At 39.5% G+C, this 144,179-nt stretch overlaps 7 protein-coding genes and 1 pseudogene across 9 annotated transcripts; 6 read left to right on the top strand and 2 right to left on the bottom strand.

Annotated features, from left to right (window-relative positions):
- Positions 1 to 15,358: 15,358 nt before the first annotated feature.
- Positions 15,359 to 22,471, bottom strand: LOC131236673 (chlorophyll a-b binding protein CP26, chloroplastic-like; annotated as a pseudogene).
- Positions 22,472 to 31,924: 9,453 nt separating this feature from the next.
- Positions 31,925 to 37,496, top strand: LOC131236669 (peroxidase 47-like). Its single transcript, XM_058233989.1, has 4 exons — positions 31,925 to 32,391; positions 34,360 to 34,548; positions 35,848 to 36,010; positions 36,683 to 37,496. Exons 1-4 carry the CDS (start codon positions 32,173 to 32,175, stop codon positions 37,060 to 37,062), a joined length of 951 nt encoding a protein of 316 aa, XP_058089972.1. The 5' UTR covers positions 31,925 to 32,172; the 3' UTR covers positions 37,063 to 37,496.
- A 3,801-nt stretch (positions 37,497 to 41,297) lies between these two features.
- LOC131236664 (uncharacterized protein ycf45) lies at positions 41,298 to 56,970 on the top strand. 2 transcript variants are annotated; one of them, XM_058233982.1, is made up of 11 exons: positions 41,298 to 41,652; positions 42,077 to 42,142; positions 46,857 to 46,919; positions 47,108 to 47,185; positions 49,337 to 49,557; positions 52,727 to 52,799; positions 52,903 to 53,187; positions 53,848 to 53,991; positions 54,362 to 54,412; positions 56,097 to 56,277; positions 56,609 to 56,970. In XM_058233982.1, the coding sequence occupies exons 1-10, from the start codon at positions 41,470 to 41,472 to the stop codon at positions 56,166 to 56,168; spliced, it is 1,236 nt and encodes a 411-aa protein (XP_058089965.1). In that variant the 5' UTR covers positions 41,298 to 41,469; the 3' UTR covers positions 56,169 to 56,277; positions 56,609 to 56,970. The 2 variants fall into 2 exon arrangements, with proteins under 2 accessions (XP_058089965.1, XP_058089966.1); XM_058233983.1 differs by lacking the exon at positions 42,077 to 42,142 and having other exon boundaries at positions 41,300 to 41,652.
- Positions 56,971 to 57,926: 956 nt separating this feature from the next.
- LOC131236668 (uncharacterized) lies at positions 57,927 to 60,456 on the top strand. Its single transcript, XM_058233988.1, has 2 exons — positions 57,927 to 58,254; positions 60,095 to 60,456. The coding sequence occupies exons 1-2, from the start codon at positions 58,007 to 58,009 to the stop codon at positions 60,297 to 60,299; spliced, it is 453 nt and encodes a 150-aa protein (XP_058089971.1). The 5' UTR covers positions 57,927 to 58,006; the 3' UTR covers positions 60,300 to 60,456.
- Positions 60,457 to 60,598: 142 nt separating this feature from the next.
- On the top strand, positions 60,599 to 66,855 carry LOC131236666 (fructokinase-2-like). 2 transcript variants are annotated; one of them, XM_058233985.1, is made up of 6 exons: positions 60,599 to 62,955; positions 63,039 to 63,259; positions 64,758 to 65,168; positions 65,759 to 65,893; positions 66,010 to 66,126; positions 66,563 to 66,855. In XM_058233985.1, exons 1-6 carry the CDS (start codon positions 62,757 to 62,759, stop codon positions 66,692 to 66,694), a joined length of 1,215 nt encoding a protein of 404 aa, XP_058089968.1. In that variant the 5' UTR covers positions 60,599 to 62,756; the 3' UTR covers positions 66,695 to 66,855. The 2 variants fall into 2 exon arrangements, with proteins under 2 accessions (XP_058089968.1, XP_058089967.1); XM_058233984.1 differs by having other exon boundaries at positions 63,036 to 63,259.
- A 10,087-nt stretch (positions 66,856 to 76,942) lies between these two features.
- On the top strand, positions 76,943 to 83,554 carry LOC131236667 (fructokinase-2). Its single transcript, XM_058233987.1, has 5 exons — positions 76,943 to 77,236; positions 80,827 to 81,237; positions 82,621 to 82,755; positions 82,879 to 82,995; positions 83,404 to 83,554. Exons 1-5 carry the CDS (start codon positions 77,018 to 77,020, stop codon positions 83,533 to 83,535), a joined length of 1,014 nt encoding a protein of 337 aa, XP_058089970.1. The 5' UTR covers positions 76,943 to 77,017; the 3' UTR covers positions 83,536 to 83,554.
- Positions 83,555 to 85,960: 2,406 nt separating this feature from the next.
- LOC131236663 (CLP protease regulatory subunit CLPX1, mitochondrial) lies at positions 85,961 to 107,848 on the bottom strand. Its single transcript, XM_058233981.1, has 15 exons — positions 106,833 to 107,848; positions 106,065 to 106,123; positions 105,843 to 105,943; positions 105,565 to 105,644; positions 98,361 to 98,411; positions 97,843 to 97,917; positions 97,678 to 97,755; positions 95,375 to 95,431; positions 91,068 to 91,138; positions 90,876 to 90,975; positions 90,590 to 90,694; positions 90,196 to 90,258; positions 89,979 to 90,101; positions 87,713 to 87,871; positions 85,961 to 86,232 (listed from the first exon to the last, which is right to left on the bottom strand). The coding sequence occupies exons 1-15, from the start codon at positions 107,694 to 107,696 to the stop codon at positions 86,164 to 86,166; spliced, it is 2,055 nt and encodes a 684-aa protein (XP_058089964.1). The 5' UTR covers positions 107,697 to 107,848; the 3' UTR covers positions 85,961 to 86,163.
- Positions 107,849 to 123,680: 15,832 nt separating this feature from the next.
- On the top strand, positions 123,681 to 140,402 carry LOC131236662 (protein root UVB sensitive 6-like). Its single transcript, XM_058233980.1, has 13 exons — positions 123,681 to 124,195; positions 127,147 to 127,245; positions 127,437 to 127,550; positions 129,733 to 129,804; positions 129,930 to 130,040; positions 130,122 to 130,241; positions 135,540 to 135,641; positions 135,735 to 135,807; positions 136,656 to 136,739; positions 136,817 to 136,881; positions 138,848 to 138,949; positions 139,034 to 139,237; positions 139,866 to 140,402. The coding sequence occupies exons 1-13, from the start codon at positions 123,860 to 123,862 to the stop codon at positions 139,929 to 139,931; spliced, it is 1,548 nt and encodes a 515-aa protein (XP_058089963.1). The 5' UTR covers positions 123,681 to 123,859; the 3' UTR covers positions 139,932 to 140,402.
- The last annotated feature ends 3,777 nt before the right edge of the window (positions 140,403 to 144,179 follow it).

Below are 144,179 nucleotides of genomic sequence, written 5' to 3'. Positions count from 1 at the left end.
TACTAAACATGCTATATGATGATGGACTCTACTCATAAATGAAGACGGGCCTAGACGACCTACACACCACAAGTATGGGCCTATTAATGGGCCTTAGGGAGAGTGACAATATGGACATTTAACCAACATCATCCTTACAATGTGGGCATCTAACCAACATTGCTCCCAAGGCACTGCCGCTATAAGGATCAACACATAAATCATGGTGGATTCACGTTATAATGGGCCTCATGTACATCCCATCGGGCCTCCAATACATCAAATGGGCCTCATGTACATGGGTCTTGTATATATCAAGATGGGCCCCAACGGATGGGCTACAACTACATCAAGATGGGCCTAATCACATGGGCCTTATATTTGTCAAGTGGGCCGCACCAGTGGGCCTCGAATACATCACTATGGACCCTCATATGGCAAGTGGGCCACACATATCTCAAATGGGCCACACTCAATTATGAGTGGTGATAAGGATGCTCGCCTTTAAATTTTCTAAGGGTTTAATGGTGGACATTCAAACCCAATATTTTCAATAATGTGGTCCATCTGATCCCAGTTTTGCCTTATTTTTAGTCTCAAGCCTTAAAATGATCTTTTAAAAGTGGTTGGATGGCTTGATTGCAACCCATGCTTTATGGTGGATCCCATAGGGATGAAAAGGATGGATGGCGTAGATGAGGTGCATACCCCATGATGGGGCCCACACTAATGGAAGGTGTGGATTGCAATACATACATCAGTGGGTCCCATGTGAGGCCCACCTTAACGTTTATTTTCCATCCCCTTGGGCCCACGTAATGTTTATTTGCCATGGGGCCCACGGTGATGTTTACGAGAAACAGCCCGTTGATGAGGTCACAAGGACATGGATGAAGAGTAAAAACAAATATCATATCGATCCAAAACTTTTGCAACCCAAAAGGGTTTCAACAGAGACGTTCAATCCAACTGTTACTTGCCACGTGGGCCACCCGAGATCCAAATACGACTAATTTTAGGGGTGGCCCATAGTTGGGAAGAGGGTCCAGCAAATGCAAGGTGCTGATGGTCAACACACATCATGGTGGGGCCCACGGCTGAGACCGTGGGTCCCTGCCAGGCCATCCGTCCGCCAGGCGCAGGCTACGCGTGGCGACACAGCATCTGCATGTTTTTTTATTTTTCTGCGATTTTTAGTAGGTGAGGCTCATGTACCCAAGATCCACTCCGGCCATTGGATTCTACGATGATCGACCAAAGGAGACCAATATGTAACATGTTATTGGCGTATAGAAACGTCGGGGTGGGTTTTGACGGTAAATCTATTGTTTTCTACACTATGGCCCGCCCAAAGATCAAATTAACCTCATTTTTCAGATCAACGCCTAAAATGGGCCTGAAGAAAAGGATGGATGGCTTGGATTGAGTACATACATCAAGGTGGGGCTGCACGAGTGGCCCACCATTTCCTTCCTCTCTTTTTTTAGTTAGCTCGGTAGTACACGCCCATGACTACACGCCTCCATGTTAGCCACACCCGGCTGGGCGGCATGGATAAACACATGCATTGTGGTGGGTCCCACATGGACGTGGCCCACCAACTATATATATGTATATTCTAATATAAATATAATATATTGTATATATATATATATATATATATATATTTGCAGGTGGGACTTCCCACCAAACGGTGGATTTTGCCTAAAATGTGGTGGGCCACACCATTGATGAATGGAGTGGATTTAACATGATTTGGTGGGGCCCACTTCATTCTAGGGAAAGGAGAGAGAGAGAGAGAGAGAGAGAGAGAGAGAGAGAGAGAGAGAGGAGGGACTCCGCCACTATGGGCCCTCCATTGATACATCACATACATCGAAATGGGTCCCACCAACAAGTTGGCCCTCAAATCATGAAATCAACGGTAGGAACTCATAGATCACCCACCTTTCTTCCTTCTTCTTGCTCCCTTAGGCTCCTAAGTTCCTTACCTTCATCTTTGATGGAGGTTGATGGGATTTTGATGGTGGGGATGAGAGATGAGAGGGTGGGCCACACTTATGGTTTGGGAGAGAGGGAAGTTGGACGTGGGATGTTGCTTGGGAGAGATTTTTGAGAAATGAGGGAGAGAGAGAAGTGATGGGATGATAAGGATGGGTGATGTGGTGGTTGTAAGAAAAAGGTGATGGGAGGTATAGTTGTGGTTGAAAATGGGATAAAATAGGGATGGTGAGGGGAGAAAGAGAGTTGACTTTTAAAAAGGGAGGGTTAGGGCTTGTACTTGAGGTATGGTTGTACTTGACATTGATTGATTGATTGATTGATGAAACATGTTGTAGAGATTTTCTCGAAATTCGCAACGCGCGGCGTTTCTTCGGAACGAACGCTGGCCCACATCTCCTGGCATGGGCATTGGTTCGGTGCGCGAGTCACGGCGTTGGAACCGTGACGACGGCATGATCGCTATGATACAAGTTTTGGTTCGAGCCGACTTCGGTATGCGGGACCCGGCTTAGGATCAAGCACAAACATCGAATATAGGTCGATGATTGCCAGAATTCGACCGAAAGGACCGCGGAAGCCAACGGAACGATATGGACTAGGACATGGGCCTGAGAGAAGTGGAGCGGTGTTGAGGGTCAAATATTACATATCGACCCGTTATTGCCTGGATTTATGAACATGGTAGCATTGAATAGCCCATTTTAATCATGTTTGTGTTGCGAATTTAAGAGCTTGGAGAGGACCTGGATCGGGATGCTAAAAGTACGGATTTAACATTCGAGAATGCACCAAGGCAAGGGACGGACTCGGGGACCAAGATCGACGGAATTACACGCTAGGGATCCGCGAAAATTGAGAAATTGAAGCTCAAGCGGCCTGAAAGTCAGAATGCAAGATCACCGGGTTTCCATCATCTGTTTGGCTCGAAACTTTATACATGGCTCGAGGACCAAAAACTAACCGTACACGTCAAATTTCAGCCATTGGATCCTCGTGAAAGTGGCTGAACTAATAGATCAGTCTGTAAAACCCTGATTTGGGGCCCACCCGCTGTCTAGATACGCTTTAACTTCGGCCCCCACGGCTCAAATGAAATGGGGAACAAGATGGATGGTGTGGATTTCTCATAATCATCATACAGTGTACATAGTACACTTTTTGCACTAAGACGTGCATGGCAACACAGGGACGTCTCCTCTTCAAAAACAGAACTCTGTTTCTTACCAGAAACAGAGACTGCGGATGATCTCAGTGGGCCATCATCATGGACAAAAAGATCAATCCGAGCCGTCAATCATGCATAGGGGCACGATATGGTCAGAACCATGTTGATATTATATACCCATGCACCCATACATGCTATTTTCAATGGTCACAAACGGACAGCCCTGCACTGATTGCAGCGTGATTACCACCTTTGGCCGCGTCCATAACATTTCAAAGCCAAGCTTCAGCGCAGCAAGGTGTGCGTATTCACGAGCGTCCGGACGCTACCCGATTTCTCCGGTCATAACGTGATCAAGATCAAATTCTGATGCATGATCCAGACCATTTCGCAATGAAGGTCCTAACATTGTCCAAGAAGGCGAATATGAAAATCTGGACGATCCTTTGTCTCAGATTCAGATTAAACGCAATACGGTTATGCATTTTTACTGCGCAGAACAGAGGTACGCAGTCCACTGTTTTCTTTGGCAAACTGCTCTGCGTAAATAAGGTCGGTGAACGACCTAGCCACCGAGGGTTGCGGCTGTTATAAAAGGAAAGGAGAGAGAGGAGCCGTGGGGGGAAAGGGAGGTGAGCTCGGCTTGGTTGGAACGAGAAGACAGGAGGCAGAGGCTGGGCTTGAACGGAGAGAGAGAAGTGAAGCAGCCTGGTTCTTCTTCTTCTTTTCCTTTATATTTCTTTTATTTTTTTTAGACTTAGCCCATTCATGTGTGGCTAAACCTCTTAGTTAGGGCTAAGAGGTGAAGCCTGTAGCGAGATGGGAGATCCTACTTTGTGCCTTTAATTTAAATTTCTGAACTGAATTTGATTTTAAGTTGATTATTAAAGGAATATTTTCTTAGTCTTTAATGATCCATTGTGGTGAAATTACAATGGGTTTGTAATGGCTTTGAATATTTCTTTTTCTCTTTTGATGTTTATGACGTCGGGAGGCTCTGTTGTTCACCATCGTCTCCCGGGCATGGTTGGATGATGGTACTGTTCACACCCCAAGTGCGGGGTTGTGATGTAGTAATAAACTCGGTAAGGCCGAGGTCGAATCCACGGGGACTATACTGACGTTATCTGAAACCAAGTAGAACTAGAACTAGCCTACGATGCAATCTAAATCAAATAGAATTTAAATAATAATTGTGGACTAATTATCTAAAACTTAAGGAATTCAGAGGAAGGAAACTAGGGATTCAGAGGATCCACTTGTAGAGATCAGGGAGAAATTATGCCTGCTTCAGAAATCATGGAATTTAACTAGACTTCCTTTGATATAGTTTTCAAGAGGTGAAGGGTATATGAATTAGAATGGATTCCATCATCTAACCATGCCCAGGAGACAAAGCAAACAACAGGATTAAACTAATTACCAACCAATCAACAATGTATGAAGATCAGGAAAGGTACTGTCATCCTACCATGCCCGTGGAGCAATGATGAACAACAGGGCTTCCTGACTTCATAAACATAAAAAGGGGAAAAAGAAATACTCAAAATCATCGCAGATCCATTGTAATTTCAGTCACAACAAACCCTTAAAAATAACTGAAAATATTCTTTTTAATTTGAACAAAAATCAATATCAGTCCATCTAAACAATAGGCTCAAGCAAAGTTTCTCCCATCAGACTACAAGCTTCACCTCTTAGCCCTAGCTAAGAGGTTTAGCCACACATCGGCATGATTTGACTGAACTTAGAAATAAAAAGAGAAAGAGTAGAATGAGAACCAGGTTTCTACCTCTTTTCCTTCAATCCTCCCCACGTTCAAGCCTTCAAAACCGAGCCTCCTGTCTTCCTGTCCCTAGCTTTTCGATGCCCTCTTCCCGTTCTCCTTCTCCCCTTTATTCATGAGAAGGTCGGCTGGGGAACTGTGCATACGCAGCAACCTGTTCCGCAACCGGAACGCACAATAACACAAGCGGATTCATGTTTGGCCGAGTGTGAGCGACTAGCCGTCAAGATTTCTCAAAACAAACTCCTTAGACAGGTTTATGGCTTCGCTGTGAACATTTTGGACGGTACTGATCATTAGTCTGGCCACGATCGAGATCGTACAGTGGGCCACGGGAGTCGGCAGCGTCCGTGTTCTCCTTGGATACTTTGTCTGCGCAAAACTTGCGCTGAGCTGCTGATGGGGCCCATGATCGGTTTTGTCAACGAAATCCACGCCGTCCATTGGAATCCTCGTGGAAATCCAGTCAGGAAAGAGTGATTTTGGCAGGTTCTTGTATGGCCCACTGGATATTGTATTCCGCCGTCCATCATGAGTTTCGGCGGTCGAAATCCGCTACACGTTGCTTCCTAGAAAAATTCCACCTAGGTGATGGTTCCAGGCCTCTTTGGAATCCACTAGACGGTCCAGATTGAACCGATCACCTCAGAGAGTGGCCCACAACGATCCACCGCAGGCTCTGTTGCGAAACAGAGCCTGCGTGTTTGAGCGCTGTGATGGTCGGTGGACCCCACAGTGATGTATTTTGAGAAATCCATTCCGTCCACTAGGTTCAGGACGAAAAACCCTCCGGAAATGAGTATTTTTTGGAGAAAATCGGTGTGGTCCATAAGCTTGCTTACTCCGCCGTCCATCTGACGTTTATCAGGTAATCTGCCTTTGTGTGTGTGCATGGGCCAAAAAGGAAAGCTAGGCGACGGTGTTGGTCACCTTGCAGAGCATATGGACGGTTCTGATCGTCGAAAACTGTGATTGATGGGGCCCACTACGTGAAAACGGACGAACAGCGTCCGCCCGCTGTTTCCGTATGCGAGAAGGATCGGGTCAGCGGCGCTGACCCGATCGGCTTGATTCAGTGCAACGAGAGTGCACTTTTGCACTATGCACTGCTGCTTCCCATAGGGTCCATTATGATGTTTTTTTGAGAGATCTGCTCCGTCTATCCGTTTTGTCAGCTCATTTGAATCGTTGAGCCCAAGATTGAAGCACTTTCAGACACCAGGCGGGCCCCAGTTCACTGATTTATGGGCTGATCTGTCCGTTGGGCCACTTCCAGGGGGATCCAATGGCTGAAATTTGACATGTACGGTTAGTTTTTGGTTTTTAGGCCATATGTGAAGTTTCGAACCGAACGGATGGTAGAAACCCTGTGATCTTGCATTCTGGCTGACTTTCAGGCCGTTTGAGCTTCGGTTTCTCGATTTTTCCGTGTCTCTGATGTGTAATCTTGTTGATCTTGGATCTCTGGAGTCCGTCCCATGCTTTGGTATCATTAGAGCGTTAAGTCCATGCTTTAAGCACCCTTTTCGGTCCAGGCTCGTACATACACTCTGCATTACAAACACGATTAATCAGGCCATTAAGCGGTATCATGCGTGTAAATCTATGCAACAACTTGTTCCATGGGCATGGTAGGATCACAGTACCCTTCCTGACCTTCATGGCATGTTGATTGGTTGGTAATTAGTTTAATTCTTTTTTTAACTTTGTCTCATGGGCATGGTGTGGTGATGGAATCCATTCTAATTCATATACCTTTCATCTCTTTAAAATTATATCAAAAGAAGTTCAGTTTAATTTTCATGATTTTTGAAGCAGGCATAAGATCTCCCTGATCTCTACAAGTGGATCCTCTGAATCCCTAGTTTCCTTCCTCCGAATTCCTTAAAGTTTTAGATAATTATTCCACAATTATTCCTTAAAATTCTATTTGTTTAGATCGCATCCTAGACTAGTTCTAGTTTTGGTTATTTTCATATTACGTATAGGTTTCAGTTCCTATGGATTCGACCTCGGTCTTACCGAGTTTATTACTACATCACAACCCTATACTTGGGGAGTGAACAAGCGGGCCTAACTAGAATTTGAGCAGGACAAGCTGGAAATTGAGCGGGCCAAACAGGAAATTGAGCGGGACAAATTGGACGAGTCAAGCATATCTCGCAATCCGAAATGAGTTATCTGACGTAAAATATATGATTTTGGGGTAGAACGAGCTAATTTAGCCAACCAACCCAGCTATGCTGAGTTGTACAGCCCAGAATTCGAAATACCACCAGATCGACGGTCGTTTCCCTGTTTTAATTCCGCTTTTACTATAAATAGTAAGTTTTAGTTTGATTATAACTCTTCATCCGTCGGGCTTTAGGAGTTGCGCCCAATGTGAAAAGAGCTTAGAATAATTAGGAGAACGGTTTGGTGAAGCCAAATAGGACACTTACTATTTTTGGCCGAAAACCTTGCGCACTAGTAGACATCACGACCGTCTATAAATAGTAAGTTTACTATTTATAGTAAGTCGTGAATTCTAGGAGTTTGAGTTGTAGTTTGATTCTAATTTCTTTCCCATTGCTTGGTACCCTTATTTAAAGGGTTGTGAACTCGTTTTTAAAATTCATCAATCAATTTCGAATTTATTAGAATTTATTTCTATTTTCTGCTTTCTTTCCTCGTGGATTCGAGAAGTCTCTGTGAGGAGTCCAGAGAAGTTCCGTGGATTCGGAATAGTTATCCTCTTGAGGAAGACGGTGCTCGACCTCACGTCCTCCCCTGCATCAAAAAGTAAACCCGAGACATAGACACACTTTTTACTAGGGTAGACTCGATAGAGTTAAAAGTCGGAGTTGAATACATTCATTAGTAGCGTCACCACGCTGATGGAAGATTTGTTAAGCGAACCTATCCCCACTCCAACTCAGAGTTGGCCCTGTTCACCAGCTATTATACTAATTGAGGGTTGGCCAACTGAACAAACCATTACTCTGATTGAAAAGCCCTCCAATGAGCCGAATGTGATCATCCCATATTGACCACCTACTCAGTACCTTGTCGAAGAAGTTTCCTATTATGTTAAGTAAGACAAACAAAGTGGCCAAAGCCGTGACTACCATTCGCAATCTCGAGCAATACTTCAGGAGTATTAGTGATCACAATGAATGCCACATCAACATAGTGTAATAATTGAAGAAAGGTGTGGCATTCAATGAACTAAAGCTTGCACCTAGTAAAAAGGATGATGCGAAGGCCGACGCACAAGAGACTCTCATCGAGGTAATTTTAGGTATAGAGGAAGAACCTCGGCCGATGTTTATTAGCACAAAGTTCGCCTCAAGCACAAATGGAGATGATTGCACTACTTGAAGACTACTCGGACTGCTTTGCTCGAGATTATCATGAGATGCCTGGCTTAAACAGAGACTTAGTCTTCCTGATCAAAGAGTGATTCAAGTCATTCAAATAGCCCACGAGGAGGAACTCTAGAGATCACCCTTAAAAATTAAAGAAGAGGTTGAATGACTCTTGCAAGCCGGATTTGTTTAGTCAATTCAATATGACAAATGGATCTTGAATAGAGTTCCAGTTATTAAAAAGAATGGGAAGCTGAGAGTCTGTATAGACTTTACGAACATCAATCTAGCAACCCCAAATGATGAATATTCGATGTTGATTATGGATCAACTTGTTGATATGCCGCTACACATAAGATAATGCCATTCATGGACGACCACTTCGATTATAATCAAATCTACATTGCTAAAGAAGATCTGCCCAAAATGGACTTTCAATGTCTAGGGATAATTGGGATCTATTGCCAGGGTTGTAAAACCGTTCAGACTGAAGAATGCCAGAGTAACACATTAGACAGATATGAATGCCATTTTTTCACAACATGATTGACATGTTTATGGAGGCCTACATCGACGATGTGGTTATAAAATCGGTCGATCTTTAAGACTATTTCACAAACCTAAGATAGTCATTCAAGCGCATGACAAGACATAATCTAAAGATGGATCCCCTGAAGTGTGCCTTAAGAGTCTCAGCCTTATTTATTTATTTATTTCTAGTTCATCAATGAGACATAGAGGTTGACCGAAATAAGGCGCGAACTATTTTGAAAGCCTAGCCACCTAAAAATAAGTAATTGCACAGATTCATGGAGAAAATAAACTTTTTACTCTGATTTACTTTGAATTCAATCCGGAAGATCAATGCATTCTCCTTTGATCAATTTAAACTGACCAAATTGTGATTTCCTATGTAGTTAAGTTGAAAAGTTTGAAAATCATATTGTTTCGACAATTCTAACATCTTATTCATGGACACTTGTTTTCTAAAATAAGATAATTGGATATATTTTAGTTTTAAACATACAACAAATGACCAGAAATCTAATAATTAAAGAAAAATGTTCCATTCTTTTGGGGCAAAGTTATAGTGCTCCTATTTGCATCGCTTCACTTAGACAGTCCATTTGGACAATGTCAATTGTCTATTAAATCCAGAGCATATTTCATAGGCTAAGGGATTCTTTAGAGTCATAAGAAATCTATGACAAACCCTAACAAATAGATGGATCAAATTGTTAATTGGACCTATTTTGGACCTATTTTTTTATGTTAATGATTTTAACCATCTATATTATAAAGACGAATGATCAAATGGTTCATATATGCCATTGTGGTGTGATGTTTGCATGGTAGCCCATATTTGTTGAACCTAATGAAGAGTCTAGATCAATGCATTGGACTATCTAAGTGTCCCAACGCAACCAGGAGCACTATAACTTGGTTCTCTAAAAGCATTAGAACATCCCTCATGATTAAATAACCTAAGGAAGCAGGGTTTTGTTCATGATACATCTAAAGCTTGTTCCTATAGTTTAGACAATTTATTTTGAATTGCTTGTATGTCACATGTGCAGTTTCTCATTAAGTTTCAAGTGCCTGCATATCATCATCACACTCTGCCAAAGTATAAACTATTTCTTGAGAAGAAAGGAGGCATTCGAGAGGGTTTTTGGGGGCAAAATGTAACTTATAGGATGGATTTTCCAAGTGGAATTTAAGTTGTTAGAGCAACACACAACCACATTTTTAATTCTTAAACTACCTTTAAATTTGGCTTCCTTTGAATTTTGAAAGCTTGGCACCCTTCAAAAACTAATTGTGTGGACAAAAATGTTGGACACTACCCATCCATGTTATATATTGTAACATAATTTTAACACCTTGTTAGGTTATCTCCTACTTAAAAAGACGTGTCCATCCAATCTCGCCTTCTCTTCATAGGTTATTATGGGTAAAAATGGACTAACTAAGGAAGAGAGGTTGGCTCAGACCTCTGTGTTCGTCACGTGATCAACCAGCACCAGTTATGACCAGGAGCCCCTCAATAGCCAGAGAGCAGCAATCCATTGCCAGGGAAACAGCTTACTCCTCGAGCTTGGCCTTCGGGAGATGAAGTATCTACACTCCCATCAGATGCCGAGCCCCTCCGTTGTCCCATCCATTTCCGAGCTACTGCTCGAAACATCTCTTGGTGAGGGCCCCTGAGGTACGACCTTGCACGAAGCAAGAGTTCGAGCCATTACACTTAGGGAAACCCTGTCTTGTGCAATAAGATGAAGAGGATGGTCATCCTTGATCCCACATATATTCCACTAAGGGAAAACTCGATCACAACTCACTTAAGAATCCAGGTTGGTCAAAACGGCCATCACCTTAGACTCTCCACCTCGACCTCTTACCATGTGCTTCTATTGGTTCCGACCTGGTTTCGACTGTACCCACCTAAGATCCCGGTCGAGGATCTTGGGAGATGACTGCAACACGAATATGCCTGAGATCTCAGTCGATGGGATACCCGCGACATATTCGGGATACGAATCCCTCTACAACACACACCTGCTAAGTAGGGAGATCACGACTTACGCTATCGCCCTCTTTCAACTATAAATAGGAGCATCCCTAATAGTGAAAGATACACACAACTTTACGCGCAAAACCCTATACTTTACTAGATCCAGATTTCATATCTGACTTAGGCATCGGAGGGTCCCCTGCTCTAGCTAGGGTCTCTCTTGTCTCTTTTATGTGCAAGAACTCAAAGGTCGAAGAAGGGTTAACTAGATTTCTGCCTCAACATTAGTTATTAAGGATTATTTGGAATCAGGGCCTATTTGATTTTTTTTATTTCTAAAGTATACTTGTAAATAGCTTATTGTTACTCCTTACCTTGTTTGAAAGTAAGGGTTTGTTTCGATCTTGAAAACTGGCCTGATAAGGATTGACTTAAATTTGTGGGCCCTATCATGATGCACGTGACATATCCACACCGTCCATCCAATTTATATGAATATTAAAGGGCTCAAAAATGAGGCAGATCCAAAGATCAAGTAGTTCACATAACAAGAAAAAGTGGCCTTAAAATGTCCATTCTCAAAGTTGTTTCCTTCCTAAGGCCCATATTGATGTTTATTTGTCATCTAACCTATTCATAAGGTCAAACAGGCATAGATAAGGAGAAAACACAAATATTAACTTGATCCAAAACTTCTTAGGCCCTAGGAAAATTGTAGCAGTTTAATTCTTACTATTTCCTGTGGTGTGGTCCACTTGAGCTTTAGATCTGCCTCATTTTTGGGCTCCTGCCCTAAAACCAGCTAGCATAGCGGATGGACAGCGTAGATAAGCCACATGCATCATAGTGGGCCTCACATTTAATTTTTCGTACTCTTCTTTAGTTTTAGCATTAAAAAAATAAATAAAATAAAATAAAATAAACATGTTATCACCCATAACATTTAGAACCATGTGGAAATTACATAGGTAAATAATTATTATCTATTTAGAAGTTTTTACGAAAGTAAATTAAAAAACATATAGCCCCTTGGAAGAAGGATTGAGAATATGAATTTGGTATGATCACAAACTTATTAAAGTCATTTGTATTGGATTTGAATTTGAAAAATCTCAAAGTCCCTTGGGGCCCATTTGGGAACGTGGATTTGGAACACTCATGATTTGAAACCCCTTGGATTTGAAATCCTCCTATTGTGTTTGGCACCTTGGATTGGGAATCAATTTTAATCCAAAAGTAGCTATGCATGGTATATTTACAAGGGCTTGAATTTAATTACTAAATCAACTTTCATATCTCTAATTAGTGAACGTATGTAATGTTTAACACAATGGTTGAAATAGGCCCACTGAAATATATGCTTTGCCCGAAAATGATGAAATTCCAAGTCTCGGATGGGCCACAACCACAAAATAATGTCCGAGTGACTAACCAATGATTTTTAACCATTGATTTACATGGACAATATTTGGATGGTGTTGATCATCATATTAAAGTAATTATAGTGATGCAATTGATAATCTAATTGTTTTGGGACATCATTAGTGAGCCACAGTGCCCAATAGAATAATAGTCTGGTGACATACATGTTACACATGCAACTCTTGGAAGGATTTTAGATGTAATCCAAGCTCTCAATATGGATTTTGAACCCCCTCTTTAAGGAGATTTAAAACCCCCGGTTACTTTAAGGTGCCAAACAACCAAGAGATTTGAAATCCCCCTGAATCAATGGTGTGAAACGACCCCTTAGGGCTTGTTAGGTGAGTGGTATTAGGTGAGATTAGGTGGTATGAAATAGCATTTGGTTCCATGCAAATTCCATACAGCGTTTGGAAATGGTGGAAAGGATTGGATTAATCCAGATATCATGTCATCCAGAGCCAATAGTAAAAACTACAGGATTTCTGGTGGATTTCAAAATCCACTACATTTTAGGCCCCACGTGGATGCAAACCTTCATGGGGGTACAAAAGATTTGGATTGCCTCATTTTTTTAGCTCATGCCCTAATTTGACCTATAAAATGAATGGACAACGTAGGTGAAACACATACATCATGGTGAGGCTCATAGAATATACATGAGGCAATCATGATGCCCACATAATATACATGAGGCAATTAAGTCTCTTTTAAAAAAACCGAACATGTCAACATCAATAAATACAAAAGTCATCGTTACCTATTTATTACTATTTATATGCATTTATAATTAACCAAATAGGAATCTAAAAAAGGGGAGATATTAAATCCATGGATTCCATAAATCCTTGCCCCAAATCCCTCACCCTAAACAACCATTAAGCAAAATGATCACATCAATCGGATGATCCGAACCATCTAACTAAAGGCATGTTTACACTCATTATAGCGCATCCACATGAACTAATGAAATGTCACCACGTATCAGCACTACATACTCAATGATTGATGAAATCCTACTTGTGTATTGAGTATATCTTTTTCCCACATCCTTCAATGGCATGTCAGGTGTCAAAAGTAGAATGGCACAAAGGTGTCTACATGTCTGCAGAAAATGGATTGTGATGAATGACATGTACCCCTAACAGAGTGGCATGTGTGGTCGAAGTAGTGTGCTCGATAAGTCTATAAAGACCAGTCGAGATAAGAATCTTATCACAAATTCGAATATGCTGGGCAAGGTCATCTTATACAATCTTGCAAAAATGGGAGATCCACCCAGAGACAATCGGAAACTAAATACACCGTGATAAATTCGAGTCTAGTGAAACTGATCCCATAATGCCCACGGATCTTTATAGTCACACTGACAATGAGATCTGAAAATGGTTTCAGACTGCGATTCAAAGAGATATTTTCAGTCACGGTAGGATAAACAAAAAACAATTGTGCACCATGATCGTCAATGATCCTAGACTAGCAAGGAAGCCCAACAAGGGTTTGCCTCCTCCCAAAGCTATATAAGGAGCAGGAGATGAAGAGCTTTAGGCTCGGGTCCTTACTCATGCATTGGTGGTAGATTCACAAGAGTTTCAACACGAGGTCATGGGTTTGAGTACCCATTGTGGTGAAATCCCACTATGGTGTGAGTGTGTGGGTGTGTGTGGGGTGTGGGTGTTATAAAAAAAAAATAGCTCTAGGCCCACGCCAAACACAATCAATCTACATAACTTGCTTATCCTTAGTTTCTAATTCATCCACTTCTATCCAGTTACGCCGCAGAACGTTCAGAGTTTAGGTTAGCTTAGATTGTTATTGTCTAATGTCATCGCTACAATATGTTTAGGAGTAGTATAAATATCCACGACCCACATCGGATCCCTAATCAACTGAGCCATTACTTAGAAGATCACACCCTGGTCATATTCTGCTAACCGATCTATTTTCATTATTTGTCCACATAAGTGATCGTGAGTACTTATCTTTTTGTTTATTTCTCTACTTATTTTGCGCATCTGTAGATTGTACTGAGCTTCAAATACAAATTAATAAAACAGCATTTTTTAGCCTTTAGTTTTAAATCTTTCTATCAATATTGTTTTGTTGGGAAATACAAAGTCTACCATCAACGTTCAAAGAAAAGTCTTTAATGCAAGGCAAAAAAATATATATCATTTTGAAGGACCAACTCCCACCCTTTTAAAATCGCCTGATCGCTATAACAATCGTTGGCAAATAAAGGCGGCCAATCCCACAGATTCAATCTTAATCAGTCTATCTCAGTATTGGGGTCACCAACGTTCAATCAAACTCGAGTTGAATATGACTCTAGTACACCCACACTATCCTAACTGCACATGCTTAACTTACCTGAATATGGGCCTTTGTCAACAAGTGTCACCTCCTGTTTGTTGGAATTGAGCAAACAAGGCCTATTCTGTATTATCATATATATGTTTCCCAACCCACCAACAGGATGGGTAGGTGGGCTCTACCATATTAGAGTGATTCTTGAGAAATGTAAACAAGATGTATAAGGATGAATAGCCTAGCTTGATGCATGATTGGATTGCTTTTGTTTGAACTTATCCCAACCGTCCATTGTGCAAGACATTGATCGGGAGATTACAATCATACAATCAGCGTGATTCTGACTTGGGGGACGTCTGAGAGTGGGTTACACTAAATGGATGGTCAAAGCTGGTCATTGGATCGTTTACGTGTAAAATAACTTTCTGAGTGCACCTCCATAGGGTGCAAAATGTGAAGTAGTTGTACTGGATTATTCTCCTACTTAAACTTTCAACATGGACAGTCGATCATTACAAACAGATAAATTTGAGCTGACTCGGCTAGAGACTCAGGCAAGTTTCTTGGAAAAGTACTCTTGCCAGTTTTTCGGTATCATTTAATATTTAAAAGGTCTAAATAATATATAAATAATATTTAGTTTGTCCTAGTCTTACAAGTGAGTTTTGATCATGATATTAATTAGCTAATAATTGCCTATATGTGAACTTCACTCTTACCGGTGGAGGTTTTTTTTTTTTTTTTTTTTTTTTTTTTTAATATGAATTTTTCACCAAAAGAAGAAGGGGAAACAAAGCAATGTTTATCTCTGCTAGTGTAGTTAAAACCTAAAGGATTAATAAGAACTCAAAAATGACAGTTTTACTGCTAAGTACTAGAGCTCTATAAAAACATACATGGTTTTGAGAGTTCAAATACAAGATTTTTGGAAGCCTTGAAAGATGTCATCTAATTTACAGGACATAGTGTTTTAGTGAGCTTATGAAGTTACAGGGTGGGGGCCCGCTCGGCCGACCCTCCGATCCCCGTGAGCAGATTGTTCCTAAATGGGTCACTGAGATGTTTTGCAAGGTTCTCTATGGGCCCCTCGCCTGTAACGTATGCCTGCAGAAAGAACCCAAGCATCGTGAACATTGCAAGTCTTCCATTCTTAATCTCCTTCACCTTCAGCAATGCCGCCTGATCTGGGTCATCCGCGAGTCCCAATGGATCGAATGGCCCACCTGGATGTAGCTTGTCCTCAAGATTCTGCGAAAAAAGAGAGAATAAATAGAACCAATACAAGTAGAGGAAGCGAGGGAATGAAAATGACACATAGTAGAATCATAACTAGAATGAAAATGACACACCTAGTAGAATCGTAACTATAGAATACGATCCTAATCAAAATTTATATATGTCTCATAATCATAATCATAGTCATTGTAGTCATTATTAGTCACTATGGTAGGAATGATAATGTGCAATGAGTTGTACCATAGGTGATGTAGAGCGGGTTGCGGACACTTTCATGTAAAAGATGGACCAGAGAAGGCCCGATCGGAAGTTGAAATTATCCGGATCATTAGAACCTTAAAACAGTTTTATGTCAAAAACTTGTATGAGTTTTTGGAGGTATCATATATGATTTTGGGTATGAGAAGCTACTTTAGCCAACCAACCCAACGTCGGGTTGCCCACACCGGATTTGCAAGATTCCATCAGATTGACAGTAAAAAGTCCCCTTTATTTTCGATTTTAATATAAATAGTAAGTTTTAAATCAAGTATAATTTTTTATTCTTCAAGTTGTAGGAGTCATGCCCAGCATGAAATGGCTTAGAAAAATTAGGAGAATAACATGGTAAGACCAAATTGGACGCTTACTATTTTTGGCCAAAAACCATATGAAGACTAGTAGAAATGGAGATGGTCTATAAATATCAAGTTTACCATTTATAATAAGTCATGTATTTAGGGTATTTGAGTTTACTATTTATAATAAGTAATGTTTTTAGGGTGTTTGAGTTGGAATTTGAGTCTAAAACTCTGTCATAAGTTTGAGCTCATTATTTAAAGGATTGTAATTTCTTTTTTATCATCAATCAATTTATTTTCAACTTTATTAGAAATTATTTCTATTTCATTACTCGTGAATTAGGAGTAGGTACTCCCTGAAGAGGACAGTGATCGACCTGATCATGTCCCTCCATGCTTCAATAAGGGTATGGTATGGACAGTCCAACCAACAATATAGACCATCTATTCATTCCAGTCCACTCTATTCACCCTATGGCCCAAAAAAAAAAAAAAACACCTTTTGGATAATCTTATCGCTTGTTTGGCCGGACCGATCCTACAGTATTAGGAGGGATGGGATCGCGATATCACGGGATATGCATGACGAGCCAAACAAACCCGGTGAACTTGTACCAAGATATAAGCAATCCCATGGATCCTAAAACAATCCACTGACATCACCATCATTACCTTAAAATTCATCCCATCCCTTGGTAGGACGGATTGGAAGGTAAAATCTCGGGATATGCGGGGTGTGTCAAACAGAGCCAGTGAACTTGTCCCGGGATATAGCAATCCCATGGATCTTAAACCAATCCACTGACACCACCATCATTACCTTAAAATCCATCCATCCCTCCTCATCCCATGGGATTCGCCTGGCCAAACAGGCCCTTAAGTATCTGAAAGTTGCCCATTGGCCCATAAACCGTTGAAATTCCACATTGCATTGATTGGATGGTTAGGATATCCAGTCGCTAAGATTTTCAACATACGGATTGCAAAGATTGGTCTGAAATGAATGGGAGGCAGGGATTGTGACCATTCCTCCTACTATGAAGATGAAACAGTAAAGATGGACAATATCATGATCAGGGGGGCCAATCACGATGCTTTGATCATGTGTCTCTTATATCACAATAGAAAAGAGATTTTCATACCAGGCTATTGGTTATTCTGTAATATTCAGCGCCCCCAACGAGAACAATTTCGGCGACGACGGCCACGATGAGGTTGATCGGAATATTTTTTCCGAAGTAGTTCAAGGTGTTCCCATCAAGGAGAAGCGCTTCAGTCTGCAGATGTAAAAACACTCCATTAGTCTCACAGGGGCTTAATAGTAATTTCCTTCTCATACAACAAGTAGCCCTCCATATCTATACGCAGCTCAACTAGCCAATCTGACCTGTATTTATGATATCCGATCCGTCCATCAGGTGGGCTCCTTTAGATAAGTCATCTCTGATAAGGGATGGTTTAAATGAGTTGAAATGCTTTTCAACCATCCATTGGTTTCATTCATGTGTGGCTTAGCTGACATGCAGTTGACCAGCATCCACGAGGAAAGAAAGCGAGAAAATAGAAATAAATTCGAAATTGATTGATGAATAATTAAAAACGAGTTCACAACCCTTTAAATAAGGGTACCAAGCAATGGGAAAGAAATTAGAATCAAACTACAACTCAAAACTCCTAAAATCCACAACTTACTATTTATAGATGGTCGTGATGTCTACTAGTGCGCAAGGTTTTCGGCCAAAAATAGTAAGTGTCCTATTTGGCTTCACCAAACCGTTCTCCTAATTATTCTAAGCTCTTTTCACGTTGGGCGCAACTCCTAAAGCCCGACGGATGAAGAGTTATAATCAAACTAAAACGTACTATTTATAGTAAAAACGGAATTAAAATAGGAAAGCATTGTCAATCGAGGGTTTTTCGCAATTCGTGCGAACCGGCATAAGCGGGTTGGTTGGCTTCGATGCTCATTCTACCCCAAAATCATATATTTTACGTTAGATAACTCATTCGGATTGCAAAATACGCCCGATTTAAGGTTCGATGGTCCGGATCACTTCGGTCGTCGCCGGGCCTTTTCGATCCATCTTGGCCATGAAACTGTCCGCGACCCGCTCTACATCAAAATGTTTTTCAACCATCCATTGGTTTCATTCATGTGTGGCTTAGCTGACATGCAGTTGACCAGCATGTGTTTATATATATATATATATATATATATATATATATATATATATATATATATATATATATATATCAGATGGACTACACTTTGATACACGGTTGGGATACGTGTAGAAGTGTTTTTGGAGGGCCCCACAATATAGAGTTCTCAGACCTTGAACTAGACGGCTTCACGACCGCAATTAGCGCCGAATTTATTGAAGGCCTCTGGGATTATAAATCCAGCCGCACCAAGCATGGCCCATCGGGCGTGGATGAGCTCGTAAGCTTGGTAGCTGCAAATGGACCCACGTTAACACGTGCCAAGGCAGATAAGGGGTATTTTGGCAATTATCTTTCTTGCTCAGATGTTCTATCCATGTAAAAGATAACAATATCCGAACCTCTACACGTGGCCTAACAATATCCCAACCTCTACACGTGGCCCCATTTGCCAACTTGGAACGAGTATGTGCGTATGTGGCATCCCAGCCATGCATCAGGAGTTCCCTACCATGGAGAAGACCTGGCCGTAAAATAAAGCTGATAAAGTCATCTGGTGGACCGCACTAAACACTGGATGGTTAAAGGATTGCCAATGGTCGACAATCAAATGAACAGAATGGCGTAATTTTTGAACCAGGTCGTCTGCACGGTAAGGCCCCCCAAACGTACAGCTGAGGCACCCCAACTCCACCACCAAGCTGGTGTCAAAGCTCTGTGGCCCCACCACGATGTATCTGTTTTCTTCATGCCATCCATCCATTTTTTAAGATAATTATAGGGCATGAGCCCAAAAATTAAGTAGATCCAAATTTCAAGTGGACCACACTACAGGAGACCTTGAGGATTGAATGCTCACCATTGGAAAAACTTTTTGGGGCCACATAAGTTTTAAATCGAGCTTGTATTTGTGTTTTCCCTTTATTCAAGTTTGTGTGACCTTATCAACAGGTTGGATGGCAAATAATCGTTATAGTAAAGCCTAGGAAGTTTTTAATAGTGAAAACTCAGCTAAAAATATTTTCCCTGCAGTGGGGTCCATCTGATATTTGGATCTGCCTCATTTAGCCTTAAAATGAGCTTGTAAAATGGACGGATGATAAAAACAGATACTCTTGACACCAGCTGGATGGTGTTGGGATACCAGCCAAACCGCGTCCAAATAAAAAGCCAAGGGTGCAGGTGAGCCACCTCTTGGACAATTGTGTCATGAATATGAGTATTTTGGTAATTTGGTCTTTCTAGTGGAGCTCTATAGGTCATCTCTTCAGTGAGGGACGTAGATTAGGTACTACCCTCACTTGGACCTAGAGACAGACTCCTGTCAGTGGCTTTGTGGGACCACCGTGATATATATGTTTAATTCACACCATCCATTTATTTTAACAGATCATATTAAGACATGAACTCAGAAAGGAAGCAGATCAAAGGCTCACGTAGACCACACCATAGGAAGCGGTGATCTTTATTTTCCATCCAACATGTTCATGAGGTCACATAGACCTGGATGAAGGGAAAGCATAAACGTTAGCTTGATCCAAAACTTCTATGGCACTCAGAAGTTTTCAACAGTAGACTTTCAATCCCCACATATTCCTGTGGTGTGGTCTACTTTAGCCTTCGATCCATCTCCTTTTTGGGCTCATGCCTAAACAAATTTTAAAAAATGGATGGACGGAGTGGATTGAAAATATACCCACACTTTCTGCACTTGTTTCAGTACAATTTTCCCTCCTCTCCATGTAGCCTGGGTGAAGAGAGAATGTGCAATGCTCTATGGGATCTAGAATGTTGTACATGTAAAATCCACTCCATCTATAAGGTGGGGACCGTTATTTGAACCATACAACAAAAGATTATCCCACTTAAAAACTCTATTGGGACCACACCAATTGTAAGAATGTAAAATTGCTAAGCTCACACGGTATGGCCTACCTAAGTTTTTTTTTTTTATAATATATATAAATAAGCTAATGTGTATTTCTTCTCTTCATCTTGGTAAGTTAGACTTTGAATAACAGATTTGATGAATGATAAGCTACAAGGTGACGCACGCAAAACCGTGTGGTTGACATCCTGTTCCCACTGTTTCATGTGAATTGGCCATCTAAGTTATGTATCTAGCTGATTTTTAACTTTGAGAAGAACCCAACGAGTGGAATGAATTTTACACTTAAAACATGATGGTCCCCACAAGCTTAGTCGTGTTGTAGACTCCCATCTCCCTCCACTTCTCTCCTTTTTCTCTCTTCCCTCTGGGTTTCTCTCCCTTTTCTCTTTCTATCCCCTACTTGCCCAAGCCCAATCCAAATTGATATATAAAATCAGCCCAGGCCAGGGGCTAACATTACTTGAGCCCAAGCCCAATCCAAGATTGATTGGGCCATGCACTGGAGGCCCAAGCTTAGCCCATGGGTCGGGTAGGCAATGCGCTGTTGCCACCCCTAGATGTACCTCACCTGAAAGACCATCAAAGGCCTTGGCTTTCTATGAACAACGTTGGAAGGTATAAGCAGGGTATTTATATCTTTACCTAAGTGAAGAATCCCAAGAAAGATGAGTTCACCTACTTGCTGAAATTCTCTGGTTTCTTGCTCAGCCCAAAGGGATCGTACCCATAACTGCAAGGAGAAACAGAGCCACATTTACATCATTGACAATTAATTCTATCTTCCAAACATGATAATTTTTTTTTAATCAACACAGGAAGTTCTCTTATGACAGGCAGTCTAAAGCATGCAATCAAGAGAGTATCTTTATCATTTCATATACATAATATTAGCCTGTCAGAATGCCCGTTTGAAATGTAGAATTAGGTCAGATTAGATGGTATGAAATTGCATTTGTTCCCATGTAAATTTCATCCGGTGTTTGGAAGCGATAGAAAGGATTGGATTAATCCAAGTATCATCATGTCATTTGGTCGAAATTCATGCATATGTGGGCCCCATGTTGATGCATGTGTTTTATCCATGCTGTCCATCTATATGCACCCTTCACAAGTGATAATAGAGTCGCATATGCATGCGGCATCAATTATGGAATCTGACCCTTTGATTACAATTCCATGGTCCACCAAATACAGTGTTTTTTTTCCAAAGGAAGAATTTGAACCCAAGTATAGGATTGGACAGTTAAAATACAATAGTATTTCCAGATATATATATATATATATAATCATTGTGTAATAAAGGTGTTAATTCCATCTAATGCAATTCAATACCATTCAATCCTGTGTTTCAAACAGGCTTTAAGACTAAACTAACCCTGAAATATGTAATTTTATAAATTGATATTGAGGCAGGTTCCTGCCTAGGCCAAGCAAAATTAAAATTTGGGTATGTCCAGAATATTATCTCCAAAATGTCCCTACTCTCCTGGAACTTCTCCTGTGAGGTACTCGGGGATCTCCGACCGGTCCAAGAGTCCTTCTGGCAAGAAAATCCTTCTATCGGGACCTGAAAATCACATCCAAACATGCATCGGAAACATGTGGCCACGGACATTACTGATTTAGGGTGCAGTTGGGAATTAGCCTTTGAATTTCAGTTATGTTCTTTTCATATATGAATTCTTAATTTCCATTATTATTAAACATATATTGCAATTCAACTCAATTCGATATCGAATCCAAACGCACCCTGAATTTTTTTAAACCAGAAGTTGCAACTTACCATACCACTTGGCGAGCTCTTCGTTTGAAGGGGAGATGGCGGCGGTCTTCGATTTCCGAGGCGGTGCTGGCTTCTTCTTGGAGAAGATTGCGACGGGCTTGAATGTTGCAGGGCTGGAAGGGGTTGGAGCCGATCGCGCCCCGCCGTTGAAATTGAGTGGGTTTCCGAGCACCTCGGAGACGCCTAGTGTGGCTGGCGCCGTTGCTGCGGCAAGAGAGGCCATTTGATCGCCGGAGAAATTAGAATTTCCAGTGAGAAAAGAGCTTCTTGAGGGGAATGAGAGAGAGCGAGAGAGAGAGAGAGTAGGCATTTGAGACTAAAATGCAGGAGCTGGTGGTTGTGGGGGTGCCAAGTCGGATTCGGGTTCTAAGGCTGTGATTGGTCGGTTGTGAAGACCCGTTATCTGATGGAAGGTTATGATTGGGTGGGGCTTGATGACGTGGCAGATTAAGGTGGGACGCGGATTGCGTACTACCCTGGCCCGTCCCTAGCTCCGAACGGGTAGTTCTGAGGGTATGCCCACCGTGATGTATCTGTACATCCAAACCGATTATACCTTTTCTCATATTATTTTAAGGCATGAAAACAAAAATGCAGCAGATCCAACAATCAAATGGACCACACCACAGATGACGCTTGCATTTAATGCAACTAACATTTAATGCTTTTGTGCATTTTAATGCAACCAAGATTATTATTTGGTGTGGTAAACTTGAGCGTTGGATTATGTTTATGTCTTAAAATAATATAAGAAAAGGGATTGACGGTTTGGATGTACAGATACATCACGGTGGGCCCACCCACAGAACTGCCCGTTCGGAGCTAGGAACGGGCGGGGGTAGTAGGCAATCCGCGTCCATCAAGGTGCTTGCGTGGTTGTTGGGTAAGTGGTCGTTTTCCCTCGTGTGGATAAAATGGCTAATCCATTCGGGGAGGGAATTAGGTGCTACCCTTGCCGTGGGGCCCACCTTGATGATTTGTCTCATATCCACGCTGTCCCATCGATCACGGTGGGTCCCAGAAAGGTTTCAACGGTGAGTATTTTCATCCTCACTATTCCTCCCACTTCAGTTTTGGATCAGCCTCAGTTTTAAAATCATGTCCTAACATAAGCCGGAGAAACTGATGGACGGTGGATTTCTCACGAACATCTAGGTGGCCTCACGCCTACAGGAAATTTCCCACGGTCATATAATTTGAGCCGTCCATTTTGTCGGCACTGCCGTGAAAAGGAAATTATCTGGTATCAAGCTTCAATAGTGATCCTAAAGTGAGGGATCGTAGGTCTGACACAAGTGGGCCCCATGGTTTAGTAATCCAGACCATTGGCGATCTCTTCACTTTAGAGAATCTAAAACGTTTTGATTTGGAGCTCAAACTGTCAAGAAAAGACAAAATAAATAAATAAGACATGATCCACGTCGAATAGATAAAAATTAAATCGGAAATATTTTTGGGGAGCGGTCCATCAAACGTGGCGAGCAACCAATCAATGGTTTGGATTACCAAACTGTAGATCCCACTTTAGGATTTTTCAAACAGTTAATCATACAATGGGCAACTTTACTGTTTTACCTATCAAATGAACGGTTTTGATCTAGTCCGCATATGCCGTTCCTCCTCAGGACTGATTTGGGCTGAGCTTTTGAAACAGGGAGGACAGGCCCATCAACAGCCAACTGGCCTGTTTAACCCTTGGGCCAAATATCAAGGCCTGGCCCTGATTAATGAGCCAAACCAACCAATATTGAGCCAAGATCGATCCTGACGTGAGCTCGATAATAGTAGGGGTGCGTTTGGATGCCACTAAAAATGTATTTTTTGACACAAGTGTTTTTCTTTCTCTGGACAAACTAATGGAAAGAATTAAATATGAGATCATGGCCCACTCAATTTTCCAACGGGCCTGAAATTCCATCCATTTGGGCTACCTCATCAATCAATCAGTCTAATTATCGTTCCATGACCTTTGTCATGGTTGCGGTACCAGCAAATGGGTCGGTGGGTCAGGTTATGTAAAATCCACCTGCACTAGTAGGTACGTGACCCATGTTAGATCAAGGGCCCAAAATCTATCTTTATTTGCAATTCAGGTGGACCATATGATTGGAAATGGTGTATAGTGATACTCACCCTCCAAGCTGTTTCCATTAATGTAGCCCACGGTGAATTACAAATGCATATGATTTTTTGTCTATAGGCCTAAAATTTTATGTGAAATCTAATAGTTGGAATGGATTGTATATAATTATCATAGTGGGCTATGAAATTTAGACCACCAGCCTAATATTTTGTATGAAATATAATAATTGGAGTGAATTGTATATAATTATCACGGTAAGCGCCATAAAAATCAAGGTTGGACACCTCTCTCCCAGCTATCTTTTTTGGTGTGATCCACTGGAATCACAGGGTAGCTTGATTTTTTATTTTTTATTTTTGGTCTTTAAGCCTAATATGGAACTAAATAAATAACGGACAAAGTAAATCTTACGGAAACATCATAATGGATCCTGTCAAAATCAAACAAATATAATATAATTTCCTTTTTAATTTTTTAAGTAACCTCTTGAGACAGTTGGAGAGAGAGGACGGGACTTTATTTTTTGCAGTGGGCCCACCATATAATGTGTACAGGAAATCTATTCCAATTATTAGATGCTTAATCTCAATTTAGGCACATTAAAAAAAAAAAAAAAAAAACCACTCACATGTGACTAAGTGGTCCACACCAAACAAAACATGCCAAAGATTCGTCCACTCTTAATTCTTACAAAGCTCAATTATATAAAATTTATTACAAGCATTAGATGCCACATCAAAATTTAGGCTGGAGGCTTAAAAATAAGGTTCATCTGTGATTCAAGTGGACCATACAAAGGAAAACATATTGAAGGCTATTAATGATATGTATACTGTTTTCAATCATGTGGTCTACTTGAATCACAATAAGGGTGATGTTTGGGCCCTTGACTTAACCTGAGGTGATCATGGTGGATTTTAAATAAACATCACTGTGGGGCCCACCCAAACAGCTGATCCAATTGCTCGCGGTCAGATCCAACCTAAAGGTACCGAAATATAAATTTTATATTAATTAGATAGTTTTTTTTTTGTAAAATTTCATAAATAATATTTTTACAATTAATAATACTGGTCCAGTGATCAAACTGATCACATTTATATGATAAAAAAGACTTTTTAAAAAAATGAAATGCTGAAGGAATGTTTCTGTATTTTTTCAATACTCTAATCATCGATTAATGATGATCTTTATGTTCATCGGATTATAGAGAATTTGCCATATGCCGATTGCTTTATAAGGAATGGTAATTTTGCCTGTGAACTCTTTTCATAGGGCTATGTCATTAAGGATATGTAGACAGAATCTGCTTCTAGAAAGTACTTTCCTTCCAAAAATAAAATAAAATAGATGTGGTGCTCACTCGGTGAGTGTACTCTCTTTTGTTTTGGTTTATAGCATGTCCAATGTACCCTACCTACTAAATTAGACCGATCGCAATTTGCCATCTGACTTGGGGATAAGGCGGCACATGATAGCTATGATGCCGGGCCTTCTATTACATCAAAACCCATGTTACACTCCTGTCACACATAGCAGCAGCACAGAAGCAGCATTATCATCTAAGCCTTATGCCAATCAATTGGAGTTAGCTACACAAATCTTGTTTCACCGTTCCACCCTATTAAGGACATATCAGTACGTAATTAAATAATAGATCATTTTTTACCACCTTCATCACATCTTTTTAGCTATTCCCTTTCCCGTTTAGAACCTTAAACATGAACCCATTTACTCTTTCCAACGCGTGCAGCTGTTGTTCTCCATTGCATATTGGTGTTGTTCCTTAGTTCTGTTAAATACATTTATTTCTATTTCTATCATGATTTGGTTTGCCACATGTACATTAGGACTATATATTGAGCTGAGTCGAGTCAAGATGGGCTAAGCTTGGCTTAACTCGTCCATGCTCTTCACGAGCTTACCATTGGAGCTTTGCTTGTTTGCCAAACCTTTTAAGTTAAGCTCGAAACAAGCTAGTAGATCGAGTCAACGCAAGCTTACCTTGAGTCGAGTCGAGCCTACTCCCAACCCGACCTAACCTAGCACTCAACCTACACTCAACTCAACTCAGCAACCTGACCCAACCCAATATATATATATATATATATATATATATATATATATATATATATATATATGATAAGAAAGGGACGGATAGGTATGATATGGCTTAATCTTTAACTTTTTTATTTTTTAATATTATATATATATATATTTGAGTTGAGCCGAGCTCGAGCCGATGATCGAACTCGGCTCATTTTCAAAACGAGCTGAGTCATATGAAGCTTTGCTCCCCTCAAGTCGTCGTTCAAGCCAAGTCAAGCCGAGCTAAATCGAACCAGCTTGGCTCGTGTACATAGCATCTATGATGAAATTTTAATAAAGGTATGTTTAGAGTGGATAAATCCCTAGAGGGAGATTGGGAATCTCAATTGTTATGTAATAATTAATTTTCAATGGATTATGAAAAATTGAATTTCATTTTAGGAGTTTTATTTGAATAGTAAGTATAAATTTTATATTCTACTTATAATTGTTATCTTGTATTTTATGCTTGGGAATCCAAACTATAGAAAAGGCTAACACCGCTATGTGAAATCTATCTTTTTCTTTATTATTCAAACAACATAAAAAATCATATTAATGGAAAACTTTTTCTATCTTCTCCAGGAGGTGTTTGTTTTTCCAATTACCATGTTAGAAATAGGTAATGATTACTTACCATTGTAATTGTGTGGTGACATTAATTACACTTGATTGCAACAACATTCTACCATTAATTGTTTCTTTTACATAGTATCATTGTAAAAAAAATGATAATTTTAAGTATGAAAATATAATTATTACAATTTTCTTTACATATTTGCTTTACAAGTGTATTTGATCTCAAGTTTTGTACTATGATTTTCTCTTAGAGCCTTTTTGGTTTTTTTAAGTAAACGTAATTACATTATAAATAGGTAATAATTATTTACATGTGCAATTATCACATCATTGTTTAGAAATGATTTGACTCTTACTTTTTTCAATATTAAAATGGAGGATGCTGCTAAATATTTGTGGAGCCCACCATGATGTATGTGGATTATCCACACCGTCCATCTGTTATGCCAACTGAATTTAGGGTATGAGTCAAAAAATGAGTTAGATTTAAAGTTCAAGTGGACCACACCACAGAAAAAAGGGAATCGAACACCCACTGTTAAAAAAATTTTGGGGACACTATTTACTTTGGTGTGGGCCACTTCAATGTTGGATCTGCTTCATTTTTCGGCTCATGCCTCAAATGTCATGGTAAAGCGGGTGGACAGCAGGGATATGTCATATATATCATGGTGGGGACCACAAATTTAAGTTAACCCTTTTGGACCGTTTTTCTAAGCAAAAGTACCTGCATATTTCCAAACAAGGTGAAATTGTAATAAATAAGTAGGTATTTACATGGCATTTACAATGAATTTGAAAAATTAAACGGGCCTTTAAGGGCTATTTATTTTTTATTTACATTTGTAAATCCTCATAAATAGGTAATAATTAATTAATGATGTAATTCCCACACAATTTTCAATGTGGACCATGAAAGTTTACTTTTTATTGCTAAAAATGATGTTTAAATTTCATGTGGAGCCCACTATGATATATGTGGCCTATCCATGCCATTCATATGTTCTACAGCTAATTTTAGGGCATGAGCCCAAAATTGAAGTAGATCCAATGCTACACAACAAGAAATAGTGGGAATTGAAGGCCCACTGTTAAAAATTTCTTGGTTCCCCAAAAGTTTTGGACCAATTTGATATTTGTGTAATCCCTTTATCTATGTTTGTGTGACGTTATGAACAGGTTAAATGAAAAATAAACAATCTTGTGGGCCTTATGAAGATTTTTTTTTTTTTTTTTGTTTAACAGTGGATGTTTTACTACTAATGTTTGCTTGTTGTGGCGAGGGCCGCTTGAGCTTTGGATTTGCCTCATTTTTTGGCTCATGCTCTAAAATGTTTTGATAAAACTAATGAACAATGTGAATATGTCACATACATGCATTATGGTGGGGCCCAAAATTTTAAGTCGGTCCTTTTTAGACTTTTTTGAGGTGAAAATATTCATCAGCTTTCAAATAACAACAAATAATAATAATGTGATATTTACATGGGAAATGAAAAATCAAACACAACTTAAATAAACACCCTCAATGATAATGATGACTTTTTTTTTTTTTTTACTTTGAATTACATCAATAAAGTGGGCAAAACCAAACAAGTTGGAAATGTCCCATTGTTTTTTTCTAGTATCCAAACATGCCCTGGGGTTGATCTTAACTAGAGTTGGGCATTAAATCGAGTCGGACCGAGTTAGGGCTAACTTGACTCAATCCAGTTTTCAAATAGGCCTGAACTGAACTCGATCTAACTTGATATTGAGTCCAGCATGCCTGACTTGATCAGAGTCTGATCTGGCCTGGACTGATCCGGACTGAGTCTGATCTGGTCAGAAGTAGTCGGGTGTCGAGTTGGCACTAAGTCAGATTAAGAGATGAGGGAAGGAGAGACCAACGGTGAGATTGGAGAGGAGAGAGAGGAGGAGAAGGAGGAGGAGGGGGAGTGTGATGGTGGTGGGTGGTTGTTAGGCTTGGAAGATGAGGAGGATGAGGGAGGGAGAGAGAGTTTGAGATCGGGTCAAGGATGGGTACAGCCGGTAGGGTTAGAGATGATATAAATTATTATTATTATTATATTATTATTATATACGCAAACTTGAGTTAATTTTCGGATCAACTCGAGTCTAATCGGATTGAGTTTCAGGTTGAGTCAAGTCGAGTTACTGGGTAACTCGAACTCGACCTAGTTTGAGTTCAAATTAGGCAAAGCCTACTCGGTTGGGACCGACTCACCCATTCAGTCGGATAATCTTAACTGACTATTAATCCTAGCTACAGAGAGTATACTCATTGACCATGGTATTTGAGGGTCCACACAACCTTTTTGTAGTCCCAATGGTCACATCCACACCAAAACACTTTTTCCCTCAAGCATGGCGCTCATCATGAACACACTTCCACTGAGGAAACATCACACATGGTGCTCGATCATGGTGGGAAACTGGAAGATACACATAATACCGAAGTTGCGTGTACACGTCAGCACATTTCTCTTGCAAACGTGCCACTTTTGCAGGATGCTCAGAGCCACTGATTGGTGGATTACCACATTCACAGGCAGTAAATGCCAGCTATCCAATCAGCGACGTGGTGTTCATAGCTATCAAATCACATGATGCCCCACCATATCAACAGTCTGATCTGTCGCGTTGACATCTATGCAGAGCCAGTTTCTAATTACAGTAACATGAGTGTGAAGAATGTTGGATCCTCGCAGTCGATAATGCGCTTACAACCAGGTATTCCACTCATGCTCTTAAGTGGTCCACTTCTATTGTGACATGACACAGCAAGTGCTTGAATCTTTCATCTTCACTCTGTGGACGGATAATTCCTGACCGTCCATCTAGTGGTGTAATGGATGGGATTGTCTAATTGATATGATTTATAAAACAAGGCGGCATCCATGGTAGGGAAAAATAGATGGACGGCCACGATCAATACTTTCTTATGTCATGTAGAAGATATGGCCTCTTTTGCATCACATGCGCTCAATCAGGGGTACATAATAAGATTTTAGTGCACTTTCCGAGTCGCACTGAGTCGACTGAGCTTTTGAGCTGACTCAACGAATCTTGTCAAGACCTGACTCATCTTTATATACCATCAAATCCATTCATCTTATATAGCTAAAAATCACTATATTTAAAATCTCAAGTAGGCCTTGTCATGGGAGTTTAAATTTTAGGTATGAGTTCTCTAGGCGGCTAACCTGAGTGTTAAATCAGTCTGATTTTTCAGATCATGTCCTAAGGTGTGATCCAGCTGATGAACTGAGTGGGTTTTATGTACTTTAAGTGGTTTGGCCCACAATATATAAAATAAACCCAGCAAGTGGGATACACCAGTGTTTTCTGTTTACGAAGACTTTGAAATTGGGCCTTGTCATTTCGCAAGTGGAATACATCAGTGTATTGCAATAAGTGATGTCATCGGGACTCTAGAAATTAGATTTGGGTTTCTTTCAATGACCCGAACCATTTATTTGATAAGGCTCCCTAAGCTGGGAGATGTCCTTAGAAGACTCCAAGATTAATCTTGCAACCGGTTGATTGTATAGAGTTTATTACAACCGTTCATGTTCGAAGTAAACAGGCCAACCTATCAAGAGGCTGAAATAATTCAATTGAGAGCTTTTATTTGTTGACTTTCTATAAAATAGAGTAAGACTCATTGCATAAATGGTTTGGATGATGGGAAGATGACTCAGATTCAAAGGCTTAGATCCCACATATGGTACGTTTTTATTAAGTCACCATGCAATCGAGCAAACCTCACTGCAGTGTGAGAAGATTCCTTATCGAGTAACTCAAATTGCTTTTCTTTTTTCTTTTCTATTTTTAACACACGCCCACTTACGCCGTAGTGCGATTTCACCACCAATGGGTTTCAAAGCCAAGACCTCCTGTTGAAGCTCCTCAGAGTCTAGCACTCGGGCAAGGACTGGAACCAGTAACTCAAATTGCTTTACCCACTCTGATGTTTTTGTCTTATGCACTCTACTCATCCATTTTAACAGCTCATTTGTCTAATGCTTAAACAGACCACGTCATAGGAAAAAAGTGTGAATTGAATATTCACCATTGAAAACCTGTTGGGGTGCATAGAAGTTTTGGATCAAATTGATATTTGTGTTTTACCTTCATCCATATCTTTATGACCCTCTGAACAGGTTGGATGACAAATAAACATCATTGTAGGCCTTAGGAAGGATTCAACTGTGGATGTCACTATCCCCACTGTTTCCTGTAGTTTGGTCCACTTAAGCTGTGCATATACTTCAAGTTTAGGCCCATGACTTAAAATGAGCTATAAAAACAGATGAATCGGTGTGGATAAGACACATAGGACTCACAGTGTTTACTCAGTACACAATCCACTTCCACTGCACTGAGAAGGTGGCAGTCCACCAGAGTCTGCATAGTCTACATAAAACGTCAACTTGCTTAGATTCTATAATACAACTCTCTCTATCTCTCTCTCTCCACTTTTAGAAAAGAAGGAGATGAGATGTCGGGAGAGTGCATGTCAGTACATGCGGACGATGACACCAGTTGCAGTACTCCCACTTCATTAACTTCCACTATCGCTTTTATTTTTTATTTTTTAAGGGTTCAGAAGTTGAAGTACCATTAGTAACTTTTCTAATGCTGTGTTATATCTCTTCCTTGATCATTGCAAGGCCCACATTCTAAGTTGGACGGTCCAATTTGAGTGACTTGTATGCTTAATTAGTACTGTACTATTCATTACTGCATGCGTACCAAGAGTCAAACTCTGCCACAGTATCATACATGCACGAGGGCACCCATACATTAATATATATAGGATTATACTAGCTACATGAGTTGGGTAGAGAAAGTGACATTGCACTATCTAAATGCTTTTCACTTTTTCTTTCATTTTAACAATTTTCTAAAATAGATTTGTTGCTAGAATCCTCACCTCCATTAGTTTATATGGATTCCCTCATGTGCTGATGAAGTTCCTGTATCAAATGCAATCATATTGCAATTATATATACACTCCCCTCACTCTCGTTTTCACCATCGTTACCATATATACTCTTCACCTTCTTTTCTCTCAAAACTCTCTGTTTCCTCTGTTTTCTTTTTTGCTCAGAAATAATGTCTTGTTTTTCATAGTTTCCAGGGCTTAGATAGCCAGTTCACCATCTTTTTTCTCCCTTTCTTGGGGTTTAGCAAGTGTATAATTTTTTGTTGGTTTTTATCTTTAATTGCTAAAATCGCCTCTAAACTTAGAGGCGATGGCTGTTTCTCGTTTGCTTAAGTTGGCTTTTCTTATAGAGGTGATAATTTGTGGCACTGAATTTTGTCACATAAATGCTCTAACAATGGACTATTATGTCATGCGCTGCCCCTTTGCCGAAATGATGGTGAGGAATATAGTTAATGGAGCTTTGCAGAATGATCCCACTCTTTCAGCGGCTCTCCTGAGGATGCACTTCCATGACTGCTTTGTAGAGGTAACTACAACATAGTATAAATTACCATTTTTCTCTCTTTGTGTGGTATCTTTATTTAGTTTTATAAAAACTAGCTTTACATGTCTAATTACCATTTCTTTAGGTAGCTAATTGATTGAAAATGCATTTCTAGCCCATTCACTATAGAGAAATACTTGTGACAATCACTGAAGATGTTATAGTTTTTGTTCTCTACCATATTTTCACTAATTGTTGTTCTCAAACTTAATTAGTATAGATAGATTAAACTATCATAGAAGTAATTGTGAGATAATAATTTTATTTTTTTTTACATTTCCTTCATTTGTCAATTGTCCAAGCCTCTATCTCAATTCCTCCTAAATATAGATAGCACGATTATCAAATGGTTCGGACGTGGGACCTCTCGAAGATGACCTATCTAGGTCACCCCAAAACCGGCTTTTAAATGGGTTGGATTTGGATTTTTCCAAAACTAGACCTGATCAAGACCCAAAACATTTCAATCAAGATGCTTAAAATCCCTTCACAGCAAGAGATTAAGGAGATTGACAACAATCTAAAAGCCACATGAAGAAAATTTGTTGTTGGACACTTAACAAGAAATCTATGCTAATAGGAATTAAAAATTAAACCAACCCAACTTAGACCTCAACATAGATAAATGGGTTGTGCGTGGATCTTCTTAGTCTATGACCGATTGAGACTCGGACCTAGCTTACTTGGACCGACAAACCCAGACTCATTCCACATTCCTAGACACTAATGTAGTTGAAATCTAGACCTGATTACTAACCAGCTGGGGTCTACAGTTCCTCTCAACCCGACTCACTTGCACCCCGCATGCATGGACGGGATCTTTCTTATATTGTAGCCAAGTTGCAAGCATTTGATCTTTGACGCATAGACATGTGATGTAGTGATGAACGTGATGAGGATAACTACTCCGAATCCACGGAGCTTCTCTGGACTCCTCACAGAGACTTCTCGAATCCATGAGGAAAGAAAGCAGAAAATAGAAATAAATTCTAAGAAATTCGAAATTGATTAATTAATCAATAAAAATGAGTTCACAACCCTTTAAATAGGGGTACCAAGCAATGGGAAAGAAATCGGAATCAAACTACAACTCAAACTCCTAGAATCCGTGACTTACTATAAATAGTAAACTTATTATTTATAGACGGCCGTGATGTCTACTAGTGCGCTAGGTTTTTGGCCAAAAATAGTAAGTGTTCTATTTGGTTTCACCAAACCATTCTCCTAATTATTCTAAGCTCTTTTCACGTTGGGCGCAACTCCTAAAGCCCAACGGATGAAGATTTATAATCAAACTAAAACTTACTATTTATAGTAAAAACGAATTAAAACAGGGAAACAACCGTCGATCCAGGGGTTTTTTGCAATTCCGGGCTATGCGACCCGACGTAGCGGGGTTGGTTAGCTAAAGTAGCTTGTTCTACCCCAAAATCATATATTTTACGTCAGGTAACTCATTCCGGATTGCGAGATACGCCCAATCTAAGGTCCGACGGTCCGGATCACTTCTGTCGTCGACCGGGCCTTTTCTGATCCAACTTGGCCATGAAACTGTCCACAACCTGCTCTACATCAACATGAAAATACTAGGGGTTGTTTCGTAACCTGGAAAAGTACAGTACTACTGGAACTATAATCTAAAGTAGGAAAAACCTTGAATTGATCAGGAACATGGAAAATGTAAGAAATCAATTCTAATGAGAATCTAATTCTATATTTTGTGTTGGGAAATTAACCATAGAAAAACATAATAATTGCTATGTGGAATTTACTACTACTTTTGCTTTCCAAATATAGTGAAATGTCCAACATGAAATATATTTCTTCTTCCCTTCTTTTCTTATATCTTCCTTCAATCCAAACAAAAATTTTGATCTTTCGATTAGATGGAAATCCATATTATTCTAAGTTTCTTATATTGAGATTGTATTTTTATTTTCATGGTGGTAGGGCTGTGATGGGTCGGTCCTCATTGATTCTACAAAGGGTAATATAGCTGAGAAAGACTCACCTGCGAATATAATCTTACGTGGGTATGAAGTGATCGATCAAGCCAAACAGGCAATTGAGAATCAGTGCCCAGGAGTAGTTTCATGTGCAGATATTGTGGCAATGGCTGCTAGGGATGCTGTTCTTTGGGTAGGAATAATACAACTTCAATTAAAAATTTCCTTGTGATCATCAAATGTGCGTGGGGCCTAGCTGGACCCACCTATGATGACAGTGAACCTGTATATGACTTAACATGGTTCCAACATGACCCTAATCTGTTGATCGCCGCCACTCAAATAAGGAATGTATGGTAAGCTAAGTCCAATTTTTTATTCCTTGCTTTCCATCCCTCATGTCCTTAATTGTATGGCTGTGATTATCGGGTCACTTTTGCAACTTTTGAATTTGACTGTGGATTTATCATATCCAGTGCTCTTTGATGATCACGGTTGAGCCGCACTTGGGCCCGAATTTATGCTTATCATCATCATCATCATCATCATTATCATCATTTAATATATTAGCCTTATTCTAACTTATTGGGTTGAAAAGGTTAAAATTCATGTTAGAAGTTATGGTACACAGCCTTTCTTTTTTTATCGGCTTGTGATGTAGGACATGCCACAAATGCATTTTTTGCATGGCTGGACCAAAAGAAGTTTAAACGAAAGCGAAAGTAGTTCGCTAGAACTAAGCCTAATCCTATATAGGGCATGACATAACTAGCCACAGGCACATTTAGTTCAAAGAAATTTATTCCGGATAACAAGGTATTGTCGTTCATAGTGTGGAATATAAATTAGCTGTAACTTTTAATTTAGGCATTGGCACAAAACGTCCGATCCATCGATATTAACAATGCTTCCAAGGTCAAACAGCCTTCTATACAAGCCGAACCCATCCATTTTTGTCAGAAAACACACCCATTTGGTTTAACACTATGATTTTTGGATACTTATAAACAAATTAAGAAATTAAGTGTTCAAAGAGTTGTTATTTTAGAAACTTTTGAATTAAGGTTTAGATTTTCTTTATTAGTGGTATAATTGAGAAATGATACACACATTATTCAATAAAATATTTAAATTTTATTTCTTATTTTCTTGTTTTAGTTACTTGAGAAAGACCAAAGACCACCATCTCCTTCTCATTGTTTCATGCCCTTTCTTGTGTTAGCTTGGGATAGCCAATAATAGCCCAAATCACCGATAGGAGCAATGTAATGGACTATCACATATATTTATTATAATCAAGGGCCATCTAATAGTCTTTTACAATCAAAGAGTTATAGGAATTCACACTCCTGCAAATTAAATGTTTTATCTTACAATTGGCACACGAGTAGAAGATCTGGACCATCGGACGTGCCATGGTCCAAAATTCAAAGTGGACCACCGGATGACTCTTCTGGAGCTTGTAAATAATAACATTCTCTTGGACCTGCAGGCAGGGGGACCGTTTTATGACATACCAAAGGGACGAAAAGATGGGAGAAGGTCTAAAATAGAAGACACCATTAACCTACCTCCACCCTTCTTCAACACCTCAGATCTCATCAGGACCTTCGCTGACCGTGGTCTCACCGTTCAAGAAATGGTCGCTTTATCTGGTAAAATAACAACTATTCTTTATGTTTTCTTTTATCTCATCATATATACAGGATAGAGAGAGAGGCCCAATGTAACTACAATTCAGACTTTTTGCGACAAGTCAATTCATCCCTAAAAACTTCAAGCTCGTGACAGTGGGACCCACCTAGTGCAAACCTGATGCATGTAACCGGACACAAATTTCCTATGACAAAAAAGCACCGCGGGACCCACGTTTGCGCCAGGTCATGTTGGACACGGTTTGGCTAGTGACCCAAACACCAGCCAGCTAGCTGGTGTCAAAGCTTTGTGGGCCCCACCAAGTGCTTTTATATATTTTAGGTATATTTCACATGATTTTAGATGGTATGGCTCACCTAAGTTCCGTGTATGGCTAATTTTTAGGATATCCCGTAATCTAAAGGGGACCCATCAAATGCACGGTGTTGATTTCCGACGTGCATCACGGTGAGGCCCACAAAACTCAACCTCATGTGAAGTTCCCATGAGGTCGACCTTATAGTATCATTTCCCATTATAAATATACATTTATGTAAGATATTCTTTGGTCTGGGTTGGGTTTGGGTCCAGATTATGAGCTCAACTATAATGGGCTTACTGGGTCCGGCCCATTTACAGCTCTAATTAGAGATGGTTGTAGCCTTACTCTTGTGTTGCTTCTGGTGCACTAGGGGCACATACATTGGGTGTAGCCAGGTGCGCCTCCTTCAAAGATCGTCTGACCAACTCCGATCCGACCCTCGATTCGACCTACGCCGACTCGTTGTCGAAAAAATGTAGCGCAGGCGATGATACTGTGGCCCCCTTCGATTTTACGAGCACATCTTTCGACAACCAATACTTCAGAGCACTCCAATCTTCAGGTGGGCTCCTCACTTCTGATCAGACGCTGTACGTCAGCCGAAGAACGAGAGGCATCGTGGACGGTTATGCGATGAACCAGGCCATGTTCTTCTATGATTTCTGGCAGGCAATGGTCAAGATGGGCCTGATCAGTGTTAAGGAAGGTAGTCAAGGAGAAGTACGGCTAAATTGCCGTAAGATCAACTGAACCATAGGTTTTTAACTTCTTGTATTTGTAGGAATTCTCCTGACCTTAATACGGTGGCAGTTTGCATGTGGGGCCCAGATGGGCCCATTAATAATCACGCTGGATTATTGGATAGGAAGGGCCCATTGTGGATTGCGTATGGCCCGGTATCAACCTGACCGAGTGATCGCATCCATTCGTGGGCCTGAAAAATGGATAGATTTTTGGGTGACCTGCAATCTACAGTGGATTCATCCCATCGAACGGTCTTGTTCTTGATTGACAATAGATGGGCCCACCTAGGCTCACATAGGAATTTGCACAGTAATAAGGTATACAGGGAATTCGTACTTTATCATAGCTCTAGATTACTTCTTTTTTTTTCCTCGTTCAACAGATGTAATCTTAGCTTCACACCGTATTTATGAAATTAAAATAGTTAGGTTTAAGCCACAGTTGCAAATTTGTATAATTTAAAGGTGGTCTACGGAAGCTAAAATTTTGTGGGCTCGGATTGGTAGAAGTGGTAGGACCCACTTGAACTAGACATGGGACGGGCGGAGGTTAGTGCTACCTGGCCTATCTAAGTTTCAGACGTTTGCCCGTTGGCATCATTGTTAGGCTCAAGCCAAACCCATGTCATGTTGGGGAATCATGCACGGAATCATGCACGGAAGCACCCATAAACAAATCAAGCAAAGTACTCACAATCGCAGCCAAATTTAAATAAAAATAATCCAAATTTTATATGAAAAAACTATTTCATACAAAAACTACGCTACAAAGCGACAAGTATGCACTCTTACAGTAGAAATTATATGAGATAAAGTTTTGCTGATTCGAACAAGCTTCAAATCCACTTCACAAGCCCTATCTATGCCTTTAAAACCCTTAGTAATGAATTAAAAAACCCTGTCTAATCCTCTACATCTCCCAAATCCCAATCATACCCAATATAAGAAGCATCACAATTGGAATAGAAAATAAATTTCGTACTTGCGCAACTCAACGTGTGGGCTCGAAAGGACTTTCGATGGCATCGACATCCCATTGAAAACATCGATGGCATCAAAGCTTCTACAATGACATCAAGTAACAATACTAAAACATCCCAGCAACCAACATGAGATTTTTCAGATTTTCTCAATGAAATTGAGTATCCGTCGATGGCATCGACTGACCCTATTATTAACAGATTTAAGACATCAAAAACATGTCAGGGAAATAATGTAGATTTGAGTTTGGGCTGATCCGTGAATAGAAAAAGCAATAAATTAAAGGGTGGGCCCAACCTGTTTGTTTTGTAGCCCAAAACAGGTTTGATAGCTTAACAATTGAACCCACGTCTAGCCCAAGAAAGGTTGGGCCAACAATCAAGCCTGGCCCATTGATGGCAACAGGGCCCTTGCCCCTGATGGTTTATATTGATTAATCTGATTTTTGGGTTATTCTTCATTCATCAAGTGGCCCATGAGACTGATGGTCCAGATTATTTTTACATGTATGCTAGATGTAAGTGGACTTGCAAACACCATTCAAGGAAGACATGCTAGAGGTACCTTGAAGTGCAGTCTCCGCTCCTGTTACATGTTGGTCTTGTGGTCTTGTGGTCTTGTGGCCCCCACTCTAATAAGCCAGTGATTTGACAACTCTGACCATCCAGGCCACCAAAGGGCAAATATTCTGAAGTGGGGGATTTCGGTATAGTAGCCATGCCCCCAATAAGGCCCAGGACATCAATGGTATGGATCACTAAACCAGAATTCCAGTTTGTACCAACTGGAAACTAGTGGATGGGCCCATTTGGATCTTTGTATTGGTCAATCATGGATTGGTTAATCTAGACACATGCTTCAAATCCCCTGTTAAGGACTCATGGAGAGTAGGATTGATTAGTCCTCTGTCTATCTCCAAAATTAAAGATTGAAAAATCTCACTCAAAAAGTTGTTACTGAAAAATCTACCATCAAGCAAACCTCTCTACTCCTAACTCAACCCAACAGCTATTGTCACTAAAGTCTCTCCCTACCACTATTCAAACCGGTACCTCCTCGTATGTATCATTATCATCGTTTAAGCCCTATCCCAACCAATTCAAATCAGTCATGCAAATACTGAACCTCTACTTAAATTTATCGTGATCAATATCTTTTATAAATTATCTTCAATTTTCTTACTATCTTCATCCACGTTCGTTCAGATTTTCTTTTTCATTTTTTTAAAGAGTTTTCAACTTAAACTTACTCTTAACTAGCACAGTTCTTGGTCTTTATTGGACATCATCAAGCCATCTAAATACTACATGACAAGCAATATTTGTTTTACTTGTTGGCACTATTACTAAGTTTTTTAAATACATTAATTTCTAATTCTTCCTTCATTCTCTTGCCATACATTCATCTAAATATTCTCATTTTAGGTATTCTTTTATAAGCATATCCCTCAACATTATATTCTATAAAGTATAGTTGGTCTTATAACAATCTTATAAAAAGTTTCTTTTAATTTCATTAATCCGCAATAATCACATGAAGCTCCACAGGTATATATCTCCATTTATTATTTGCTCTTGGTGCTTGTGTGTGTATGCGTGCATGTGTGTGTGTGTGTGTTTTCTTTTAATATCATTGTGACTCTCAATCCAAAATGTCAAGCAAAAATGAGATAAGCCAATATTTCAAGACTCTTCATTTCAGGTTCAACAGCTCTCATGACTCCTAGTTAAATTAGGACCAGGAAGTCCCACCATGTAGATCTTACAGACCCCACCATGGTTGGGGATTCCTTAAAATAATTCAGATTTGTAGATCTAATTGCTGGTTTAATGAACCCTTGCTCATTATATATGTTGCCCATTGCTATCTTTTTTTTTCTCTCTTTGCTCATCTAATCGAAGGACAAACCAAAGGCTTTCAATCTTTTAATTCGGAAGTTTACTGAGACATGTCCCCACCAAGAAATGGACCGTCGAGTGAGTGGCTCAGGTAATCAAACCCTTTTGGGTAAACAAACTTTTAAGTTTGTTGATCAGGACCACATTTTTGTTGGCAAAGTGGATGGTCCACACATACTTTAGTCTGGGTTTCATAACAACAAATCTTGTTCCAGGAAATTTTTCTAGAGATTTTAGTTTTCAAATGTAAGAAGTCAATCCCCACTACTTCCTGTGGTGGGGTCCACTTGAGCCTTCTTTTTGTGTTCATGCCCTAAAATGATCTGTCAAAATGGATGGATGAAGTGGATAAAACATACTATACATCACGGTGGGCCCTGACTCAGGGAATGACATGAGGTTGAGCACCGTCTTCTTCAAGGGGATAACTGTTCCGAATCTACATAATTTCTCTAAACTTTTCACGGAGATTTCTTGAATCCACGGGGAAAAGAACAAAAAAATAGAAAAATAAATTCTATAAAATTCAAAATTGATGGGCAAATGAAAATAAACAAATTCACAACCTTTTAAATAGGGATGCTAAGCAATGGAATAAATTTCATAATCAAACTATAACTAAATCTCCTAGAATTCACAACATGCAATAGGATACTTACTATTTATAAACAGTCGTAATGTTTACCAGTGCATAAGGTTTTTGGCCAAAAATAGTGTCTTATTTGGCTTCACCACACTGTTCTCATAATTATTCTAAGCACCTTTCATGATGGGCGCCACTCCTAAAGGCAAACGGATGAAGAGTTAAAACTTACTATTTATAGTAAAAATATAATTAAAATAAGGAAACGATTGCCGATGTGATGGTATTTCACAAATCTAGCTTGCAGAAGCCAACGCAATGGGTTGGGTGGCTAAAGTAGCTTGTCCTACCTCAAAATTATATATTTTATGTCCAATAACTTATTTCAATTTATAAGATTAATTCTTTTTAAATTTTGACAGTCCAGGTCATTTCCGTCTCCGAGCCTTTTCTATTCTATCTTGACCATGAAATTATAATTTCACAACCCTCTCTGCATCAGCCCCACAGATCCCTGACATGACCGTCCCTCTAGGTACTTGTGGGGCATAGTACCCAATCCGCGCCCTCCATTTAGAGCTCCAGTGGTCTTGATGAAGGCTGGTTAGATCGGGCTGATCCGAATCCACTTGCAAGTTGCAAGTACGAGAGTCTTGAATTTTACAGTGGGCCACGCCACGCCGCCTTCCCAGCAGGATTTAATAACTGATAGGCTGACCTCGGCTTGGGCATGGTTCCCAAGTGGGCCACACCAAGCCAAGAACCCGACATTGGGATCTTCAAGTCTGGTAGATTTTTTGTGCAGACCGTCCACGGTGGGACTAAAAATGCATGGTCCGGATTCCCAGCCCTTGGGGCTGAAAACTCAATTACTTCATTTTATTTCCAAGGAGATTTTTTCGTTTTTTCTTTTTCCTTTTTCAGGAGAGGAGGAAGAAGAGAAGAAAAGGACATGACCGTAATTACAATATCTTCTTCCATTTGTCCACTCAAATCCTCTCATTACTTCCATTCCAAGCCCTTTAAATCGGATTTCTCGTCAGTTGGGTGCTGTCGTAATCAAAGGATCTCAATCTCGAAAGCATCGGAAGATGGATTTGTAGTTGTAGAGGACGATCTCCATGCACTTTTGGAGGTTTTCTTTCTCTTCATTTCTTCAGATTTCCCTCCTTTTTCTTTTTAATATTTGATATTTCTTTTCATTTTCTCTACTGCTATGTTGTTTGATTATTGAATTTTTAGATTTTTGTGTTATTTTCGTCTGAAATTTATTTTTCCTTTCTGGGGTTGAATTGGTTCTTATTAATTGAAGTTCTTGACAAGGGATGGTTATTGTGGCGTTTGGCTCCCTGGAAAAAGTACTCATCTGGAAATGGGATCTGCAAGTAGAGCTTGCAAATTCTAAGGACATGGATTGCTTCCTCACAATAAGTTTTTAACGAATCTTTTTACTTCGCAGTAGAATTCTGGTCAATTCTTTCCCAGTACCCAAATGCACTTTCTAGATTCCATAGGATTGCACTGGAACTGCTCTACTCTCACTACGAGTAGTCATACAGGCGCGCCTACAACTAACTGAGCGGCACATGGGGGAGAATGTGTATGAGATCCACTCCGTACATCAGGTGCGCTGCGTTATGTTCCCCGGATAAATTTAAAAAAAAAAAAAAAAACTGGGTTGGTCAAAAACTCAGGTAGGCCACACTACAAGGAAGAGTTGGTATGGGACTCCAAATGCTAGTTGTGTATGGGCCAACCGTGGTTTATATATACCATCCCATCCATTCACATGACACTTCTCACCATGATGAGGGTACTCTCTAAAAATCATGTAACTATGAAACTCAGGACCAGAGCTGTACACGAGTCGAACTGAGTCGAGCTTGGCCAGTAGCTGACCCCAGCTCGAACTCGGCTCGGCTCGGTCCTCAAGCCTGACTGGCTAGCTCGACTCAGTTCGGTCAGCAGCTCGGGCCACTTCAAGCCGAGTTCGAGCCTCTGCGACATTTTCTCAAACACATGGAATGCACCTTCAATTTCTCATAGTATGCAAAACAGCAGCAGCAGTTTACAGGCATTTCATCAAACACTCAATAGGCAGCATCAAAATCAAAATACAAGGGTAGTTTTACCATGTAAAGTTTTTTTTTTTTTTTTTGTAGTGATTTGTCTCGTATCATACCTTCCTCGCCACCAACTGATCCTGCAGAGAATGTATGCACTAGGGCTTGGTGCTCAACCCTAGCCCAACCCAAGGTTCCTATACCTCAACCCTAACCCAACCCAACCCAACCTCGGGTTGGGAATTCTCAACCCAAGCCCAACCCAGGCGGGCTCGGTCAGGTTGTCTGGGTTTGTCAGGTAGCTAATATTTTCATTATTATATTAGTCTATTATATTTTCAATATACATCTTATTTTTTGTACCTATAATTTTATTAAGTATATATGTAGTTATTTATCGTAAAGAAGTTCATTTTTTCTCAACAAATAAGCTAAAATATAGGACAATTACTCCTTTAAAAGTCGTATTGTGTATCAAGCAATCTATTTGGGAGAGAGAAATCCGGCGTATCTTGTTAGCTTGAGTCATCGGAAATGACGTGGACCAATGAAACCCAACAGTACTGGAATTTCATGTGCCTTCAACATAGATGATCCGCACTCAATAATAATTAATTTATAAGGAATTTATATATTGATCGGGTTCGAGTTTGGTCAGGCAACCCGAGCCCAACCCAAGTTTTATCGGGTTGGTGTTTGTATGGCCCAAGCCCGAGACCAAACCTGATACATCCTGCCCAAGCCCAACCCAATGTCGGGTTGGTCACAGGTCGGTCGGGTTGAACCCGCCCAACTTTCAGCCCTAGTATGCACCCAAAACACCACTTCGTTGAGTCATTTCATCAAACACTTGGTGAGCAACATCAATATCAAAATAACCGAGTCACCGAATTGATTCGATCCAAGTTCTATTCGAGTTGAGGTTCGATCCGAGTCAATTCGAGCTCGGACAAGATTGAACTCGGCTCGAAATTTTTTCGAGCTCCAAAAATCAGCTCGACTTGTCTCGAACTCAGTTTTGAACCAAGTCGAATCGAGCTCCAAAAATCAGCTCAACTCGTCTCGAACTCAGTTTTGAACCAAGTCAAATCGAGCTTTTTTGAGTCTAGTCAAGCGAGTTAACCGAGCTAACTCAGTTCGTGTACAGCTCTACTCAGGACCACATTATGTGAATTAGAGGTTTCCTATGGTGAGCCCCACCACCTTAGTTTTGGATCAATTTGATGTTTGGGATCAAGGCCTAAGATGGGGGTGGTCCACCCCAAACTTAACAAGAAAAGAAACATGTGTTAAGCATATAGCAAAACTCTCATAGACGAATATTACAGTTTAGGGAACACCCTTGATGGGGGGGAATCCAGGATGTTGGGGACTTGCGTGTATCCCACCTGAACGATTCCACTTCCCAACGTCACTAATAGCGTGGTCCCTCGGCTTCCACTCAATCAGATGAGGGATGGAACGACATCTAATCCCAATTAACGAAATGGAAATCGTGGAAACCAGGGAAGCCACGAAGTCAGTGTCATCTCTCGATGCCCCATTGATGATAGCCGCCCCATTGCATCCTCAGCAGCATCAGCTACCCCCATCTCTAGTTCAGTAGTATCAGCATCCAATTTTGCAACATCCACATGAAGTTGTCCATACACGTCAGTGAATAGCCAGGCCCTCATATGACAATACATAGCCATGCAAGTGTTTTCAATTGCATTCCCAATGCCCAAACTTGACAAACAGAATCTCAGGGATTTTGTTTCCTGGAAACAAATTATTTAGGCGCTTTTATATTCCATGAAACCTAGCGCCCCCTTATTAGACATGAGTACCCATGGAGACACATGGCAGATGTATAGGAGACCTGGACATCTCGTCCCCACCTTGGATGAGCCACACCCCAAGAAACAAGGTTTAAGATCCAGTCCATTCATCCAGGGGGCGTCATGGTGAATGTGCCCTAGCGCATCAAGTTGGTCCATTATCAAATGGCCACATGTGTACAGATATTGGTCCATGTTTTTTTTTTTTTTTTTTTTCTCAGTTCTCTCACATGAGTGGAGCTTGGGTTGCATTTGCAGATGCACAGCTGCAAGTAGCATTTGTCATTGTCATTGCCATCATCATCGTCTAGCTTCCTTTTGTACCTAGGCTCTGGAACTAGCCATGGCAGAGGCTCACAAATCACAATCCAGGAATGAATGCTAGATGCTAGGATCTCAACGTAGGTCCATTACAGTCCGTCATCATCATCCATGCCTTTTCCTAATTAATTGGTTTGGCTGCATGAATCTTGTTTGACCACCCACTCTATGAAGGGCCATAACCATGGTTAGAACATTTTTTCATCAAGCCTTTTCTTACCACCTCTACCCACATCCTTTTGAGCTTTCTCATTGCCCATTTAGAGCCTTCAACTTGTAGCAACTCACTCCTAACCGGTGCAATTCTTGATCTTTATTGTATATGACCAAGCCATCTAAGTCTACTTTCCTTCGTTTTATTACCCATTTGTGCTACTCGGAAATTCCTCACATGCCTTCATTTCTAATTCTATTCTTGTATTGCCACCGATCCATCTCAACATCTTCATTTTAGCTACACATCATATGAACATGTTGTTCCTTAACTGCTCAACATTTTGTCCCATAAAGCATGGATGGTCTTATAAGTGGTACACGGCAATCACATAAAACTCCAAAGGCACGTCTTCATTTCTTCCACCCTGCTTGAATTCTACGATCACTCCACTCTAGTGAATTATTGACCCAAGATATTGATAGTGGCCATTTTGGGAAAAAATTTGCTCAACCATCTTTACTAAATCCTTGTTTCCACTCCTATTTTTACTAAAATTGCACTCGGTATAGTTTGATTAATTTTAAATCTTTTAAATTCTAACGCACTCCTCCATAAATCTAGTTTTATCTTTACGCCTTCCCCCATATTGTCAACCAAAACTATGTCATCTACAAACAACATACACCCTGGAATCTCTTCTGCAAATGCCTCGTTAACTTGTCCATAACCAATGAATGTCCAAAAAAAAAAACTCGTCCATAACCAATGTGAAAAGGTACTAGCTCAAATTTGATCCCTGGTGCAAGCCTATAGTAATGGGACTCACCTGTCTTTCCACTAGTGGTCCTTATATTGGTTACCACTCCCTCATACATATTCTTAATCATGTCAATATATCCTCTTGAAACTCCTTTCCTTCACAACATTCACTGGATTAACACTAGGGACCCTATAACAAGTTTTCTCTAAGTCAATAAAGACCATGTGGATATTATTTCTCGTCAAGTTTAAAAGGAAAATAGCTTCAATAGTAGACCTCCGTAGCATGAAACCAAACTAATTTTCTGATACATTCGTTTCATAACTTTGCTTTTACTCAATACTCTTTCCCAAAGTTTCGTAGCGTGGCTCATAATTCTAATCCATGATAGTTAGTGCAACTCTATCTCATTTATTCTTATAAATAGATAACATGGGATTTTTCCTTTATTCGTTTGGCATTTTCTTCAATCTTACAATCTTGGTGAACAAATTTGTTCACCATAATAACCTAGTATCTCCCATATACTTTCAAACCTCTATTGGTGTACTATCTGGCCCAAGGGCATTTCCTGTTTTCATCTTTCTCAAAGCTTCTTTCATTTTCAGATATCCTAATTCTTTGGAAGTATCTATGAACTCCGACATCATTTATATATATATATATATATATATATATATATATATATATATATATATATATATATATATATATATATATATATATATATATGTTTATGTACATATATATTTCATGCACCAATTGGTATGTTAGAGATTGTAAGAATGGCTCCAAGTCCTACCCATCCATCCATTAATGACAGGTGAGAATCTTTATTAGCATCCTCATACCCACCTAATGCCCAAGCAACTTTGAATCCATGTACATAGATTCCCACCAAACATGATTGGAATGGATGTGAGGCATTGGTACCAAAATAAAATAAAATCCTATTTACTACTAGTACTACTAGGAATACACCATCTTTTCCCTTCTATGAATTGGTTATGCCTGTTTTTCCATTTAACATGCTTTTGGTTATTCTTGAGATAGTAGGCAGTAGGTCCCCAATATCTTATCTTACAGTTATTTGTGTGATAAGTGGGTTAAAGCTTCCGCTGTATGAATTCCTTCATGTGTATACATCAAAGTTGGATTATGCTTTTGTAAGGTAGATTTTTGTAATTCATACCAACTGCAGTTCCGTCTCTTTTGCAGATACTACCACGAGATTTACGAGAGAATCTTCGAAATGAACCGAGAAGAGCTCAACTTTTAGAGGTGATCACTCTCAAGAACAAAAATCCAAATGATTATTCTTCAACAGGCATTCCTTTTTTAGAGTCAATTCGGTGTCCATGACCCACCTCTTCATATGAAATGACTGGGGGGGGGGGGTGGACCATATCTTTGAAAAGTGATTGTGGCTTTTATTGCAATTGACATTTACATTTCGCTTATATCTACAGGTTATAATGGACTTAGGTCGTTGCCCAGAAGCACGTTTTCTTAGTGAATCTGGCGGGCAATATTTGAGGAATACAGAGGTAAACATCAAGATATTGAATTGCAACTATCACCATTAGGATGCAATGTTGAATTGAACTGCAATGATTAGTTCAGTAAATTGAAATGACCTGATTACAATCATCTTCCGAGATTTATAAATTGAAATTATGAAACTTTCAAGTTGGACTGGAAAGATATGTGATGAGGACATCTTATTACGTACACCCTTATGTACATATCAGAAGAGGCGGGCCGCGCCGATTTCTCTATGGCTAGGCGAGTACCCGTGATCGCATTGAAAACCCCATATACATGTGCGAGCATTTGTAAAACCCCACACTGGGAAGATGCACAACGTTATAGACTGATTTAGACTGTTGGATCGGAGGGACACGACGATTGGGCCATTGATTGTTAATCGTCCACATCAGTTTTAGACTTTATCATATTTTAAGATTTAGTTTTTATTATTTTATATTTGGACACATTATGATTGTTTTAGTTGATTTTATTTAGACTAGGGTTATTTTCATTAAAATTAACAAGACGGAGATTTCTATAATTTTTGAAACTTCTTGGATCTATGAAAAGAGGGGAGCGTGTAACCTCTCTCTCATTGAATTTTGTATTTATAAAAAAAAAAAATCTCTTGCTTTCTTCTCCTGTCTTCATACGATTTGAAGATACTTCCATATGATTTGGAAGGAGGATTGATGCGAGGCTAATCTTCATCAATGGGGGTACAAGGTCTCATTCTATCCCCACTCCATTTTCTCTTTTCTTCCCAATATAGTTTTTTTTTTTTTCTTTAGATTCTTAGTTCTCCCATCTCAAATCTGTCTTCTCCCAAACTCAACTTTCTCATACCTATCCACAATCCAAACCCTAACCGAACTAAACCCATCCTCCCACACCACACGTGTGACCGTACGGACACACGTGTGAATCCTACCCGCCCCTTTTGGTTTTCCACCATCATTATATCAAAACCCCTTTCTTCCATCTCCAAAACCCTAACCCTAAACCTAAATTTCTTAATTTTCCTACTTTTCCAAATTACCCAAACCCTAATTTTCACCCTAGGTTGTATTAAGTTTCCTATTTTGAAATAGACTATATCCTATGCTAATTGGATATCCCTATATCCATTAGATCCTAGTTTCTTTTTTATTTAATGATCTTGTGTTATGATGTTGGCAGCTTAGGTTAGGATTATGCATGATTTTCTTTTGATTTTCATGATATTTGTGATGAATATAGCAACGTTTGTGTTTTGTTGTTAAATATCTTAATTTGGTTATTTGATCTCACATGTTACTTAGTTCATGCATCGGTCCTGCATCAATATGTTCCTGCAATGGTAATTATAAATTGGCAATTGCCTGTATATTGAACTAACTATTACAAATCAGTTCAATTGTGCATCCAAATGTGGCCTTAGCATGCTCCTTGTTCCGTTTTCCTTAACTTCTACCTTATTCTTTCTTAAAAAAAGGAAAAAAATAAATAAATAAATTGTCATTGTCCAACTGCGATGTTGTACAAGATTCTCTCTCTCTCTCTCTCTCTCTCTCTCTCTCTCTCTCTCTCTCTATTTTTTATTTTTTTTATTTTATTATATGTGATTGCTATGGATTTCCTCCTACCTATATAACTAGAGTGTGGATAGATGGGTCTGCCTTTGACACCATCACAAGCACCAATCTTAATGACAAGTGAATAGAATTGCAAACATTCATTTTAATCAAGAGGAAATGACAAAAACTAATGGTGCTTCCTTGTATACGAAGTAAGGAAATAGCCATCAAATGACTGTTACATTACTTTCAAATCCACTTAGCAGTGACATAATTTCAATGTCTCCTGGGCCTCTATACAAATCCAAATTACAGTTTGGTTGTTTCCACTTTACTTAACTAATAATTGCCATTTGGTGTTAGTGCATCCAGTTGCAGCTGAGGTTCAGATACAACAGTTCTGGGAAAACCAAGACACTTGCATTCTCATACTGGCAGTTGTAGTTCTCCATATTTTCTGCAGCCATTCGCATGTCCAACATACACCCTTGACACAAATGTCAGATGCAACGATTTTCTAGAAGATGGATAATTCTTGTCCTGTGGCTTTTGGTTTACCATCTAAACAAAGCTGGAGGTTTTTTCTTTTTTCTTTTTTATTCCATTGATTAGGTGTCGATGAGAGAGTTGGAGGATGCTCAGAAAGCTGTTGGAGAGTTTGGAGGAGACAACAGAGCAGGCATTGAGGGAACTTTGCACCGAATATCTGCAATACGAAGCCGTAAAGGGCTAGTTGTTGGCCTGACATGCAGAGTGGGCCGAGCAGTTACTGGTCATGTTGACATGGTCCGCGATCTTCTGGATTATGGGGAAAGCATCTTGTTTCTAGGCCGGTATGCTTTTCTATTACATGATCTACAAGGATGCTCCATATTTAAGAAAAGAAAATTTCTTTTGTCATGTTAGATATGTGTGTTGAATGCACATTGGTATAGCACTCTTAACTACTGGAGAAATCCCTTACTTTGTTCTTGTTTCTCTCATTTGTTTGGTATTATTTTTTTTGGGATGCACTCCAGTGGTACCAGTACCACTAAGTTTATGGTGGTACCAGTCATATGTGGGGCCTAGTGATGTGTTCAAGAAATTCAACCCATTCATAAGATCTATCACCTCAGAAAACCCGCGAGGCTAAACAATCAGCCCAATCCAAAACTCAGATGGGTCAAAGGATAGTGAACATATTGAGAGGGAACACCCACTGTTGATTCCAGTGAGGGCCCATCATGTTTTATATGTATAATCAAGGCCGCTCAGACCCGATTCAAGGTTGGGTGTTGCATCCCTGCTCGTTCCCTTGGCTGTGGCCCACCCTAGTTCTGGATCCGGCTGAGTTTCAGGTCGTAAGGGTTTTCTGAGGTGACACATCTTATGGTCAGGCTGGATACCATGAACACCGCAAATAGGCCCTACATCTGCCTAGTACCACTGAGCTTGTGGTGGTACTGGTACACTGGATCACACCCGTTAACTTTTTAATTACTCTAGTTTTTTAGTACGTTTGAATTTCTCTAGCAAGGCGTTTTGGTGGCAGGATGTTTTTTTGCCCAAATTATTTTTATATTAATACCTCATTGATTTTGTATTTACATTCAGATACCTAATTAAATAAACTTTTCATTAAGCTACCTCATGAATTAAGTTTATTTTGATAACAGTACCTTCCTTTAGTTTTCTCACACTTCTCATAGGTTAAGTCTCATTCCTATCTTAAATAACCAAAATGCCCCTGTAGAAGATTATGACATCAACAACCATCTTCTTTTCATGAATAAACGCACACAAGATGATTGCTTTGAGATTGTACTCTCATCTCATCACGTACTTTATAGACAAAGCATATTATTTCATGGTAGATGGCAGGGCCCACATATGCTAAATGCTTATTACAAATGCTTATATCTGAATTAGTAATCAAGCACTCAACCTCTCTACACATCTCATACACGTGCATGATGTCAAGATTGTTTCATCTATTGTTATGTAATGGACAGGCCATACACCAAAAAAACACACCAATCAGATGATCCTAACCATCAACTAGAATATGTTTGCATGAATGCCATTGGTTGGACACTCCCCTAACTATCCATCTGTAAACCTCAATGGTCTTCCGATCAGTAGGTACAGCCAAACAAATGGAAGGCCTGTATCTTGCACATTTGCATAGATATTGACTGCTAGATGACAAAAATAAATATTGATAGCAATGGACTGGTGGATCCTTCTCTTTAGGATATTATGAAATCTATGCTAATGCACTCATGCATATGAGATGGAAGGAAGATTTTGCAGCACATTTGCGAACATGGCACATGTTCATGAAATATAAGACATTCATTAGTTGCAGCCCACCAGGAAAATGACCTAGCCAAAAACTGAAAAGGCCAAATGGGTATATTAAATATAGATGGTTAGTCAATTTCTTTTTTACATGTATGGCCCCAGTTTATGAGCATACCGGTCGGATTATTGAGCCAAGGAGTCTAATCACTTGGACAAGCATGATGAATAGCTTGGATCTTGATGACATTTTTATTTTTGGTGATGTACTATGTTTTAAAGATTGAATGACTCCCTATTTGCCATATGTGTCTAGCCCAACTGATGAACGAAGCAGTCTTGCTTTCATGCTGCAAAACACACGTGCTGGGGCCCACTGGTGAGAGGCTTGGATCTTGCCCACGGGTGCTGCTTTCCATTGGAACCGTTGAGTAGCTGAGGTAGGTTCAAGAAGCATTGTGAATCTAGACCTCTTCCATCTCTACCACGTGTCATGTCTAAAGTGATCACATGGTGGATATATCTACTCAATCTAAACCGTCCAATTCAAAGGCCATGTCATGTATTGCCTTCATCCTGTTGACACACATCAGATGAATGGATTGGATGGCATATAAACACCATGGTGGGCCCTACACAAAACTAATGGTGAGCGTCCCACGCCAACCTTTTCCTAGGGTGTGGCCTACCTGAATTCTGCATGTTCATAATTTTTTGGGTTCCAAGGTGGCCATGAGCCAGTGTACCTAATGGATGGGGCGGATCTCATGAAAGTTCCACCTACATGGCTCTCAGTTATGTGAGATATCGAGCTCGGCTCTTTATGTGTACAAGTAGTTTTGTCATTTAAGAAATAAAAGCATTTTGTTGTTATGCGGAGGGGCATTTTATCATTTATGTAAAAATTAAAATAACACAATCTAGCAGGATTTAGAGTAAGAAAACTAATGGAAGATACTGCCATGACATTTAGCTTAATCAATGAGGTAGCTTAATGAAAAGTTGATTTAAACAGGTACCAGGATGTAAATACCAAATTAATGAGGCAGTGTTATTTAAAAACCCCTCTAAATAAATAAGATTTCTTTCATTATATTTTTGGGCAGTTACATATTTTTCAATAGTATTAATTTATATTCATCTGAATTGACCAACATGTTAGCATGTTGGGTTCTTCTGTGTTTTCATTTCGAAGACCTTGCGTCTCTTCCAAGTTCTATGATTTTGGGGGAGTTATATGATGCTGAGGCTGTGACGATGCTTGATAGCAGACACTCAGAAATTGTACACATGACATATATTAACTAAAAAAAAAAACTGACTAGATTGTTCAGGCGACTGTTGCCCATTCACAATCCCAATATCAGATTGGTTAAATAATCCCAACCTCTGATTCATGGACAATTGTTTGTGGAAATAGGAATAATTTTTCGTTGTTAACCGTCCAATTAATGTTCACCAATCCGATAGTCAGATAATCAAATAAGCATAATTTTTTGTTCATGATACATAGAGAGGGTGTCATAACAGGGAGGTTTCGGTTGACTACTTTTATGCCACGTTTGCAATTTCCAAGTAATCTGTAAGTGCCTGCGTATCATCCATCACCCCCTGCCAGAGTATCAAAGTTTTTCTTGTGATTTTATATGAACCTGTCATCTTTAGGCTATTATATATGATAGATGAAAACATTTTCCATCTTTCCTGCCATTTTACTAGGCCGGGAGTAGGTAAGACAACCGTCATGCGAGAGATTGCACGCGTCTTGGCCGATGAACTTCACAAGCGAGTGGTATGTCGTGATTTTTTTATCAGTATCATTATTTCCATGGTTCACATTATTTTTGCAGTTGATTCTCTCATATTTTCCACCATCAAACTGATAATTGAGATAGGTAATTGTGGATACTAGCAATGAAATAGGAGGTGATGGGGATGTTCCCCATGCAGCCATAGGAGGTGCACGGAGAATGCAAGTACCGAAGCCGTCCATGCAGCACAGGGTCATGATTGAAGCTGTTGAGAACCATATGCCTGAGGTAGTCATTGTTGATGAGATTGGCACGGAAGCAGAGGCACTTGCTTGTCGCTCTATCGCAGAAAGAGGAGTCATGCTCATCGGCACTGCTCATGGAGAACGACTTGAGAACATAATAAAGAACCCCACACTTACTGATCTGGTTTGTTTATTTTTTCTTTACATGAACCATTTGTAATTTCATATCCTCGCGGGAATTGTAAGGTGAACTTTGCCAAACATGTAGTTTGCTGAAGTGCAGGATGCCGCACATGTGGGGCCATGATCTGGTTATCCAGACCGTGCAATTGATAGAACCCACGATGGATGGGAATGTGTAAAAAATCCCCCAAATCATCCTAACGCACTAATCTTTGGCCTGAAAATAAATGATTATGATAAAATGTGGCAACAGCCCGCATTCAATGGAAAGAAGGCAAAGGTAAAAAATTTAGGGTCTTCCAATTTGGGACATGTTTGGGGTATTCCCCATCTAGGTCCATCAGATCAACAGTCTGGATCACCGGGCCATGGCCCCAACATGTACAAGTTCCTGTTCCTTGGAAAACTATCTTTTGCTCAGGCTTAGCAGCTAGGGGTGTCAATGGGCTGGGCTCAGGCCTGAAAATTCAGAATTTTGAATGGGCCTGGCCCAACAGCCCAGCCCAAAACAATTCAAAATCTGGGCTGAGACCTACCTCAGGCCCTGCCCATTGACAGCCCTATTAGCAGCCTACAGGCTGTCCTTTCATATAAAAGGACTTTTGGTTACTTTTCAGTACTCTATGACAATTTTCATCTGATGTTCTTGTCAAATATCCAGGTTGGGGGAGTTGAGACTGTTACTCTTGGAGATGATGAAGCCCGTGCTAGAGGTTGTCAGAAAAGCATTCTTGAGAGAAAAGCTCCTCCAACCTTCCCTTTTCTGATTGAAATGAGGGAAAGGAAACATTGGGTCACGCATCGGGTACGTCAACAATTGGGACCACAATTTGGATGGCCTGGAGTGACATCCATTCATGCCGCATGTACCGTGGATCAGTCGGAAAACACAGTTGTGTTGCCCATAAAGCAAACATACTTTCAAACTTTGATCTTCTCAGCATCTCTGTACTCTATTTACATTTCATTCATTTGCACTCTATTTATGAATTATTAGCCCCAGATATGGGTCTTTTCCTATCTAAAAGTAAAAGAACTCATGTTATATGTTTGTCATTGGCTCATTACACACATTTGTACAGAATGTTTCGAGACATTATCATGGGTGATAATCCTTGCATCTTATTTGATTCTTTTAATATATGCATCTTATATTATTCTTTTAATCTATGCAGACTGAAAGGAGTGTTGATATGTTGCTCCATGGTAAAAAGCCCTTGGTTGAGGTAAGGATTTCAATACCTCCGTACCCCGTACTACTTTAAGCATTGACTTCAAACATATGACTAGAATAGGCTTTTGACAAATTGTTTGAAAGCTAGGAATGCAGACTCGCCTTGGTTGACCAATGAGTCAAAACTTGAACAAGTCAACCCAGTGACCTTGCTTACTCTCATTAACTTTGACAAGGTTTGACAAAATATATAATGAAAAGCAAAAATAAAAAAAAAAGGTGAGGAACAAAAGAAAATAATAAAGTAGAGTAAAACCTTTTTGGGTTATTTTAAGCTAAGATATAAAGAATTAGAAATTTAAATAGTTTAGAAAATATTAAGATCTTCGTGAAAGATAAATGTATAAATGTGCTAGGGAGAATAGTGGATTGTCACACTATCACTTGAGAAATAATATGCTTGATGTCCTAATATGCCCATTTTGTGTATATGGAACCCATGGTTCCAAGATCTAGACTATTGACTTGATCTGCCCCATGGATATGAGATCCTAGGTACCCAACCTTTGGCCCGTTGTCTCTCTGATCTATTTCTCTCGGACGTTGCTTCTTCTCACTAACCTTATATTTTAGGCCACTTTTTGAAGGTAGGATCTTCCAACATGGGATTAAGCTTTGACTTTGATGATGATGAACATGGGAGCAGTTTCTGGGAGATGGAAGGGATATTAGGTTTTGGGAAAATATTTGGTTGGGTAATCAAAAGTTGAAGCATCGGTTCACTCAATTAGCAGGAATTTGTTAGAGGCAAATATTCCAATTGCTTGATGTTTTTATTATCAGGGGGAGGAAATTTTTTGGGCTCCACCTTGTAGAAGAAATTTGAATGATGAGAAGGTGGAAGAATTGGTTAAGTTGATGGATTTGTTGAGTAAGGTTTGTCCATCAAGTTCAGAATCAGACTTGTTGGCATGGTTAAAAGAAAAGGCAGGCAATTTTTCGGTCAAATCTTTCTATTAAATGCTTAGTGGGGAGTCTTCTATGTGAGATGTGAGTCATAAAGCTCATGTGTGGAGCTACGGTGCTCTTTAAAAAGGGGCAGCTTTAGCTTGGCTTGTGGTAGAAATAAGGTTTACGTAGTGGACTGTTTGTGTTAAAGGAAAATGATTCTTCCAAATGTACGTTTGATGCGTTATTTGTCGACCATCTCTTTATTCATTGTGGTTTTGCCAAAAAGATGTGGGAGGGTTTCCTTAATTTATTTGGAATAGAATGGGTTTTTCTGAGGTCCATTTAGCAAATTTTTGTAGTTTGGCATGGCGGGTTTAATGGAAAAAGTGGGAAAAGAGTTTGGTGTCTTTGCTTAGTACAAAACATAGGCCAGTTTAAGGACTCGGTATGTTTTCATGCTGATCCGAGTTGACTCACTGAGTTGTTAAACAATGCTTCTGACAATAGCTATAATAATGAAAAAGGATATAGAATTTAGAAAAAAAGCAAAAAACTATACATAGGACTTGGCTTGAGGTTGTGAGAAGGATTATGAAGGCTTGTAAACTCACCAACTGAAACACTGTTTTAAACAGTCTGACACATATAATGTTTCTGTTGTATCCCCAACAGTTGATGGGATTCTTTTTTTGGTTTTATTCTTTCCGTACAGTACAGTTTATCAAGCCTGTAAGATATGCTGCTTTTGATGTGAAAAGAAACTTCAAAAATGTTTTGTTTTGCAGGTGAGGAAGAGGGATGATAAATTCAAGGTTGTGATAGAAAGATGGAAAGCATATGATGGAGATGGAATTTAATCCCTTTATCCACCAAAAGCATTTCAAGTCAATACACTTAACCATATCTATGTGAAAAGATTAGGCACGCACACTGTTATTTTGCTGCTATAGCTCGAGGTTATTGAAGGTAAAGCAGACATCATGTTTCACCTCTTATCTGTTTCTTTTTCTTCATCCCTTGGATGTTATTTTTTCACGTCATTGTTAGTCAAAACATCCCGTGAAGCCATGGTTTTAAGACTCAGGCTCGTCCGAGTCAAATCTGATTCAGTACTACGCGATCTGGTACATACCATGAGTTGACCCCCAAGTCACCCACTTGTGTGAGTTGGGCCAATACACCCTCTGATTCAGGCGAGTTGCGACTTGTGTAGAGACTGAATGAGTCCATTCACGGAGTCTGAAAACCATGCACGAGGCTTATATAGAACTGAGTCAGCAATGTTCCAAATGTGCAGAAGCAGATACTGGCATGGGTTTCTGAAGAATCCAAACAAGGCAATAAGGTGGCAGTGGGCAATTGTAATCTTCTTGCCACATTCAGTGCTAGTGTCAGCAGTGTATTGTATTGTATTGTATTGTATTGTATTGTATTGTATTGTATCAAGTATCTGGGCCTCATCTGCCGTACCCTTTCACAGGAAAGCAGTTGGTTTTTTAAGTGGTCTATACTTTGCATTATCAGAGCAAATGGGATGGGTTTTTTCCCATCTGCTGGACATTTAATGGACGGTCAAAATAAAAAACTGTCAATGGTTCAAATTCAACTTATTAATACGAGGTCAGGATAGTTAAATAAATACAAAACCTTTGATGATGATACGATGGTTTCATAGAGCTACTAATCTATGCCATGTGTACTATTTCAGAGTGTCTGAGTATCATCTATTATCACTCTGCAAGAGTATCATGTCACCCGCCAAAATGACAAACTTAGATCCTTGACCTTACTTTGTCTTATAAAGATATTGTGATTAGGTGATGAATATAAGTTCAATGCCATTTTCAAATGAGCCATTTTGCACGGTTACACATGTCATGCATGAAGGGCATCTGATCAGTCCCACTTGCCCCATTTTGGGTAAATGATAAATCATAGACTACTGATCTGATGATCCTCATCATCAGAATTCTCTTGTTAAATCGGGACCACTGACCTCTTTGATTTTAACCGCTTACCTGACAGCTTGAGATTGGATGGCTTATGATCATTTCAATCAGCTAATTTCTTGCTGGCTATGGTCTATCTACGATGGTTTCTACAGTTTGGATGGCCTGGATTGTGTGCGTGGTTGTCATGTGTTCGGTTGATTTGTCACCACCTAAATGAGTTGCCAATGAGCTGACGCACCTGGTCCATCCCATAGTTCAAAATTCCAAAAACCCAACTCGCTGTGGAGCTGGGTCAGGTTGACTCGAAACGATTCCACCCAAACTGAAAATACTAGCCACCTTTATGGCTGTTACTAGCGCAGACTCGAACTCGATTTTAGTCCAATAAACCAACGGACCAGATCCGCCAATAGCGGCGTATATACTACCATTCGATCAGATAACTTGGGGCAGTTGAATTTGGACCATTGATACAAAAAGAAAACATATCATTTATACGGTGGGGATTTGTCATGATCCTTTTACTAATAATTTTTTGTGGCCACCAGTGCCGAAAAGCTACAGCAATCTCATTCACATGATCATATAAATGAATGGACAGGAAAAATAAAAGGATAGAACAATAAAATATATTTTTTTTTAAAAAGCTGAGGATATAGCTAATAAAATATTTAAAAAATCAGCTTTTTATTATTCCAAAAAAAAATAAATTTATTCTAGATTTCTCTTCTTACCAAATTCCGATGGCAACGCCGGCTGTTATAAGTCATTCAGTAACGATTTCTCCACACAACAGCATACATAAACCCAAAATCTCAGCAATATATTATTCTACCTTTCCATTGTCTTCCAAACAGAAGAAAACTGAATACAAGCGATTCTGTTTGGGAATTAGAGCAGAAGTGATGGCGACTGAGAAAATGGGGATTAAAATCGTCCAGAATCCTCCCGAGTCGAAGCTTCAAGAGCTCGGAGTAAGGAACTGGCCCAAGTAAGATCTCAACAGCCTTTTTTATTGTGGTGGATTTTCTTTTTTTATGCTTGCGTTTTTTTTTTTTTTTTTCCTTTGTTGGAGTTTCTGAGTTTTTGGTGGGAATTCGATTGGAACTGTGTTTTTTGTTTGAAGAATGACAGAATGCAAGTGGGTTTTTGAAATAACTGGAAATGATGCATTGAGCTTTAGCTGGGATTTGCATTCTCTCTCTTGGAATATTGTTACCGGATTTCCTTCCTGCCCCAAATGCTACACTGATATCCATTATCTGTTCTGCTTGCGATTTGGGGTCCATAGGAAATCTATGCTTCTTCACAGGATGAAACTTTTGGCCTCTCACTGCTATCTCTCCATAGGAAATCTTTCTATATTTAATCAAAGCTTCTTTGATTCAAATAATTCAAACACCTGAAAATAGAAACATTCTCTTTGAAGGATCAAGTTTTCTTGTTCATGGATCTATCCAATCGCATAATTCTCCCATTGATTTCCCAAATAGGGCATAGTTACAGAACCCTTCTTACGGGCCTGTTTGGTTAGAGAGAATCCAGAACATGGACATGGAAGACCCCTGTGGAATCCTCGTGAAATGGAGAACTGCAGAATCCAACAGTAATCCCGTTGTTTGGTTTGGAGTTCAGTTCTCTGTAGAAATGTTTAAAGGGCAAAAGTTGTCTCTCGTAACCTTGGAAATCTACATTTAACAGGTGTTTTGGTAGAAAGCGATATCCGTCTTCCCTTAATAAAACCTTGGAAATGGAAGTAAATTCCAGGGCTACTTTCTTTTTCCCCCTCAAACAGGGGAAAATTATATATAGATGGAAATCAATATCTTTTCCAAAGTTTTCATCATTCTCAATAGCGACAATTCTTCGTTACTGATCTCTTACCAAGGTTGACTTACTACACTGATATTGTCTCAAGACTTCGAAGGAGGCATTGTAAATGCTTCTTTAATGATTGTTATGCATTGTTAAAATGAAGGGTCTTGTTTGCAAATGGAATCCCGCATTGCAATTCTTCTCTATGCCAGCATTTAGAACTGATTACCTCTCATGAAAGATATACATAATACATGTGAAGGGAATATAATGGCAATCTGGTTTCATTAATTTGCAGATGAAATGATTTATTCAAGGCTTCTTTTGGATGCACATTTGAATTGAATTGCTGTTATCAGTTCAAGATAGTGGGATCCCCAAATTGTATTTATCTTCCTTAGTATTCATGTCGAGGGATTGGCCTCAAAATCAGCCCCTTTTTTTAACATAATTTTCAGGTTAATGTAACTGCAATGTGAGGGCTAGGCTACTTAATCATCATGAAGCATCATTAGATATGATTTTATCGCTTCCTCTTGATTGGAATGAATCATCACATTTCAATCTGGTGGTGCATCCAAACGTACCCTGAAACTTTCCCAGTTCCTGCTGAAACATGAAATCACCCACAGATTCGGCATGTCACTCTATGGATGATTATTCATTGAGAACTGATCACCTTTTGGCAAGGTATCGCAACTTGTGGTAATGTACCATATTTTCCGCCAACATGCTGCTTTTTTAGGACATCAGTACCTTGAAAATGGTAGGCCCTATCTCAACGATCAACTGGCACAAGAATCAAGGCTAGCCAGCTCATCAGGTGGGCGATGTTGTTGACAACTGACAGTCTGACTCAATGAACAGGTGTGGCCCCTGTAATGAGCGGATTAGCGTGATTTTTTAGAAGAGTGGTCGTCGTGGTGGGGCCCACATTTAGGTGATCAATTCTCTTACTTGTTATATGTATGTCTTTGTATGACTGGACTGATGGGTCGAGACCATGGCATGTTTAGGTGGGGATGTCCTCCAAGCAAATTCCCATGGACTTATGGTGCTAAGGAAACATGCTTTCTGTTGGAGGGTAAAGTTAAGGTCTTCCCCGATGGACACAACGAGTTCGTGGAGTTTGGGGCCGGCGACTTGGTTGAGTTTCCCAAAGGAATGAAGTGCACTTGGGAGGTCTCTGAAGCTGTGGACAAGCACTACAAGTTTGAGTAGCTGAAGCTCTTTCTCATGTAAGAATGAAATATTTTAGCTTTTAAGGCCATCAACTGGATCCTGTTTCATATAATGGAGAATGTTGGTAGGTAGATAGAACTGCCTCAACTCACCATCTGCTATATGCTTAGAATAAGAGGTTGGGTTTTTAGTGTGACCCCACTCATCCTTTTTTTTTTTTTTTTTTGCTTTTTGCCCGTTCTCCACGACGCAAGGGCCCACTGTGATTTCTAGAATCATCCTTCCTACAGGCACACCATAACCAGACTGTCAATTGCATGCAAATAATCAATTAAGCTCAATTTTATTTTTTTTTCTTGGGCTTTTAAGTATTCACCTACAAACCACAATAAGGCTTTTACCAGATTGTCCAACTGATGTGTTTTTTTGCACTATGATCTATGGTGGGGCTCACAAGATGAATGGCTCTGATAATTTAAAAAAGTTAAGAGCCCACCCATGATGGAGAGTAGTGCGAAACCGAAATTGGAGTGGAATGGGTCCATTTTCTTTTTAATGATACGTGTCATGGGTTTAGAGGTTCTGGGTAAAATGTTAGAACAATTAGCTTCTCTTTCAAGTATTTCCTTTTAAATGTTATGAACCATCCAAACCATGGATATGATGCCCTCACCTAATTGAAAGATGCTAGATGTATAATGTTTGGTCTTGTTTCTAGGTTGAATGTGAACCACTCCTGTGTTTGGTCATTCGTCCATTTGGTGGATCCCAAGCACGTAGACGGCCTGGCTCAAAAGTCAGGCCTGTCCGCCCATCATCTGGGCCATGGAAGAATGGAACAACGGGTGTGGTTAGAAAGTTCGCCAATGGTTCCCATTTAATTGCGCTGCTGGATGGGTGGACGAGCCCGTCAGATGGATGGACATGCTCACAATGGGCCAGACCTGTTGATCGGACATGATCTTGTTTACATCTAAGAGATATTGTCCATTCACTGGGTGGGGCCCACTGACTTGTCCAGGATGTGCCCCCACACGTAACTGACCGTGGATCTCCCCATCCCAACTGTTCTCTATGGTGTGGCCTACCTGAGTCTTGGACCTGCCTGATTTTTATTTTTTATTTTTTTTATGATGAATGCGACGCAGAGGATCTGATGGACCTCTGTATAACAAGCAGCACTATACATAACCTCTGTATATTGTTTGATTGCTTGTTATCAATGAACCGTGGGACAATTGGTTCTTTAGATCACCACCATCAGTGGGACCCAAGGTCAGATTGGTTTCTCATGTTAGAGGACCTGAAACTGCAGTACGTGGCCCCCATAGGGGAAGGTGCAGAAAAGTAATTGGATAGGTTTGGATGCATGCACAAAAGGGTCTACTTGTTGGACGGTCCGATGAATGTAGCATATTTAAATGTCTTTAATGGAGAAAGGATTCTACAATGTTTCAGTTGGACGCGGATTGCCGACTGCCGTTGCCAGTAGCCAGGTAGCTACTGGACAGAGCTCTGTGTGCCGCAGAACGATGTATGTGTTTGATCCGCGCCGTCCATCTATTTTTTTAGATCATTTTAGGGCATAATTCGAAAATTGAGGTAGATCCAAATCTTAAGTAGACCACACCACAATAAAACAGTGGTTATTGATCGCCCACAGTTAAAATTCCTTGGGCTCACTGTAACGTTTATTTGCCATCAAACCTGTTGATTAGGTCACACAGACCTGCATGAAAGGAAAACACACATATCAGCTTCATCCAGAACTTGTGTACCCCCCCTAAAAGGTTTTTAATGATGGGCGTTCAATCACCACTGTTTCCTGTGGTGTGGTCCACTCGCAATTTTGATCTGCCTCATTTTTTGGCCCACACACCCTAAAATGGTATGGAAAAATGGATGGATGGAGTGGATAAAACAAATACATCATGGTGGGGCCCACAGAGCAGCATCCAGAAGCTACTGGACACTGATAGCGTCAGTAGCCGATCCACGTCCGTATCCCGTACCCCAATCAGCCAGGTATCATATATTCAATGTGATTATTGGGGCCTGGACCGACTCAGTGATTTGGACACAGCTCAAAAACCTGGAAACTCGACTCGATGTTTTACTGGGTCAGGTTCAGGTCGGCTAAACAGACTTGACTCGAATCAAGTCGACTGAGTCATCAAATCAACTCGTCGAGTCAGTTCCAGTACCGAGTTTCACAGTGACTCGGCCTAAATCTCACAGAGTTGAGTTGACTCAGTCAAGTTTCCAGTCGAGTCAGCGAGTTTTAGAACTACGGATGTGGAACATCCATCACGCCTCAACAAATGCATGTGCATGCGTGTGGATTATCAAAACTCGTCCCTTCCAAGTGGATGAGGACATACCTTTCTTCAGGAAGAAATCTTCAATAAAAGAGGAGATAGCAAGAGTTCCTTTCCTAACGATTTGTATACTCTAAGGAATCTGGATTACTTGAGATACATCAATGGATATCCTTACATGAAATGTATGTATATTGATAGCTTTGGAACTTCTCTCCATCGTCTTGGCCATTTCCATCAGATGGCTTACCTTCCCATACTTCAAAGAATTCTGGCCATCTTGGCCATTGTTTTTCTCATTAGAAGGTCCATCAGATATTTGATTAATTGGGCCAATGGAGAAATGGAACGTCTTGATGATCAGATTGCTGAATCAGGTACGTGATCACCTGCATTCCTCTTCCTATTTAATCTCTTCTTCCTCTCTTCTCTCTGTTATCTCTATCTCTGTTTGTAGAAGGGATGACGATTTCAAAGAAGAATGTCGATGGAAGCAATGCACGTGAGGTGAAAAACCCATTGGTTGTATCTTTCGGTGAAATGCTGATAGATTTCGTTCCGGACGTTGCTGGGCTTTCTCTAGCGGAGTCGTTGGGATTCATCAAAGCTCCTGGTGGAGCCCCTGCCAATGTGGCTGTCGCCATCGCAAAGCTAGGTGGCCGATCCGCATTCATTGGAAAGGTGGGCCATCGCGTCTTCTCATATACTGTTATTTCTCAGTCGATTGGAATCTCTCCTCTGCTTTGTTTTTTGGTTTTTTTGCTAACATGCGCATGTGGAATGAAGCACCTTGGATCCCACTGGTCTGGGACCGGAATCCTCAAAGCATAAAACGCCCAAGCTCTGTGGGTCCCACCAGTTGTAGATGTAAAATGCTCTCCGTCCATCTATCGTCGATTCTAAGTTTGGGGCATTAAAATCGGTTGATTTTTTTTTGTATGTACGGTTCAAATAAGGATCCCCACCTGATGGATGGACTGGATTTAAACATATATCATGATGGCTTCACATTGCTTCGGTGTATTACACAGCAGCAGAATAGGGGTGTTGAAGACGATTCCGGTCCAGTGGTCTGATACTTGAACCGGAGACAAAAGATCTAAGCCATCGATTTTAGCTACTATGCTTTTGGAAGGATCGTGGATGATCTGTGGGTCATACACAAAAGGATCCGACGGTTCAGATCGTCTCTGGAATTGACTAAGTTTCAATTGGCTAGCTAATTCCACACGCAATCTGAGCCCGGCCACCCACACACACAAAGACGTGTGGAATATGTAGGCGGGATCTGAGCTTTTCATCTCATTGGAAATAATGCAAAACTAACACATGAATCTAGCCCATAAGATCACAGAACTTTAGATGGGTGGGCCAGACAAAAAGACCAGTAGGGCCCAGCCCATGTCTCTGTTTCTGGGCCCAATCCATATTTCAGGCCTAGTAGTTAAAATGCGTTGGGTTCAGTGCCACAAGTTTATATCCTTGATCGGTGAGTATGGCAGTGGGCTGGGCCTGGCCCATGAAAAACCAAAATGTTGAACAGAGCTGGCCCAATAGGTCCACCTGTCAATGGTGGAAACCTGGGCATAAATCAACTTGGGGCCCACCATTGAGGCCAACTGTTAGGAATGATGTGGGCCCAAATGAGCCAAGTTTAGGCCCATGAAAACCACAGGAAAATGAAAATGTTTTAACCATAATTGTGGTGCAAATGACTTTTGTGGGCCCCACCATGATCTGTTGATGACATCCACTCAGACCATCGTATACTCAATTCCACGTTAGCAGAAAGCATGTTTGATTGCATGCAATGTTGCATGTACCACACAATGCTTTTTATTTTTCTGCTGAGTTGTCCGTTTACGTAACATCTGAACCGTGCAAAAGGTTTTCTGGATTGTGAAGATCAACTGGGCCAAAAATCAGAATGGCCCATTTATCAGACAGGATACCCCATAGAAACAAATGGACAGCCAACCGAATGAAGCAATTCATAGGGTGTGGCCCAACTAATGACTTTATTGTTCCAATATTGGCTTATGGTGATCTTCATGGCATGGTCCACCTTTTCTAAGGTTAGGATGTTCCACTGAAGTAACAGATCTGCAGAAATAAAAATTAAAACCGTTATATGTTTAAAATGCTGTCTACCCTCTAATTTTCTTTCCTTGTATTTCAGTTTGGAGGTGATGAATTCGGGCATATGTTAGTGGACATCTTGAAGAAGAATGAAGTGAATGGTGATGGCGTATGCTTTGACCCTGACGCCAAGACTGGACTTGCATTCGTGACGTTGAAGAGCAACAGAGAGCAGGAATTCATGTTTTATCGAAATCCAAGTGCTGACATGCTGCTGAAGGAATCTGAGTTGAATTTGGATCTCATCCGGCAGGCGAAGATCTTTCACTATGGATCGATAAGCTTGATCACTGACCCGTGCCGGTCGGCCCACTTGGCCGCAATGCGGGCTGCGAAAGCAGCTGGCGTGCTTCTCTCATACGATCCAAATGTTAGATTATCACTGTGGCCATCAGCTGATGCCGCCCGCGAAGGAATTAAGAGCATTTGGACAGAAGCTGACTTTATCAAGGTTAATTGATTTATTTATTTATTTTTGTTTCTAGTTTTCTGTTTGTTTTGATGATTAAGCATGCATTTGGAAACGTTCAGATGGCGATCGAGTTGACTCGACTCAGTGAGATTTTGAGCCAAGTCACTATGAAACTCGGTTGTAAGCCTGTGACTCAGCTTCAACCTGGCTTCGGCTTGACTCGAATCTAGTCACTTAAGTTTTTTTTTTTGTTTTTTGTTTTTCACATACAAAAGTAAGAAACCAAGCACCATTTTTTATATTTTATCGTTCATAACTATTTAAAATATTTATAAATAATAATAATAATTTAATATATTAAATATCAAGTCAAGTGAAATAATGACTTGTCCGAGCCTTCAAGTCAACCTGACCCAGCTAGACATCGAGTCAGGTTTTCGAGTTTTTAACTACACTATATACACCAAGTGCTCAAACTCCAATTTGGTTATTTCTACATTACTTGATCAATCAATTTTTTGCAATTCAATACAAATGTGCCAATGATATAAGATTTGGCTCTTTAGTTCCCTTTATTATTATACTTCAAATTGGACTACTTTTAAAGGGTGCTGATTATCTTACCACAGGTTAGTGACGATGAAGTCGCTTTCCTAACAAACGGTGATCCTGAAAAGGAAGAGGTTGTTCTGTCGTTGTGGTTTGATGGACTGAAATTGCTTGTGGTCACTGATGGCGAGAAGGGGTGCAGATACTTTACTAAGGTTTCGTTTCATCTCATTTATTATTGCATTCTTAGATGATTTCTATCAGTTTTTCACTAGAATCTCTAGTTTATATTCTGATTATGAAATTTCTTTTTGTTTTTTTATGATTTTAGGAATTCAAAGGAAAAGTGGATGGATTTTCTGTCGAGACAGTGGACACAACAGGAGCTGGTGATGCTTTTGTTGGCTCTCTTCTTGTTTCTCTGGCTAGAAATGATTCCCTTTATAAGGTTTTTATTTTTCCTCTCTCAAATTATGCATTTTTTTACAGTTCTGTATGAATTTTTGTTGTTCAGTCTAACAAAATATTCATGTGGGTCCACCTTTTGGTGATCCCGATGCAAATTGTTTATCCGGTTGGCCCAAATTGCATTTGGGAGAACCCTGAATTCTCCACCATCAGATGACCTAACTTCTAACTAGTCCCCATTAAATGATGTGGACCATTAACTATACATGTCAATTTTCATTGATGGCTAGGATCATCTGATGTGAGAGATACTATGTCATGGTCGACCACCCAATAATGGAACCCAGTAGATCACATCATCTTGGGTGTGCAATGCCTGCAACTACACTGAAGAAACATTGTTTCTTTCAATTGGGATCTATTCATTTACAATGTAGTATTTATGTGTTTTTTTCCCTTTCTTAATATATGTACAGGATGAAGCTAAGCTAAGGGAAGCTTTGAAACTGGCGAATGCTTGTGGTGCAATCTCTACAACACAAAAGGGAGCAATTCCAGCCCTTCCAAACACGTCAATGGCGCAAGAACTCATTGCAAAATCCAAGTGAAAATAAAAGCAGTTGTCCTTTCGTCTGTTAGACTTGGTTTTCTTTTAGCTTACATTAGTTGTAACTTTATACTTTTATACATGAATCAATGCCCAGCTAAACTGTTTCTACTGACTTTCACCAACAAAGTCTATATAAGAAAAAATCTAATTGAAACTGAACTTTTGCTGCTACCAAACTGCTCCTAACAAGTGCTGCCTGGTTTGGATTCTGGGCACGAATTAAGTTGTTTGGTTCATGTGGAATAGGATATTCCTTGAGCCGAATAACATATAAAGTGAATATCATGAAACTGCTGATCTCGTGAGTGCGCCGTGTATGTGGAATGTGGACTTGAATAGATGGTCCACTTAGTGAGTTGGCCTGCCATATATTTTTGGACGAACGAATATTCACCGTCCATCCAGCTTGATCAACACTAGAGTTCGTGTACACATGTATGTTTTTGATGTCTTAAATCAATTCAGCAACAGGGTCTGTCAATGCCATCAACAGACCAGTCAATGCCATCGAGCACTGTTTGGTTGGTGTGCTTAGCAAATAAAGTGCCCCAATGAAAAAAAAAAAAAAGAAAGAAAGAAAGAAGTTAACAGTACTATATGAGCTATGGAGAAGTGATCCAGTGTTCTGGTATACCTATATCACTCTGTAGCTCTCATCTCTCAGACAACTGTAATGGTGTAACAGTATGCTATTTGTATTTTTGGAGGCATTCACTAGGCCCAATCTTGAAAGACTCGTAATCGTCGGAGGAAACAAACCCTCCAAACACTGATCTCTCTTCCTGTAGCTGCAGTTTTCCAAGCCCTGATGAGATGGTTATGTTCATCTGATCAAAACAGTTCCTCAGAGATATGTTACCCAAAACAAGCTCTGTTAAATTGACCATTTGTATTGGTTATTGATATTTGAAACAATCAATGCACCCTTGCTGTATGGCATTGGTCAGATTGAAAAGTTCCCCATGGGAGATGAAAGAAATTCCTACTAGACAATCCAGATTGATGATTTGATTGTCCACCACAACAATCTTATAGACATGCATTCACTAGGTTACATGTTTGATTTTTCATATTGATTTCCATGGAAATGAACCATGATGAAATCCAAGGGAATGGACATTTTAAGATGTTTGGATAACAAAGGAAAGAAAAGACTCCTTGTAACAAGTTTTGTATTTTTTCCTAATAGGATAAGAAACATGGACCTTATTAGCTCAAAAATATGACATTTTCATTTGTCATATATCCTAACAAGGCCTTTATATTAATAATATAATTTAAAAAAATAATGTTCATGAAAATATTGATTAATTTTTTCTTTTCCTATAAAAATAGTGCTCATGAAATTAATGGTTAGTTTTTCTTTTCTTTTCCTATCCATTTCCATTTCCATTTCCGTTGCATTAATCCAAACATGCCCTAAGTTTTTTTTTTTTTTTTTTTTTTTTTAAGTAGTTTTCCCAAGGATCACCTCTCCCACGCAGGCCATAGGGTAAGAAAAGGTTATTTTTGTATCCTGAACTTCAATCGTAAGAACAAGGGTCATTATTTCAAGTCTTTGACGTTCTAAAGTAAAATACAAGAAAAGTTATGACGAGTATGTGAAGAAAATAATATGTAATATGTAATACAATGCAAATAATGCATGCTTTGGATGTTATTTAAATAATCCACGGATTGGTATACGATCATCTGATTTGGGTTTTGTGGCATCCTCGCATGGTGAGATAATGAGAATAAGTACCTTCGCTGGAGTAATTGTGTGAGTAGCTATGGAGCTAAGATCAAGTGATGAATCTAATCCTGGAAAGAGAATTGAAGTAATTGTCCTCTTTTTGCTGAGAACCATGCTTATTCAAACAATCACGGGTTAAAACTCATGGGAAGGCTACAATGAATTGTCAGTGTAATTGAGAGAGAAGCCTTTAAAGTGAATAAACAGTTTTATCCTATTTATAATGAAATAAATCAATAACAATAGAGGTTGACACATCCGGTAGCGGTTGGCGCATCTCCTATAGAAATTTCAGCAGAGTTTGGGCCCAAAACTGCCTCCTGAAAGTTAGCACAGACACACCAACGACTAATTTAAAAATGTGCTGACAAGAAGGAAAATTTCGGTTTTGAAGTGGGAAGATCCAAATGAAGTATAACAAGGCTTAAATCTAACTAAATCCACGTGGCAAAAGGGTTGGCATGGACGCGGCAATGTCCAATTCTCTTAAAACTTCGATATATTTCATCAAAATCAAAGAAAAGATTAGTATGGGCATGCTAATATCAATCAATTCATATATTTATAGAGTCATTTGAGTCAAACAAATGGTTGGTGTGGCCATCCCGATAACAATTCAGACCCTTAAAAATCAGAAAGTTACATAGATCAAATAAAGGGTTGGCATGGTTGCGCCAACAATCAATCAAGGTTGGAGTAATCACGCCAACTCGTTCTAAGCCACTTTCTAACTCAATTTCTTTTAAAGAAAATTTAGATTTTTTTCAATCCAACAATCTCATCTCAAGGTGTTAAGGTTGACAAGGATAAGATCAAAACAATTGTAGAGTGGCCAACCTTGAAATCAATCACAAAGGTGATGAGCTTCAATGGTTTAGTAACATTTTATCGACAGTTTATTAAGAACTTTAGTAGCATTATTACCCACGTGACCAATTACATAAAGGTCAAAGACTTTGCATAGACTAGAGAAGCTCAAGAGAGTTTCGCTTAATAAAAAAAGCTAACTGAAGCACCCATACTTGCCTTACCAAATTTTACTAAAGTTTTTAAGATAAAAATCTAACATATCTCACGTAGATATTGGAGCTATCTTAATGCAAAAAGAGTACTCAATAGCCTTCTTTAGTGAGAAGCTCAACAATGCAAAGAGATATTACTCTACATATGAAGTTGAGTTTTATGCCATCATTCAAGCCCTATGATTTTACTTAATACATGAAGAGTTTGTATTATACTCCAATCATGCGACTCCACTTTCTCAATACATAAAAGAAGCTTAATGCAAGGCATGCTAAATGAATATCATACCTACAAGAGTACTAGTTTGTGATTCATAACAAATCTAATTCCATAAATAAAGTGGTAAATGCACTTAGTCGAAAATCTTCTCTCCTCAAAGTCAATTGATTGAATTTAATCTATTACTGAAGAATTATAAGATCAATGCATATTTTAAAAAAACTAAGAAAGAATGCAAAAATGGGCATAATGACAACTTTATCATTGTAGAAGGTTATCTCTTTAAAGAAAACTAACTTTGTCTTCCCGAAGGATCGATTCAACTCAAAGTCACCATCAAGCTACGTGTGGTGATGGTTTAAGGGGCCATGTTGGTTGAGATAAGACCATTTTTATGATTTTTTACCATTACCATTGCCTTTATTGCCTTTATTGAACCATGATGTGGAGCGATTTGTTCAGAAATGCATAACATGTCAAAGAGCTAAACATAAGAAAGGTTTTTTATGGTATATACCATCCCTTGTCTATCCTAACTCATCCATAAGAAGGCATCAATATGGATTCTGTGATTTGGTTGCCATGAACACAATGAAACTATGATTTTATCTTTGCCGAAAACACCATAGAGCGGATGATCTCCTTAAAGAAAATGTAATCAATATCAGAGGCATCAGCAAAATTCTTGTATGGGATAAACTAATGATTTGCCATATCATTAAAAAGATCAGGTCAAACAAGAACTCGAGAGTGAGTTCTTTTAATGAGAGCGGGACTAGTGTAACTGCTTAGGGCCTGTTTGGACACGGGGATTAGATGGGAGTAGAGTGGAGTAGGTGGGATAGGGTATTGAAATCCCACCCCGTCCTCCTCAACTTCTGTTCGGCGCGGTATTACTAACGGATGGGAGTGGTCTCTGGATTCAGAGGACGATCCGGTGGATTGCGAATCCCACATACTTCGTTCTCGCCTCATCTCTATCCCATGCTCCATCCCATCCCTAGCTCGTCTACAGTCCAGCGTACGGACGGATGGATTGGGAGTTTCCATGCTTCCGATTTGGCAGGAGAGAGGCTGTGGTTGGTTCCCGTTTTGCCACGAAAAGGGGTTTATAACAACCACCTGAGGGTTGTGATGGCCATCTTCATCGTTCGACTGCCATCGCGAGCTGAGGGTCTACTCATCCTAAGGTAGGTCTTCTTCCACTCATGATCTGCATGAGACGCTGTTCTGGTCTGTGCATATGTCTTGCATGTTCCAGATATTGATGATTTCTATAGCATTGGAAGCCGCCATGAAGGGTTTCTATGCATCTAGTGCATATCTATGGTTTCCAGCGAAATAGGCCCTCCGATTTGGAGTTCGCCTGTCCGGCTGGCTGCGATGGGTTCTAAACCAGGTCTAATATACATGTGCAATAGGATTTCTTCTCTGTCCGTCCAATCTGTCCTGTATTTATTCCCTCTTCTCCAATCTTTCTTACATAACTCTGTGGGGTGGTCCATGCTATTGTGTTCCTCCCGTCAGATTTGCAGTGCATTTTTTTTTCTATTTTTTTTTAAAGTTGGCTGGGTCCCCACTACAATGTCCTTTACAGTCTGCTCCACCATCTCTACGGCCAGATCTCTGCCCCCTTAAAAATAGTAGGAGTAGATAATTGCTCGTTAAATGTTACAAATTCCGTGACTTGTTGTTATTTATATTTGGAGAACATTACGTAGTTAACAATGGAATTGGAATCTTCCAACTTCTGACTACGTAGATTCATTATATGGAGATACCAAATGATGATTTTGTTAATCGTGATTTCTAAATAGTTGTCATTCTTATAATTATAGTTGACAGTTGTAAATCATCATATGTACTTGATATTCAGGTGATATGGCAGACCGGGTGTTTGATGATCCATTAACACCAACACATTCACCGGTTAAGATACCAGTGGTGCCTACACGATCTTCCCCACGCACGAAGACGGTGAAATCCCTGGCCGAGCCTGCGTCCAGAGCCCCAAAAATAAAATGGACTCCCGACATGGATCAGGTTATAATTGATATATTTCTGGAACAAGTGGCATTAGGACGCAAGGGTGATAATGGTTTCAAACGTGAGGCGTATCAAATTGTCGCAAAAGCCGTAACAAAGCATACCAATATAGTCCTCAGATGGCAGAATGTGTCGAGTCGACTAAGGTATTACAAGAGGGAGTACACTGCAGTAAAGGATATGCTAGCGGCTAGCGGGTTTGGATGGGACAGTGAGTGGATGGTGGTTACGGCCCCCGATGAAGTCTGGGAGGAATATCTTAAGGTATGGTTTTCGAAATATACTGCTTCCGCCATATAATGTGTTATTAACTCGCATATTATACTTACAACTGCTGATTGTACGGCTGCAGTCTCACCCGCGTGCGAAAAGACTGCGCGGGAAACGGATTGAGAGAATGGATGATCTTGCAATGATCGTCGGTTCGGACCAGGCAACGGGATGATATGTCCACGGCAGTAGGAGTATAGCTGCATCAGCATCATCATCTCGCATTCAACGAGAACTTAATGATGCATGGAGAGAGGTGGATGATGATATAGACGATACAATTGACTTGTCAAATGATTATGGCACAGAGTCTACAGGGACCATCCCATTCTCGCCTGACAGTCCTTCGATAGGACAACACGGCTCACGTAGCACTCCGACTCACACAGCTGATACCAATGCTACTCAAAGTGGGAGCGCAGGAAAGAAACGATCGCCCTATCCTCATCCCTGTGACGTACTAGGGGCGTCTCTGCAAACTGTCGTTGATTCAATGCTCAAATTTGGCCTCGGGAAGTTGGTAAATCGTACTTCCAAAGTACTTGATGTACTAGAAGAGGTCGAGGGTCTGACTAACTCAGAGTTTTTTGAGGTTGGTCAGCTCTTGAGCAAGGATAAGGAACTAGCGTCGTTCTTTGTGAGTCTGCGACCTGAGCGCCGTATTGACTGGTTGAAAAAAACTCTTCATGACCACTTTGGGGATCGAGGTGTCGGATCCATCTGAGGATTTAATATCTTTGGTTATGTTCCCTTGCTTGTTATGTGTTGGCATGTAATAACTTTGATTTACTTGATTTGGTGTTTGGATTTTTTGTTTTTGAGTATTTATTTTTCTAGACTGACAAACATGGTGGTATATCCATAGTATATACAAATATGACTTGTGCTGGTGCGACAACTTTTTTGTAGTTAACATCATTTATATGCTTCCACAAGAATTATGATTGGTAAGTTTATTTTCTTAAGATAGATAAGACCATACAATTCGCTAGCTTGGAAGGGTACGTACTGACAACGGTATAGCTTTTTCGTTTCCTAGTCTTTTTGTACTTTACGATGCTACTCGATAGGACAATACTGATGTAAACTTCGATTGCAAATTTCTATTTCAAGACACTATCTAGTGCCAATTACATCCATGTTACTCCAGATGGAAAAGTAAAAGTATTATGTCGTCTTGGTGGGACGTAGGCCTGGAATATATATGTGTTGAGACGACGCGAGGTTGGAGGTGGAAGGATATAGTGGAGCGATAAACCGCGCATTCAGGAAGTGAAAAGAGGTAGTTGCATTCTGGGACGGTAACTCCGATAAGGCATGCGCATCATCGAGACCTCACACAGATTCTCATGCAGTTCAGTTTGCTGCATTTTCTGATGGTCATCACATCCACCATTCTTTGTCATCATCCATCCGACAGACTGTACAGGCGGCACAGGCGACACCGGCCATAGTTTATAGGGCCGTGTCGACTGACGATCTTCCCCCATCAGACAGAGAGATATTCTGTGACTTTCTAGTTGGTCTTTGTGTCCTTTTTCTTGCTTTCCTTGTTATTTTCAAATTCTAGCCTAACATGGATGACTGTATTATCTGTAATATGTCACTTGTTTCTGTTCCTCTCATTTCCCCGTACAACCTATGTTTTGACATGTTGTTGCACTTTTCATGTATTCATATATCTCTATTTTCGCATGCCATACATCTGTTGGGATCTATATGTATCACACCACTGTCACGTGATGTGGTCCATGCGGATACACGGCAATGTTCAATGTTGATAGTGATATTCATTGAATAAACTAGGTATTAAAGGCGCTGATGGGTCTATGTCTTAATATGGTGTGGTCCACCTGAGATAAATCGCGCCTTCAATTTTTGGGACAATGGTGTAAGGTGATATGTCAAAGTGGATGGACGGCATGGATGAGACATTTACATCGGTGAGTGGCGCAGAGAGCACAGACAACCCGCCATATCATAGGCTGCAGCTTCTGTAATGCCATGCAATCCGTCCGTTGATGCGAATGGGTCGCAGATTGGCTACCCCTCGGGACCAGCCAATGGCTGCTGGTCGGTGACCTGTGGGCCCCAACATAACTTATGTGTTTCATCCATGCCGACCATCTATTTTTACAGATGATTTTGTGGTATGAGACCAAAAATTAAAAATATATCATATTCAGTTGGGGCACATTACACGAAACAGGGTCAAATGAGCATCGACCAATTAAAAATGTTTTAGGGCCTTTCATGTTTTGGATGAAGCTGCTAATTTATTTATTTTTTTCCATTCATCTGTCAGTGTATGACCTACTTAACACATTGGATGTCAAATAAACAGTACAGTGGGCCGTAGGATGATTTCCATGGTGGATATCCAATCGCTATTGTTTTCGTCTGGCATGGTCCACCGGAGATATATATCCCACTCAATTTTTGTGTCAGGCCATTAACTGATCTTTAAAAATGGATGAGTGGAATGGATGAACCACATACATATGGTGGGCCCCACATATCACCGACCACCAGACACGGGGGTGGTTGCAGGCCGTCGACTGTCCAAGTACGCACTATGCTTTTGTAATCCAATCATGTCTGCCTGTCCAAACATGGCAGAGATGGGCCGATGGATATGTAATCCAATCCCGTCCGCCCATCCAAACATGGCAGAGATGGGCTGATGGATATAGTAATCCAGTGGGAGTGGGATTGCATGTAATCCACTGTCATACTCACCCTGACATTGGAAGGCGTGCAATCCACCCTAATACAACCCACTCCCACCTAATCTGCGCGTCCAAACAGGCCGGTGGGATGAGGTGGGATGGGATTCAAAAAACATAACTATTACCCATGGCAGCGATTGTCCCCCGTGGCCATGGGATAAGATTAATGCTGCTTTGTTGATAATATGGTGGTACAGTGAATGGATATACCCACCATCATTTGAAATTACTAAGAATAGCACATGTGTGTTATATCTAAATTGTTCATTTGTTTTGTAATCTCATTTTATGGCATGGGCCTAAAAATGAGGTAGATCCAAAACTTATGTGGCCCCAAAGAAGTTTTCAACAGTAAGTATTCGTTCCCGTTGCTTTCTATGGTGGGGTTCACTTGAGCATTAGATTTACCTGATTTTTTGGCCAATGCTCTAAAATAATCTTTAAAAATGGGTGGACGGTGTGGATATAGCCCACACATCATGGTGGGACCTACAACAACTTGCTAATATTGAGTGAAATTGGCACGTGACCCAATGCAATTCTATTTAATGCAATTCCAACCTTTTCCATTCTTCCCAATCATGGAGTGGAATTAGCACACGATCAGATGAATCCCATCCCTCCTAATCCATTCTAATCCCACCGCCCAAATAGACCCAGGGCGTGTTTGGCCGAACCGATCCCATGGGATTTGGTGGGATGGAATGGTTTTTAAGGTAATGACGATGGTGTCAGTGTTTGTCTGTTGATCCCATGGGTTTGGGATAGCCCATGGGATATCCAGCAGGGTCTTTGGATGGTCACAAATGGATGGGTTTGCATCTCCACTACTTCTCATGGTGTGCCCCACTCACTGCTTTATAGCTGCCTCAAAACAATTTCATTGCTAAATGAAGGCAGGTGAAAATGATGGAGGGAGTAGATATGTCATTGATATCTTGGTGGGCCCTACACAGGGGTGAAAACTTATATCTCGGGATTGTTGGCATCCAGGCGCTGTTTACGAGGGTGCATGGAATGGTTTTTATCCCGCCATCCCAAACAGAAAATGGGATGGGATGTAAACAATATAACCCATGGGATCCTTCTTAATCCCATATCCAACGCCGGGCCAAACACGCCAAGGAATTGGGCCAACAGCTTGGGCCACCCTCATTTAACTCTCTCTCTCTCTCTCATGGTAATCCCCCCTCTATAATATAATTTTGTAAAAGGAGAAAAGACAATAATGGTAATCCGGCCCCCTCTATAATATAAGAGGAGAAAAGACAACAGTGTATTTTTCACTTCGTTGATGATATCTTTTGCTTATCTTTGAGTGTGAGTCCTCTCGTGTATCTGGGTGAGTGATTCCCAAAGCATTTATAGTGTGTTGTCTCATCCATTTTCAATCAAATAATTATCTACTTTTCTCTTCTCTTTATCACCTGCTTGATCATGTTCTTCTTTCTTACCTGTTAGAACGACATCAACGATGACTTGTTAAGAGAATGCGAGTTATTTGATACTCCAGCTACTTAATACAAGGGTGGTCAGAAATTGCACACGTGGAGTAAATGGTAGAATTCATTGTCTCTAAAATCAAATCCACTGAACTATTCTAAACTTTGATTCATGAATACTTGTTTATTGAAATAGGATCATTAGGTATATTCTCATTATTAACCATCTAATAATCAAATAAGTGTAAATTTTGAGCCATGATACACCTCAACTAGGAGTACAAATACTTTTGGACGATTCCAAAATGCATAGAATATTTTTAAAAAAAATTTGAATTAATTTTAATCCAAGTATGCCTTTATAAGTAATGTCTAATTACCAGCACTATCAGCCACATCTTACATTTTGGATTCTGTCCATCAATGAACTGATCATCTTTATGTATTCGTTCTTCTGCAAGGCGTGGGCCTACAAAATGCACGGTTCAAAAGTTGGGGCGTGTAGCCCATGTAAGCATGCATGTGGGGGCCAGCTCGAGGCTTCAATCCTTCTACCTCACTTTAACTTTAATAAATAAAATAAAATAAAATAAGTAACCGATGACTATAAGGCATCAGTCATTCGCCAAAAGAGGAAGAGGAAAACAAATTCAAAATCTTACGGTTTCAAAATAAAAATAGTTGGAAGTATACGTGTCAACATGCATTTATCAAGAGATAGGAGGTGTAAAAGATTCCCTATCCTTTTATATAACTTCTTATTAATTATCCACTTACACTCTTCTTCCTATTTGAACTCTTTTTCCTTTCTTCTCTCTCTCAACAGTCTCTGATATCTCTCTCTGTTTATACAAAGGATGACGATTTCAGAGAAGAATGTGGATGGAATCAGTGCATGTGAGATGAAAAACCCATTGGTTGTATCTTTCGGTGAAATGCTGATAGATTTCGTTCCAGATGTTGCTGGGCTTTCTCTAGCGGAGTCGTTGGGATTCATCAAAGCTCCTGGTGGGGCCCCTGCCAATGTAGCTGTCGCCATCGCAAAGCTCGGTGGCAGCTCCGCATTTATTGGAAAGGTGGGCCATGTTAGTCTCGTTGGTGTGACCTATGTTAGTCTTTTATCTGTCTGATCTTTTGTATGTATGGTTGAAATATGGATTCCCACCTGATGGATGGAGCGGATTTACATATATAGCATGGAGGACCCCACATCACTTGGGTGTTTTTCGTAGCAGCAGCAAAAGATGTAAGCCATCGCTTTTAGCTACTGTGCTTTTGGGAGGATCGTGATTGATTTGCGGGTCATGTGCAAAAGGATCTGACGGTTCAGATCGTCTCTGGCTTTGATTAAGTTTCAATAAAGGCTTGCTAAATTCCACACGCGAGCTGCCGGCCACCCACACATAAAAACACGTGTGGGAATGTGCACCCGGGATTTGAGCTTCTCATACACAGGCGCGCCACAACTTGCGGAATAAATCGACGGCTAGTGATGCAGATTGCCGGCCACACCCTGTCGCAGGACGTTTCTGCGCTCAGAAGCTAGGTGGGGCCCACCGTGATGTTTTTAGGATCTGCTCTGTCCATCCGTTTTTGCAGATCATTTTAGAACATTAGCCCGAAAATTAGGCAGATCCAAAACGCAAGTGGGCCCCACGACAGGAAACAGTGAAATTGAAACATTGGTGGAGATCAAGCTAATCTTGTTGTGTTTTTAGTTCATAGGAATGACCTTACGAAGTAGGGGTGCACACGGGTCGGTTTGGTCCGGTTCTGGGGTGAAATCGGAACCGAACCGTTCCTAACGGTTTTACAATTTTTGGAACCATAACCGGACCGTTAGCACCCTAGAACCGAACCGGAGCCGGACTGTGAAAAACGGTTCGGTTCTGAATCGGTTTCACGGTTCTGGGCTACTCTGAGAACTCCATCTGAGAATAAAGAGAAGAGAGATTGCTTACCCCAGAATCCTAAACAACAACATCATTGCATGCCAAAAATGAGATTCTTTAAAAACAGAGTAGTTGCATGAACATATATTCCTATCAAACTCCAACAAATAGCGTCTGAAAGAATTGTAGTCAAAGAAACCCTAGCAATTGAAAATCGGAAGATGAAGGAAAACACTAACATATGAATAAGGAACAGAGGGACCAAAAACAAAACCTAGAAATCAAATGATCCGAAATGAAAGGAGAAAGAACTTAAATGGAAGGAGAGATTGCTTACCCCAGAACTCCATTTGAGAAGAGAGAGAGAGAGAGAGAGAGAGAGAGAGGGCACCGCACGGCCGCAGAGACGGTAAGAGAGAGAGAGGTGCGGCGCCAGAGATGGTGAGAGAGAGAGAGAGAGGGCGCCGCACGGCCACAGAGAGGGCGAGAGAGAGAGGGCAGGGGCGGCAACAGTCGGGCTAGAGAGATTAGATATTCAGGGGGTTTTTTTTTTTTTTTTGATTTTAAAGTTAAGGTTCGGATCGATGATTCGGATCTACGGTTTGGATCAACGGTTCGGTTAGATTCTACACGCCCTAAACCGGAGATCCATATCCAACCGTTCTCAAAATTTTGGAACCGAAACCAGAACTGATGGTGTCTAGAACCGAACCAAACCGGACCGATCCAACGATTCGATCCGGTTCCACGCTTCTACCGGTTCGAAGTGCACCCCACGGTTTGGATGACATATAAACATCACGGTGGACCCCACCTAAGCTTCTGAGCGCAGGAACTTCCTGGGACAAGGCGTCGCACTGATTATATTTCACACATGTATCCCTATTGCCACGTGCTTGCATGTGGATGTGAGCTTGGAATTAGCATGACACATCTTATGCGGGTGGCAGGACCGTTGTCATGACTCCCGTTGTGTTTCACCGCCGCTTGGACCCTGACCGTAGATCAAGTCGCACTGGTCCATCAATCCTAACCATCCAATTGGTGGTACCAAATCGATGATTAAGAGTTAGCGAGTATTCAAAAATCAGCGGACCGGATTAGTTGTTGCTTGGGTAACACATTAGTTGGTGTTACCCTGACCGTGGGGCCCACCTTGATGAATGTGCTGTATATCCATGCTGTACATCCGTTTTTTCATCTCATTTTGAGGTGGTACCAAAAATTAAGCAGAGAAAAATCTCAAGTGAACCACACCACGGAAAGAAGTGGGGACAATGACTTCCACCGTTGAAACCTTCCTGAGGATAGATCATGATGTTTATTTGCCATCCAACATGTTCATGATATCACACATTGTTTTCCCCACTGTTTTCTGTGGTGTGGTCCACTTGAGCTTTGGATATACTTCTATTTTAGGATCATATCCTAAAATGAGCTGGTAAAATGGATGGACGGCATGAATAAAAACCTACATCATGGTGGAGCCCACAGAACTTTGACACTAGCTAGCTGGCTGGTGTTGGGGTCACCAGCCAAACCGCATCCCCTCTCCATTGTTCCCTTTGGTGTGGCCCACCTGGGTTGTGGAACGAGCTTATTTTTGTCACCGGGTACTAAGTGGATCACCTGATGGACGGAATGGATGTCCCTCCTCACAGTAGCAGTTGGACGTTTTACAAAACTGCATAAAACAGGTGGTGTATATGAATCGGGTCCAATACAACCGTTCTTTTTTCTTTTTCTTTTTTTGGTCTTTTTCTCCTGTTTTTTTTCCTTCGGATCTGGAGCAGTCACACATTCATGTGATAGATTTTACTTGGATGGTTAGGATTGCTTCAACCCTTAGATTTTAGAGATACCATTCATCTAGAATGGTACCACAATTTGGATGGTCTGGACAGTATACATCAGTGCCACATGTGTTTCTCTGCTGACTTGTCAGTTGTTCATATAACATCCGAGCAGTGCAAAAGGTGGTCTGGATTGCGAATGGCCTATTCATCAGGCAATATACCCTCTTGAAATGAATGTATAGTGAATGGTACGATGTAGTGTCCTGATGTAAAAATCTGGCCATCCTTTTTAGACTATCGAATAATTGCATGGGAAGAAGACAAAGGAGGCTCCGGCTACTACTGTATAGTAAGAGGCCGAGGCTGACTTGACTAGGGACTTAGTATATCGACCTAAACTATCTAGCAAGCCCTGACCCTTTTCTATATGCTGTAGAGATTGTTGACCTACCAACTTGCCCTCGTACCTTGTGTTAGGGTAGTAAAGCTGAGCTCATCTCCGTAGTAAAATTTAAATGAAATATGTTGTAAGGGGTCAAGCTCAAGAGTCCGACGTAGTCTTGACCGACTTGGATACTCGAATGAACTTTGAGCCTCCCCTTTATCATCAGGTAAACGGCCAACCTACCTTCATTCGTAGTACGTGACCAACCTCTCTTCAACGGATGAGATCTTCCTTAGTCATTAACAAGATCCTTAGTCATGACCGGCGCAACCGACCTCGTGTCCTGCAAAGATTTCCGAGCTAACCTCTTCTCTTTAGTCCGTCCATTTTTACCCATAATACAGTGCATTGTATGTGGCCCACCTAATGACTTTACTGTTCCAATATTGATTCATGTGATCTTCATGATATGCTCCACTTTTTTCAAGGCTAGGATTTTCCACTGAAGTGACATATTTGCAGAAAATAAAAATTAAAACCGTTATATGTTTAAAATGTTGTCCACCCTCCAATATTCTTTCCTTGTATTTCAGTTTGGAGATGATGAATTTGGGCATATGTTAGTGGACATCTTGAAGAAAAATGGAGTGAACGGTGATGGCGTATGCTTTGACCCTGACGCTAGGACTGCACTTGCATTCGTGACGTTGAAGAGCAACGGAGAGCGTGAATTCATGTTTTATCGAAATCCAAGTGCTGACATGCTGCTGAAGGAATCAGAGCTGAATTTGGATCTCATCCAACAGGCAAAGATCTTTCACTATGGATCGATAAGCTTAATCACTGAGCCGTGCCGGTCGGCCCACTTGGCTGCAATGCGGGCCGCGAAAGAAGCTGGCCTGCTTCTCTCATACGATCCCAATGTTAGATTGCCGCTGTGGCCATCAGCTGATGCCGCTCGCGAAGGAATTAAGAGCATTTGGACAGAAGCTGACTTTATCAAGGTTAATTGATTTTATTTTCTTGTTTCTAGTTTAATTCGACTCATAACTTGAGTTTAATCATTATGAAACTCGGTTGTAAGCCTACGACTCGGCTTCAACTTAGCATTACTTATCAAGTCTCACCAACTCGGTCAGCTCAACTCGACTCAACACGACTCGAATCTAGTCACTCGGATTAATATTCATAAATAATATTAATTAATGTTGAAATTTATGGTTTTTTGAAAAAATAATTCAAATTTTTAAATTTTAGGGAATTTGCTACCAAAACATTTTTCGAAAATTTCAAATGAAAAAGTGCGGTGTATGCTTTTAGTCCCACATCAGAAATTTAAAAATGATTTTGGAGTATATATGTGAATGTGTGTGTAATATTCTTACTTGGATGTTTTGGAGATGGAGATGCTCAGGCTCTGGTATGGGCGAGGGCGTGGGCAGCGTGACTATAGTGGCGCTAGTTGGCGTACTTCACACGTGCACATCGTGTCGCAGAGTAGTCACTCTCTCGTGGGTTTAAAATGAGTCAGGGCTTTATAGGCGACTGAGAACAGTCGGATAATAAATCTAAAAACGGCTAGCTGTCTTAAAAGCCACAACGGTTCAAAAACAAACGGGCCATAATGATCCAACGATCAGATCTTCCGATCCAACGACCAGAAATGGCTAGAATTAATGATCAACAGTCAGAAACATTTTTCAAACATTCTGAACCATTGATGACCACCTAGCAATGATTCACTCCGAGGTGCCGATATAAATTGGACCATTCCGGTCCAAAAATCATCAACTCAACCCCAATATCTCCCATTCCATTAGATTCTTCAGATCTCCTTTATAGAATATTCTGCACTGTTTGATTTTGCCAGAACAGATCTACTGTGTTGAATTGTTCCTAAGTGGACCTATCGTGATTACTACACGCCGGATCCAAATAGGCTTGTTTTATCCTGGAAGCAATTCGTCTGTAACCCATCAGCAATTGATAAAAGGGGCAAATCATGCTTTAAGGACATCATATCATTTTACGTGATTCGGCCTAGCGAAACGAAATTATTGAGATTTATTTTATTTCTTTTTAATTTTCGATATATCCAACACTTTTTTCTAACAATTAATTCATTAATATCGAGTTGAGTAGAGTAATGACTTATCGATGCCTTCGAGTCAACCCAACCCAACTAGACATCATTAAATTTTTTAAGTTTTTAAACTATGCTGCGTATGCTAAGTAACTAAACTCCAATTTGGTTATTTCTACATTATTGGATTAATCATTGGTTGCAATTCAATTTGATAGGGCATCCAAATGTGCCAATGATATAAGATTTGGACTACTTTTAAAGGGTGTTTATTAAAAACTAATACTATTTAATCTTACCACAGGCTAGTAGCGATGAAATCGCTTTCCTAACAAACGGAGATCCCGAAAAGGAAGAGGTTGTTCTGTCATTGTGGTTTGATGGATTGAAATTGTTTGTAGTCACTGATGGCAAGAAGGGGTGCAGATACTTTACAAAGGTTTTGTTTCATCTCATTCATTATTATATCGTTGGTAGACTTTTATCAATTTTTCACGAGAATCTCTAGTTTATATCTTGATTATAAATTCCTTTTTTCTTGGGTGGTGTTATATGGTTCTAGGACTTTAAAGGAAAAGTTGAAGGATTTTCCGTCAAGACGGTGGACACGACAGGAGCTGGTGATGCTTTTGTTGGCTCTCTTCTTGTTTCTCTGGCTAAAGATGGTTCTCTTTATAAGGTTTTTTTTCCCTCTCTTGAATTACATGTTGTTTTACAGTTCTGTATGGATTTTTATTGTTTAGTCTAACAAACTGTTCATGTTGGCACACCTTCTGGTGATCCCAATCCAAATTATTCATCAGTTTGGCCCAAATTTCATATGGGAGAACCCTGAATTCTCCACCATCAGATGACCTAGCTTCCAATGAGTCCCCATTAAATGAAGTAGACGCTAACTGTAATTGTCAATTTTCATTGATGGCTAGGATCATCTAGTTTGGGAGATACTATGTGACGGCCCACCAACCAATGATTGGACCCAGTATATCACAATCTTAAGTGTGCAATGCCTGCACGGTCTATTCATTTACAATGTGGTATTTTTGTGTTTTTGCCCTTCTTAATATATATATATATATATATACAGGATGAAGTTAAGCTAAGGGAAGCTTTGAAACTGGCAAATGCTTGTGGCGCGATCTGTACAACACAGAAGGGAGCAATTCCAGCCCTTCCAAACACATCAATGGTGCAAGAACTCATCACAAAATCTATATGAAAATCGAAGCAGTTGTCCTTTCCTCTGTTGGGCTTGGTTCTCTCTTATCTTACATTAGTTGTGAGTTTGTGCTTTTATTTGGGAAATAGTGCCCCAATAAACTAATTCTACCTACTTTCATCAACAAAGTTATGAAAAATGTTCATAACAGATTCTCTCTCTCTCTCTCTCTCTCTCTCTCTCTCTCTCAAGCACTGTAATGGTTTAACCGGAAGCTATTTGTTCAAAATCGCTCTTGCATTTTCTATGGCAATCTTAACCATCTCATCCAGTTATTGAAAAGTGCAATGTCTTAAGCAAAAGAAAATGGCAAACAATGGATTAGATCATCAAATCCCTGTATTTTTGGAGACTATCAGTGGGCCCAATCTTGAATTTACATTGGCACCATCAGGAGGATACTTCCACCATTTGGCCACTCATTGTACAATGATTCGTTTACCAAGCCACAGATAACCGGTGATCAGCTGTCCAACTCATCTAGACCACATCTTATTTGGAGTTTTCATTAGTGTATTTTTCATGATGGCCCCATGAAAAGCGATTTTAAGACCGTCCATTGTCAGCAGGTTTCAAAGCACCGGAGTGTATGATCTCTCCATGTGCCTGGACATTAGATAGACGCCCAACTGCAAGTGACTGCAACACGGGTCCATGGATACTTGGTTTGCTCATGCCATTTTACACGTGGACCACCCAATAATCAATCTGGACTGTCCATCAGGTTCACCCCACTTTTTTTTATATATATACACACGCACACAAACACCCCCACACACTCACACTTCGGTGGAATTTCACCACCTATTGACCGGGTGTTGAAACTCTTGAGGGTCTACCACCCGAGCAAGAGTTAAAAAAAAAAAAAAAAAGGTTCACCCCACTTTTTGAACCACCATGAAAAACTAATATTCATCAGAGGAAGTAAACCCTCCGAACACTGGCTTCGCATCTTGTAGCTGTAGGTTGTCCAAGCCCTGATGGGATGGTTATGGTCATCTGATCAAAACAGTTCCTAAGAGATGTTATCCAAAACAAGCTGTATCAAAATGACTATTCATATTGGTTATTGGATTTGGTCCAAACCACCCCTGCTGTACGGCATTGATCAGATTGAAAAGTTCCCCTAATTGTCATGGTTTGTTCATGGTGACCCATGAGAGATGGAAGAAAAGCCTAACCGATAGTCCAGATTGATGATTTGATTGTCCACACAACAGAAGGTATAACAATCTTGTAGACATGCATTATTTAGCCTGTTTGAGTTAGGTGATATCTAAACGTGGACATGAAATTATCCTTGATCAAGGTGGAAAATCAGTGAATTTTCAAAAATGTCAACTGTTAATATTCATTATCTGATCTTTTAGGTTGATTTTCATGAAAATGAACCTATGATGGAATCCATGGGAAGGAATGGAAATGGAGGTTTTCTATTCACGTGACACTTTTAAATGTTGAATAACAAAGAAAAAGAAAGATTCTATATAATAATTATTGTACTTTTTCATAACATTAGTACTTTTTCATAACATTAGGGAAAATATATGACATTTGTCTTATAAATATGAGATTTTTATAGCAAGATATTAGAATCCAAGCAAAACAAACATTCCCGAAAGTAATGATTAATCTTTTTCTTTTCCTATAAAATTAATACTCATTGAAATAATGATTAATTTTTTTCCTTTTTCTATTTATTTCCATTTCCAATACAATCCGAACATGCCATAAGGTCAGCAGTCACCAATAAGCCGTCTCGCATTACCATTAAATATGCATGGATTAGCTTTTTGAGAGGAACTTTTAAAAAAACTACTTTTTTGAGGAAAAGTGCAATCATGACGGCCTGTTTCTACTGCTACTTTTGACAATACAAACTGCTGGAAATGCCGTACCCATGAAAGAAAATAATAATAATAATAATAATCAATTTCCCAATAATCTCCTTTCCTGTATAGGGCCTCGGGTAAGAAACGGTTAAACTGTCATTCCTTGGAGTTCAATTGTAAGAAAAAGGGTCATTCTTTCAAGTCTTGTCTTTCGAGAGGATGACGTGCTGCCATCTTGATTGTATATGTGGGACCTAAGTATGGGGATTGGGACTGTCAATCTGTTGAGCTACCACAGTGTAGTCCATCAAATTTCCATCACTAATCACCATAAACATGGGCCATGTGTACAACGGAGATAGCGCTCTGGCAACCAGCAAAAATCACATTATTAAGATGGTCATGACCTAACTAGTCATGCATGTCACCAGCCACCGATGTTGTGAGCTCAATTAATTCTTCATGAAGGGACCCAAAGCAAACGGCTTGCATTTAAACAAAAATTATAGAGAGAGAGAGAGAGAGAGAGAGAGAGAGAGAGAGAGAGAGAGAGAAATACACAACATTCACCAGTGTCCTATCCGGCCCAGGTCTTGAACAAGAGGGCAAAGCTCATTTATTTTTTTGTGAATGGGGCGAGGGATTACTGAAACTAACCCCAAATGAGATGTTACATGATACTTAAATTAGCATGTTACATTTTCCATTGAACAGGAAGCCTTGATTACAAGGATGGTTACATCAATTGGAATGCAATTATATGGAGATTTTACAGAGGTTAAGAGCTGTTGTAAGATTACATGCTCATGGCTCTAGAAGATAGCTCAGATTCTCTTTCCAATTCCCCCTCCCCTCCAACATTTGCCTGCAAAAGTTAACGGGAATATGCACACTAAATATCAATTTCAAACAATCATATATTCTGTAATTACTCCTGTTGACTTCCAAAAACTTAAATTTTTTACTTTCGGGTTTTGAGGTCCCAAGCCCAATTGAGTAAACTCTTGATTGAGAGTTTAGCAAAGCGCACTTGCATCAGGGAGAATCACAATAATCAGATAGTTATAAACATCTGTGACTGGCATACCTTTTACAAACCATCTTTTACATCCATATTGTATGCCACTAACCAGATGGTTTGGATCATTTGATTAGTATGTATTTTTCAAGGCACCCAATGAAGAGTGCACTGGACTTAATGGACAGTCTGGATACATGATGTGTACACCACCGAATCCAAACAAAACCATGTGCATTGAAACGTTCCCATATACTTAGCCCACTGGATCATTACTCATGATATATAATAATAAAAAACTGATAGTCAATGAATAAACAGTGGTTTCAGTGCACTACTTTCTCTCCCTCATATGTTAATGTCTATTTCATGTTGTATTCATCTCTTTTTTATCGTGTTCTAGCTGCTTCATTTATTAATTATGTATGGAATTTTCAGTATACATGTCGAGGGACATTACCTAAATGTAACATGATAATATATCATCGGCCATTCAATGCATGGGTAAATATTCTCCAGAGCCATCTAATCATTTCAGCCCATTGGGACCTATGTAACAAGGAGACTCCATTTCCTAAAAATTGCCTTGCCCAACACCAGTGTCAGACACATGTTGACACTTCTATAAGGAAAAGCCTTAATTTGATTGTTTCTTGTAAATTAGCAGCATCTATATATTTTTCTTATGCATATATGAAGTAAATTTTATATAAAATACATTTGTTAACCTCATTATATGTTAGTACCATGGTATGCCGTAACAACCGTTACAGAACCATAAAGACTGTTACGTAAAGGTAACGGTGGCAACCATTACACGTTACGGGATCATAACAGTAGTAACAGCTGTTGCTGAAAGAATAACCCGTAACAACCAGTATAGCCCCCACTACGACCAATTACACCACCCATAAAGGTTGAACGGCCCCATAATGGCCTGTTACACCCCCTATAAAGGCTGTAACGACCATATAATGGTCTATTATGGGGCCAATATAGGTTTTTCAAATTTTTTAGTGTGAGAGAGAGAGAGAGAGAGAGACCGTAACGGCCATTACAGGGGCCGTAAAGGCCATTACAGCCCGTATCGTAAAGGTAATGATGGTGGCCATTACGGAGTACCTTGGTTAAGTATATACATGTTGAGGTTTTTCAGGATCCCATGTCTGACACATGTCAGTGTCAAACATCGAAACACGTATCCATGTCCAACTTTCACAGATCCATGTTGCTGTACTGGTGAAAAGGTTTTATAATTCTCCTACACCTCCTTTCTGGTTCATGAACAAGCACAATTATAAGAAAAGTGGAGGGCAGTATAACATACCAGTAGATCTTTCGACTTAGTTTTTGAAAGGTAACGCTCTAATGCACCATCTCCACGGAGAATTTTAGCTCCGCATCCTTGAGAGTCCACAGAGTCAACAGACTCCTCATCAATCACAACAGCATCTACCCTTTCATTTCCTGTTTTCACATCCGGAATCTGAGGACACATGAAAGGAAAGCTTCCATTACGAAAACAGTGCAAGTGTTAGTAAAAGAAGCAAGCACACCCACATGCTCATAGCCATTGTTCAGATTATAGGTAAAATGTAGTGCAACACAAAACTGCAGTATTTTAGTTTGGCTTTATAGGCTATACAACAGATGGCCAATGTGTTTTGTCTCTTCTTTGTACTTTAATTCAGGGAAATTTTCATTGACTGTAATCAAACTGTGTAATAGACTATTAGATAGCGCTTGATTGTAATCAACCAATGTAATTGTCTTTTACATTGTGCCGGTGGGAGTTTAGTGGTCTCGTTGCCGCTCCCGAGCCTGGATAAAGGAGGGTTGTGTCAGGTTGGCAGCCAGTGTAAACTTACGCCACAACTTCTATCGTGAATCCAAACAACAGTGAAATGGAAAAACAGGAGTCATGTAGCTGACCCAATTAGTTGGGATAAGGCTTAGATGATGATGAGGAGTTTAATTCAGGAAAAATGGAAGGATGGGATTCTAGGAGTGGTCCAAATGATATTTCGAATGAAAAGTTAGGCTAAAATATTGATGTGAGACTGATCCATTCCTGATCAGAAGCCACTGGATATCATCTACGAGTAAAGAGATACATAACAGTGAATAGACCGTGCCAATCAGACCATTGGATTGTCCCAGGCGCACTGACAGCAGAGATTTGATCACACTTCCAACAAGAAGGGCCTTACAGCTCGAGTAGTGGACCATAATTGGTTTGCGATCAATTGTTTGTTTATATTCTTTATTTATCTTTCTTCAGCATTGCTGCCTCCATAGTATATTGCTGATCAGTTATGAAGCCCACTAAAATTCAATCTTTGCCTTTGACCTCTAAATTTCAAGTTCTAAGTCAGAAACTTCAACTTGGAACTTATTTCAACCTGTCAATCTATAATTTCAGCTTCCAACTTAAAAATTTTATATCAAAAAGCATGAATTCATTCAACAATTCCTAGAAGACTATCCAAGTGTTGCCTTCTACACATTGAAGCACATATGTTCAAACTGAGGCAACTCCTTTGTACAACTGTTGAAATCTTGAGGACCCAAATTTCTTGAAAACAACGATCAAAGGTTGATATTTTAACACCTAGAACCAACCCCTTGCAAAGCTCACTGTTGTAGTCAGCTAGAGGGAGGAAATGTGCAGATGCTTAGGCAACACCTGGATGGTGTTTGAGGAATTGTAGAACGAAATAAAACTCCTCAAGATAAAAAATAAAATAAATAATTAAGTTGGAAGTAGTAGTTTAGATTGAGAGATCGAAATAGGTGTTGAAGTAGTTAAAGTTGAGTTCAGAAGTTAGAAGCTGCAATTGACATCACATGCAGATATCGAATCTAAGCCAGCACTCAGACCTGACAGGCAACCTAACACTGAGAACCTTTGATAGGAGGCAACCATGTTGAAGAAAGAAAAATAAAGGAAATCAGCATATAATTAGTCCCAAAACTATCCTGGGTCACTACTAGAAGGGCCCTTTTGCTAGAACTGTGATCTAAACTCCACCATCAATGCACCTGGTATGATCCAACAGTTCAACTAAGGAGATCTGTTCACCAATACACAGCTCTCCACATGTAGATGATATCCAATGACTTCAGATCAGTATAAGGATCCGTCTCACATCAAATATACAACAAAATTGGAGGGAAAGGAGAAGGGTTGGTTTGAGAATTGACAATGTTGCAATATGAGAGAGATTGCTTCTAATAGGAGGAAAAATATGAAACTGAATGGATATATCATTTACCATACAAATTTATCATGCTTGGTAGTCATTATGTTCTAATAAATATTGATGGACTACAGACTACATGTATGGTAAAAGTTGGCACAAAATGTGTTACCTACTAGCAGAGATATAGAACTAAGAAATTCACAAAAGACTAAAAAAGAGCACCATAATATAAATATACTGAATTGATTGGATAGCACCAAGAAACCTCAAAAGTATATGCAGCATGGCAGCAAGGGAATTAATGTACAATAGGAAGAGCATCAGCTATCAGTATCTTCATTCAAAATGCATTGTTATCATAATAGGTCTTGAAGTACGAAGAATACAGACCTCATACATGGCTTCAGTAAGAATACTCTCTAGTATAGCCCGTAAACCACGTGCACCAGTATTTTTAGCCATTGCTTTCTTTGCAATCAGCCTCAGTGCATTATCAGTAAAATGTAACTTGACCTATAAAAACAAAATTCATCTCAATGAGCAAAAGAAAATGTTAAAAAGAATATAGGAATCCCAACTGAAGAATATAATAAACCAACTCGCTCACTTTGTTCATGCTTAACAGTTTCTTGTATTGTTTACCGAGAGCATTTTTCGGCTCTGTGAGGACCTGCAATAGAAATGAAACGATCAGACCCATCAGGTTATGAAGAGGACAAATAAACCAATGGTTTATTTTTTTAATTTTTTTAATTTTTTTTTAAAAGGACTATCTTAGAATTCCTGATCGATTGGGCAAGCTTCTAAAAACAGAGTTTAGATTCGAAGTTTAAGTGCATCCAAAATGAGTTGAATCAAACAACCAAATCAAGCAGTATGTTTTTGGAAATGGGAAAGTCAAACAATAGAATTTATTACATAACAAAATCAGAATAAATAACTTAGAAAACTATAACAAGTTAACAACACAACAGCAACAATCAATCAAGATTACGAGTTACCTGAACAAGTTGGTCTTCATTTAGAGCAGACAAACTAACTAGGATTGGAAAGCGTCCAATAAATTCTGGTATAAGGCCGTATGAAATAAGATCACCACTTTCAACCTGCATATAGCAGCACATGTGCCCCACAGCTTGGAGTTGAAAAGGGTTGGATTAAAAGAGGAAAGCTACTAAGTTTTGCAGAATGTAATTCTAAGAAAAGAAAGTTAACACGTTTTACGTATAAAGCAAATGGTTTCAAGATTCAGGTTTTTTCCCAGCTCATAAGTTTCTTGATGCTTACTGATTCCAACAAGGTTGATGTCACTACAGCATTTGTTAGTCCACCAGTCCTCATGTTTGCACGTACTGGTGCTCCAAAACCAATTGAAGAATCTTGTCGTCTAGTAAGCAATGAAATCAGAACCCTCCGCTGCTAAACACGTTTAAAGATGATCCTAGCAGGCATTTAATATTACAAAATGGTATTTAATACCTTTCTGAAATGGTTTTCTCCAAATCAACAAAAGCACCGCCACATATAAAAAGAATATCTTTTGTATCTATCTGCAGATCAAAACAAATATAGATTAAAGATATGAAATTGATAAACCACATTAAAATGATAAATTACTGGCCCACAGTAGTATCCAAATCTCAACCAGCTCTAGTTCATGCAGAAGTACAGAAAATCTAATCATTCAAATGGAAACAAGACAATTCACTTGATTGCTTGGGCCGTTTTCTCATAAAGCCAGGCAACTTTTGAAAATGAAATTTGACCTAAAGTGAATCACAAAGAAACCCCCAACCAACTTAATCACGAGGATACATTTACCATGTATGATTATGCCATGTAAACAATAGTTAGGCACTAGCCCCACTGGAAGATCTCATAATACCTAATACCTACACTCCCTGGGTAATAAAAAGCTTCTTTTATATTTCTGTGCCACTTCCCCCTTCTTGCTGCTTCAGTGAACTACAAGTAAATGCAAGCAGTGCCACTGAAATCCAATGATTTAGAATCAAATCTAACAATTCAATTCAAATCCCAAGCATCTAGATAGAATCTAATTTAACAAAAAAACAAAGTACATTATCATCATCATCATCTAAGCCTTATCCCAACTAATTTATGTCGGTTACACGACTTCTATTCCACCATTCTGCTCTATCAAGGACCATAGGTGATCCTATCACAGGAATTGCTTCAGGTACACTGTACAACTGTCACAAGTTTTGACAACCCAATAACCAATTTGATCCCAATCCTTAGTTAAAACTATAGGTCATCAAATCTTTCATACTGCCTCCACCCATGTTCTTTTGGGCCTGCCTGTTGCCCTTTATCGCCCTCAACTTGAACCAACTCACTTTTTCTGACTGCTGCAGTGTTTGGTCTCTGATACACATGACCAAACCATCTAGGTCTACTTTTCCTCATCTTATTACTATTGGGGCTACTCCTACGTTCCTCAAATGTGTTCATTTCTAACTCTAGCCTTCCTCATCTTGGCACTCATCCATCTCAACATCCTCATTTCAGCTACACTCGTTCTACGAACATGTTGTTCCTTGGCTGCCCAACATTGTCCCATAAAGCATAGATAGTTTTATAGATATCCTATAAACTCTCTCTTCAATTTGATTGGTATGATATACAACGATTAGATAAAACTCCCACCCGGCTCTAGTTCTATAAGCAACATCCTCCTCAATCTCTCCATTCTCATGAATTGTCGACCCAAGATATCAAGTGAAATTTATGACACTTTCTTGGCCATCAATCTTAACTAACTCCTTGTTTCTACTCCAGTTGTTACTAAAATTGCATTGTCCAACTAATTTTAAAACCTTCATATTCCAAAGCATCTGATGTAGGACAACTAACCACTTGCTCTAAAAGCTCGAACTGATAGAGCATAGTGAATCAATCCCTTTATCTCATAGCCCAGGTTAGGCCCTCAACCAAACACCCCTTGCGAGCCCCACTTCACATGGGCCCCACCTTACACGAGCCACCCACCTCACACAGACCGCTCACTCCGAGTGTGCCCCCGCTTCACACAAGCCACCCCACTCGAGCCCAGTGTGAAAATGCCTCTGTATTAATCACCCCTAGTGAGGAGTCTCAAACATATGATGTGTCATAAAGGTGACGGTGGCAACTGTTACATGTTACATGGTTGTAATGATTGTAATAGCCATTATGCAAAAAATGACATGTAACTACCATTAACAGCCCGTTATGCCTCCTGTAAAGGCCAAAACATCCCTGTAATGGTTTGTTACAAGGCAAGTACAGGTTTTTTGGATTTCTTTTTTAACGTTACGAGGCAGATACAGGTTTTTCGGGTTTTTTCTTTTAATTTAAAGAGAGAGAGAGAGAGAGAGAGAGAGAGAGAGAGAGAGAGAGAGAGATTGTATCGGCCGTTACAGGGGCCTTAACAATCGTTACAACCCGTATCGTAAAGGTAATAGTGGTGGTTGTTACGGCCATCTTTACCGTTTTAGAACCTTGCTCGAACACGAGACCTCCCACTCTGATACCACTTTACATTGACGCAAGACAACTAACCACTTGCTCTAAAAGTTCGAATTGATAGAGCGTGGCAAATCAATCCCTTTATCTCATAGCCCGGGTCAGGCCATCGATCGAACCGCCCTCGTGGGCTCCACTTCACATGCGTCCTGCCTCACACGAGCCACCCACCCCAAGTGTACCCCCGTTTCACATAGGCCACCCCACTCGAGCCTAGTGTAAAAATGTCACTGCGTTAATCACCCCCAGTGAGGAGTCTCGAACACGAGATCTCCCGCTCTGATACAACGTTTGACGCATGACAACTAACCACTTGCTCTAAAAGCTCGAACTGATAGAACATGGCGAATCAATCCATTTATCTCATAGCCCAGGTCAAACCCTCAGCCGAACCCCCCTCGTAGGCCCCACTTCACATGAGTCTCGCCTCACACAAGCCGCCCACCCAGAGTGTGCCCCCGCTTCACACAGGCCACCTCACTCGAGCTCGGTGTGAAAATGTCCCTGCATTAGCATCTCTCCATAGCTTTCGCTTTGCATTTTCCCCCTCCCTTGTCTCATCAATCAAAACTATGTCATCTACAAACAACATACAACATGGGAACTCTTCTTGTAAAAGCCTAGTCTACCTGTTCATAACCAATGTAAAAAAAATATGGCCTCAATACCAACCCCTAGCATAGACCTACTCACTTGTATCTCCGCTAGTATTCCTAACATGAGCTACCACTCTTAACATAAGGCATGGATGTGTCCTTGATTGTTCTTGTAGGGTCCCAGATGCATCAACACTGAACCTAAGGTGCACTACATTGTTTCATTAATTTAAATAGAAAAACAAAAAGGAGGCTTCCAAAGTGAGAAGAATCTAAAATCTAAGCCCCTAGACCCAAACGAAATCATTCCCAAATGAATCCGAACCACCATAGTGGTTGAATGATATACAAAGGAGACGGGGGTTTTCCTGAGGATTCTCCAATTTTTGCAGAATTGGGCTCCCTGAAGTCTATGGGATTCTTCTTATTCCCAGCGATGGCGCTGGTTGTTGTTGTATTCCTAGTTCTTTAGGTTTCTTCTAGTCTTCTTTTAGGTTTCTTTTCCCTTTCTTGTTTTGTTTCGTTCGGCTTGTCTTCTCTTGTTTGCTTTCTTTTTTTATTAATAAAATTTCATCTTTCAAAAAAAAGGAGACTACAAGTTTGTAACCTCAACAATAATTACAGGAATCTTACATTCAAAGAAAAACATTTCTAAAAGTCAATGTTGTTATGTTGGTCTTATCATGGTTTATCAAGACTACAAGCTTTTGCCCATTCCTAAATCTAACTTCTTTCGTCTCTTCAAATTGAGCTTCACTGGCATCCTAAAAGGCTACAGACAATGAAACTCTGTGAGATCCTCCTTTTTATCTTTAACATCTTCAATCAGCGTGGCTTGTCCTTATTGCTGATTAGGATTTGATGCAGAGAATAACAAAGCCCCAATAGATGGAGATCATTTTCAGCCCAAATTGAAGAGAGAGGACTCAAAAGATAATGAGCAAGTACTGATGGAATTTAAAATATTAACATTTTCAGATCTGTTTGCGTTGGAAGAAATCAAAGAGAGAAAACATCGCTTGGAGTTTGAAGCTACTGATTTTGGTATGTTCTTCTTTGAATTAGTGAGTGTTACCTTTTGCAGTTTTGGGCCTTGTGTCTGTTCTTCTCCTGTACTTTGTGATTGCTTCATCACAAGCTTTGGTTTCCCTGATCGAATAAAAACAATTACCTAAGAATCATTCATGTGATTTCAGAGTTCCCCATGCAGAAATCCAGGGCATCTGTTACAGGGAAAATTGCGACCCATATTTGACCAGTTTGGAATCCTAATGCACCTGGAGGCTACCTAATTTATGAGCCTAATAATTTCTTAGTCAGAGTCCCATCACAAGACAGCACAGCTACTTTAATGATGCACAAGGAAAATATACTTTAAACTAAGAACTTTGCATGCCTCCAGGAGTAGAGAACCATATACAACTAATTCGGCATTATAACTATCAAAGGATCACAAAAGGATGGCTAGGATTTGACTAGGAACTTAAAAGTCTACAACTGAGATTGGTATAAATTAATTCCTTCCTTTTTAAAAAAATTGTATAAAATAAAGATACTGATTCAGAGTGCATGATAGTAGAATATGAGAAAAGACATGTCCAGAAGAATAACCTTCCACTAAATGCATCAAAGTTTACAAAAAGAATATTTAAGACAATATACCTGAATGTTATCACCACGAGGATGTTTCCGAGCCCCCTTCTCAGGAACATTCACAATCTGGACAAGAAGATGTTTGATTATCAAATAATAATCAATTACTACCATATGCAGGTGTTCGGTACCCACTACCCAGAAGTAACCTAGTCAGAACTGATGTCACTTGCTCATCTCCAAAACCAGCAAATTCAAATATCTTCATAAATTTAAAATATATGGAAAGAAAAGATCAACCTGTGCAAAGTGTTGATCGTAGAAAGAATAGCCAATCACAGATGAATAGTTTACAGAAAATCCAACAGCGTGCACACAACACAACTATTCCTGGAAGATAATGGAATCTAACAAGGTATTGTATTAAAGAGCGACAAGTCATAAAGATGCATAAATGGATATTTTATCATTTAACAGTGAGAAAAGAGAGTATTTAACAAAGTTATAATTCATAATTGTCTGGGAGGGGGTAGGTTACTCTTTGGGAAATGGTAAGAAGAATAGGTTTTGGGAGGATATATGGTTGGGGGAGCAAAAATTGAATGCAGTTTTGTCCCGATTAGCAGGGATTTCATTAGAAGCAAATATAATGGTTGCAAGTTGTTTCAGTTTTCAAGGAGAGGAAGTAATTTGGGCTCTGTCGTGTAAGAGAAGTTTTTTATAATGAAGAGTTTGAGGAGTCTGTCAATCTGTTGGAACTGCTTTCCAAGGTGAAACCCATGATAACAGAATCGGATTCGATGATATGGTTAAAAGAAAAGCTTGGTAGATTCACAGTCAAGTCCTCATTCAAAATGATTAGTGGCAGAGAGAGAAGTCAAGGAGTTAGTCAGACAACTCATGTTTGGTGTTAGGGTGCTCCTCCAATGGTAGCTGCTTTAGTGTAGCTTGTGAGTAAAATTAAGGTGTTAATGATTGACAATCTTAGCAAGAGGAAGATGATTCTTTACGAATCGGGAGGGGCTAGGTCTTCGGCAGGGCTAAAATGCATGTGATGGAATGGGCGATTGTATCAAAGGCAATTGCCCATTTCCCTAATAGCTGGCTAGAGTTGTAATCTTCTTTTACTTTTGTTCATTTTTCCTGTTTCTTTGTACTGCAGCATCTTATCAATAAAACTATCAATGTTTTCAAAAAAATAATTGTCTGCCAAAGAGTCTCGTTGGTTTCTGAGCATACCTACTATTAGTAGAGACTGGTACAAACATGAACAACTACTACAGAAAATTGGGAATTTAAAGTCCATAGCTGAGCTCACTGAAGATTATCTTCCTGATGCAATCTCCTAAATAAATGTCTGGGCCCATGCAATCTTTTCTATGCTTATCAACATCTTGTCCTCCCTATTTAGGATTGGCTTCTTTTATATGAATTCACTAATTTAGTTCATGTAATTCATCCACCAAAAAATTAGTTCATTTTGTTGAGAGTGAAATCAAATGTCAAATCACAAAGTGGTTTGGTGGCAAGACTCGGGTATTGCACCTACCAAGTGCAACACAGAATCCAAGAAGCCCCCTAGACAAAGAACCAACGAAATTGTCAATCAACTATAAACTACCAAGCAATAGAAAGTGGATGCAACATCAGCCACAGCATCTAAGCCTTATTCCAACTAATTGGGGTCAGGCATATAGAAAAGATATAAGGTACCCACGAAAAATCCTGTGTTATGGTATCTGTAAAAGATACTATGGTACTTGTGCAAAATCCTGTATGCCATATATAAGATTTAATATAGTTAAAAGATATTATGGTACTTATGCAAAATCCTGTATGCCATATAGAAGAATTAATATATTTTAACATGGCAAGATTGTACTTTTCAAAAAAAAAAAAAAAAAGAGGGGTGAGGGCAGCAATGCATTTAATGTTGAGTGATGTGATATTATATACTGTATTTTTTTATTCTTCAGAGGAACTAAATAAGCAAATTAGCCAGCACTAATGCAGCCAACCTCGCACAATCATGCATGCCAAAATGCCAATCGAGCACTGAGCAAAATATCTATGACCATCACTAGTTATAAGCCATGCCTTAGAATCTTAAATGCATATTAATGATAAAATCATTAAAACGTGCCTAATACAGGGGAAAAGTTGGCAATATATCACTATGCAAATAAATAAACCAGTGCCAATTTCTTTAGTTTTGTGTTGATCAGTGAAGAAAGAAAACATCACAAAGCACTACAGGATTGCACAGAAAAGAGATCCCAAAACCATTATTCATTGTAAAAAGTTCAGTCAGAAAATTTCAACAGTAAAATCCAAACAAAATAACAAGGATAATACACAGCTTATACACTCACAGTTCCTTCCAGCATTTTCAGTAATGCCTGCTGAACACCTTCCCCAGATACATCTCTGCTAATATTCAGGCTCTCAGCCTGCACATTAAAGCAATGACAAATAGTGATGCTTAAGACCAAATGTGGACGCATGTTTCAAATGAATATAGAAAATTTTAAGAAGACCTTCTTAGTTATCTTATCAACTTCATCTATGTACACCATCCCTTGTTGAGCTGCTGCTACATTGAAATCAGCAACCTGAAACAATACCAAAGTTTAAAGAGTCAAACTGACTAATGGTGAAAATGCAAGCACAAGGGATATGCATTGATAGAAGTTTGAAACCATGCACTCATTGAAAAATGTCAAACGTTTAATAATGTTAACAAAGATGGACTGGAGCAAGAGAGTGGAAGTATCAGCAATCAGGCTGCAACAGCAACAACTATAATTTATAGGGACACAGTCAGCATGTGGAAAGATTCTCAGAGCAGAAACTCAGACAACAATCCACAGTGTTCTGCAATCTAGCAAGCAGCATGTAAATTACGTCATTTACACTTCCAAGTTCCAAGGCTAGGTTTAGAAGAAATTGTTTAAGTCACAGATAAAGGGGGGATTGCAGGGGGGGGGGGGGTAACAATAACAGCAGCATGCCCTCATGAATTGCCATCTACATCTATGGCGACCATGACCCATACCATAAGTAGCTTGTACAATATTGACTCCACATCTTCTCCAACATAACCAGCCTGCACAAATCAATACTTTCTTCAGTTTTCAACAACATAAAAATCTTCTAGTAACAATCGTGGAGATGGCTCAATTCTAACACAGGATGAAATTCATAGTATGTTCGTAGAAACAAACCATCAGTAGTACTATAACAAAAAGCAGATGGACAAATATAAATCTAAATGTGTGTGTGTTTTTGAAGAGCAAGTTGAATTTTATTAGTAGGACTACAGGAGCCAAAATACACAATGCAAAAGCAAACTTGCATATAAAGATGGGGATCATCTCAGTGTCAGTGATGAATCCAAGCCCCATACTTCTTCTCTACCTTCCCCAGAAGTGCTTTTGGAACCATTTATCCCTAGAGCCCAACTATGGATTCAGGCTTCTATATACTCATTTCCACTCCTTTTGGAACCATTAATACCCAAAGCCCAACTACGGATTCATCCCCTTGCCCTTCTATATGCTCATTTCCACTCCTTTTACAAACTCATTTTATTGAAGTATGATGGTACCTGAGATTGGCACATCATGCAAAAGATAAGTTATCTTAATAACTGAACTTGTATAAGTTATCTTAATAACTGAACTTGTATGTATGTATGTATGTATGTATGTATGTATGCATACATGTATGTAAGTACTTACATATGTACATATGTACATACATATGAATGTATGTACGCATGTATGTATGTATGTATGTATGTGTGTACAGGTTTTGATAACATCCCCAATTTTATTGGGACCTTAGCAATGTCCCCAAACCTTTTGAATGAGACGTGGGACATCCAATCATTCGACCAGGACAGTCGCTTCAATAGTTCCAAGGGGAGGAAGCCATGTCGATCGTATGATCTTAAACCCTTAAATGGGGCCAATTTGTTACAACCGTCCATTGCTTACAAGCCATAGATCACATGGTTAGAATCATCAAACCAAAGTGCTATTTTGGAATCATAAGCAATACAGGTGGGATCTATCTAGTCGGTGTTTCAAGATAATGATTGGAGCTATTTTGTTTCTCTGCTCAATCTTGGCTATCTGTTTTCCATGATATTGATCGGATGCTTAGGATCATCCGATTGGTGAGATTTTTACACCAATGCCTGCACATAAAAAAATAAAAAATAAATAAAAATAAAAAAATAAAAAAATGAAAAGAGAGAAGAAGAAGAAGAAGAAGAAGGATTATTTGCATCTATTGTACCTATTGTATGAATGAATGAACAATTCATATCAATGATGGGTTACCCCACATGCCATTTAAAGGCTTTGGGAACGTTGCTAACATCCCCATGAAGGTCGGGACGTTAGCAAAAATATTTATATATAGGTCTCAAGTCCAACCGGTTGGACCGCAAGGTACGGTCCACCCAGCAGTTAACTTCCAACCTACTAAGTTCATTTGATCTCCAACCCTTCCAATAGGTTGGCCCCACCATGGGATCACCTAATGCAAAAATTAGCCCTATCTACTCATCAAATGAGTCAAACCATAGAAAGCAATGTCTAGCCATTGATAAATAGCAAAATACAAGTTGATCCAAGTGTTGTCCACTCAATGAGTTGATATGGCTGATTTTTTATCCTCGTGTTAGGTCCAACCGATTGGATGGGTTGGATGTTGCACACACATGAAAGGTTGGAAGTTATCTGCTGGGTAGACCGTAACTTAATAATCCTACCAGTTGGACTTGAAACCTTCTCATATACGCGCGCGCGTGTGTGTGTGTAAAGAGTTCATCTTAACAAATGAGTACATTGAGTAATGAAACGGTTGTACACTATGTTCCACAGAACTAACATTTAGAATCTGAAAAGCTTCGTTAGTTCTCAGAAAGCTCGTGTTTGAACAGCAAACTTCCAACTCCATGTACAAATCTAAAGCAGGTAAAACAAATATAAAATCTCTACTAAAACTTCTTATTAATTCAAACCATGGACATGAATTAACTATTAGCCAACTCAGGGAGAAGTAACCATGGTTTTAAATTCCAGTTTCAGCTTCAACTTGTTTTGGACAAAAACTGAGTTGACACCGGCAAGCAAGTTGACTTTCAATCTATCTCAGATAAATCAAACTAGTGCAATCCGATTATTGAATCAATGAGATCTCATACCCAAATTGCAAAAGAAAAAAAAAAAAGTTACACCCACAAGAACAATGGAGTTGAGAGGAAGAGAACTTTATTGATATCAACCTTCTTCTCTTACAAAAGAGTACAGAAAACTCACGCTTAGAAAATTTGGAATGACCAACTACACCACCACAGGGTATCCCGTATCAGTAACGGTTGGCGTAACGGTGCAATTTTATTTTATTTTTTGCCAAAAAAATATTTAAAAATATGGATTAAATCCAGAATATTCTAAGCATTCCAAATATGCATTCATTTATAAATTGGAACGTGTTTATGGTGGTGTAACGATCCACTCTTTGGTAAGAAGTTGTATCGGACTGTCTGATGAATTTATGAATCAGATAACCTGAATTTGACTACAAAATTCATATATTTAATTTTCTAAATATCTAATTTATATACTTACCAATTTGATATCATTTCTCCCAATAGTTCTTTAAAAAAATGAAATTAAATTCAGGTAGATGGCGTTGCCAATTTGTGGCTGACTTGGAGGATCAATCCATGCCCCAAATCAGCCTCAAATTCATGCAATTTATTAGCATTATCCCACTTATAAATTGGTGGACATTTATTGGACAGTGAATCATGAAAAAAATCAAAAGGCCCTATTTTAAAAAATAAGCGTCCACAAATTAACAATTAAAACTATTCAAACAATTTGATTTTGGCATTGTGAGTTAGCAACTACAGTCCATAATTTAATTGGTAAATTTTAAGTTAATACATGTCTCGTGTACAATTTTTTTAAGGGCCTGAATTAGGCGGGACTCGGATTGTGAAGTGTAGCACACAAGTGTCAAAGTTTTTTGGGCCCCACCCGTAATGAATGTGTTATATCCACAGTGTCCATCCATTTTGCCAAATAATTTTAGGGCATGAGCCCAAAAATGAGGCAGATCCAAAGCTCAGGTGGACCGCACCATAAGAAACAACAATGATTAAACGTCCACCATTAAAAATTTATTTGGGGCTACAAAAGTTTTAGATCAAGCTGACATGTGTGTTTTCCCTTCAACCACGTCAGTCTAACCCAATTAATAGGTTAGATGGAAAATAAACATTATAGTGGACCCTAAGAAATTTTGAAATTTTTAATGGTGAGCATTCTATAACCACTCCTATGGTGTGGTCCACCTGAGATTTGGATCTTACTAATTTTTTGGATCATGACCTAAAATGATGTGGCAAAATGGATGGACGGCATGGATAAAATGCATACATCATGGTGGGGCCCACGTGGCACGTGGAGCGATAACAGTGTACCGCGGGTGTACCTCACACCAGCTATATAGCTGCTGTATTGACGTCAGCAAGTCATGTGGGTCTGATCATGAGGTATGTGTTATATCGAAACCATCCATTCATTTGACAAGATTGTCTTAAGGCTTGACACGAAAAATAATATAGATCTAATTATCAAGTGGACCACACTACAAAAAGCAGTGGGGGATTGAACGTCTACCATTGAAACCCTTTTTGGGATCAGAGAAGTTTTAGAGCAATATGAAATTTGTTTTTCCTCTTCATTTAGGTCTTTTTGACCTTATGAACAGATTGGGTGGAAAATAAACGTTATGGTGGGCCCTACGAATTGTTTAACGGTGAAAATCATTATCTCTGCTGCTATTTTTGGTGTGGTCCAGACGATCTTTGGATATGATTCATTTTTTGGGTAATGCTCTGAAATGATCTCCAAAAATAGATGAACGGTGTAAATATAATAAATACATCACTATGGAGCCCATGTAACTTTGATCTCCTTTGAACCGTCCGTGCAACTCAGAGCTTGAGGAGTGTCAGCGCTCGTCTTAGCATGACACGTACCTACAGCAGCTATATAGCTGGCGTATGGTACACCAGCCAATCCGCTTCCGATTTCTTTTTCCGATACCAGAGAGGGAAACCGAAAAGAAAAAGAGGGAAAGAGGAGGGAGAGAGAGAGAGAGAGAGAGAGAGAGAAGAAGAAGAAGAAGAAGGCCTGCAGGGCCGCAGCCGCAGCAGTCCGAGAAGAAGAAGAAGAGGAAGAAGAAGAAGGAGGAGAAGAAGAAGAAAAGGAAAAAAAAAAGTATTTTTTTTCCTATTTTCTTTAGGCCCGTAACAGCCGTTACGGGGCCGTAACGGCCGTTATGGCCCGTAAGGCCGTAACAGCCGTTATGGTCACAGAATCGGGGGCGGGGGGGGGTGCCCGTTTCAACCCCGTATCGCGTAACGGTGTCGGCCATTACCATTACGTATCGGCCGATACGGCCGTATCGTAACGGATACAGGACACCCTGCCACCACCCCTTTTATAGACCTTAAATGAATCTTTAATGAAAATCCGCCCAACTAAGAGATTGATTTCAAATTAATCACGATTCACTTCAAACCAATCTAATCTACCTAAGATGGTAAAAGCCTAATAATTGTAAAAGTAAACATAGATAGTAATCATAATATCTAAATCAGCCCCATATCTTCAATCACATCCCCATTCATATCTTCAATCACATCTTTAAATCAACCCCCCATATCTCACAAAAATAGTAAATTACAATTATTGATTTAAGCACCTAAATCTGTAAATAAACAATCTAAAAATCAGCACATGTTAAGCCCTACGGTGGGCTATGGGCCAATGTCTTGCTGGGCCCTATAGTGGGCCTAAGTGGCGGGCCCTACAATGGGCCTAGATAGGACTACGTGGGTCGTGGGCCTGCATCACAAACCCTAGACTGGCTTGAAGATAACAGAAACTGGCAGAGTCAAAACAAAACTAACTCAACTGGATCAAGAGTGAAACCAACTCAATGAATCGACTTAGTTTCTTCCATACTAAAACCATGGGAATAACTATATAATTGCCATGACACAATGATGTTTAGAAACCTCTTTTTTTACATTACCCAAAATATCATTATTGTGGTTTCACTTTTTTCCCATTGATTTGTTTTTTCCTAATTTTAGTGGTCTTTAGACTCTTCCATTGTATATCATTGCCACTCTTATGCTCAATACCAGACCTACCTAAAAGCAACCACCCATATTCATATCTCTTACACACCTCGGTTGGTATCAAAGCAAGCATTGCATCCTTTGTGTACCTTCCTCATTGTTTCATCTCCCCATAGGATCGTGGCATCTTGGTCAAGTCCTTTTGCCTAGGATCCAAGTGCAAATGATGTGGTGCTTTCCATTTTTCTTTGTTTTTCTTTGTTTTTCTTTTTTGGTTGGAAGGATAATGTTTTCCTCTATATTGCCACCATACGTTCCAGATTGCTTTTATTAATTCATGTTTCCACCGTATTTTTCTTTACATTGGTAACATTGTGTTACCCTCATTTTTATTTTTATTTTTGAAAGGACATTGTGTTAGCCTCATTAACAGCCATGGTTAAAAGACACTGTGACTCTAATTCGCTCGGTCCTAAGTCGAGTCAACCCGGTTGAGTCGGGCCGAATCCCACTCCATCTCACAATTGACAGTTTTGAACATTGTGATTTTAAAGAAAGATTTCTGCGATGGTGCCAACCTTTTGGATGGATCGGGTTGCTTACATAGGTCATGATGATATCCATTATCCCTCTCTCAACTATCCAAAGCTGTTTTTCTTTTTTAGACGTATCATGTGCCCCACATGGATAACTACCAAGCACCTGGACAAGATAAAACCCACAGGACCAGATCCTCTACAACAACAGTTTTGCATGGCACGAAACACCCATATTTTATGGCCCCACCACGTTGTATATGTGAAATCTGCTCCATCCATCTGGCGTGCTAATCAATGCTAGGTCCTAGGGCCAAAAATAAGCCAGATACGCAACTTTGGTGGGCCACACCACAGGAAACAACAGGGATGATAAACCAACCATAGGTTTGTCTGTAGGGCCACACTACGTGAGAACTATTAAACCTGGCCTCATTTTGAAACAGTGATAAAATTCTAGAACAAACAATTACAGTTTTAGGTCTCTCGGAAAGGACAACTCATTTCAATTTTTCTTTACGAAATTACCACAACTAGTTTAATTTGCATTTCCATGAGTGAATAAGGCATTTCTATGGAAAACCTAGAACTTCTTAACAGTTTCAGAAGCTGATAATCAGGCAACAAAGATTCATGCAATTTTGCACCATGATGCATACATGGTAGAACCCACCAGAAGAAGAGTTCCAGTCACCAACAGTAAGCACTACGTATGCAAATCACAATTGAGGTTGTTCTGAAGGGTGGCCAAAGTGGTTCTCTTACCCTTTTGCTCTTTATGTGCATCTTATTTGCAAGTTACTCAATAACCAATTTAAGAATAATGATCAAACATACCACCTGCAGATAACAATTCATCGCCATCATACCACCATCGTATAGCATTGCCCCAAGCTCTCAGCTATATGGGGTGCTTTAGCCATCCTGTTTCACCAATCATTCCTAAGGCCCTATCCTCAATAAGTGAACAAGGTCTCACCACCTTGATCCAAGTCCTTTTAGGTCTTCACCTTATCCTCCTTTAGGACCAATTAACCCTAATCAAAGTTCCCTTCCTCGTTGACACTGTCTTCTGCTTCGTAGCACCTGACCAAACCATCTCAATCTGCTCCCCGATCATTTTATCTCCTGTTGGCTGTTGGGACTACAAGTAGGCTGCTTCATGTGACCATATTCTTGACTTTATCCTTCCTAGATCTTCCCATGCCCACCTCAACATTCTCATCACCATAACGCTCATTCTCTGGACAAGTTACTTTCTGATTGCTCAACAGCCACATGTAGCATGGCTGTTCAAATATGATTCTTATAAAAAAAAATTTCCATTGAGTTTCTATGACATGTGACGGTCATACAACACTACAGAGGTCTGCAAAATATTAAAATGCTCCACAACATAACAAGATACGAAGGTCCTCGTGCGTGAAAATTATGACCATTAACCACTTCAAAGCAGCTCTTAAAATTCAACACTGTGACAAACAGATTGAATGCCTGAATTTAATATCCTAAATAATTGAAGGCAATAGTAAGATAAGAGAAGAACTTGCCTGTGTCAATGTTGTTGCATCTGCAATGACAAAAGGCACATTCACAAAACGAGCTAATGTTTTCGCCAGTAATGTCTTCCCTGTTCTTGCAGTCAACATTTACAATATGTACATCAGAAGCAGCCTCAACAGAATCAACACATCTAAGGGACAAATTCATTAAATTAGTTTCACACTAACAGAACATGTAATGAAATATAGAAAATTAAATTCAGTAGATATAACATTTTCCTCGCATGCCACAATAAATAGCTGAAATTACAAAAGAAAGGCCATACCAGAGCCGGTTGGACCCATCAAGAGTACATTGCTTTTCTCTAGCTCCACAGAATCATTCTCATCAATTTCTGCCTCAGGATTCCCTGATTCTGCCCCAGACCTGGGATTTGAATCACCACATTCAAGTTATCAGCATATAACAACACTACAAACCACATATATCAACAGTTTACAAATGTTTGACAACTCAAGGAATAAACAGCAGGCTGATCAGAACTAACCCGTTCAAGGATGCATGGTAGATCCTTTTGTAGTGGTTATACACAGCCACAGAAAGCACCTGAGACATGTAGTGCAAATATCTAAAAGACCATCCAGATAGAATTCTTCGAGATTGTTGGAGCATGTTACAAGCACAAATAAGGAAGTTTTAAGACAAAATATGGTGTTGACTGTCCTAATTGGAACGAGCCAAAATAATCAAGAACAAGAAGAAGGATGCCCTCAATTAGGTAAGGCAACATCCCTCCATTGGTCCTCCCATAAGAGGCGCTGTGACAGTGCTTGGCCATAATCACCGAAATTTTCAATCAGGCCAAATATCCATCAAGGACCCGCCTGCCTTACTGCAATCAGATATTTACAGTGTGGTATGCCAAACTAGCAGTGGCGATGGACCCATAATCTCCTCCATCGAACAATTCAAGAGTGTAATATTTTGCTCTCATTCATTGTATTTCTTTCTACCACCCATTCGCAGGCAAATTATCATATGGCTATGATTCTTCAATGGAGAAGTTTTGTGCAAGCATCATGAATCCACAATGGGACCCACTAGAGGAGTTTCAATGGTCATTGGAAAAGTGAGCCCAACCAGTACAGAGTGCCCGCCGGAATGAAAGTGCCCGCAATGGGAATTCGAGAATGAGAATTTTGTAGCTTTCCACCTATTTCTTAAAAATTTAAATTAAAAAAAAAAAAAACGAACTCAAACAAGTTATATCAGCAATTTATAATAAGAAACAAAATTTTCTAGACAAAAAAAGTACCTTTTTTGCGCGCTCCTGCCCAATCACAAACTTGTCGAGCCCCTTACAAATCTCCTTCGGCGTCGGCAAATCTTTCCCTAAGTTCGACCCGCCCCATCCATCCTTCCCACCAAACCCCCCACCACTCCCTCCTCCACCAGGCCCTGCAGCCCGCACGACATTCACATTTGGTGCGAATGGTGGCCCTGGGGGCGTCTGCACTGCCAATCCATTCCCTGCCCCTGGATGTGGGGCAGGTGGCCAAGTCTCTGGCGGGTCCCCTCCATACGATCTCAATGTCTCCCAGAACGAAACCCCGAGCCGGTTCCCATAATCCTCGTGACTGCCATCACCACTGCCATTGGTTTCTTTCTCTTTCTTCTTCTCCGAATCCCTCCCTTTACCAACCCTTCCAATCTCGACGAAGCTCCCCTGCAGCGGAATCATCTTATATGGCTGGAAATAGAAAGCAGTCTTGCAATTGGGACATAGATTGACGGCCCGGTAGCTCCCGCGATCAAACGGTGGGGATAGGGGTGGGGGCAATGAGGGGTGATTGGAGAAGAGGAGGCCCATCTGTTTAGAGCAACGGGGGCAATTCGCTTCGGCCTTGATCTTGCGGGGCGGTTGGGAATCATCAGGGCCGGTCCCGCTGCCTCCGCCGCCGCCGCCATCCCATTTGTGGCGTTCCTGCGATCCGAGGGATTCACGACGGCGGTAGGTACCTATGTGGAGGAGGCAGTTGAATCGGGCAGCGATCGGTGATTGGTGGGAGAATAATCTCTGGTGGGATCGAACGGTGGTGGTGAGGGCTGTGGATGCGGCGAATCGGACGGTTTGATTCGCGGTTTCTCGGAGCTTCTTCAAGCGAAGAATTCCAGACATGTTCTTCCAAAATTCTACCAAAATTCAATAGACAGATGTATGTATAAATGGATAAGAGAGATTAAAGGGATAAATGGATAAGGAGAAATGGAAATGGAGAAAAGAACGGAGAAAAAAGAGATCTGAGAGGGAGAGGGAGAGGGAGAGGGAGAGGGACAGCGAGATTCAGGTTCTGACTGTTGAAACTGAATATATATATATATAGAGAGAGAGAGAGAGAGAGAGAGAGAGAGAGAGAGTGTGTGTGTGTGTGTGAGCCGAAAGGGAGGTTAGATAACGTGTGGAAGTTTATAGGGTGGATTGCTGTAATGACCCAAATCCATATCTCATCTTCAGAAATGACCAAACGGGGAGGCCGAAAAACGTGGCAGAGATCCAGACCATTCATTAGGTAGGGGACACTGTGAAATTACCATGGATCAAATTTAATTGTCGTCCGCTTATCAGGCATTTCAAACTTACATGAGGAAACTGGACGGTTAGAAAAAAATCCAAATAGACCAAATTCAATGTACATTTTTTTTGGGGGGGTTATCGTTAGCACACATCAATGTCATGTGTATTACGTACTTGATAAGTGTAGTAATGCCATTTTTTCCGTACCTCATGAGGACGTGGACGCGGATTAGGTGGTGTTGCCCTCGTCACCCTAGCGGTGGTGTGTTGATGCGTTGGGCTCTGTGGATGATCTGTTTTATATCCACGCCGTCTATCCGTTTTTTCTCATTTTAATGTGTGAATCTAAAATTTAAGTGGACCACAAAACAGAGGGTATAAAGATACATGCTGTTGAAAGCCCTCTTAAGGCCCACTGTAAAGTTTATTTTACATCCAAACTGTTGATAAGGTCACGTTAACATAGACAAGATCCAAAAATTCCATTACTCCCCGAAAGTTTTTAATGATAGTCACTTAACGGCCACTTTTTCCTTTTCGGTAGATCAGCCTATTTTTTAGGACATTATTTAAAATGAGCTGAAGAAATGAATGAACATTATAAATATAAAACGTATAATCAACGTGGGCCCACTGTGGTGTATGTGACTAACTCCACGCCGTCCATCCATATTGACAGCCCGTCTTAGTGCATATGATTAAAAAGAAAAAAAGTGAAGCAAATCTAACTTTGGACTGTAATATATAAAACAGTGGTAATCTATCATTAAAAACTTATCATGAGCGGTAAAAGTTTTGGATCAAGCTGATATTAATGTAGTCTCTTCATCTAGATTTCTATGACCTCATCAACAAGTTGGATGGAAAATAAACGTTCAGGTGGCCTCATGAAGCTTTTAACGGTGAAGATTCAATCATTACTGTTTCTGGTGGTATGGTCCATATAACATTTGGATCTGCTTCAATTTTGGGATCATGCCTTAAAATGAGCTTTCAAAACGGTTGGCCAGTGTGGATTTAATTCACACGCATTACTGTGAGCCCCACAGTCAGGGTCCCACCCACCTTGGTGGATCCGGGTCTCACCAAATCCGCTCCCCGCGACTGGAGGCTTGGAACAGTAACAACCTCCGACTCTGGCAGGCGGGGCCAGAGTCTGCTAATCCAGACCGTTCGTCTGTTGAATTCTACCATCCATGGGACATTAGCAAGAATTTATCATATATTGGAATATCATAGACACTAATCATGGGAAATCTTCCAGATGAATGTGGACCGTTCAGTTATTTCTCTTCTTCACCGTCTGTTTATGGGCCACAAATCAAAATACCATCACGGTCCCCTCGAGGAGATTTGCGGTTCATGCCTCATCTACGGTGGGCTGCACCAGTTTAGTGCAACCATGTATCCGACATGTCGGAGCTGAAGACCCGCTTATATAAAAGGGGGCCCACTTGTCCGATTTGTAGACCGCGTATTTGCGGAAGATGCGCGTATCCAGCATTTCCTCGTATGCGAGTAAAGCAATCTGTTGGAATTGATAGTTACACTTACACCGTACATGTGGCATATAGAGTAAAGCAATCTGTTCCGTCCAAAATGTGGGGGTAGCTTTGGACTGAGAATATCCCAAAATTAAGGTGAATCAGAAAATTCTGATGGAATGATTTTGTCATTGGATTTGGATCTCTGTCCAATATTACTTTCAGCCGTCGGTTTTGACTCGCAACAGTTGGACGATTTGGAATTTTTGGTATATTGATTTCATTTTATAGTCCATGCACGTTGATCACAGGATTTGGACCGTCCTGATTGTACTCAAACGGTAAGGTGTATAAGGTGGATAAGTCACCACCATCTGAAATGTATTAGGGGACTATCACCGTATCGTATTTTGGTAATTTTGGCAGGTGTTGTTAGACAGTGATGATACACGGCAGCTCATCTGCATGCATGTGCGCCAATCTAAACCGTCCAGATGGTGGGGCCCATTTTGGATGGATCATAGCCCGATTATCATACTGCTCGGGAGATATTAAGAGTCTGATTTTGCTCCCTGCACATATCTTTTAACCTTTCGTGCCATTGGACGGTTAGATTGTCCAATGGGTGTAATTTACAGGCTCGACAGCGGGCCCATAATTTGAACGGTGTGGACTGGCATGCCTGCATGCCACGTGTACGGTGCATCAATTTCCATGACTAAATTGTGATAAAAATAATTTTAAAAAAATAAAAATAAAAATAAAAACATTATGATTCTGCAATGAAAATTGCCTTGGATTTATTACAGTTGAACCGAGTCTTTCCGTTTCTCGTATGGTTTGGACTGTGCTGTCATGAAACGGTAGCACGGAAATGAATATACACAAATTGACCGTGGTTCTGTAATCCAGACCGTTCATCTGATATTTCCCATCGTTCATTTAGAATTAAGAAAAAAGTTCTAGATATGGTATTTCTAACCCTTAGATCCATGGCCTGGATAAAGACAATCAATACAACAACGATCAAGGAAAAGGCCAAATATTAGATCTTAGGGTCCTCCAATAAGTAAGAGTTTTCGTTTGTCCCCCATCTGCAGTTGGTATCATGAGATTGATGGTCTAGATGATAAGATTGACGGCCTAGATCACCAAACCATAGTACCTATTTGGAAAGAACGAGTGCATCAGGACACTATACACACTCTAAATCGTCGTGCCCACTCGCGGGACACACTTATATGTACTCGACTGATGGTCCGAAACATCTAATGATTTCCCGCTAAATGTGAACCATTGGATACTATTTTTCATGTGTGGACAGCGATTCAGATGGGTGGGATTATCTGATAGAGGAGATAATAGGGCATCACCAGCCCCATGATTGTACTCACCAGATGGACGGCTCAGATTGCCAAAAGTTGGGTATGGAGTTGAACAAGATACAGAGTCATGGGCAGACCCCATGCAGGCATATGAAGCTCAACGTTATATGGTTTTTCGGCTAAAAACAGCACAGGTGGGCATTATCTCCAAGTGATCTCGTTTGGTGGGACCATATATACACAGGTCCATGGCCCCAAAAAAAATCCTAATCTGAAGATCCTCACCTTTTAGTCGGTGTCCGCAATTAAGGGGTGTATAAAGGTAAGGTGTACATTCAACTCAAAATGGGCCACCACGCCAGACCAGCAAGGAACAATCTTGACCCTTCAGTAGATGATCTTTTTATTTCTTTTATATCTAGGTCTTTATTAGGTTAGTGCTTCCAACGCTCCCATTTAAGAAGTTGATTCTACTCATGTTCCATGTTAATTTTCTCTTCCTTGCATTATGCTTAGCTTTTGACTCCAGTCAGTTAAGTTTGTTTTAATTTTTCCCATTATATTTAATTATTGTTGGGGAAATGCGGAACCAAATTCTAAATTCAAATCACACAACATAGCAAACACAAATAAAGTATGTACTTAAATTTTTAAAAACTTTGTTTTCTCCTCTCTAAGCTCTAGGAACGACTTAATTTCTATTAAAATACACTAATTTTGCATTACGCTTGTTTATATAATGTTACATTCGGAATAGAAAATAAAATCCATGATATTACGTGTGCTATCAATTTAAGCATTGATCTAGTAATTCTTGATTAAATGTGCTCCTCATGTTCGATCTATCAAATATGGCTTAAATTATCTAGAAAGTAAATTGTACAAAAATAGAATCTTTTGATCGACCGAGCTAGGGGTTTGATCCACCGAACTTTCTTGTTGCAGATAGATTAAAGGCATCGTAAGAACAATTTCTACCATTTTTTGAATTGTCATGGAGCACAAATCTAAACTCTATTTCTAATCATCTTCATTATAAATGTACCATCATAATCAAGATTTTTAAAGATCAATGAAACCATTTAGACATCAAAACTGATCACAAATGTGAAATCGAAGAGTTCCATCTCTCCTATAATATGATAAATTCACCTCCATAAGCCGTTCATGTTAAGAAAGAAAGTGATCAGGACCATCTACCTAGTGGGCTCCTTAGATTGCTTGTGGTTCAAAAACCAAACTAATTGCATAATCCTATCCACTCATGCTCTCATCTTTCATGCTGAATTTGGCTCTTTTGATTTTCACCGTCCATATGAAGGCTGCCAGTTTGATATTTAGAAACATAAGCTTCAGATAAAATTTTAAACCTAAGCCATTCATTATAGGGTGCAGTGGATGTACAGTCTTGATCCACTGCTTTCCCCACTACATGGACGGTGAAAGGGAGCCTCTCTCTCTCTCTCTCTATATAGCCTCTCTCTCTCTCTCTCTATATATATAGAGAGAGAGAGAGAGAGAGAGAGAGAAGGCTCTACCGAATCATTTCCGAGAAAGGTAATGATCTGACCCTCCTGTCTACGAGGAATGAGGGTAGGTGAGATATCATCCGAAACATATCATGGGAGAATTATTTGTACTCTGTCAGTGCATGATTCTTGATACACAGGCACCCAGAAATTGTAAATGTAGAATACATTAAAGTAAAATTAAACTGATTAAATTGTGAGACGCACTGTCCTTAAATCATAGCCCAAAAATCTCTGATTAAATATAAACGGTTGAGCAATCCTCGTCTCTAATTCATGGACGCTTATTTATTGAAATAGGACCACTCAGTATTTTTCATTTCTGACCGTCTAATAAATATCAATCTGATAGTTAGATGATCAGATAAGCACAATTTTTGGCTTGCGAAACATCTAGACTAAGAACCACAATCTGGACAGCTTAATTAGAACTACTTGTATACACGAGTTTCAATTAATCTCCAAGTGCCTGTGTATCAACTATCACACTCTGCTAGAGTATCAAAGTTTTTCTTAACGACGATGGATGATACACAGGCACTTGGAGATTAATTGGCGGTAGGTGGGGCGTGTATCTCAACCGTTCATCAATTGGGTCCTGTTAGTGGATGGCTCAGAGTTGAAAATCAAACTGTATGGGTCCAGCTATTGGATGGTCCAGAGTTAAAAATAACATTATATGGGTCCTTAAACATGGTAAGTGCGTGGTCCACTTGATCAACGGTGGATGATGGGAAATGTTAAGTTATAAATACTGGTTTTATCAATTTCAGGCCGGGCCAGGTCAGCCCGGGGCCCATTCAACTTTTCCAATGGGCACGATCTCATTTACGAGAGATCTCATTATCCATAGGAACTTATTTAAGACAACGGTCGAGAAAGTAGTTTTAACTCACGTTCAGGATTTCAACGAACGGCAATGATCGCCAGTCAGTGAAATTCTTTGATTGTTGACTATTCTGTATGAGATTTTAGATGAACGGTCTAGATCACCACTGCGTAGGGTGGAAGGAACAAGCAGACCGAGGAAGCGGATTGCGTACTGAGTAACTCAGTACGCTTAGCGTACTGAGTAAACCATGTGGGGCCTACTGTCATTCATACATTTCATCCGTTCCGTCCATCCATTTTACCGGATAATTTTAGAGGTTCATTCAAAAAATGGATGATATCAAAAACTCAAACGGAACACATCACATGAAACAGTGTGAATTGAACATCTACCGTTGAAAAGTTCTTGGGGGCCGTGGAAGTTTTAAATGAAGCTTGTATTTGTTTTTTACCTTCATTCATGTCTATATGATCTTATTAACTGGTTGGATGACAAATAAAAACCACTGTAGGCCTTGGAAATGTTTCAATGGTGGAAATCAATACTTCCACTTTTTCTGGTGGTATGATCCCCTTGAGCTTTTGATATGTTTAAATTTTGGTCTCAACCCCTAAAATGATCTGAAAAAACGGATGGACGGCGTGGATAAACTACATTCATTCACGGTGGGCCCAACAAAGTTTACTCAGTACGATAAGAGCGTACTGTAAGCGTACTGAGTAAACCATGTGGGGCCTACTGTCATTCAGACGGACCCCTAGCGAACCAATTACTGGGCCTAAGTAGAGAGGCTGGACCTGGGCTTGGGCTTGGCTTCAATAGGAAACATCATCGCAACTTGAGTGGTTGAATCGTCTGAACATTGTGATTTTGGCCACGAGCCATTCAGCTCTGGGCCCGCCGTGGTGTATGTGACATCCAATCCATTCATCATTTCCTCTATCTCATGTTAGGACGTGAGCCTGAAAATCAGGACGATCAAAGACTCAAATGGACCACACCAGAGGGAGAAGTTGGGATGGGGATGCAACCATTGAGACCTTCTTGGGGCCCAACTAAGTTTTGGATCAGGATGATATTTGGTTTTTCCCTTCATTATTATGACGGGACTCACATTATTAACGATTTGGATGAATATCACAGTGGGCCCCAAGAAGGTTTCAATGTTGGGCATCTCCATCCACACCATTTCACATGGTGTGGCCCACTTGATTTTTGGATCAGCCTGATTTTTGGATTCCCATCCTAAAATTTCCTGCCTCAGATGATGGATGGAGTGGATTTTACAGACACATATGTGGTGGACGCCACTGAGTTTTTTTTTTTGTCACAGGAGCTCCTGACAACTAATCAAATGGTCAAACTCATTGCCCAGATTTTAATTTTATTTTATTTGGTGATGTCCATCCATGGCAGAACACAACGAATGGAAAGCTCAGATCGTCCAAAACATCAGTTAATATGGCCAATCCAGCAACGAGGATCGATGAATGGAGTGGGCCACACATGCACAAATCTTCACCCAAATCCATATCTACCCGTCTCAAATCTGTGAGCATGGGTATGTTGTCCACTAAAAATCTATTTATTTTATTGAATTGGTCAGAAACACCTGCAAAAGATTCAGATATCACAAGCTGGCCCATCATCCTCTAATAACGTGCTAATCTTGTATAACGAAATATCTAAGCTTTTGCATCCTATCTCCAAGACATTGGCTTGCGAGCACATGTACACACGTGGCTCGACAAACTTGTAATGGACACGTGCGAGATCTTTTTAGACCTCAAAACACGTGTGCAGGCAATCACGGCGATTTCTCGGTCTGGAAATCTCCAGTGAGATTTTCAAAATTTGCCTTTTTTCTGTGAAGAAAATCTAATCGAAAATAAAATAGTAAATAAAATTAAATTTAAAATATGTATATTTATATAACAAAATCCTTTATGTTTTTACTACTTAGGAGTTAAGATCGTGAGGATGGCACAATAACTTTTATGATATTTTAAAAATATTGCAATAATATTGTTTTGTGAATTTCTTGCAATATTCTTGCGAGAATCTAAAAATCTGCACGAGACTAGTCAAGATGCTAATGTGGGAGCTTGGAGCTCGGTTGGATCCATCAGAGTTTCAGGCCCAACAATGTGTTGGGCTGGGCCTAAGTTGCTGACCTTTGCCTCGAGCTCAGCAGGAGTCCGGGCTGATTATTGTGATAGAGCTAGCATGGTCTGAGTCCACTCCGTTAGCTTGTCGACCAGGTTGGACATGGGCTTGGGTCCTTACAAATTTGCAGTAGACAGTGTCCTTACAAATGTTAAATTAGGGTGATCTCACACGGAAAGGAATTAGGGTGCATTTGAAAGGCTGGCGTAGGAATGGATGTGATGAGGTTGATCACCATTTTCATAAGGGGATAACTACTCTAAATCCATGGAGCTCTCTGGACTACTCACGGCACTTTCTCGAATGTATGAAGGATAAAAGCATAAATAATTTCTAATAAATTTAAAATAATTTAATTGATGATATAAAAAAATGAAAGTACAACTAAAAAACTCAAAACTAGGACTGGACTCAATTTTAGACTTAGCCTCCAACTCGAACAACCTAAAAAAGTGACTTACTATAAATACTAAACTTAATATTTATATACGACTTCTATTCCTACAGGACTATATGGTTTTCAGCAAAAAAATAGTAAGTGTCCAATTTGGTCCAACCACGTTATTCTCCTAACTTTTCTAACCATTTTTCATGTTGGACATGACTTCTATAACTCAAATGATCAAGGGTTAAATTTGAACTAAAGCTTACTATTAAGTAAAAACGAAACTAAATGAAACTTTTGACCATTAATTTGATCGAATCTCGCAAATCCAGCATGGGCAACTTGGCATACCGAGTTGGTTGCCTTAAGTAGGTTTTCCTACCACAAAATTATATATAATATATTGAAAAACTCATCCTAGTTTACAAGATACAAGTGATTTAAGATCCTAATGGTCCAGATCATTTCCACCTCCAATCAAGACTTCTATGATCTAACTATTCCGTGAAAGTGTTTGCGACCCACTCTACATCAAAGTAATTATGTTTGCGACCCTCTCGTCAATGGCATCAAGAAGGACACCTAAAGTGTCTAGCAATATATCATGAGATTTTTAGATTTTTTTAATGGCATTGAGCAGCAGTCGATGGTATCAAACGGTCTGTTGATGGCATCGACATACCCTGTTGTTGAAATATTTGAGACATCAATAACAACAATGGCACATAAAAATGATCACCTTTGTATGGATGGTAAGGATTTACGTGTGTACATGTGGCCTAATGCAATTCATATTATCTGATGAGAAGTTGTCGTATGTTGACACACTTGTTAGAATGATGTGAAGAAAACATACTTGTACTAAGAGAGATTGTCAGCGCTTATATCTTAGTGACATTTATGGTTGAAAGTCGGGCGGGTTAGGCTGGGTTGGTGCTCGACCCTAGCCCAACCCAAGGTTCCTATACCTCAACCTTAACCCAATCCAACCCAACCTCGGGTTGGGAATTCTCAACCCAAGCCCAACCCATATGGGCTCGGTCGGGTTGGCTAGGTTGGTCAGGTGGATATATGCTAATATTTTCGTTATTACATTAGTCAATTATATTTTCAATACACGTCTTATTTTTTGTACTCATGATTATATATATATATATGTATATGTATATGTATGTATATATAGTTATTTATCATAAATGAGTTCATTTTTTCTAAACAAATAAGCTAACATATAAGACAACTACTCTTTTAAAAGTCGTGTTGTGTAGCATACAATCTATTTGGGAGAGAGAAATCTGGCGTATCTTGTTAGCTTGAGTCATCAAAAATGACGTGGACCAATGAAACCCAATGACATTGGAATTTCTTGTGCCTTCTACACAGATGATCCACGCTCAATTATAATTTATAAAGAACTTATATATCAATTGGGTTCGGGTTGGGTTGGGTTGGGTCGGGCAACTCGAGGCCTCAACCCAAGTTTTATTGGGTTGGTGTTTATATAGCCCAAGCTCGAGACCGAACCCGATACATCTTGCCCAAGCCCAACCTAATGTCGGGTCGGTCACGGGTCGATCGGGTTGAACTTGCCCGACTTTCAGCCGTGACATGCAGCCTCCCAAAAGAAATCCGCTTAGAACCGTACACACATCTACACCAGAAAAAGCGGACATCATCGTAAGTACGTGTGACTTCTTGCATGTTAAGAAAGTTTCCAAAGACCTGCCAATACTGAACACCTCACAATCCAATATGCGCACGGCATCATTGTCTCGAATTAGTTCGAAAGGAAAAATTTTCCTAAGGACGTTCAATACCACCTCTGAGGTAACAAAGAATTGAGAGCAAATAACTAAAAACCATCCAAAATTAAAAGTAAATCACATATGATGGCATGATACAATAAGGGTTATAAATCCTATTAGGATAGGATCATTGCGTAATCAAAATATTCATGCAAGAAACTATGAGGTTTATGCGTGATCAACATCTCTCGGAAGCCTATAAAAGTAGCACTCGAAGAACAACTCCAAGCACGTGTCATAAACAATTAATATCTATACAATTCTATGTTGCTTTATCCCTTGTCCACCATGGGCGTTTATTAATTTTAGCTTCTTAGCTTTAGTCATTGAACTTTTATATGGCAATCTTGCAACAAGTTTAGAGCCGTTAACTTGCTTAGTTTTGTTACTGCCTAGTGCATCCCTATAATTCACGTTTAAGAGTAAGTTAAATATTCGTGATCCCATCGTCGGATCCCTCATATTATTAAGTCTTACTTAATATACCGCCAATCATATTTTGTTAATTAACTTCATGCCACGGTCATCTGGTAGTTTTCATGATCATTTTATCAGTATAAGCCATCATATGTATTTTATTTTCTCTCTACTTAGTTTATTTTTCTTTCATTGATTGCACTGTTTTTACATTCCAATTGTTAAAATCGATGATCCAATCTTATTGTACTTTTGTCGAATTCTTTTTGTTTTATGAGAAACTTAATACATCATCACTGTTGAAAAAAATCATTTGTTCAAAGACAAAGTTTCAAATTTGAAAGATTAACTCTCCATTTCTAAAATCACCTTATCACAATAACAAATAGGTAATTGACTAGTTAAGCCAATTTTTATAAATCTGATCTTAATATGTTTAATTTTACACTTAGGGTAATAAGAGTTCAATCAATTTGAATTTAATATAACTTTGGTACGCCCGAAACTACATCTAATCACACATGTTTGATTAACTTTAGGTTATTTGTAGCAAGTGCAGTCACATGTCTGAATTGAACAACAACACTAAGATTAAACAAAAATTTGCCATGCAGCGCATATACAGCACCGACTTTCAGATCAACAGTCCGAATCATCATAATGAGGCAGAAGGGAAGAGCTAGGCGCACGGATATTAGATCCCCTACTTTTTACCGGCGCTTTACGCAACTATACCTAGTCTAATCCCTTTTCTTGGGCAGTAGTGGTAGGTGGTGTTTGTTTACCGTCCATGTGAGAGTTGCAAGGGAGTGGGCCCTCCTCATCAATCCACATCAGTTTAAGAAAAGCCAAACGATCCTCGAACACAACGGCCAGCTAAAAAGCACAGCTTTTAAATGGTTGGGAGTTGCTTTGATATAATAAGTGGGTGCGAAATCCCATCCAAAGACAATGTGTACTCTCCAACTGTCCCTAACTCTGTATGCATTTACTAAAACACCCTTCCAATTTCATACGTCGTTTTCTCGCCACCTTCCCTCGTTTTTCTTTTCGGTGATGCACATTCCACCGTGCAATCGCTACATCATGGCAACTAATGCATGATATGTGCATGCCGATCCTGACGGTTAAAACGCTGGACCTACCATGGATTTACTGTAGCTAAAAATACAGTGATCGAATGATACTACATCATCCAATCGTGGGCATCAAACGGACGGTTGGAAAGAAAAAGGATCAGCTATCGAGATTCAGCTAATGAAATCAGGTGTTTAAGATCTCCTGGTCAGGTTTTTACCCTTCCTAGCTCAAATTGATGCTTATGTGCCATCCATTCCCTTCGATAGCGGGGACCTTATCCGGCTGTTTCTTGCGGCGTGGACCACTTGAATTTTTAATCTAGTTAAATTTTGGTTATCTGTCTTTTTTTTTTTTTTTTTTTCACATATGATACGTCAGCAAAAGTAGAATATATGTCACCTGAGAGCATACCCTGACCTCACCCAACATAGTGCAGCCTGGACTGTGGGGCTCACTTTGATGTATGTCTATATATATATATATATATATATATATATATTATTTTTTTGGCATATTTTAAGTCATGAGTCTAAATAAAAAGCATATACAAATCTTAGGTTGACTACCCTATAGGAAATGATGGTGATTGGACTCTAACTATTAAAATTTTCCCTGTAATGTTTATATGTCATCTCACCTGTTCACAGGGATGGGTGAAGGAAAAAAAACATGTTTCAGCTTGATCCTAAACATTCGTGGCGCATGAATTTTTTAAATGGTTAATCACTACTTTTTCTTATAGTGTGGTCTAGCCAAGATTGGATTTGCTTTATTTCTCTCTCTCGTCTTAAGATGATATGCACAAACAAATAGGCCAAGTGGATATATATACTACATCAAGGTAAACCCTGTGGTGAAGGCCATCAAGAGCGCACCTAATCTACTCCGGTTACTTGGGCACGGGTTGGGTACCACCCTCACCAATACCTAGCTAGAGCCAGACGGTGCAGCAAGGGGCTTTGTGGGGCCATTATAATGTATGTTTTTTATTTTTATTTTTTTATATCAATATTGTTAATCTATTTTCACAAATCATTTTAGGACATGATCCCAAAATAGAGGTAGACTAAAAGATTGAGTAGACCACACCATAAGAAGCTGCGGTGATAGGGATAACCACAGTTGAAATTGTCCTAGGGCCGACCGTAATGATTATTTGCCATCGAACCTTATAAACCTGGACCTAAATGAAGGGAAAACAAAAATATCACCTTGATCTAAAACTTCCATGCTCCCACGGGGATATGAATGGTAAGTGTTTCACCCCCACTATATTTACGTGGTGTTGTCCACTTGAGTCTTAAATTTGCCTCACTTTTGGGTTCGCACCCTAAAATGATATTTGTGAGTGCAGATGGAGTACTTCCCCCCAATAGGACTTATAAAATGATATTTGTGAGTGCAGATGGAGTACTTCCCCCCAATAGGACTTAACTATAGATGGTTGGTCCAACAAGGGGCTCTACAAGGCAACAACGTCATCCATCTATTTTGACATATCATTTTAAGGCATGAGCCCAAAGGGTCATTGAAAGATTGAATGAACCATACCATAGGAATCAACAGTGACAACAACACTCGCTGTTGGAATCATCCTAGGGCTCATCATAATGTTTATTTGCTATCCAATTTATTCATAAGGTTGGGAAAATATAAATATTAGCTTCATCCAAAACTTTTGTGCCCCCATGAGGTTATCAATGATAGGCATTTCATCCCCACTGTTTCCTGTGGTATGGTTTACTTAAACCTTAGATCTACCTCATTTTTGGGTGTGTACCTTAAATGATACGTAAAAATACACTGTGACGTATGTGTATTATATCCATGCCATCCATCCATTTTGCTGGCTCATTTTGGGGCATGAGAGCACAAATGAGGCAAATCAGGTAGATGATATCGGGGGGAAATTGTGATTGGCTGTTAAAAACTTCTTGTGGGCCACAAAAATTCTGAATCAAGCTAATTAAGGCTTGAACTCAAAAATAAGGCAGATCTACACTGTGGGATCCACTTAGCTTTCCAGTGTAAGTAAAGTCCCATAAAAGCGTTTCACAGGCAATTGGCGTCCTAAATTGGCATCCGCCAGCCGCCATGTGGCATTTCCCGAATAGTGATGGATCAGGTGGAGCTACTGTGGATGAACCCGTATATCAAGGTGGGCCACTCACAGCCCACCGTCAGTGATACCCACTCCGCGTCCTTGTGTAGATGGCCTGACAGTACATCCATTACCCGGTATCATTTTAAGCCTTGAATCCAAAAATAGAAAGATTCAAAGCTCAAGCGAACCACACCACATGGAGCTGTGGGAACAATGACACCCACTACTGAAACCTTCGTAGGGTCACCATGATGTTTTTCTCTACTATCCAACCTATGCACGAGGTCTTACAAATATGTATGAAGGGAAAATACAAATATTAGCTTGAAACAAAGCTTCTTTGCCCTACGTAGTTTTCAACAGTAGGCCTCATTGTCCTAGTGCTTTTTGTGTGTGTGTGTGTGGTCCACTCTTAGTTTAGATCTCCCTCATTTTTTTTTTGTCTCGCGAAAAATGGTGCATAATGTGGATATTACACATACATTATAGTGGGGCCACAGTAGTTTGCCACCGCAACACGGAAGTGGGTGATGTGACTATACATACGCAATCCGCTTTCTATTTGATGAAACAACTCTATGATTTTTAAAAATTTACACCATCCATATGCAGCATATAGACATGGCATAAGGGAAAAGTGATACCTTCCAAAGAAAAATCCACTCAACAGTTTCTGTGAGATGCATGTTGGCTGCTGGTGAGTATGTGGAGTTTACCTTCGTGTGTGCGTGAAATTCACTCCATGCATCCCAGCAATGAAGCAGATCCAAGGACTCAAATGCACCACACGACGGGATAAAGAAGGGATGGAAACACACCATTAAAACATTCCTAGGGCTAAGGTGATTAAGGTGATTTGCAATGGGATGAAGCGAAAACACTATTATCAGTCTGATACATAACTTATGTGGCCTGAAGAAGATTTCAACGGTGGATACTCAATACACACTGTTTCTTGTCGTGTTGCGCACTTGGTTAATGGATCTCCTCATATGTGGGAGTCACGTCCAAATATGAACTGTTAAAATTGATGGACGGAGTCGATTAAACTCAGGCATCATGACGGCCCTTTTGAGCTTTTGGTCATTGGAAACTCACGTCCATGGGCAGGGCTGCTAGGCAGGGCTGCATATGAGTCAAGCTAGCTTGAAAAGCTCACTCGACTCAGCTCGACTCAACTTGGATTGACTCGGCTTGAAAGGCTGACTCAAGGTAAGTCGTTTACTAAAGCTCGAGTTGAGTTCAAGCCAAATTCGGCCATGGTGTATTTCAACTCGACTTGAGTCGAACTCAACTTGACTCGAAGCTCGAGCTCGCTCGACTCGACTCGAGTAATATATTTTAATAATATATATTATATATATTACATTAATATTAAATATATATAATATATATATTTAAGTTTAAAAAAAAAAGTTAAAACTTAAAAGTTTTTATTAAAAAAATCCTACCGACCCTACTCGTCCCCATTTTCTCTTTTTCTTTCCCTTACCCTATCGAGGTAAACTCAGCTAAACTTGTCTTGACTCAAACTCGACTTGAAAGCTTTGACAAATAAAACAAACTTCAATGTTGAGTGCCAGGGTGAGCTCGTGTTCAAACTCGAGTATAGCATGGACGAGTCAAGCTAAGCTTGACCTGCCCGGACTCGTCTCGGCTCGATGTACAGCCCCATAACCATGCATGTGTACGACACGTACTTCGTGTGGCACGTGGTCGGTTTGGAAGTGCGAGGAGGGCTTATAGGGACAAAATCGTCCTTTTAACAGAAGACAAGTGCGTAGGCTCTCTCTTTCCATCCCACCACATCCCAACTCCCTGTATAAATCCGCAACTACGCAATTGCCTCCCTTTTCTGTGTGGTTGGAAGCGGATCGTGTTGTGCTCAGGGCTGTGTGGGGCTCACACAGATGTCCGTGACAAATCCAATCCGTCAATCTATTTTGAAAGACCACGATAGGATGGGATTCTAATAATCAGGCAGATCCAAAACTCATGTGTACCATACCAAAAGAAGCAGTGGGGATTGAACGAATGGGATGACAGAAGTTCTGCATCAAGATAATATTTGTTACTACAGTTGATCCGAGTGGTAATAATCCTACGAACGGTTTGGATGGCATATAGACATCTCCGAGAAGGTTTCAAACGGTGGACTTTTATGTTCCCACTGTTTCGTTGGTGTGACCAACCTGAGTGTTAGATCTATCTGATTTTTAAAATCCTGTTATATTGTGATCTTTAAAAACATATGGACGGAGTAGATTTATAACCGATATCTCTGTGGGCCTCACACAGCTCTGGCACAGGTACATCTCTGTGTCGGGGGTCACAGGCAATCCGCTTCCCTGTGTGGCTCCCCTTCAATTATCGGACAGAACGCGAGCGCTTGCGTGCGAGCCGCCAAGCGGTCGTGGGAGTTATTTTCGTTGCCACAACTCCTCTCCCTCTCCCTCTCCCTCTCCCTCTCTCTTCCTCTTTATTTCCGTTTCTTTATCGGACACTTGCGTCTAACGACAATGCCGCGTTTCTGTCGACGTTTACGAAGCAGCTCCTCCTTCCCCATCGCATATAAATAACCCCTTCCGAAACCTAAGTTCTAGAGATTGCTCTCTCTGTCTCTATCTCCCTCTGCTTCTCATGGCTCCGATCCAAATCAAGCAATCTCCTACATCCGCTCAAGCTCTAGCGAGCTCTCAAGACGCTCGGATTCTCGTCCGAGAGACGATGAGGATTAGCGCGAATCTCGCGACGGCTTCTCCTTCTTTGATCGAGGTCGAGAACAGCGGCACAAGGGCGGGCATGAAATTCGGTATTGTGCAGGAGGATTTCATCGATTCCAGCTTGAGAGTCTTGTGTTGTGAGGAGATCAACGGCAGGCGGTGGAAGTACGTGGTGGAGAAGGACGGTTCTGGAAGTTTCTCGAAGGGATCGATCCGTGCTGTTGGGTTGCATGCTCCGGAAGCTCCTGTAAACGTGAGTTAGTATTCTTTTTCACTTTCTGGTTATTGGAGGTGAAATTGCAATTCATTTTTGTTTCATTTCTTCATCCGCTGTACGTAATTTTAGTTGTTTTTGTTTCATTTTTGGTATCTGTAGTTTATTTATCATTAATCTCATTTCTATTGGTTTGTATAGTTGCAATTATCCGTAGTAAATTTTAGTTTCATTTATTGGTTTGTATAGTTGCAATTATCAATTATTGTTCCTTCTTTTTTTTCCTTTCTATTTTGTTGCTACATTGAAAAAAATTGGGATTTGATCTTCTTCTATTGGTGATGGCCTCACTTTCATGACATTGAGAAAGAAAAAGGAAAAAAGATCTCGCTTCCCTTAGATTGTGCGTTGTGTTCCTTCAACTTTCCTGATAATGAACGAGACCCCAAAGTGGAGTAATGTGGTGATGCGATTTCAATGGTGTGATTGGGTTCTCTTGTTTGACAAGAACCATACTCTTTTGTGACGCTTCGGACCAGTACCATTGGATATCGAAAATGAGACAGCATGTCACATTGACTAGTTCTCAAGTTAGCATGTCTAAAAGATATGTTGTTTGGAAGAGGGGAGATTGCGTTTTCTGAACCGAAGCTGTCATTATTGAGTTTTTGTCACTGTAGGGAGGGATAACCTGATGATGGGAATGGGGAAAGAATCTGATGAGGGCGACTCACAAAGTTCTTGGTCGTTTTAGAAAGGGAAGGAGTTTTGACGCACAGGAGCTAGTTAGCATTAGATTTGACTTCCCTTCCCTTCTGTTGAAAGAGGGAGACTGGCGACTAATGATGTCAAAGATCCTTACCTTGATGGTGTGGGTGCGGACGGTGAATTGCTGCGACAAAAAAACTAGTGATGTGGAAGATCTAGTCGTGTCTCATGTGATCCCCAACAGTAAAGATTGAGGAGGTGACTTGAGGAGCATGAGACAACATCACATGCATTTACATGATTGGGTCCATTGCCCATTCATGTGTTTTTTTTTTTTTTTTGGCAGTCATGTAAGCCCTGGCAAAAAATAAATCTGGGCCACTCGTCAGGTGGCCCACACATTTGTTAGATAATCTATTTCTCTAACCATTTTTCATCTTCATTTTGACATGCCCATTAACCCTATTAATTTCATATTGAGACCTTTGGGGGGTTAGTCATTTATGCTATTTGTTACGTTGAACCTGCAGATAGTTTGGTCTTTTGATAGAATGGTATCCATTTTGCTATCAGTCCAGGGGCGGCTCAAAGGGGTAGGCAGGTGAGGCAATCGCCTAAGGCCCCCTAATTATGAAGGCCCTATATCATAGCAAAATTAAAATTTCTTAATTATGAAGGTCCTATATTATAGCAAAATTAAAATTAAGAAGAAGAAAAAAAAGCCTAAATTTTTTGAAATAAAACTTATTGAAAGGCCTACAAAATAGGAACATCTAAAAATTAGTTTACAAATTTGACATCGAAAATAAAAAACAAATCCTAGAAACTAGCACTATCAATAGTAACAGTCTAACTCTACCGTCTCTTTTCAAAATAATAGCATCATTCCCAATAAATTCTTCTCCTAAAACCTAGGACCACAACTACCTACTTTATTGCTATTTAAGGTCTCAAAAAATTAAATTCTGATGTCATTTTTCTAAATTAAATTTTAACTTCATTTTTCTAACAGTTTGGATTTATTTTCGGAATTAAAAGTTTTAAAAGAAGTTGCAAAAACAGAAATTAATACTCCAATTGAAATACTTAATCTAATAAAAGAACTAGATTGTTTTCCAAATTATTTTATTGCATATAGAATACTACTTACCATACCTGTTACAGTTGCATCTGCAGGAAGAAGTTTTTCAAAACTAAAGATTATAAAAAATTATTTACCAACAATTATGTCTCAAGATAGATTAAACGGTTTAACAATTTTATTTATCGAAACTGATTTATTGGGTAAACTTGAATACAAAAGTTTAATTAGTAATTTTGCATTTAAAAAGGCAAGAAGCAAATTTATGGTTTAATTTTGAATTTATTAATTTTATTTTATTTTATTTTTTAAACTAAAAGCCTCATTTTTATGACTTGCCTAAGGCCCCCAAAAATGTTGAGCCGCCCCTGGATATCACCTCTATGGCATCCAGTTATTCCTCACCCAAGAGGTAATCCTGAGAAAACAAGTGGTTGTCTGGCTGCTTTAGCACCCTATTTCAAGATGCAACTTATCTCATTTGATGCATGTAACTTGGGTAGTCCATTCTTTCATGGCACTTCTCCTCGTCCTGTGCTCTTCATTGGTGTACTACTTACCATACCTGTTACAGTTGCATCTGCAGGAAGAAGTTTTTCAAAACTAAAGATTATAAAAAATTATTTACCAACAATTATGTCTCAAGATAGATTAAACGGTTTAACAATTTTATTTATCGAAACTGATTTATTGGGTAAACTTGAATACAAAAGTTTAATTAGTAATTTTGCATTTAAAAAGGCAAGAAGCAAATTTATGGTTTAATTTTGAATTTATTAATTTTATTTTATTTTATTTTTTAAACTAAAAGCCTCATTTTTATGACTTGCCTAAGGCCCCCAAAAATGTTGAGCCGCCCCTGGATATCACCTCTATGGCATCCAGTTATTCCTCACCCAAGAGGTAATCCTGAGAAAACAAGTGGTTGTCTGGCTGCTTTAGCACCCTATTTCAAGATGCAACTTATCTCATTTGATGCATGTAACTTGGGTAGTCCATTCTTTCATGGCACTTCTCCTCTTGTCCTGTCCTATTCATTGGTGTATTTCTTGTAGTATTGGATAGAGTAGAAGTTAGTATTTGTTTGAATTGCTAGGTCCATAAATTTTATTTCATGTGATTTAGAAAGAATGGAAGAACCACAAATACAGTTTTGGCATGCAAAGACCGACACTTGGAATTGACGTTGATGATGTTGCAGGATTTGATGGCATTTGTAAGATCTTATGTGGTACCTGAGGGCTTCCCAGATAGTGTTACTCCTTCATATGTTCCATACATGTCTTGGAGAGCTCTAAAGGTATTCATTTCTCATACACCAGAGCCAACTTTTAAAGGGAACAAAGGGATCACTTAAGCTGGGGGTAAAAAAGAAAAAGAATTGCACACATGCTCTTGTAATTAAGCAGTATGTTTCTGATTTGTTAGAGTCGCATTTCATTGCTTTGATGCTTGATAATATTATTTTACGAACCATCATGGTCTCTGCAGCACTTCTTTGGTGGGGCAATGGGAGTTTTTACAACACAGACACTGTTGAATTCAGTTGGTATGTCTAGAAATAGAGCCACCTCCGGTGCTGTTGCTATCAACTGGATTCTCAAGGTAATCACAATATTCACATGCTTTGCCACAAACAGGTGTAATCTACAATTTGGCAATCTCTTCATGTTTGGATGCAAGCTGTTCAACATTTGCTCCTTAATTTATAGAAAATCCACTCTATCATTTGTTAAAATGTTGTATCTTCTGGTTACTTAATTTCCTGTTGGCTAGATTATATCCTAAGCTTAAACTGTTACGATCTGGTAAGATTCCCAATTCTAACATGAGATATAGTTTTCCTCCCCTCTCTCTTTTGAATTATGAGGGTTTTGAGATGCCTAAAGAGTTATGGAAGCTCTTGAGGGAATTCTGTGAGTCGTTGAGAGGAATGAATGCTCCTCTATTTATAGGCGTGAAACATCCTTGTATGAGCTCCGAGGTTCCAACAAAGGGATGATCTTCTCATCCTGCTGATTTTATTGCACTGCTGACATTCTTTGGATCTTCTCTCTCTTAAAGTATCTTCTGTATTTAGTGCTCTGCTTCACCATTATCATTGAGCATTAATGGCTTTGTGCTCTAGTATGGGAAAACCTCGCTAATCAGCTCAATCCAACTTGCAAAGGCAAATTGAAGTGTCACCGTAGAGGGTGACTGGTCAGAGTCTGAGCTCATCTGTCGATATGTACTGCCGATCCCTACCATGCCGGGTGTTTGATTTTGTCACAAGGTGCCTTGTCCAATCAACCAAGGCCTTTGCCTATCATCGTGCCCCTCAGGCCAATGGCTTGCTCGATGCTCATTTCTGTCAGGTGGTGCTGTGTTAATTGATGGTCTTGCTTCTTCCCTATTAAGGAAAGTCGACATGTCCGAAGGAGGTCGAGGTGTGTGACAGATTGTGCCATGAACAGTTGTAGTTCCTTTGTGGGAATGACAATCATATGACCAACAAGTTGGTGAGCAATTTCAAAAATCTGATGGCACGGGATCACCGGTTGCCTGTATGAGCTTGTTTCTCTGCCAAGTCTTCCTATTGTCTCTTTTATCTTTTTTGATATAACTTTCATATGCTTTTCTTTTGTTTATTAAATTGGTTAATGAAGAAAGAGGAGATAACAATTGGGGTATTTTTTGATTGATGATAAAAAGTTCATTTTAGAAACAATAATGGATGCACTCATTATGGGAGTGGCACATTTGATCCAGTGATAAATGATGCTCACCACATGCTCTTTGGCAAGAGTGCTGGTGATATAGTTTTCCTCCCTTAGAACATGAGAAAAGGAGATACTCAGCAATGAAGCATTCTTCGAAGTTTCTGTTGAATTTTATGAAGATAGGCTTTTAGGGAGCGCTTTCAATTCTGAATGGTGATTTTGAAACTAATGTTCTGCCTAACGGTCTTTCTTGGATGTGACTGGGAAGTGCATTTTGCTGTGCTGTAGTTTTCGAGGAAGACTCTGTCACTCTCCCATTGCTACCTAGTTCGGCATCTGGCATGCTTTTTGGAGTCTTTGGAGTGTGTCCTACAGGATTCTGATATTTTAGCTCTGTCCATGGTGATTCAGATTTTGCATGTGTCCAGGGAAGATGATTTGTTAAAGAATGATCTGGTGACATAGGTGTGGATTCCCAGCAAGGTATTCAATAATGGTAACGGTGGCCGTAACAGCCACTGCCATTACCGTTATGAAGCAGGCAGCAACGGCCTTTTTTTTTTTGTGGAAAAAAGCCTGTATCAGCCCCATAAAGGCCGTTATGGGCATTTTTTCTGTGACACTATAGTTCCTACTGTTACTGTTATGTAACGGCCGTTTTGTAACCGTTTTTGAAAACCTTGATACCCAGAGCTTTGGATTTGGGAGCTATAATGGTTCATTTCTTGTAAACTTGGGTTTTGATATGGCTAAAAGCTCCCTGGTCAGATTTTACCTGGTCAGATTTTACTTTTTTTTTTTTGAAGATTGGATCCAGATTTCCATTTTGGCTGCAGATTATATAATTTCTTTTGAATGTTACATGATGTAAACTCGTTTCTTCAACACCTCATTGAAGTTGCATGTGTTACTTTCCATGTTCTTTGTGTTAAAGTGCTTTTTATTATTATTGTTGTTGTCGTTGTCGTTGTAGTTGTTGTTATTATTGGTATTATTATGTTTTATTTATTTATTTGAGGCTAGCAGTTTCAAGCTGCCAGGCCTTCTGATTTCTTAGAGATTTTAAAGTTAATTTGTTCATATAGGATGGAGCAGGTCGTGTTGGAAAAATGCTTTTTGCAAGGCAAGGCAAGAAATTTGACTATGATCTAAAACAGGTAAAAACATTTGTGAGTCTTTTTTACAGCTATTTTCTATTGAACTTTTGTCAACTTCGAAGTATATTTCCTGCAGAAAAGGAATACTACAAGGTATGATGAGCTTGAAAATTCCTGTGTTTCAGCTTCGCTTTGCGGGCGATCTTTTAATGGAGTTAGGTGCTGGGGTAGAGTTGGCCACTGCTGCTGTGCCGCACCTTTTCTTACCATTGGCATGTGCAGCCAACGTGGTGAAGGTAGGAATAACTTCATACCATGTTGTATACTTTTAATTGAAGAGACTGTGTCCAACTCATCCTATGCCTCATTTCTTGTAGAATGTTGCTGCCGTGACATCAACATCAACTCGTACTCCGATCTATAAAGCCTTTGCTAGAGGAGAAAATATTGGGGATGTCACTGCTAAAGGAGAATGTGTTGGAAATATTGCAGATCTGGTATGTTATTCCCAGACATCTTATCTCCAGGCTGGTTAGTGTAGATTATGACTTATGATTATCAGAATGTTGGTGTTTAGAAGGGCTAAAATGATTGCATGCTAAAGTACTTAGCTTATCAGTTACATGGCCGCTAGGTTCCAATAAATATTTTTATTACTCTGATGGTGTCCCCCTCCCCAAATCTGCTTTTTGCTGAAGTTCTTGGTATATTTTGTTACATTTCATGTTTAACATGCTAAGCGCAAAATCTGAATGTAGGGTCTGTTTTGATTAGCGGAAAAAAGGCTTCAACCGTGGAAAAGGAAATCAATTTTCTCACGTGACATTTTCCCTCATTTGTGAAAGACGAGGACCAAGGAAATTTTCTTTTCCAGTCCACAGGTTTCCTCAGACAAGGGCCATTTCTTTTTCCTCTATAAAACATAAGAAATGAAATTTCCACCCCTTTTGAGAGACTACTCTTACTTTTTGACTACTTATAATTCCACATTTCCAGGGAAACCATGTATGCTAAACAAGCAGGTTATTTAAAGATTCTTTTCCACTCTGTCTATTTCCTTGTTTTCCTCAGATGTGACGTTTTCCTTTTCTTGTCTATTTTTTGGTTTCCGCCAATCCAAAAAAGCCCTTAGGAAGAAACAATCCACACTGGAGGTTGACAAGAAATAGATTACTCCAAAGGAGCTTTTCCACAGTTCTCCTATTCTCGTAATGCTACCAGATGGCTTAACAAAGTGACTGCAGTGCTATGGTGATTGCATTTTTCTGAACGATGGGGAATAACCTCAAACAGAATTTTCAGATTCTAATTAAGTATGAAAGGAGTACCTGCAAATCTGAAAACTTCAACCCTAGTAGCTTTGAGTGGTTGTGGCCGTCGTTCTGGTCCAATATCATCGATAGACAGCAGGGAGGAAATGACTGTGGTAAATGAAGCAGGGAATATAGCAAAACAACAACAAGAAGAGGCAGTAGTAAGGTAGAAAACAACAACAAGAAGGGGAGTGAATCTTGTGGAGTCTCATGGCAAGAAAACAAGAGGAGTCTCACCTATAAACTTCCGTAAGAATCTCATTTTCTAGATTAAATTCCAATCACTGAAAGTCTTGTTCAATACGAATCTACTATATGTCTCTATTCCACTGCCCTGCTAACTTGTTGAATACAATTGATAGAATACTATGAGATTTCATTTGGCAAGGCCCAGATGATAAGCGAAAATTCCATCTCATGCAATGGAATGATGTATGTAAACCAAGGAGTGAGGCACCGGGATTAGAAATTTAGGAGTGATGAATGTGGCTCTCTTGGGTAAATGGCTATGGAATTTGGGTTGGGGACAAGGGGTCTTTGGAGAAGGCTGACATCATCAAGATGTTCTTTAATCGTTGCGGCATAGAGCTTCAATGGTTTGGAAGTGATAATTAGCATGATAGTTGAATTCAAGGAAGATAATCCTTCTAGGTCGGCGATGGGGTTTGGATAAGCTTCTGATCGGATATATGGTGTTCTAACAACCCTCTTGGGATTTTGTTCCCAATTCTGGTCTTCATTGCTTTGAAGAGAGGCCCGTGTGTCCAATTTCTACTAGATGTGGGTGATCATATGCTTTGGACACCTTTGTGCGTAGTACACTTTCAGATGAAGAGTTGGAGGATGTGGCTAGGCTTCTAGAGTTCATTCATCCCAAGAGGTTGCCCTTGGAAGAGTTGGGTTCGTGGATGTGGAGATGGGAGAAGAATGGAGATTCTTGGTTAGATCATTCTAAGATGCTATCATCAATTAAGGAGGGTAGTGGAGGATCCAACGGAGGTGTGGTGCTAAAAGGCCCCTATAGGGTTGTGGTAGGAGAGCCAAGTTGGATGTTATCTCTTGGGCTCTGTCGCTCAAATCTTTTGCATTTGCTCCTGTTTCCCTTTTTATTCCCGTTGGTTTTGTTCCCCTTCTCTTTTTCCCTTTGGTTTTATTCATAATTCTTGGTGAGGGAAATCTCTTCCTCCCTTTTAATACAATCTCATGACTTCTAAACAAAAAGCCCTTCTATTTTAAATGATAAATATCTTCATTGTTTCATAGCATGCCTATTCATGGCTCTATACAACCATAGAATGAGAGTGAGTCCAATTAAGACTGTTGCTGAAATTAACTAAATTTATTTTAGATGATTTGCTATACTAAATTACTAATAAGTGTTTAGAGTATCAGTATCATTACATGTATCAATGATTGGGGATGTGAAAGATGTATCGATATTGTCAATATTATTGCTGGGACTTGGAAAAATATTGCTGATTGAGGGAAACATCAGAAAAAAAAATGGAATTTTTCAGTGAAATTTCAGGAGATGTTAGAAGACATGCTTGCACATTTAGGAATCAAAATATTGCCAAAAGAACTATAAATAACTAGTAACCATCCATGCATCCCTCTATACATAGTACATACAGGATACATCGATCCATCCATCCATGCCATACATTCAACGTCCATCCATTCATTTGTCCATACATATACACGTACATCCATCCATGCATCTATCCATCCATGCATTCCTACATAGAATCATCATACATGATACATTAATGAAACAACTTAATTAGTTTTTCAACATAAATTGATTTTTCTTCCATTTTCTTAATTGAAAATAAGAATAAAGTATATTTTTATTTTCAAAAAATAAAAACTTGTAGCCAATTGATAGATTATCCAGCACTCTTGAATATATGAGATTTCCACATTAATAGTGAAGAACACATTATTTTCCTAATAAATATAATTTTTATTTTTATATTTTTGAATATCAAAAATAATTTTTTTTGAAAGAAGGAAAAATTAAAAATTATGGCAATTGATAAATTGGCCTTCACTGATGAATATATCAACTTTGCAGATATACATTCTCTATTTAAGAGATAAAAATGGAGGAAATTAGGATTTCCCCAATTTCTCCCATTTTCCACTCACATGTTGATTTCTTAGCCATGAATACATGTCAATGCATGAATAAAATTTTAGCTAATCTTAAAAAAGTCATGGATTTCCATTGCAATCCATGCTAACATTTGGGAAAAAAAAAGTTCCTTTGGATTTTTTGTCAGCTTTGAGTTTCGGGCTGTCTTCACTTCGAGTCAAGATTTCTCCCTCAAATCCAAGCTTTGATTCAACGAAAAGCAGGCAGTGGCTGAAATCACCCAGGGAACAGAATTCCAAAAAATCCCACAAAAATGGAGATTTTTTTTTTTTTTTTTTTTTGGGGGTTTTTTATTTTATTAACTTGATTTTCTCAGATTTATGGAAGTATCCCTGGCATCGGTGATATCATCGCGGGCATCACTGATGCCAGGGAACTTTTATGAGAGAATATACCCCAAATATCATTGAGTCGATAATATTGCCAAATATCGCTGATAATATTGAAAATATTGGCAATAAAAGAGAAATGACACAGAAATTCAAAAAGTATGGTTCTAAGAAGCTTGTGGTTTGTGCTTCCCTTGTTGTCACATGTATGCGACCACGTGTAGGGCCCACAAAATGATCTTCATACTATTTTGGGCCATCTGATCATCATTTTGGGGCCCATATATTGATCCAGACTGTAGGTCATGCTTCTGGAGCAGATTCAATGATAGCCTTATCTGCCAATCATGCAGGCAATGAGGCCCACTCTAGCCCTGTTTTGATGGCTGGATATTTTCCTGCATCACTAGTGAAATGCTTTTGATGTTTTAAATCTTTTTAGGCTGAGCTGATTGTCTTGGAACAAGTTAGTGATAAAACTGCATCATTTTTTAATTAGACTATTGGAGGGATCACACACTCTTTCTATTCACCAGACTGTTCCATTTATCTAATATAATTTCACGTTTACCTGATCAAAGAAAAAAGGGAGCTGAATTTTATAGTGCAAGATTTGCCTATAGCCTCATCCTGCCAGTACTGAATTATATAGTGCAAGATTATAATGAATACTTCAAACTTCAGGAAATGAAAAATGAGTTACAAGTAATCTAGGCTATACTAGAACTCTTGATTAGCCTATAAATCGAAGAGCTCCGATCTATTCATTATAAATTTCAACTGCATCAGCTTCAGTCTGTAGCTTTGAATTATCCAGGCAACAAGGCTGTATAGCCATGGTTAGTGGTAAAGAAATCGATGATGTTTGTACCATTGTTTTCAGCATCGATAATATTGGCCAATATTTTTTGTGTCGCAGGTGCTCGATACAGAACAACCAGGGAATTCTAAGATTCCCTGGTTTCGCCGATTATATCGCATTGTTAACGAAATGGTCTTCCATAACGGTAATGGTGGCCATAACGGCCATCACTGTTACCATTACGACATGGGCCGTAACGGGTATTATGGATTTTTTTTTATTTTTTATTTTTAAATGTTTTTGAAAAAAACCCTTACAGGGCCATTACGCCTGTTATGGGCCATTTTTTCCATTACAGCTGTTATGACCCTGTGATGCATAATGGTGGCTACTATTGCCTTTACGTAACGGCCGTAATGGCTGTTATGTAACTGTTTTGCATACCTTGGTTGATGATATCACATGATATTTTCGAAATATCGCGAGATATCTTCTGGATTTCTTTATTAAGTCCCCTGATATCATCATTACATGCGAGACAATACCGAGGCAGCACATGGGTGGTAAAAACTGACAATTTGAAAAAAAAAGGCATTTTTCTAGGGATTATTTTGGGAAATCTCTTGTTGGGATGTAGTGGGCACAGATGTATGTTTGTTTCTTTTTTTGGTTTTTGTTATATTGTTTGTGTTTTGGTACTTGTATTGTATGATTTATGAATTATATGTACTCTTTTTTGATAATTGCATCACTTCTATCAAACAGTGCTTAGTTTGGGACCTTATATTGAGGAACTTATTATGGATTCTTGTTTTTTGTAATGTCTTGAGTTTTAAGTGTGTAATCATGTCCCTTTTAACATATTCTGAACCTTCATTGAAAAATTCCATCATTTTCCCAATGTTTCGCTTAGAGATACATTCCCTGATACATGCAATATTTTCCATGTGACACCAATATTGTGTTTCCGTATCCCAAGGGTGCAATGCATGCATCAATACTGATACTGAAAACACTGGTTTACCATGCACACACACACACACACACACACACACACACACATATATATCAAACAGCAGAGAACATTATTAGTTCTTTCTCTAGCAGATAAGATACTCAGTTTCAGCTAGCGAATGAGATACTCTGTTTCAGCTGTTGTAGTGATTTCATCTTGAACTTTCTGTCATGTGAAGCTGGGGACTGGACTGAGCATCATGATCTCAAAAAGAAACCCTTCCTTGGTGACCACTTTTGCACTGCTGTCGTGTGGATATGTTCTCAGCTCATATCAAGAGGTTTGGCTTGCTTACTGTGAAGTACTAATTTTTACTCTCTCTTAAAATTTGTTAAAAACTGCTCAATGTTGTCAATCCATGTGTTTTTTCCAGGTGAAGTCTGTTGTGTTGCATACTTTGAACAGGGCAAGGTTCACTGTGGCCGTGGAATCCTTCCTTAAGACAGGTTCGTTGAGTCTTTTTGCTTGTTTACTGGACATAAAACCTGTATAACCAGGACATTATGCTTCTTGAAGATGCTATCTTGGAGGCAAGTATTGGGCACACTTTTTTTTTTCCCCTCTCCCCTTTTGAGATAGGTACTCTGGACTCGAACCCTAGGCCTCAATGTTGAAACACCCCCTTTCTACCATTGAGCTACAGGCTTGAACCCATTAACTTGGTTGAGTCAGTGTTGGGCACACATGACTCGGTCGTTAGTTGAAAACATCAGTATCAGCTTTTTGGGTTTTACCGAAGTGACAATATAACGTACAAAAGCCAAAGTATCAAGGTCAACTAAAATGTTGTTAGAAACATGAGAAGTGGTATTTCAAGGCCCTTCCAAGGCACCGATGATGAATAATCCTATCGTTTCTTCATCTCTCGCAGGTATATTGGCATCTTTTTGACAACAACACAATGGACATCTATTCATACCCATCCTCTCCACGCTTTTAAAATCTTTACTTATCCATTGTACAGAACCTGCAAAATCAACTCAAACCTTTTTTTCCTCCTCCGTTTGCCTAACCCAAATCCTAACCCTAACCCTGATCACCCTCTCTGGCCCTAATTCTCCCTATCTTTCTTCTATAGCATGGGTTTTCCTCTGCTACTTTGTTTTCCATGATTTCTTCTTTTTCTTTCGATTGTAGCCACTTCTCATCCCCACTTGGACAAGCTGCTGAGTTCTCCATCGAGTGGTTCGAGTAGAGAGACATGACTGATTTCCCAAGTCATTCTTTTTGCTTTTAACATTAGTTTTGGATTTTCCCTATTTCTTATGGCTTTGTTTGCTCTTCTAATCTGCAGGGCACGTTCCCTCATTAAAGGAAGGGAATTCAGTGGAAAACATCTTCACTCTTCCATGGTCAAAAGACCGACCTATTGTTTTAGGTACGTGGTTCACAGTTGTTTCTTATGTTTTTTTTTTAATGTCTGTCAAACTCATGTCTGTCTGGACTGTTTTGCAGGACCGAGATTTAGAGATGCCTTTCAAGAACCGGCTTCATTCCTCTCGATCGAACCCTTGTTTGAGGTATCCTTAGAAACCTCCTCTGTACAATCTTTCAAGGAAACAGCATTCTTATCTTTGGGGGCGTAACGGTGATACGGGGGCGTAACAGCCCGTAACGGTGCAAAATTTTTTTTTCGTCAAAAAAATATGAAAAATATGGATTAAATCCGGAATATTCTAAGCATTCCAAATATGCATTCATTTATAAATTGGAACATGTTTATGGTGGTGTAACGGTCCACTCTTTGGTGAGAAGTTGTATCAGACTGTCTGATGAATTTATGAACCAGATAACCTGAATTTGACTACAAAATTCATATATTTAATTTTCTAACTATCTACTATCAATGATAGATATATTAGAATGAATGTAATATGAAAATATCTTACATTTAGGTGTTTGCAATTATTTTTGAGGGCCAAAATTCATGCGTAAATAGAAAAAAATATAAAAAAAAATATAAAATGGCACCCCAAATATGTAAAATGCACATTAACATGTTCTACTATGATTAACACATCATATGACATCATTAAAACAGCAAAAGAATCATTAAAAAATGATTTTTCGAATTTTCAAAAAAAGGGCCGAAATAAATGCGTAAATAGAAAAAAATATTAAAAAAAATATAAAATGGCACCCCAAATATGTAAAATGCACATTAACATGTTCTACTATGATTAAGATTTCATATGACTTCATTAATACATCATAAGAATCATTAAAAAATGATTTTTCGAATTTTCAAAAAAGGGCCGAAATAAATGCGTAAATAGAAAAAATATAAAAAAATATAAAATGGCACCCCAAATCTGTAAAATTCATATTAACATTTTCTAATATGATTAAAACATCATATGGAATCATTAAAACAGCAAAAGAATCATTAAAAAATTATTTTTCGAATTTTCAAAAAAAGGGCCAAAATAAATGCGTAAATAGAAAAAATATAAAAATATATAAAATGGCACCCCAAATCTGTAAAATGCACATTAACATGTTCTACTATGATTAACACATCATATGATGTCATTAAAACAGCAAAAGAATCATTAAAAAATGATTTTTCAAATTTTCAAAAAAAGGGCCAAAATAAATGCGTAAATAGAAAAAATATTAAAAATATAAAATGGCACCCCAAATCTGTAAAATGCACATTAACATGTTCTGCTATGATTAACACATCAAATGGCATGATTAAAACAGCAAAACAACCATTAAAATTTGATTTTTCGAATTTTAAAAAAGGGGCCAAAATTCATGCGTAAATAGAAAAAATATTAAAAAATATATAAATGGCACCCCAAATCTGTAAAATGCTACATTAACATGTTCTACTATGATTAACACATCAAATGAGCATGATTAAAACAGCAAAACAATCATTAAAGCATTTGATTTTTCGAATTTTAAAAAAGGCCAAAGTTCATGCGTAAATAAAAATCTTTCTTCTATAGCATGGGTTTTCCTCTGCTACTTTGTTTTCCATGATTTCTTCTTTTTCTTTCGATTGTAGCCACTTCTCATCCCCACTTGGACAAGCTGCTGAGTTCTCCATCGAGTGGTTCGAGTAGAGAGACATGACTGATTTCCCAAGTCATTCTTTTTGCTTTTAACATTAGTTTTGGATTTTCCCTATTTCTTATGGCTTTGTTTGCTCTTCTAATCTGCAGGGCACGTTCCCTCATTAAAGGAAGGGAATTCAGTGGAAAACATCTTCACTCTTCCATGGTCAAAAGACCGACCTATTGTTTTAGGTACGTGGTTCACAGTTGTTTCTTATGTTTTTTTTTTAATGTCTGTCAAACTCATGTCTGTCTGGACTGTTTTGCAGGACCGAGATTTAGAGATGCCTTTCAAGAACCGGCTTCATTCCTCTCGATCGAACCCTTGTTTGAGGTATCCTTAGAAACCTCCTCTGTACAATCTTTCAAGGAAACAGCATTCTTATCTTTAGCATTGACAATTTCTTTATTTGTGCTGCAGAGAGAAAAATACATGGTAACCTATAATCCTTCAAAAGGTAATGTTTATGCATTGCTGAAAGATCAAGCAAAGTCCGATGATATTCTAAAAGCGGCTTTCCATGTGAGTTTAGCTCCTGTATATTGCTTGGTTCCAGACAAAAGCTCTGGTCTTTTTATGTGTCACTACAATCTTCCGATGTTGCAGGCTCATGTACTTCTACATTTCATCCGTTCATCAAATCAGAAGCAGGCTTCAAGGGAGCATGGTGTCTTGGACCAATCAGATTCTGAAAGATCCTTATCAACCCATCTCATGCCTACAACTGTTGATTTTGCGTCTCAGATTGCTGAGTCTTGCAATATTGTTTCAACTTCATATGTGCTCTTTAAAAGGAAAGCTGCAGAACAGGTGCTCTTGAACAACCATGCCTTTCTATGTTACTTCAAGGTAGCCATGAGTGTTGGACCCTAATGCAGGGTCTTAGACATGATGGCTTTTGAGATGCCTGATATGCTGGTGCATCTATCTTAAATATATAGCGTAAGAATACTGAAAGATAAGGAAAAGTCAGAAAATACGAAAAATTAGTATAGTTACCATGCAAGGTAGACTTGAAATGCACTATCAGATGGGAATTCTATGAAAGCCATCGAGTTGATTTGTCTGTCCAGTTATATTTTAATATCATCGTGTGAAGATGATTTTACACAAGTTATGGATTTTGTAGAAGTTATTCAGAAAAATAGGCAGCATGAAAACTATGTAAATAGCATATGAGCTATGCAAAATGATGAAAAATGATAAGGCTCTTTTCTTACATCCCGGGTGACGTCTTAGAGAGCAATTTGATTTAAAAATAAATCGTCCTTGTCAAAAAGAAAATAGGGTCATGTCCATCACATGGACATGTGCGCAGTTAAAAGAACGCACAGCATTTTATTTTTTTTTTAAATCTTTAATATTTCCTGATTGGCCATTAATATTGAAACAGCAATGGATTTATTCTTTCAAAGCATCATCGTCTTATTTTTTGCAGGGATGGGTGATGTCAGAGTCTCTGCTCAACCCTGGGCGAGCTCGCCTTTGTTTACTGCAGACTTGAAAGCCTCAGAAAGGTTTTGCTTTCATGCACTTTCGAGCTGGGATTTGGAAGGTCTAGCCAAAAGTTGAGATGTGGGGCATATGCAGACTCTCGCATGATATCCAGCCGTAGATATTGCTGATCCAGTGCAGTTGGTCTTTTCTTCCTTTGCTGTATTCAATCACTACAACACCCTTGCCATCTGCGCTCTCAACTTCACAAGCATGTCCATTCTCCAATGTTCAAAAATTAATTGTTTCCATAAGCTGTAAAGAACATTACGAGTTCATGAGTCTTTTGGTATACATGAAGTCTAGGGTTAGTGAGTTTCCAGTCTCTTATATGGGTAGACACATTTTGCTTGTGAGCCATTTTGTTATATACAAGACTAGGGTTAGTGAGTTTCCAAAATCTCATGTACCAATGTTACTGTACACATTGCTTGTGAGCATTCTGGTTTTACAAGTTAGAAGTGGGAAGTTTTGTTGTGCAGTTTCTTGGAACCTTTATCTCAGTGGCAATACTGAACTGTGCTTATTAGCCAGGAAGCATCCCGCTGCATTTGAAGCTTTTTACCGTGAGGGATTTGGCGATGTAGAGATGCAAGAGGTTGAAGGATGGGAGGTAAGTGCTCTTTGACTCAACACAGATCTGGTACTTTGAAATACTCAGTCAACTGTCCGAGTACTTGACTGATTCTTGTCAAATGGCAACGAGTCCTCAACTCATCATCAAATCCTTGAGTTTTAGAATGTTGCTTTCACAGCGACATCTTCAAGTTAGTAATAGGAATGTAGACAACTGTTCATCCTTTTCTCTCCTACTCACGTTCTCCTTCAATTACATAACCAAATGTTTTTCTTTGGATTTGGTATTTAAGTCATGGGGCAGTTCTGGCGGTGTTAATAATACAACTGTTAATAATATTCATTCTGAGTGTTTTTTTTTTTCTTTTCTTTCTAAAATTGCATATGTGAGTTTGATCTTTCTGCTTGCTTATCTCCAAATTGTAATTTCTTTTTTTAAAAAAATAAAATAAAATAAAATCAATTTTGGCTTAGAAGATCAGTGTGTTGCTGAACGACGGGCCAATGTTGGTTAATCAGCTGGAAGAGTGCGCGAAACCTGCAGTGGTTGTTTCACACTTTGCAGCCCATGTTACTTGTTTCATATGCCTTCTGCAGTGGAATAAAATTTGGTACTGGTAGGCCCACTGTAGAGGTGCATCAGGTGGGCCCACTGTAGATGGCCTGGCCTAGGAGTCCGGCTGGTCATCTGGCGCGGTCGACACATATATGTGATTTCTTTAACGATAAATTCATTTTTCTGCATTGTGGCCTATATGAGAGATGACCGGCCTTTATTTACAGCTACCATTTTGTACATATACACCCCTTCCCTTCTGCTGCAAAACGTAAAAGGGTTCTACATGTTAGAAAATGGGCCCGACTAAATCATATATCCCTTCGGTTTATATTCCTATTGGATGGTTTATGTCCCGCACTGTCAAACGCGACATGGCATTTGATCAAAGATGTGCTTTTGGTAGTCCAGGATACGAGCTATTGATCAGGTGGGTCCCACTGAAAATGCACTGGCAGAAAGTAATAGTCTTTTTTTTTTTTTTGAGCCACCTATATTTCTCAAACATGCAAGGCCCGCATGATGAGTGGGCTGTCCAGGCCTGTGCCTGGCCTGTTCATGGGAGGCCATCATGAATGGGCTGGGTCTCAGATGCAGTGGAACTATTGTCACGTGTGCTATGAGTCCCCTCATCAGTCCATGCTTAGGTAAAAAAAACTACTACTTTGGTTCCCTCTTCCAGCTTTGGGCTAGCACTGTGCTGAGCTTGAGCTTGTGGTTGGACCTGGCAATTAGTTGGGCTGGACATGGCCTGGCACGTGTGCTATGAGTCACCTCATCAGCCTGATTTTATTTAGCACTGATGGATGGTTTGGGTATTTGGATAGTGGACCCAAGCTCCCGACAGCTCATCTCATGGGCTGAGCTGGGCCTAGACTCAGGCCCTTTGAACATGGACTGGACTTTGCACCCAATGTACCATGCGTACTAATTGCTTGATTCCGTTGGCATGCAATGTGCATGCCTGTTTTACATTTACAGGTTCTCATATAGCTGTAAACAGAACCCCATGATGGAAACATCAAATACTGCCTATGTTTTGCTGTAATAATACCTCTACTTTCAAAACAAAAAAAAAATTTCTTAATTAAGTAGCCTAAGGAGAGGGGGTCATTAGAATTGGATTAAATGGGAGCGAAGGGGAGGAATTGGGAGTAAATGGAGGTAAATGGCCTCCTGAGGTGCGTTGGAAGCAGATTGTGTCCTACCATGCCCGTCTCTAAGTAGGAACGTGCAGATCTGTGTGGCGGTCCACCGTGATGTATCTGTCCATCCTATTTCTCATATCATTTTAAGGTATGAGCCCAAAAATGAGGCAGATTCAATGCTCAAGTAGACCACAATCACCTTGTGTTGCATTAAATGCAAGAGTCATTTGTGGTGTGGTCCACTCAAGCATTGGATCTGCCTCATTTTTGGGCTTATACCTTAAAATGATATGAGAAAAGGGATGAACGGCGTGGATAAATTGATACATTATGGTAGGCCCCCACATAGATTTGCCTGTTCCCTACTAGAAGAGGGTGGGGGTAGGAGGTAATTTGCTTATGGGAGTAAATGCATGAAAATGAAATTAATAGGCATAAATAATTTGTTTGAATAGGAGTAAATGCATGAAAATGAAATGAGCTAAGATTAAATATGCCAGCAAATGAAATCTGAGAAAAGATTTGGAAGTAAATGGGCGTGAAAGACACTTTTGAACAAAGCCTAATTATACTCCGAAATAATTCAATTATTAACTATATTACTAAAATAATACTAATAGAATGATAAAAACCATCCAAAGGTTGGGCGTCTAAATGTTGGTAAAAAACGTTGGCAAATTGCTTGTTTGTGATCTTTATGTTTATTGCTCACCTAAAGTTCAAATTTTTTATTTTTTTTAAAAATATTTTACTAAGTATATTTTTTAATTGGATTATTGCAATCATTTTGTCAAATATCATACATGTCCAATAATTTAGGATATCACATATGTTCCTATGAGTATATTAAAAAACTCAAATGCATTCCAATTCTCCATTTACTCCCTTCAAACAAAATATTTAGAGTTCAATGCATTTTATTTTACTTCCATTCAAACAAAATTGTGTAACTCATTTATCCTCTAATTCATTTACTTTCAATTTCATTTTGAATTCATTTACTTTAAATTTCATTTCCCATTTACCTCCTATTACAAGCTCTCATATGATCTCCTTGCTCTCGGAGGAGTTCATCTCCTTCGATTAACTAAGAAATCAAATATAAAATTCAACACTCAGCTTGTTGGAGTAACTAAGAAATCACTATGCATGTGGACCATTGAGTTGCAAATGACCCTAAATAAAAAAAACCTCATGTGGTTGTGATTTTTCCTATCCAACGGTCTGTGTTGATCATATCGCGCGGGTTCACTTGGGCTCCACAGACTATCAAACGCTAGTAACCTCCGAAGAATTGGCCATTTAATAGGGCTGTGTGTGTTTTAATATTGCTCAGAAAATAACAGTAACAAATCAATAACTGCCCATTCAATGAGGAACTATAGAAAACTTTGATACTCTGGCAGAGTTTGATGGCTGATACACAGGCACTAAGAAATTGTAAACGTGGCATAAAATTAACTCAAACTAACCATCTAAATGTTAATACCCACTTTCTATAGACCGTAAACAGAAATTGAGTGCAATTCAATTACTTAAATAATTGATTAGCATACATTCATTGAACGGCTGAGATGAAAATAGCCAGGGTTAAGATTGTTCAATTTGCGCTTATCAATTATCTGTAGTGGGTCCCGCAAGTTGGACAAGTTTGATGCGAGTTGATCCATCCATGCTACGCGTGGAAATTGTAAATGACTGAGTATCAACTTTCGCACTTTCCAGAGTATCAAATAAGCTTGTCCGCCCTGTCAATTAGCTCAGGCAAGGTTTGAAAACACCATGTTATAACGTCATAACAACCCACTGACGCTGCTTTTCCTTTGTACGTAGCTATTATTGAGAAAATAATGATGTTTATTTTAGTTGCATGGCGCAATTACTGTCACAAATCTCATTTTTGCCAATTTCCAGCTCCTGAGTTTCTCAGGACATTTTAAGATCTTGATGTTTTTCTCACACGAAATTCTTCTCTGAA

The sequence above is a fragment of the Magnolia sinica genome, chromosome 2 (assembly GCF_029962835.1).
Source record: "Magnolia sinica isolate HGM2019 chromosome 2, MsV1, whole genome shotgun sequence".
NCBI classification, from domain to species: Eukaryota; Viridiplantae; Streptophyta; class Magnoliopsida; order Magnoliales; family Magnoliaceae; genus Magnolia; species Magnolia sinica.
The sequence above is the reverse complement of the archived record's forward strand: the minus strand, read 5'-3'. Positions and strand labels throughout refer to the sequence as shown.

Excerpts from the sequence above, each read along its gene's own strand:
- LOC131236669 (XM_058233989.1), top strand. The coding sequence starts at position 32,173 with ATGGCTGTTTCTCGTTTGCTTAAGTTGGCTTTTCTTATAGAGGTGATA. Across the intron at positions 32,392-34,359 it reads TCCATGACTGCTTTGTAGAG|GGCTGTGATGGGTCGGTCCT; the intron begins GTAACTACAACA and ends TCATGGTGGTAG. Across the intron at positions 34,549-35,847 it reads CTAGGGATGCTGTTCTTTGG|GCAGGGGGACCGTTTTATGA; the intron begins GTAGGAATAATA and ends TTGGACCTGCAG.
- LOC131236664 (XM_058233982.1), top strand. The coding sequence starts at position 41,470 with ATGACCGTAATTACAATATCTTCTTCCATTTGTCCACTCAAATCCTCT. Across the intron at positions 46,920-47,107 it reads GAAGAGCTCAACTTTTAGAG|GTTATAATGGACTTAGGTCG; the intron begins GTGATCACTCTC and ends TTATATCTACAG. Across the intron at positions 53,188-53,847 it reads ACCCCACACTTACTGATCTG|GTTGGGGGAGTTGAGACTGT; the intron begins GTTTGTTTATTT and ends TCAAATATCCAG.
- LOC131236668 (XM_058233988.1), top strand. The coding sequence starts at position 58,007 with ATGGCAACGCCGGCTGTTATAAGTCATTCAGTAACGATTTCTCCACAC. Across the intron at positions 58,255-60,094 it reads GGAGTAAGGAACTGGCCCAA|GTGGGGATGTCCTCCAAGCA; the intron begins GTAAGATCTCAA and ends TGGCATGTTTAG.
- LOC131236666 (XM_058233984.1), top strand. The coding sequence starts at position 62,757 with ATGAAATGTATGTATATTGATAGCTTTGGAACTTCTCTCCATCGTCTT. Across the intron at positions 65,169-65,758 it reads CAGAAGCTGACTTTATCAAG|GTTAGTGACGATGAAGTCGC; the intron begins GTTAATTGATTT and ends ATCTTACCACAG. Across the intron at positions 65,894-66,009 it reads GGTGCAGATACTTTACTAAG|GAATTCAAAGGAAAAGTGGA; the intron begins GTTTCGTTTCAT and ends TTATGATTTTAG.
- LOC131236667 (XM_058233987.1), top strand. The coding sequence starts at position 77,018 with ATGACGATTTCAGAGAAGAATGTGGATGGAATCAGTGCATGTGAGATG. Across the intron at positions 77,237-80,826 it reads GCTCCGCATTTATTGGAAAG|TTTGGAGATGATGAATTTGG; the intron begins GTGGGCCATGTT and ends CTTGTATTTCAG. Across the intron at positions 81,238-82,620 it reads CAGAAGCTGACTTTATCAAG|GCTAGTAGCGATGAAATCGC; the intron begins GTTAATTGATTT and ends ATCTTACCACAG.
- LOC131236663 (XM_058233981.1), bottom strand. The coding sequence starts at position 107,696 with ATGTCTGGAATTCTTCGCTTGAAGAAGCTCCGAGAAACCGCGAATCAA. Across the intron at positions 91,139-95,374 it reads CTCGTGGTGATAACATTCAG|ATAGATACAAAAGATATTCT; the intron begins GTATATTGTCTT and ends TTTGATCTGCAG. Across the intron at positions 86,233-87,712 it reads CTAAGTCGAAAGATCTACTG|GCAAATGTTGGAGGGGAGGG; the intron begins GTATGTTATACT and ends TAACTTTTGCAG.
- LOC131236662 (XM_058233980.1), top strand. The coding sequence starts at position 123,860 with ATGGCTCCGATCCAAATCAAGCAATCTCCTACATCCGCTCAAGCTCTA. Across the intron at positions 130,242-135,539 it reads TTGGAAATATTGCAGATCTG|CTGGGGACTGGACTGAGCAT; the intron begins GTATGTTATTCC and ends TGTCATGTGAAG. Across the intron at positions 136,740-136,816 it reads AGACCGACCTATTGTTTTAG|GACCGAGATTTAGAGATGCC; the intron begins GTACGTGGTTCA and ends ACTGTTTTGCAG.